This window comes from Otolemur garnettii, unplaced genomic scaffold (genome assembly GCF_000181295.1).
Source record: "Otolemur garnettii isolate 467f Iridium unplaced genomic scaffold, OtoGar3 scaffold00023, whole genome shotgun sequence".
NCBI lineage: Eukaryota > Metazoa > Chordata > Mammalia > Primates > Galagidae > Otolemur > Otolemur garnettii.
Window position 1 is genome coordinate 8,203,995 of NW_003852418.1, and position 132,287 is coordinate 8,336,281.

The 132,287-nt window shown below is 50.9% G+C and overlaps 2 protein-coding genes across 3 annotated transcripts in view; one reads left to right on the forward strand and one right to left on the reverse strand.

The window, feature by feature from the left end:
* Positions 1 to 9,781, forward strand: part of CD40 (CD40 molecule) — an 11,475-nt gene extending 1,694 nt beyond the window's left edge. Inside the window, exons 2-9 of one of the 2 annotated variants that reach the window (XM_023512051.1) lie at positions 2,682 to 2,760; positions 3,092 to 3,217; positions 3,743 to 3,889; positions 4,217 to 4,310; positions 6,888 to 6,949; positions 8,779 to 8,868; positions 8,954 to 8,982; positions 9,489 to 9,781. In XM_023512051.1, the coding sequence (XP_023367819.1) occupies positions 2,682 to 2,760; positions 3,092 to 3,217; positions 3,743 to 3,889; positions 4,217 to 4,310; positions 6,888 to 6,949; positions 8,779 to 8,868; positions 8,954 to 8,982; positions 9,489 to 9,656 (795 nt within the window). In that variant the 3' untranslated portion in view covers positions 9,657 to 9,781. Of the gene's footprint in view, positions 1 to 2,681; positions 2,761 to 3,091; positions 3,218 to 3,742; positions 3,890 to 4,216; positions 4,311 to 6,887; positions 6,950 to 8,778; positions 8,873 to 8,953; positions 8,983 to 9,488 lie in introns of both variants that reach the window. The other variant, XM_023512052.1, reaches the window with a different exon arrangement.
* A 41,034-nt stretch (positions 9,782 to 50,815) lies between these two features.
* CDH22 (cadherin 22) lies at positions 50,816 to 121,412 on the reverse strand. Its single transcript, XM_003787669.2, has 11 exons — positions 120,769 to 121,412; positions 110,814 to 111,108; positions 97,745 to 97,864; positions 88,332 to 88,499; positions 84,600 to 84,793; positions 81,923 to 82,176; positions 72,881 to 73,017; positions 61,287 to 61,408; positions 61,052 to 61,169; positions 55,076 to 55,327; positions 50,816 to 52,156 (listed from the first exon to the last, which is right to left on the reverse strand). The coding sequence occupies exons 1-11, from the start codon at positions 121,021 to 121,023 to the stop codon at positions 51,570 to 51,572; spliced, it is 2,502 nt and encodes an 833-aa protein (XP_003787717.1). The 5' UTR covers positions 121,024 to 121,412; the 3' UTR covers positions 50,816 to 51,569.
* Positions 121,413 to 132,287: the final 10,875 nt, after the last annotated feature.

Sequence of the window (132,287 nt, forward strand, 5' to 3'; positions counted from 1 at the left end):
TCTTTTTCTTTTTCTTTTTTTCTGTAGAGACAGAGTCTCATTTTATTGCCCTCGGTAGAGTGCCGTGGCATCACACAGCTCACAGCAACCTCCCAACTACTGGGTTTAGGCGATTCTCTTGTCTCGGCCTCCTGAATACCTGGGACTACAGGTGCCCACCACAACACCTGGCTCTTTTTCTGTTGCAGTTTGGCTGGGGCTGGGTTTGAACCCACCACCCTGGCTATATGGGGCCAGTGCCCTACCCACTGAGCCACAGGTGCTGCCCAAGACACATTTCTTTTTTTTTTTTTTTTTTTGAGACAGAGCCTCAAGCTGTCCCCCTGGGTAGAATGCCTTGGCATTACAGCTCACAGCAACCTCCAACTCCTGGGCTCAAGCGAGTCTCTTGCCTCCGCCTCCCAAGTAGCTGGGACCACAGGCGCCCGCCACAACGCCCGGCTATTTTTTGGTTGCAGCCATCATTGTTGTTTTGGCGGGTCCAGGCTGGGGATTCGAACCCGCCACCTTAGCTGTACGTGGCTGGCGCCTTAGCCGGTTGAGCTACAGGCACCGAGCCTCAAGACACATTTCTATAAGTGATTTTGTTCAGATTGAGTGAGAGCTATCAATTGGGTAGGATCCTGGACAGCCCACCAGTTAGCTAGGGTGCCCCAGGGTTCGGGTTAGGGTTCCAAACAGGTACACATGTATGATGATTAAGACTGCTATTTAAGGAGCACCTCCTCTGTTCCAGATCCTGTGCCAGGCCATACAAGTTCAGACAATTAAGATTGGATCTCATCCTAGAAAAAGTGCTACATACCTCATTGGTGAATATAGCTATGTTCACCTTTGAACTACTCCCCTTGAGAAGCTATGCACTCATACCAGCACCTAGTCCACCCTTCAAAGCACTTTTTTGCGAACTTAATCATCAAACCGAGTATGACCATAGCTCTGATGGCCAGTCCAGAAAAAGAGTTCCCAAATTACTATGAAGTAAGGCTGGGTGTGGTGTCTCACGCCTGTCATCCTAGCACTCTGGAAGGCCGAGGTGGGTGGGTTGCTTGAGCTCAGGAGTTCATGACACAGCCTGAGCAAGAGTGAGATCCTGTCTCTAAAAAAATAGCCAGACATTGTGGCAGGTGCCTGCAGTCCTTGCTACTTGGGAGGCTGAAGCAAGAGGATTGCTTGAGCCCAAGAGTTTGAGGCTGCTGTGAGCTGTGATGCCATGGCACTCTACCAAGGGATACAAAGTGAGACTCTTATCTCAAAACAAAACACAAGATTGCTCTGAAGGGTGGACTAGGTGCTGTTATTGCTGCATAGCTTCCTAAGGGGATAACTTCGAAGGTGGCCATGATGATGTTCAGCAATGAGGTCTGTAGCACTTTTCCTAGGATGAGTTCGAGAACTTAATAGTCCAGCCTCCTATACATATGTTTATATGTATTTATAATATTAACATATTATTTTTCATTTTCACAACCTAACCTCTATGACAGGCATTGGGGGACTTGCATTTTATTTATTTATTTATTTATGTGGACTTGCATTTTAGTTAAGAGAAGCACAATAATTAGTGCTGCAAAGTCAAGGCTGGAGCCTGAAGCTGTCTGACTTTCAAACCTATGTCCTTTTCCTGGGCTGTTCTCAAAGGATGATTGTAGGGAGCACATGGATAGAGAACTAAACACAGACTCACTTTACAGTTGTTGTAAAAATCCTTCCGATCTTCTTCAAGGAGGAAGTGTCTGGAGATAGAATATAGTTAAGCATATATACTCAAAAGCTTGCTAATCCTCCTTCTAAAACAAAAATCAAGAAGGGGCCTGGGGTGGAAGGCCTTCAGCAAGCAAAAGCAGCCTGCTGGGGCTTAATAACATTGCTTTGTTTGCTTTGGATTTGTTTTTAAGGTTACCTTTTATTTACGACACATTATTCTGGTTTTTCACTCGTGGCAATGAAATGAAGTTTACATTGAAAATCAATCCATTTAAATTAAGGTGTAGTAATTAATAGCATGAGTGGCACCCAGACGTAATAAAAATGGTATAGAGGAGACACAAGTTGCTGAAGAGAAGGACCTCAATTCTCATTCAGAATCTGTCACTGTGAGACCCTGGGTAAGAGACCCACCCTCTCTGGTGGTCAGTCTCATCATCTGTAACATGAAAGAGGTGGAGTTTATTCTTATAGCCTCACAATCCTAGCATTTTATGAGAGAGGGGCTGGATGTGCAGACGATGAGGCGTTGGAGACAGAAAATGTGATGAGGCTTGGCGAGGGGAAGGAAGAGAAGCAGAAGAATGGGAGGAAGAGGCCAAGCGCTAAATATAGCCCCAGCCAGGACTGGAACCAGCTGAGGCCTCAGGATGCCAGGGGAGACCTGTCCTGTTAGGTCTTTGGGAAGAGGAAAGAGGCATGAGTCAAGCCCAAAGGAAGATCTGTTCAGAGAATGTTGTGAGTTCTGGGGCCTTTGCTTAGTATAATACCCAGATGACTCCCTGGGCGTGTTCATAATCAGCTCAGTTGGCAGTTCAGTTAAAAACAAACACCAAGTCATAGGCAGGCTTCGTTTTCTGCTTTGGACTTTCACTTCAGTTGCAGCCTTTGTCCTTGCCGACTATCACTTTTCTGCCAAGGAGGCTACAGCAGAGATTTTGAGCTTCTTTCAAATTGCACAATTCTGTTTTTAGGTCCATCCAGAACCACCCACTGCATGCAGAGAAAATCAGTACCTAATAAACAGCCAGTGCTGTTCTTTGTGCCCGCCAGGTGAGATGCTGACCCTTTAACCCACAGTGGGACCCTTCTTCATTTGCTGGCAGAAGAAGACCCCATATTTTAACAGTATACTCAAGTCTGAAATGACCTATTTCTCATCTCTGCCTTGCTATCAAAATGTTCTGGACTCCCTCTCTCCCAGGAAAACCTCTGTCTACCCTATATTAGAGTTCCTATCTCTTCCAACTTCCCCACCAGACTATGAAGGGGCTGGGACTTTCATCTTTGAATCCCCCACTTGAAAGCCTGGCTTGATCAGTTTGTGATAAGTGTCTGATTCATTGAGTTGGTTAGAGATGTTTCATTTCCTGATGTTTTCCAGGAAAGAAACTGGTGGAGGACTGCACAGAGGTCACAGACACAAAATGCAGCAATTGCAGTAAAGGCGAATTTCTAGGCACCTGGAACAGAGAAACATACTGCTACCAGCACAAACACTGTGACCACAGTGCGTAAGCTGCTGGGAAAGGGACACTTGGGAGCCAGGCTAATAGTCCAACTGATATTTATTTATTTATTTATTTGGGACAGAGCCTCAAGCTGTCGCCCCGGGTAGAGGGCCGTGGCGTCACAGCTCACAGCAATCTCCAACTCCTGGGCTTAAGTGCTTCTCTTGCTTCAGCCTCCTAAGTAGCTGGGACTACAGGCACCTGCCACAACGCCCAGCTATTTTTTGGTTGTAGTTGTCATTGTTTGGTGGGCCTGGGCTGGATTCGAACCCGCCAGCTCTGGTGTATGTGGCTGGCACCTTAGCCACTTGAGCTACAGGTGTCAAGCCATTCCAGCTGATTTTATGTAGCCTGGGTCTGTCCTGATAGGTTGGAGCCTGGGTTGTGCTGGTCATTAGACACACTACAATGTGTGTCTCTGCTTGGAAGAGGGTCTAAGACCAAAAGAGCAGGCAGGGTGGGGATCAGGGCTCTCAGCATGGCCCAGCATGGTGCTCCCATCCTTCTGGCCTGTCTTTGCTCAGACCAAGGGCTCCGGGTCCTGGAAAACGGTGACTCAACAACAGACACTGTCTGCATCTGTGAAAAGGGCCGATACTGCACTGATGAGGCCTGCGAGAGCTGCAACCCGCACAGGCCATGTGATCCTGGCCTTGGGGTCAAGCAGATTGGTAAGTGACCCATCTGGGAGATGGGACAGACAAGCCTAGGGTCCAAAGAGAGGGGCTGGGCAGGGGGCACTTAGCCCCAGGGGCAGAGGAAGCAAGACTCCAGCCTACACCGGCATCCCCGCCAACTCTGATGGAGTGAGCAGGAGAATGAGACCTTTTTCACTCTGCCACCTGCCATGGGGATCTGCCTTTGTGGGGCATCAGGAGAATTCCTCTTGGGGGCTGCAGCCCTCTGAGAAAGAGTGCTCAAGAGAGGAGCTCTTCCCATCCTCCTTGTCCAGTGGCTCCCCCGGGATGGTTAACATCCCCTTCCCTACCTGCCCCCAGGTACAAACATTTCTGACACCATCTGCGAACCCTGCCCACTTGGCTTCTTCTCCAGTGTCTCATCTCCTTCTGAGAAGTGTCGCCGTTGGACGAGGTATAAGGACTCCTCCCTCGTGATTCCTCCCCCAACAGTGGCATGGACCAGCCTCCATTCTCTCCACTCCACAGAGCGGGGGGTTCTGTGCTCCCCTATGTCCCACACGCTCATACACTTCTGAATCATCTACAGAGTGGCCTCCCGGTCATCAGATGGGCATCTCTCCCTTAGTGGTCATAGGTACTGCTGAGATCTCCATCTTCATGAGGCTCTCCTGTCTTAGGGGTATCAGGACACCCCTATTTGGACACTCCTCCACTCCCCCTTCTGCTTCTCCTTGGTTTTCCTCCTCTTCTTCCTCCTTGCCTGTTTTTCTAGGACTTTCTTCAGGGCGCTCCTCTCAATGCTCTTGCCAGCCCTTCCTGTGCCGTCTGACCAAACCCATGACTTCCAAGCCCCTCTCAGACAGTTCCCAATCAGCATCTCCTGTCTAGATCTGTCTCCTGAGTCCCAGACTTATCCAACTGCTGAGCACACACCTCCACCCGGCGACTCACAGCCACCTCAAACACTGTGCATCCCAGGTGGGCTCACCCACCCACACTCCTCTCATGCTGTGTGAAAGCCACCTCTGTGGCTCTGGGCAGTCACCCCTGGGCCTCTCGCCCTCACTCCCCTCCAATCCAAACCAGTCCCCAGGTCCTGTCCATCTGGTCCTCTAAGTGTTTGGGGGTTTCTCTCCACACTGTTTCCCCTGCCCTCACTTTGGTTTGGGCCACGTCACTGAGGTCTGGGTGCTGCCTTCGCCTCCTTGCCATCCTCCCTGCCTCCAGCCTTCAGCTGGTTCTCCATCCTCTTGCCAAAGCGAGTGTTCTCCCTTCCCTTGTGGATTACAGCGCTCCCCTATTTGCAATGCTTCAGGGCTCTCTGTTGCCCTCAGAATGAAAATACCCAGACTCCTCAGCATGGCCTTCAACCTGCAGCTGCATTTTCTGATCCCTTCCCTGCATGGCACTGTGTCCTGTGACTGCAAGCCCCCAAACACACCGTTCACTCTCTTGCCCCAAACTCTTCTGCCTAGACTACCTTAAACTCATGCCCCATTAACTTTCTGCATTTAATTTTTAAAACTGGGCAACACATAGGACAGAAAGCACAAAAAGGCCCGCTGTGAGGGATCTCCCTTTCAGCCCTGCCCCTGAGCTCCCAGTTCACCCTGGAGGGAGCCACTACTACATGCAAGCCAGCAAACAAACAAAACCCACATGGCCACAAGCACACAGATTCTCCCTCCTTTTATTTGTTACACAAATACTAGCATGCCATACACATTTTGTTAATTGTCTGCCTTTCTCTGGTAGATTGCAAACTCCTTAAATGTAGAAACTTGGCTGTTTTTCCCTTTCAACCGATATATCCCCTATGCCTAAAACAGTGTCTAATGCATCACTTTTTTTTTTTTTTTTAAAAGAGACAGGCTCTCGCTCTGTCATCTAGGCTGGAATGTATCCTTGAACTCTTGGGCTCAAGCAATCCCCCCACCTCAGCCTCCCAAGTAGCTAGGACCATAGCCACATAGCATCACACTTGGCTAATTTAAAACAATTTTGTAGCGATGGAGTCTTGCTATGTTGCCCAGGCTAGTCTTGAACTCCTGGCTTCAAACTCCTAGGCAATATCCTTCTCTGCTCCTTCCTCCCCACTCCTCCTGGGGCCACCCTGGACCAGGTCTTCAGCATCTTGTGTCTAGCCTTCTGTTCTGCCTCCTTGCTGGCCACTCGCCTGTCATTTCTTCTCTGGACTCTGGCTGGCTGCATGAACTAACTGGTTAAGTCATCTGGTTGGTTGCTGATGAGATCTTCCACCTGAATCCAGTCACGACTTTCACGCCTGGTTATCAGCAATCTGGTTCTAAAGACTCAGTCTTCTGTAGTTCCCCAGCCCTATCCTCCTGTCCCCTGCCTGATGTCCCTCACATTGTGTTGTCCTGCTGCTTAGCTAGAATGCACTGTTGCTCCAAGTTTTCCATTCCTCAGGGCTCACTCCGATCTTAGTTCCACAGGGTAGTCTTTCTGGAAGGCCCTTAAATCAGAGGTTCTTAACCTGGGGCAGTTTTGCTCCCAGTGGAACATTTGGCGATGTCTGGATACATTTCAGTTGTTCCAGCTGGGGAGGGAATGCTACTGGGCGGAGGTCAGGAGAGATGCTGCTCAACCTCCTGCAAGGCACAGGAAAGCACCCCCCGACCCCCACCCCCCCACAGCAAAGAAGGATCCAGCCTAAATGTCTCTGGTGCCAAGGTTTTAGCAGCTGAACTCCACCTCATTGTGGAGACCCTGTCTCCTCTGAACAGTTGAATCACTGTTAGCCTGGATCTCAAAGCTTGGTGCTCATTAGAGACTCTCCTATTTATTAACAACTTCAAGATGTACAATAATCTTTTCTCTGTACTTATGAGTTCTTTAAGAACAGAGCCTGTGTCGTTTCTATAATAACCAGCATAGGACGTTGCACCTAATGCATGCCCAGTGACCCTGGACTTGTTGGTTGTTGACTGTTTCCCTTTAGGGTTGGAAATCTTATGGTCGGGGAACCTTAGTATCTCTTTCTCTCTGTTTGTATGTCTGTGTGTAGGTGTGAGATGGAAGGACAGATAGAGAGAGAAGCAGGAACGGACAAGACTGATGTTGTCTGTGGTGAGTCCTGGACCATGAGCCCTGGTAGCAGTCTAGGTAGGTGGGGACTGCAGGGGGAGACTGAGGCACGTAGAAACACTGGTGGAGAAAGGGAGAGGGGAGATGGAATGAGAGGGGAGGCAGTTTGAGGGTGTGGTATCCTAGCTCTGCCATTTATTTTGGGAGCCTGGGAAAGTCACTTTCCCTCTTCAATCCTCACTTTCTTCATCTGTAAAATGGGATAACAGCACCTTCCTTAGTAGGTTGGTGTAAGTGCCTGGTGTGGGCTCCTGCACTTTGGAAGCTTGCCATAAATGCTGTTCTGCCACCCTGCACCTCAGGTGCTACCATGGTTTGATATTGTCCCCTTTCAGCTTCAGCTGTGACTTTAGAATAAGAAGGTAGCCTACAGCACGGATCACAAACTCAGATAACTACAGAGGCTAGGCAGGCCATGCTAATGAGTGAAAAAGGTCAGGGGGGAGAGAAATACATTTTCTTTTTCTCTTTGCTTTTGCTTAAAATTTACTTTCCTGGCTCGCCGCCTGTAGCTCAGCAGCTAGGGCGCCAGCCACATACACCAGAGCTGGCGGGTTCAAATCAAGCTCAGGCCTGCCAAACAACAGTGACGACTCCAACTAAAAAATAGCCAGGCATTGTTGCAGATACCTGTAGTCGTAGCTACTTGGGAGGTTGAGGCAAGAGAATCTCTTAAGCCCAAGAGTTTGAGGTTGCTGTGAACTGTGATGCCATGGCACTCTACCAAGGGTGACATAATAAAACTCTCTGGAAAAAAAAAAGAAAAAAATTTACTTTCCTCTTGGCAGGGCTGGGATTGGAGTGAGGTGGGCTAGACATTTGCCCTCAGGCATATCTGTGGGAGTGCCATAAAAATGCAGTGCTCCAGAGAAATAACATTTTGATGTAAGAATAAAAAAAATCAAAATTAATGCAAAAAATCTGTGGCGGAAAAACTAGCAAAATTTAAAATAAAGAATAGGATTCTACCCTGCATTTGCACAACCCTGTCTCACTTGCCTCACTCTAATCCTGGCCCTGGTTCCAATAAAACTTTATTGTAAAAAGCAGGTAGCTGGCCCATATATGGGCTGTAGTTTGCTGACTTGGTGTCTTCTGGCTGATTTTTCAAAATATGGCATTAAAATGGCACTGATCTTGATTATGAAGTTTTTTGGTGTCCTCTTAGATTTTATCCTGAAGTAATTGGCTTCCTTGCCTCATTCTAGTTCCTGCTGGCCTTTTGGTCTTTTTTTTTTCATTTACTCATTTAGAATATGGACTCCAGTACAAGAAACTTTGCTTTCCCCTCTCCTCTTCTATAAAGAGTGTTGCTTCTAGAAAAGCAACAGTGCAGAGATGAGGCGGGGCAGTGGGCAGTGTGGGGTGCAGGGAGAGATGTCTCCTCCTCAGCACTAGCTGATGGTTACCGGCTGGGGAGGCTGCCCGCTGGGGCTCAGTCATCCCAATTTGTGAGAGAAACCAGATATCCAGATTTTGTTTTGCAGTTTTTGGCCAGGGCTAAGTTTGAACCCGCCACCTCTGGCATATGGGGCCAGCGGCCTACTCCTTTCAGCCACAGGCGCTGCCCAGATATCCAGATTTTTAGCATGGACTCTCTCAATTTTAAAACGTTGCAAATATTCCAAGACATTAAAAAAAATGCTGGTCACCCTAGAGACATCTGCCAGCTGCCTTTGCACAAGGGCCACCCTAATGTCAATGAGCTTATGCCTTGGATTTTAGAGTCTGGCAAGTCAGGGATGGCAGCTCTGGGGAGGTGAGGCACTGCGGGGGGAGATGAAGTGCGCTGAAGTCTTGATTTCCCCCAGATTCCCAGGGGCGGCCCAGAATCCACATGGTGGTCTTCATCACGATAGGGATCCTGTGTGCCATCATCTTCTTTGGGATTATCTACTTCAGTGAGTCCCCAGGTGGGAAGGTGCTGGGGAGGAGGGAACATCTGTTGGTCTGGTGTCCCCAACTCTCCATCCCTTTTTTCTCTAGGAAAGGTGGTCAAGAAGCCAAAGTATAAGGTAGGTCCCTCTGGGAACTGAGACTGAGGTTTGGCAAACTGGCTGTCTATGGGGCAGTTAAACAGATTCTGGGTCTGTCCATGTGGCCGCTGGCAGGAGAACTGGCTACTCTCACTCCCATGGCCCCATGTCTCCTTCCATCCACTCCCTCAGTGGCAAGCTTTGTCATCTCCCCACCGGGCTGCCGTGGCATCATTGGCAGTCTAACCCTGGCTGCTCTTCATACCTCCTGGCGCTGAGCACATGGGGAGCCATGTCTCTGGGTGCAGGGTCAGACCGGTGGTAGCGAGAGGAGCAGCTCCCAGAACCAACCGCTTCCCCTCTGGGAGCTCCTTGTTACCCTTGGTGTGGCCAGCAGGGGTCAGGAGGTACCTGAGGAATTGATGCTGACCCAGCGTGTGAGGAAGGGGAAAGGGGGTGGGTGGGTATCCGCTTTCCAGCTGGGGGCTCCTCAGAGGCGGGGCTGTCCTTGCTCTCTGGAATCACCTTGCACCTTGGCTCCCCAGGTTGCTCAGTCAGAGGATGAGAGAAAGGAACCTCAGGAATCAGTTTTTGTAGAAGATCCTCTTGGATTAGATCCTGCTGCTCCAGTACAAGAAACCATGCATGGGTGCCAGCCGGTCACCCAGGAGGATGGGAAAGAAAGCCGCATCTCAGTGCAGGAGAGACAGTGAGCTGCGAGTGTGCAGGAGCCTGGCGGCGTGGGCACCTGGCCAGAGAGCCTGGGACTGCTGTGGTGAGAGCCAGGGGCTAGCACTGACTGGACACAGGCCTCCTCTGCTTGCACCCCTGTGGCCAAGACAGGAACCCTGGCACTGGATACAGAAACACTTTACCTTGGAGAACCTCCTAGCCCTGGAGTCCAGCCAGTCTCCCAACTTGTTTTTAAAGATGGAGGGAAAACTTTGGTGGAGATGGTGGCAGGGGTGATACAGTAATAGCCGCCACACCCTCCAAGCCAGCAGATCAGTGTCCAGAGACATGGTGGCTTCCCTGTACCCAGGAAGACACACATGGATTGTCCTTTGCAGCGTTGTCTGTGATGGCGTATGACTGACTGGAAGCCGCTGAACTGTCTACTGCCAGGGGATTGGCTTAATCAAATTGTAATATATTTATAAACAACATCTCAAAAACACTGTGAACTGAAAAAAAAAAAAGCATGTTGCAGAATGTTGGGTATGGAACATTTTTGGTAAAGTGTATACTTTTGTGTATGATACGTTGTCTATGATATATATATAAATATAATATAATCTTATATGTAGGCAGAACAAGGGTTCTGGGGGGATACGAAGAAGCTCCACAACTTGAAGAGTGGTGACGTCTGGAGTGGAGAACAAGGGGTCTGGGAGAGGAGGACTGGTTAAAGGAGATTTGGGTTTCCTATAAAGCTTCATTTCTTTTCCCCAAAAGGAGAGTGATTTCACATAATGCTTATGTAATTAAAAAACCATCAAACATGTAAAAATAAAAACAAAGGTGGACCCGCCGGGTGACATGAGCTGTTCAACTTGCTGCCAGACTCACAGAATCAGGACACTTACTGAGGACAAATAAGAGTGTCCCCCAGGCTGATGCTCCTCCAGGGTGTTTTCCATGTGTGTTCACACTTGGCATTGAGTTTGTAAAGTGTTCTTCCTGTTTGATTCATATTCCCGAAAACAGCCTTCCAGGGAGCAGGCAGGGCCCTCATCCCTCCCTCTTTCACAGAAGTGGAAGCCAAGGCCCAGAGAGGTGAAGTGACCCTCCTGTGGTCACACAGCATTACCCAGTGGTGCCATGCTCAGAGCTCCTCACTCTAGGTCCTGAGCTTCTCCCAGATCTGCCTTCTCTCTGGAACCGACGTCTGTAACTCCTTCCCAGGGAGATCCTGGGTCTCCCACTGCCTTCTGACCTCGCCACTGCTTTGGGAGCTGCTGCTTCTCGGTCAGATGGTACCCCCTTCCCCCTAGCAGTATCTTAGGATAAAAATAAACCATCCTGTTCTCTTTTCCTGCTGTGCCAACTGAGGGGGAGCCTAGCCAGGAGGAGCAGCAGATGGAGTGGGAGCAGAGGGGAGGGGAGGGGAAGGGAAGGGGGTTGGAGGACACGAGGAGAGGGAAGAGCAATGCAAGGTGCCAGGCAACGCCCTGGCAGAGACTCGTGGTGAGATTTAACCCAGGGGTCTCAACCTCTCCCAGGCAGACGCTGCTTTGGATTCTCCCAACATGTCCTGCTGGCTGAAGGGTGGGGGTGGAGAGGGCTTGTCCCTGTGGAGGCTGTAGGTGCAGCTGGGAGCCAAAAGAGGGGCACCTGGCTTGGCAGACTTCCCAGAGGAGCTTCGAGGACCATTTGGATGCACCAGGTGGAGGCCTTTGGTTCAGAAAGCTGAACAGAGTGGTGGTGGGGGAAAGGCGAGCTTTGGGACTTAATTCTCAACCCCTACCTAGAGCCCAAATGCCAGGCTTGCTCATTTCTGTGTGGGGGTCTGCTGGAAAGAGACAAAAAAACCTAGGTCTGCCACCTATTATCTGCATGACCTTGGGGGGAGTCACTTTCACCTCTTTGCTTCTGTTTCCTTATCTGGCAAATGGTGACAATACCTACAGCAGATGCTATTGATACCTCCTGGTTCTCTCCTAGGCCAGAAGTTCTCAAACTTGAGTGGGTATCAGAACCACCTTGCAAGGCTTGTCAGAGGTTGCTAGGCCCCAGTTCCTGTGTTTCTGATTCAGTAGGTCTGGAATGGAGATCAAGAATTTGCATGTCTATGCAATTTATCAATGCAACAAAATTGCACTTGTACCCCACGAATATATACAAGCAAAAAATAAATGAGGGAAAAAGAATTTGCATTTCTTACAAGTTTCCCAGGTGTTGTGGCTGCTGGTCCAAGGATCACACTTTGAGAACGACTGCCCTTGGTGTTCCTATTTCTATTATATAAGCAGATGGTTTCCTATGGCAGGCACTTGGGATAGCTTGCTTTGGAGATTTTCCAGGTCTTGAAAACATGCTTGGTGAGACATAGGCCAGGGGAGCTGGGTCTGGGGGAGTTAGTGCCCCCAGAGTACTTTCAACTAACCAGAGTTGAAAGTGGGTAGATAAATAGCCCGGCTTCCTTGCCCGTGGGAAGGACAGATCCGAGGTGTGATCCACACTGTCTCCTAGGCTCCTGGCAGGATTGAGCCCCCATTGCCTCAGGTGGGCACTCTGGCTTGGCTTCTGTCCCTTTCCTGTCTCTCTTCCCACTTCCTCACTGCTGCTTCCTGGGTTCAACTCCCAAAGAAACTACCTGCATCAATTCCACACCTCATGGTCTGCATCTGCGAGAAATTCATCCTGAGAATCTAGCAGAGCCCATGCACAAAAATGTGCAATTTTGTATTTCTTAGAATCCCTGACAAAGGGAAGAGGTGGTTATTCTTGGCAGCTCTAGCTTGTTCTGGTCCGGATTGGAGCTCCACCAGGAGCTTTCTGCGTGGCCTCAGGAGAGTTCCTTTCTGGTTCTGAGCTTTTGTCCCCGGACGTCTGATGAACGGCTGGGTTCCTATGAGTGCAAAGGGTCCCTTCAGCGCTGAAAACAGTGAAGAGGAACAACTCTGCAGGGTGGAGGGTCCTCCCGGGCCTGGGGATGGAGCGGGGAGGTGTGAGGCCCGCAGCAACCAGAAGGTGGCGCCAAGGTAACGCCCGGAGACCCCGGAGCCGCTAGGTCTCTCGGAGAGAAGTTGGTTTTGCTGATCTCCGCCCCACACCGGTCCCGCACACTTTGAAGATGAAGCTTTTCCTCCCTTGACTGCTGAACCTGAGCCTCCTGCAGCCTCCACTCTGCAAATTCATCCATTCCCGAATTCTCATCCTCTCCATTAATTACTTCCTGCATTTAACAAACATCGACTGTTCCTGTCTTGGGCCTCATCCGAAGGCTTTGCACAGTGACGCTAAGAGCTCAGTTTGAGTGCTCGTCATGTGCTAGGCACAGTGCGAACTTTATACCGGTCGTCTTAGTCCACAAATTCCACATAAGGCGCCGTCTTTTATAATACCCATTTTACAGATGAAGCTTAGAAGTCAAATAACTTGCTACGGTCTCAAGAGTCAGAGCTGGTATTTGGACCTAAGTAGATTGATTCAAAAGCCTGTTATTTTTACCCATTCGATGAGTAGAAAAACAGGCACTGGAGAGCTGGGGGGTGTAAACTCATGCCTATAGGGAGAGGGAGGCCAGCCAGGGTCCACTCGGTGGCAGTCGCCATGGCAAAGTGGAGGCTCTGCCCATCTCTGGGGGGCTGTGACCCTCAGTACCTTCCAATGGCTTCCGGGCAGGAATGAGGATTGTATATTGGTGGGAATCTAGATTTTTATGTGAAATCTCTCAATGTTTAAATGTTATCAATTCCAGGAATTAAAAATAACTCAGAGAGAGCCCCAGAAAGCATGTCACTGAGGGTTGGGCTTAGAAGACGGAAAACCTCATCGTCCTTCCCTTTTGTTTCATACATGAGGAGACTGAGGCCCTGGTCCTAGGCCAGTTGTCTCCTAATAGGTGGCAGCCAGGAGGCTGGAGAGAGCCCCTGGGGGCTTAGGCTTTACCCCATGCAACCCAGGTGACCAGGGCCCAAGACACTGAAGCTCTAGGACTGAAGGACTTGCCTTGGGATGAGTAGAGTTGGGGGCAGCTCTTCTAATTCCATGACCATCCCTCACACCCTAGTCCTGGGGCCCCAGCTACAGGTATGGTCACCTCACCTGGTTAAGACTTTAGACCCTGAAGATGATTCCTTGGGCAGCAGAAGTTATTAAAGACTGCCCCGGAGGATTTCTTTCCCCTAGAGTGAGTCTGGCACAGAAAATGACAAAGCCACCTGCAGGGCTGGGGAGATGCAGGTTGTTTTGTTTTGAGGCAGAGTATCACTCCGTGGCCCTAGGCAGAGTGCCGTGGCATCATCATAGCTCACAGTAACCTCAACTCTTGGGCTCAAGAGACCTTCTTGCCTCAGCCTCCCAAGTATCTGGAACTAACTACAGATACGTGCCATCATGGCTGGTTAATCTATCTTTCCCTCCCTCCCTCCCTCCCTTACTTCCTCTTTCTCACTTTTTTTTTTTTTTTTTTGGTAGAGACAGGGTCTTGCTCTTGTTCAGGCTGATCTTGAACTACTGAGCTCAAGGATCATCTTGCCTCGACCTCCCAGAGTGCTAGGATTACAGTATGAGCTACTACCTGGCCAAGATGTAGTTTTAGAACAGAAAGAAAAAAAAAAAGACAATCCACCCTTGCTGTGGTCCTGGAGTCTGGGGCATGGGGAAAATTCTGGAGGGGGCTTCCCTGGGATGAGCAGTGCTATTAAGGCACTGTGAAGGCAAAGTCAGTGAGCATCCTTTGCCCAGACACAGGGGCCAGTGAGCAGGGGTGAGGGCGCTCCTCTATTCCCATGCTCCCTCCCTTCCCTGGGGCTCCCCACTTCCTGGCACATCCTGCTGGGCTTTGGTACCTAGCTAGTTCCCCGCCTCCTTCTCACTCCAGGGCACTCTTCTATCCTCTGCAGCATCTGCCTGCACCCTAGCCACCTCCTTTCCCATCTCCAGCTCCTTCCCAGTCTCCCCTGATTCTCTTTAGAACAAGTCTTATTGTTCTGCCAATTATAAAAGTCCTACTGGCTCATTTGCACCCCCATCCAAACAATAAACAGGAACAGGGAAATAAAACCACCTGTAAGGCTCCCACCCCCTACCAACCACAAGGTATGGGTCCTTCCCGATTTGCCTTCTGTGCCAAAGATATTTTTTAAACTTAGGTTCTTATTATCTGCACTGTTGTGCAAGCAGCCTTGTTTGCTTAGCAGTGCACACCAGACATCTCTCCATGCCAATAAATAGAGACGGACAACATGCTTTTTAATTGCTGCATGGAATTCCATGGCAGGGCTGGGCATAGTCCTCATGTGAGGACTCTCGTAGTGAGGGACTCTTAGGTAGCTTCTCTCTTTCCTTTGCCTTGTGAATCTCCCTCGGGTGCCTCCTCTGCTCTCCCCCTCTCCTCTCCTACCTCCCATTTTCCTTCCTCTCCTATCACCCTCCTGTCCTCCCCTGCCTCCATCCCCAGGATCCCCACCCTGGTGTCTCCTGTCTTCTCCCCTCCCTCTTCCCCTTCCGGCCCTCTCTGCCCCCTGCATTCCCTCCTTTCTCTGTGCCCCCCCGTGGAGGGTGGGGGTCGGTGTTTAACACTCGCTCATATCAGACATGTGCCGTCTCATTAGCGTGCCTGTCCCCCCAAGTGAGGCAGGCAGGAGACACAGTAGCAGTGAGAGGCCTAATTGAATGTAACTAATTATTCACTCCCTTAAATGGGCCTGGGAGGGACAGAATTACTCACTCTGAACTGGGGAGACAGGGAACTGGCCGGCTGGCAAACAAATCCTGGGGCCTGTGGAGAGGGCTCTCCTTGGAATACTAATGAGGGCTGGAGTGATGGGATAAAATCAGGGACAGAGACGCCTCTCCCTGCCCCCTTCTGCTCATCCGGGAAGTTGGGGGTCGAGAGGAGAAACAAATCCTTATGAGAATCTAATTGGAAGGCCCCAGGGAAGGGTTAAGGTGTGCTGGGATGGGGGATGAAAGCTGAGCCGGGGGCTTGAGGAAGGCAGGGGGCTAATGTTTAATATGGAGAGAAGCAGGAGGGCACAGTGGGCAGCTGAAGGAAACCCCAGGCCTCCCTGCCGCTGAGAGGACCCAGCTGGCTTCCAGGAGGAAGCCCCTCTACTCCCAAGCACTACTGAGTGCCAGGCCCCGTGCTAAAGCCCAGATGCCCAGAATCTTCACTCTAGCCTCAGTGGTTGGGCCACGCTGGTTATTCCTCAGACAGTGGAAGTGGCTCATTCATCTGAGGTCAGGCAGCACTAGTGGGCAGCGCTGGGGAGCGCAGTTCTGTCTAGCTACAAAGCTTGAGTTCCCAACCCCTAGAATTACCCAGGCCTCATCCCAGACCAAATAAATAACACTTCCGTGGGGGCAGGGTATGATGGGAGTAGTCTAGGCATCATTATTTTTTCTTTTTTTAGAGCTTCCCTGGTGATTCTGACATTCAAACAGGACAGAGAACCTGTGGTTTAGGCTTTATTTCCTTGTTTGAGTCTCTGTTCCTGCTTCTCATGGTGGCATCCATTCCTCTTCAGAGCCTGTCTGTCCCAAATGATCTCTAAGCCCTAACCTTACCCATGACGCTGGTTTCCTGACATCTGGGGGGACGATGGTGGGAGTAGGAGGGACTGTGAGGAATAGGATGGGGAGGGCCTGATGGCCAGGGAGGTGGGCTGGCAGTGGCCTGGCTGCGGCCCCAGGGGGCTTTGGGCTGCACCATTCTGAGCTGCTCCTGGGGGTCAGAAATGAGAGGTCAACACAGGGAAAGAGAGAAAGGGGTGAACAGGCTAGGGAGAGATGCAGAGTGTGGAGAGATTGTGTGTGTGTGTGCCGGGGAGTGGTAGGTATGAATGCGTATAGTGATCAGGATTCTAGATGCCCTTTTTTCACATCATCTTAACAGCAATCCTTTGACTGAGTATGGTTATCCTGGCAGCTGAGTAAGGTGTGGCTCAGAGAGGTTGAGTAAGTAGCTCAAGGCCACACAGCAGAGCTAGCATCCAATTTTTGGCTCTCCTCAATGCCAAATCCCATGCTTCTTTTCCCTACACTGCTTTGGTTCTGCTATTGCACTTGGCTTGTGATTGCTCTAGCAGGTGTTGGTGTGGGCGTGCTACTATTCTGTGTGTGTGTGCGTGCTTGCTACATGTGCGTGTCTGTGCGTGTGTGTGTGTGTTCTCCTGGAAGGAGCCAGCTGTTGGCAAGCCTTCCACTCCACCCAGCACACTGCCTCCTGCTGACCAGTGAGAGGAGGGAGGAGGGGAGCTCACCCTTGCTTCTTGTCCCTGATCCCTACCTAGCTCCTGTGCCACTCTGATGGTGACTGCCTCGCCTGTGGCTGGGGGCTGAGGAGGGGCAAGGCAAGGAGGGCTGTCATGCCAGCCAAGTGACAGATGACCTTGTTGTTACAAAGGTGGAGAGAGAACGAACTCTCTCTACTTCTAGGGCAGGGCAATTCCCCCTTTTCCAGGTTTTCAAGCTGCCCCCAAAGAGAGATGGATGGTCACCTGTCACACTCACCCTCTCAGTTCCCCCACGTCAAGTGCAGGGGACTTCGTGGGAGCTTCACAGAGGGGCGGCAAATTTATGAGCCCGAGACTGATTCCCCGATCACCTCGCTGGCACATCCATCTTTCCGGAGCCAGGGATGAAATGAAATTATTGTGAAATAAATCTGTACAGATGATCAAGGGACTGGCAGTGTGGGGGGCAGAAAGGAGTGTGAGCTGGAAGCCGGGGCTCAGGTGGGAGGGCCATTGCCACTCCCCTTGGCTGCGATCCAGAGAGGGGACTCTACTGACTTTCTCGGAGGTCTTTGGCGGGGTTTGAGGTGGCATTCTGTCTATGCCCCCCAATTCTCCTCAGAGCCCCCTGCCCAATAGGACTCTTATCTAAAACACTGTAGGCAGGATCCGCTGGCTTATGATGGGGGGTTGTGTCGCCTGTGCTTCTAGTTACGCAGGGTCAGAGAGTGAAGCAGGGTGGCTGGGCCTGCTAGGGGAGGGTGGAGGTATGGGCAGAGTCAGAGTCAAGACTGAGGGCCTAAGTGATACTTTCCACATTAAATCATCCACCTAGGAGGTCCTCCTGTTGTGCCAGGTGTTAACTCCTTAATTTCTGGGAATGAAAGGAGAGTCAGGAAAGGTATCAGTGTTGGGCCTACTCAGAGAACTTGGGGGCAACACCAATTTGCCGGTGGGTTTGGAAGTAGTTCAGTATTTTACCACCATTTATAGTGGGACTGCTCTAACTGAATGCCAGTCTTGAAGTAGGGCAAGGGTTGGGGCAGTTGGCCCTGAAAAAGCCCCAAAAGTACCTCTAGCAATGTCTGGGTCCCTTCTCCAAAGACCCTGCATGATAGCTGGGCCTTGGGCTGTGGAATCAGGAGATGGGCCCAGAGCTTAAGGGTCAAATCCAGAGTGCTGGAGCCATTCTGCCTTCCTTCCCACCTCAGCCAGCTCTCAGGGGACCCCCTCTACCCTGATCACTGAGCTGGAAGTGGATGCAGCCAGCCGGCTGGATGTAATCATTCGGCCTCCTGAGCAAGCCAGCCCTCGCCACAGGGAGATGACGGGGTCCCTTGAGTAGTCAAGGGTCTGATGGGACCACTGGCCCTCCCCAGCCCACCCTGGTCTTGTCCCAGGACCCCTCTCCCTCCTCTTCCCAGAAGGGTGCACAGTGGCTTTGGGGGATGGAGAGGGCTAGAGAGCCTGACCCCCCCCATACACACACATCCCTGTTGCAGGCTGGGAGGGGGTTGGGGTGTCTGAGTGCAGCCCCAGGCTCACATTAGTTGGGGAGGGGGTGGGGGCCAGACACAGATTGCTCTGGAAATGAGATTTGCCTTGTTATCTGTGCTTACTCAGGCCCAGGGCCTTGGGCATTAACCAGACCATCCCAGGAGTTAAGAAGGGGGGTGCTGGGAGGAGGGGCTGGGGAGCTGAAGCCCAGGCTGAGGGGGGTACTGCACCTGCTAGTGTGTGTGTGTCCCTGGGTGGTCTGGATTTGTAGGTTTTGTCTCCAAAAGTGTGCATGTGTTTTCCTGGGTAGCGTGGATGTCCTTTGAAAGCCTGTGTTAGTGCTTCACCTCCTGCTCATGGTGTTGACGTTTCTCTTGAGTGTGTAGCTGGAATTCATATGAACGTGTCTATTTCTTGACTGATCCGTGTGTGTGTGTGTGCGCGCGCGCGCGTGTGCGAGCACCCACACAGCCCTGACGGTTTTGTTTGCACATGCCCCATTCACGCCCAGCCGCCACTGAAGGCTGCAGGCCCAGAAGCTGCCTGCCGGACAGAGCCCGGTGGGCAAGGTGGCAGACTGGTCTGCACCCAGGGGCGGTGGGAGGTCCTGTTCCAGAGGCGCTGGCCTGGTGGGAAACAAAGGGGCAATCAGTTGAGAGGCCACTAGAGCACCGCTGATTGAGGAAGAGGAATTAGCAAGGCACCTCAGGGGCACTGCAGGGCACAGTGGGGCCCTGGCGCCCTGATTAGGAGGGGAGCAGGTGCAGGGGGGCTTTCCTGAGCTGCAGGAGGGCAGGCGGCCCAGAGTTGGAGGGGAAAGAGGGGGATGCCCAAGGATGGGACAGGCACAAATGGAGCAGGGCCTGAGGCTGAGGACACAGACCAATGGCTTGGAGGGAGAGGAACAATGGCTTGGAGGGAGGGGTCTTGGGGAAGAAGGTGGCAGTGTGCAGAGCAGATATTATCATCACTCTAAAGGGGATCCACTGTCACCCATCATCCATTCCCACTTACCCAGAGCTGCCTGTTGGCCTGCCAGAGGGCTAAGTACTGCTCCATAGTCCCAACTACACGTATGTAGGTGAGTTCTAGCATCAGCCAGGCTCACACAGGAGGAAGTGGATCCCCCGAGAGGTAAGGTCATTTGATCAAGGTCACGCAGCTATGCATTTGATTCTGCTTGGCCTCAGAGTCCTCATTTTAACCCCTGTGCCACATTGCCACTCCCCAGGCCCCTGCTGCCCTGCCTGTGGCGGCGGGGGGGGGGGGGGGTTACAGGAAGGCAGATTGGGGTACAGAGAAAGAGGAATTTACAAACCCACCTGACCAACAAAGCAGACTGACCTGGAAGGTGGTGAAATGCCCGTCACTGGAGGTTATGCAAGGAATGGTTCATTGACAAAGAGGTTCCTTGCTGGATAGGAGGTTGGATTCCATTCTCTCCATCACCATAATATGGACTGGGGTCAGAGCCCCTGGGTTCAAATCTCAGTTCTAATGTTTACTCACTGCGTGACCTTCGGCAACTCGCTCTTTGACCTTTGGCTTCCTCTCTGCACTGCAGTTTTCTCATCTGTAAAATGGAAGGGGGCTGAGGATTGAATGGGTAATACACGTAATGTACGAAGAACAGTGCCTGGCACACAGCAAGCATGCTGTAAGTTCTAGCATGGTAGGTGAGCTGGGGCAGAATGGGAACGGATGGGGGTGTGGAGGGTTAGTGCTGGGGGAGGAGGTGGGACTTGGGATGAGCAGAAAGCAAGGGGCAAAGTAGGGGTTTGGCTCTGAGGTTTGAGGAGTGAGTGGGGGGTTAGGTGACATCCTGAAGATATTCAGGCCCAGCCTCCTCTGTGTCAGCCCAGATCTCAACATCTCTCACCAAGGCCAGTGCTCCAGCCTCCACCCTGGTTTTCCTGCCCAGTCTCTCTTTTTCCAGTCCATTTGCTGTCCCTTTTAATTTGACCATGTCACTCCCCTCCTCTGCAGCCTTTGATGGCTCCCCTTGGCCTGTGGAAAGGGTTTTCAAAGTGCACTGGGAGAATCCCCTAGAGGTTGGGGTGGCAACATGATCTGGGCCCCCAGGGGATGTTGTGGTTTTCTTTTGATGTCAAAGGAGACACTGGTTTGTCTTTCACACCTCTTGCCAAAAGGTGGTCAGTCAGACTCAAAGCAATCAGCAAACAACCATATCTAGTTAGAACACGATAATACTGATTTGTTTTAAAATTCAATTTCTCCAACCATTTCTTCTTCTCAAAACACTTTCTCCTCTGGGCTCCTCAATGCCACATTTACTTGTTTGCCATCCTGCTTCACTGGCTGCTCCCCCAAGACACCTATTTCGCTTTCTCCTTAGCAGTTGGTCCTCTCAACACAAGGGCACTGTCAGGTTCTGCTTCAAGCCCCTTCTTGTCAGGGACTCTATCTAGTTATGGCCTTAAACACCGCCAGTGATTCCCAAATGCTTCTCTCCAGACTCAGATAAATTTCCAGCTGCCTTCTTGACATTTCTATTTGGACAGCCAACAGGTACCTCTAGCCTACAAGTCCTAAATGGAGCTTTGTACTGCTCCCCACCTCTGCCTCTCCTCCAGCCTGTTTTGGTAGATAGTCAAATGTCTAGGAATTACCCTTGGTTCCTGTCCCTTGCCTTTTTCATGCAGTCCATCAGCCACACCTGTCAACTTGACCTTCAAGACGTACTCTGAAATGGCCTCTTCCCTTCATGTCTTCATGCCCTGGTCCAAGCGGGCATCATCCCTCACCTGCAGGCTGCAGCAGCCTCTCTGCTGGTCTTGCTGCTTCCACCTTGCGCCCCGGCAATCCGCACACAGCAGCCAGAGGGGCTTTTAAAAGCATTAATCAGATTACATCACTCCGCTGCTTAAAACTCTCCAAGCACATTCCCTGTACTTACAACAAATCCAAGACCTTTGCTCTGGTTTATGAGGCCTAGAGCGGCTGGGATCTTTTTCTGCCTGTTTCTCCTGTCCCACTCCGGATGACTCTCTCCCCGGTCCATGCTGCTTCTGTCACATTTCCTCCCTTTTTGCCCTTGAACATACTGAGCTCAGTGCCACCTTATTCCCTCTGCCCAGAATTTCTCCCCATGATCTTTGCACACTCAGCACCTTCTCTTCCTTTAGCTGTCTGCTTGAGGGTCACTTCTTGGAGAGTCCTTCCCCGACTATCTAACAATAAAGTCCCCGCCAGCCACTACCGCACCTGTCCCTCCTTGTTCTTTGCAGAACATGACATTTTTATTTGTTTTCTTTCTTTGGTTTTTGCTTTCCTCCATGCAATTATAAGCCCTATGAGAGCGGGAATGTTATCTCTCTCGTTCCTTGCTGCATTTTCAGTGCCCAGAATGGTGCCTGGGTCACAGAAGATGATTACTAAGTATTTGTTGATTAAATGAATGAATTGCATTTAGTTTTACAATTACCTTTGCGGTATGACAGGTGTCGCTTTTTTTTTTTTTTCCAGCTTAGATAATCATAGAGAGTTTCCTTTTAAAAGTAAAGCAGAAAAGATCTGATAATAGCTCTGTATCCAGAATACATAGGGAACGCTTACATCACAATGATAAAAAGACAAATACAATTAAAAAACAGGTGAATGATCTGAATAGACATTTATCCAAAGGAGACATACAGATTACCAATAAGCACAAGAAAGGATGCTCGACGTCATTAGTCATTAGGGAAATGCAAATCAAAAACCCCGGAGATACCACTGTAGATGACAATTTTGCTCTGCTAGAATGGCTGAAATAACAAGCATCGCCATCAATGTGGAGACATTGGCATGGTCATACGTTGCTGGTGGAATTGTAAAATGGTGCAGCCACTTTGGAAATAGTTCAGCAATTCTTCAAAACATTAAATATGGGGTTATCATATGATCCAGCAATTCTCCTCCTGGGTATAAACCCAAGAGAAGTGGAAACATATGTTCATACAAAAACACGCACGTGCATGAAAATCGACGGCAGCATTATTTAAAATAGTCAAAAATAGAACTAACTCAAATGTCTATCAACGGCAGACTGGCTGAACAGACGGGTATGTGGCCATGGAATATTGCTTGGCAAGAAACAGGAATGAAGTGCTGACACAGGCTGCAATGGGGACGGATCTTGAGAATGGCACTAATTGAGAAGCCAGTCCCAACAGGTCACGTTGTGTGTGATCCCATTTATAGGAAATGTCCAGAATGGGCACATCCATGGAAATAAAATTAAAAAAAAAAAGGTCAGTGGTTTCCAGGCGCTGAGGGGAGGGGAGAATGAGAAGCGATGAGTCATGGGTACAGGATTTCATTTTGGGGTGATGAAAAATATGCTGATACTATATCATGGTGATGGTTGTGCAACTCTTGGAGATACTGACAACGATTGGATTGTGCATTTTCAAAGGGTGACTATTACGCTATGTGAATTATATCTCAATAAAGCTGTTATAAAAAATAAAGTGAAATAATGATAATTTAAAGAAAAAGGCCAACAGCAGTACAGGGACACATGGATCTCTGGTAAAGTCGCGGAAGAGGAATGTGAATGTTTGAAGTTGGCTTATAGGCTTATAAAGATAAATTCTAGACATCCTGGTTTAGCATTCAAGGCCTATGCTTAACTCAGCTTTGTGCCCTGCTCTTCTGAGGGCGGCCACCCTGGTCGGCTCTTTATTTCTGAAACACTTAGGGAGCTTTCAAGATGCTTTGTCTTTGCAAATCTTGGCCCCGCCTGGGTTGCGTTTTCTATGTCACTACACTTGGTTTAATTCAACCTAGTCAATACAGTTGAGCTTGCTAGGGGAGAGGGCATGTGCCAGGCACTGTGCTTGGTGTTAGTGAGAGAGTACAGAGACGCAAGGCAGATGTGATCGGGGCCCCTTGGCCACCTCCCAGACACCATGGGGGAGACAGATGAGGACAATGGCCCACCCAAGGCAGGAAAGGAGTCCTGGGTTGAGGGATGGTACCGCAGTAGCAGAACCCAACCCAGCCTGAGGGACCAGGGAAGTCTTCCCCATAAAGCTGTTGGAGCTGAGGACTTAGCCAAAGACTAAGGGAGGCGCGTTGCAGACAGAAGGGGCAGTCTGGGTGAAGGCCTCAAGACAGAGCACGGCAGGTTGGGGCAACCATCAGAACGTGGGCGCGGCCTTAACACAGCCTAGAAAGTGGGGAGTGGTAAGAACCAATTCTATAAAGTTGGAGCCTCCCAACCAGGGCCTTTGCGGGCCATGCCAAGTAATACGGATGTTTGAGGACCTCAGTTAGATTCCAACATTATGGCTATTTTTTTCTTCATCTCACTGATCATCCCTGCTGTTAGACATCCATCTGTTTATTGTCTCTCCCCCTACCAGAGAGGACAAGGACTTTGTGCTGTTTACTGTTGTGTCCCCAATAGCCAGAAAAGTGCCCAACTCATGTAGACACTCAATAAATGCTTAACTGAATGCATGGCTTTACCTACCTGTCTCCTCTGCTTAACTGACTTATTTAAAGTCAGGGAGCTGTTGGATTCATCATTGTGTCCCCTGGGCCCAGCACAGAGCTTGGCATACACATGCTGCTTAATAAATATTTAAAAAAGGAAAGAATGAATAAATGTCTTCCCCAATGTGTTCTGAATTCCTGAAAGGCAGGGATGCTGACCCAATTTATGTCCCAGGTGCCCAACACATTGCCTGGCAGAAAGCAGACACTCAATAAATGTTTGTTGAACTAAACAAGAGTCTCCTCTTGGCAGGCCTAGTAGTAGGAGCTAAAACAAGCACATTCCAGCTCCATGCTGCTGGTTCTTGGGCAGACAGGGAGAGACGTCTAGTTGGCAAAGGGCCTTTGGACCCTGGAGTCACAGACTATGTGGACATGATCAGTCTGGATGTGTGGGGCAGCCAGGGAAACCAGGAGCACCGAGGCGGGCTTCCCCCCGGGTCAGGGACCCTGCCTCTGTGTATCAGCCCACTAGCCCCGCCCTTCTCTGGCAACTGGCAGGTAACTCCACCAATGAGGTGTGGGTGCAGCTGGGGTGGCGTGGGATGGGACAGATGGTGGGAGACAAGGAAACCCCCATGTTCTCCTCCATCTGTTACATTTAATTGACTTCCCGCAGAAAGAAAAAAAAATAAACCAGTTGCAAGGATGAAATTGCTAATTAAAAGGCCCTCTGATTAGATAGACAAATATTTACCAATTATGCCTGACCCTGTCTATCCCTCTCATGTCTGCAAACTCTCCCATCGGCACCATGGCCACAGCATACCCAGCTGGTGGCTCTTTCACCAATCGCTCTCCTGGGGCTTATACTGCCTGCGGGTGAAACAGGATAGGAGAGAGGCAAATACTGGCAAACAGTCGTTCAACAAACACTCATGACACCAACTGTGTGTTCAGGTGCAGTGCGGGGCCCCAGGAAGCCAAAACAGAATTTCTATGGATAGTTTTTCAGGTTGTACGCTGCACCTCCAGTTGAGTGGGGGCTCCACTTGTCAACGTGGGACCCCTAAACCAGAAAAGGAAAATTTTTTTTTCTTTTGCACAATGGAAAATTTTTCTTTTTTTCTTTTGCACCATTAGCTTACCAAGCTGAATCCCGAGGACTGTGCCTGCCTAGAGGGGGTGCCATTTTCTAATTCACAGAGAATGGACAGCTCTACAGATATGAATATAGTTCAGTTCCTGATCTTTAAGGGCTCTGGAGATAATGGGGGAGAAAAACATGACCGTGATGAGTGCACATTCATTTAACAAACATTTGCTGTTTGTTGGCAACTGATGTTTGCCAAGCACTGTGTTAGGGGTTGGGGGAGAGAGAGATGAGTGATACACATTTCCAGTCCTTCCAATCTACTTGGAAGACATGGATATAAACACCTGGGACTGCCCTTCCTTTTTTCCCCCTTCCCTTCCTTCATTCTATTAATCTTTAGGAATACCTGGGAGGTAAGAATAATAGCTCTGGACTCAACTACTGGCTCTACCACCTGTCTGGGTGACCTTGGACAAGTGACTTCACCTCTCTGTGCCTCAGGTTTCCTCTCTATAAATGGAAGATAATAGTGGTAAGTGGTTATTAGAATTCTAATAGTGGTTATTAGAATGATTAAATGAGGTAATACATACAACTCATGCTTGACACATAGCAAGTGCTCACAAGGTTAGCTATTGTATGTGTACAAGTGTGTGTTTTAAGTATATCTGGTGTGCCAGATCCTGTGACTTGGGGACACAGAGATGTACCCGTGTAGCTTCTCCTGCCTGCAGAACCCACCCTGTGGAACATCCAGAGAAATCCATCAACAGACACACAGACTCACCCATGCTCAAGCTGTGTTAAAAGAAAGTTGTGGCAACAGCAGAGTGTTCTACGATGAATGAGTCTTAGCTTAGAAGTCAGAAGATTTGGGGAAATGGAATGATTGCCTGGTAAGGTAGGGAGCTCCACATCATTGGAGACAGGCAAGCTCAAGTCTGAGTCTGCCATGGAGAAGATCTTGGCTGTGGAAGAAAGGCTGGCCACTTCCATTAGGCAGACCCTGCTTTCTGCATTTTGCCATGCTGGGACAGTGAGGTTAGATTCCCAGGACCTCAGAGTCCTGGGGTCTGTTCTTGGAGCCAAGAGTCATCCAGGCTTACTACTCTGCATGTCCATTTCCCAGGGCAAGGCACTGAAGGGCAGGACTACAGACAGAAGCAGGAAGGAGGCAACCTGCGGCTCCTTGTACAGGCCCAGGTTAGGGTAGAAGACAGCTGGAATTGCTCATCTCTGAGGGGTGACTTGAGAGCCCTGTCTGTCTGCCGTGTACCCACTGTCCATTTACCCTCTCCCTGAGCCTCAGTTTCCCTACCTGTAAGATGGGAAGAGAAAGAACCAGACAGTATTGGGGTCCAGCCCTTGTTTCCTTTCTCCCATTCCCAAATGACAGACTACTTGCATTGCGTGCTCACTACATGCCAAGCCCTAGGCTAAGCCTGCTGCACGTGGCATCTCATTTAAGTCTCCCAAGAACCCAAGAAGCAGGCACCTTTACTGTCATGCCCACTTTACAGATTAGGAAATGGAGGCCTTCGAGAAGTAAAGTCAACTGTCAAGTTCACCTAGCATGGAATGATAGAGCCAGCTGCCAAATCCAGGCCTGGCTGACATTGAAACCTGGGATGCCAGGAACTCTGCCCTGCTGCTGGCCAGTCCTGCCAGGCTCTCTGGGACAGCCCTCTCTCTGTGCTACATCCCCAGGGAATATTCTGCCACTCCCTGTTCCTTTCCTGGGCCCATACCATGAAAGCCCCATGCGGAGCCTTCTACTCTAGAGGGATATATATTATCTAAATTTGATAAGACAACTTAATTTCACTCCGTGTCTGTTACTGGCGATAAAACCAGGAGACTTTTATGACCCAGCGTCCTCGGCAAGATTGTCAGGAACTTATTATACAAGGTCTAACTGGATTTCTCTCTGCAGATGGCTGGGAGCCATGGGCTGGAACGTAATTCGGCAACACATTTGGGGAAATAAATGCAAAATGCTTGTTCCAGAGACTTAGATAAGGCAGCAGGCCTCCAAGCTCCCCAAGAATCGGATCTGCCTTTCCCTGTCCCTGAAGGGCGATTTGGGGAGGATTTGTCCTGTTGGGAGAGGAGGGGATGGTGGGCTCTATCCTCCCATCCCTTGATCCTTCTCACCCCAGGGAAGGAATGTGGAGGTGCCTGAGACTTGGGGTTCAGCAACAGCAATTCCTGGAATATTAGCAATTCAGGGTAATTCAGGTGGGAGTGAGGGAGGGGACAGAATGTGGGTAAGGAGTGGGACTAAGGATGTGAGGCTTATATGGATTGAAAGAGAGGTGGGGCTCGGCTCCTGTGGCTCAAGCGGAGGCACCAGCCACATACACCTGAGCTGGCAGGTTCAGTTCCAGCCCGGGCCCGCCAAACAACAACGAGGGCTGCAACCAAAAAATAGCCAGGTGTTGTGGCAGACGCCTGTAGTCCCAGCTACTTGGGAGGCAGAGGTAGGAGATCGCTTGAGCACAGGAGTTGGAGGTTGCTGTGAGCTGTGATGCCATGGCACTCTACCCAGGGCAAGAGCTTGAGGCGCTGTCTCAAAAAAAAAGAAAGAAAGAAAGAAAGAGAGGTGAAAGGTGAATCAAAGGAGGGGGAACTGGATGGGTCTTCACTTCTGCCCTGGATTTTCTTGCTCTTCACTGTGCTGAGATGCATGGGCCCTCCCCAGACATGTTTCCAGGGCCGGTGTCGGTCCTGTAGACAGGCCCACAAATGGACCTCATCCCTTGGATGTGGGGTTCACATTCAGATTCAACCCTCGTACTTGGGCTGAAAGATACCCCAAGATTTTGAGGTTCATTGTCAGTGTACCCCCAATTCAGAGCTCACCTCAAATTCTGGTATCTCCCAGGCTTGGGCTCACAGATGGACTTGGGGGTTCATCTCAGTTTTGACACCATCAAATGCAGATCTAGCGAATCTCAAAGTTGGAGCTTCACAACCAGAATCAACCCCACGTTCAGAATTCACTCTCTAGTTATAGGTATCCCCCAGACCTGTGCTTACACATAGGATCTGGTGCAACTGCAGATTCAGACATTTTCTCAAGCTAGACTCTAATACCCAGCTCGGAAACCGCTAGCCTTGGACCTGAGGTTGCCCCCGGATTCCAGCATCCGCCTAAGCAAGCCTACACTGAGCCTTGAGGGTCTGGCTCTTCCAGGCCTAGGCTCCTGCCAGGTGCAGGGAAGCTGCATCATTGCCATTGACCTGGCAAGTTTGAGATCTGCCCTGGCCCTCACCCACTTGTCCTGTGAATTTAAGCTCTTTTTCCACTGGGCCAGGGAGGCAGCCAAGACACTTTCATCTGTCACCTGGCTCCCTGATGTCTATTTATCTCCCCTACAGTAGACCTGGTACCCCATTAAGGCAAGTTTATTTCACCTTTTCAGCCCTCTTTCCCTCTTCTTCCATGCAAATCCTCATCCCAGTTGGGTCCAGTTTTTGGAGGGAAGCCGGTAACATATACTGAGCATCTTCTGCATGTCAGGACCAGGGCCAGGGCAGATCTCAAACTTGCTGTGGTATCATTCAACCCTCACCACCACCTTTCAGACTACATTTTTATTATGCTCATTTCACAGATGAGGAAACAAAGGTAGAGAGAGGTTAAGTCACTTGTCCAAAGGTGCACAGCCCAGAAGGTTAGGAGCCTGGTCTCTGCCAGGATCCTACCCCAGGCCTTGGGAATTCCCTCATGATTGGAGGCTTAGGAGGGCTGTTGCCTATGTGGAAGGCTGGGTATTGTTGTGGAATCTAAGTTTGCATTGTTTTTAGACTGGTGAAATGAATTATTTGAAGTAGACAGGAGGATGGAGGTGGGGTCATGAGAGTGGAGGACATGGGCTGCCAAGGCTAGTCATTTGGATGGGGGAGCTGGTCTTTGCTAGGAGACAGTTATCACTGGGCTCAGTCCCAGCCTGGGGGGGAGCCTAAGGGCAAACCAAGACTCAGCTCTTGTGGTGTCAGAAATCACTGTCACCCTGGAGAAGCCAGGAGAGGGACCTATTCCAGGAAGTCTGTGGGGCCTCTTGGTGGTCCTGCAGGAGGCAGCAGGCAGACTGGAGCCTGCCTGTCTCCCTATCCTTGTCCTTGCATGTCCCTGAAGAGGGTTGCAGGGGACCAGGAGGTGGAAGCTGAGATCTGGACTTTAGGGCTGCAGTGGGGAGCACATGAGTGTGGGAACCATTTCCCGGCTGTGTGACCTCAGACAAATTATATGATCTCTCTGAGCCTCAGATACAATGATGCTGACCTGTGGTGTTGTGAGGAAGATGCATAGTAATTGTTGACCCAGGAAATGGTGCTTTATATAATATTATGGGGGGGGGTTACCGTGCTTGCACCCTAAAAGGCAGGCCCTGAAAATGCCTCCCATGGGGGTTAAAGCCCCCAAATCCCCTGGCTGAGAGTGATTTGATTTGATTTTTTTAAAAGAGAAACAAATAATATAATCCTCAAATGATTTCCCCTTTTGGCTCTAAAACAAAAATCTAATATCTTCATTTCCATCCCCCTTTTAAGCTAATTTGTGGAAAATTAAAACGGAGAACTCACTGAGGCTGGCGTTTTAATTGGATCTTGCCCGCCATCCTCTCTAGGATTCCCTGATTAGCTTCCTCCATTAAATCCTTCCTGCACCGTTTAGCCTGGTTCCCGCCTTAGGTAGGGCTTGCGACCGGGATGGCCGCCCAAGGGCCCAGGGGACTTTCCACCAAGGAAACGGAGCTTCAGCCTGGCCCCCCATCTCCTCCCCGAGGCTTTAGGGTCAAAGGAGCCCAGGCTGGAATTTCTGATCTGTGCAAGGGCTCTTGCTGGTTGCGCCTGTTCCCTCATCCGGAAACAGGTCGCCTCTGACTTTACCTGGCACATCAAGGCGTCAGCACCTAAGTCTTTCCTTCCTCACCCCGCCTCCAACACCTGGGGGGGGGGATCCCACAGGAGGGGGTAGCCTAGGGAAGAAGGGCCATCTCAGAGGGCTATTAGGTCCCAAGGGCGGAGCTTTCTCCTGCGTCCATCAGTCATCCAGTGCCTGGCTAAAAAGCCAGTTAGTGGCTTTTTTCACTTTCAAGGATTTGGGTGTTTCTTGAGCGCTTACTTCCTGCCAGACTTGCTTCTGCAGAGTCTTACTTTGTAACAGCTCAGGCAAGAAGAGACTATTAGCTTTGCACCGTTCAGGCTCAGTGAGGGTAAGTAACTTGTCCAAAGCCACACAGCTCAGTGAGGGTAAGTAACTTGTCCAAAGCCACACAGCTCGTTTTATGGGCAAGAGGCAGGATTTGAATTCAGGTCTTCTGGCCCTGGAAACCCCCACAACCGAACCTTGGTTTCCTGATTTGGGATTAAAATGTGTTCGCCCTGGACTCCCTCAGACCCTACCTAACCCCCGGCCTCCTACCCACTGCAGCTAGTCTCGGTGGAGGGGGCGACGGGACTGAATGGAGGAGAGGGGGCTGTGGCACCCCCACCTCCCCACTCCATATACCTGAGGCCCAGCCGGGAGGCGGAATCCCGCCTCCGGCCTGCGGGGGGCCGCAATCAGCGCTAATCAGCCTCGGCTAATTATCCAGCCCGTAGGGAGGTGAGCGCGGCGGCGCCGGGAGGGGGCAGCGGAGGAGGCGGACCCAGGTTTCAGCCCAGCTCGCGCAGTGGGACGCTGGCGCGGCGCTCTTGCATTGGGGCCTCGGTTTCCCTGGCTACACGTAGGGGTGGGAGAAGGCAGGAGGGCTCTAGCTGAAAGGAGTGGGAAAGAGCCTCGCCGCCTACCCCCAAGGAAGGTAGGGTGGCTGCACGGTTTCTGCCTGGGAGGTAAGCTCTGCCTGGCTGCCTGATTTGCAACCTGGCTGTTAGGTAACTAATTTAATTGGTCACCTCTCGCTTTTCTCATCCATTAAAGGGATTGAGGTTAAAGTACTGACATCCGCTTAAAATGGTTGTTACGACGATTCAATAAGGTACGTGGAACAGTTCCTGGCATATAGTAAGTGCCCAATAAATGACAGCTTATGGTTAGGGAGCATTTTGCTTATATATCTTGGTTAATTCTCAGAAGAACTTGGTGAAGGAGGCGTTATGACAGATGGGGAAACTGAGGCTCAGAGAGGTGAAAGCCCTTGCTTTGTGGCACTAGCATTCATTCATCCCTTGATTTAGTCTGAGCATTTACTAAGCACTTATGTACTTCAAGCCTATTGCTGAAACAGACGGAAATAGTTTCCCCTTCTTGGGACTTGGGTTCCAGCAGTTTGGCTCCCCAGGGAGGGACACTTCACCACCCCCTTGTAGTAACTGAAGGGGATGTTAAGGGGGGCCCAGCTAATGGAAATCCTTGGGGTTCGGTGCCTAATGATCCCCCATCCCATAAACATCTCATGTAAATTTCTTTCATAATTACACTGAAAGCTATCAAACTATCTAATTTAATTTCTCTGCGAAAATAAATAGCTAAAGTGGCCCTAGGTACCAGCATAAATACTTCAGGCAGAACGGTCGGAGATTGCTGGCTGCCGTAGGCCTGACTGGCTACAGTACCCACTTAATAAGTACATATTTATTGGGCCTGTGTCCCCCCTCAGAAGCGTCAGAATTCTGCTGACTCAGCCAGAAGGAGCAGAAAGCAATTGGGGCCATGGTGGTGATGTGGGGAGGAGAGGAGGGAGCACAGAGAAATATGCTGGGTAATTAATTATCCGTCTTTGTACATCCATAACTTTTTATTAAACAAATATGCAAATGCTGCCTAACCGGTTGCCTTTGCTTGGGTCTGCCCCCAAGATGACTGTTAATCTGCGGCTGGGCCCGCGGGGAGGAGATCTGTCTATAAAGTGGGCCAAGGCTGGATCGGCCTCTCCTCTCTCACTTGCTATGGCTCCCCTGGTCCACTGGGTCCAGCATCATTACTCCAAATTGCTTACCCAAGGCCAGTGGATTGTTCCTTCTTAATTTCACTCCTCAGCATTCCCATCTCTCTTCCTGGCTGCTAAGGTGTCAGGCATCATCCTTTTGTTCTGGCTTCTGCCTACTTCTCCATCTTCATTTCCTATCCCTCTCTCTCTTGGCTGCTATGCCTCGGCTGTACTAGCCTCCACCCAAGCTTCTGTACCTCAGGACATTTGCACCAGCTGTTTCTCTGTCTGGAATGCTGTGTTCTCATGGTCAACTCTTTCTTTTCATTCAAGTTTAAGGTCAATGTTGCCTTCCCCAACCACCCAGGTGAAAGTGCCTCTTTTGCTTTTATGCTACCTTGCTTTACCATTTTTTATAGTACCTATTACTCTGATAATTTTTTTTATTTATTAGTTTTTCAAGTTTATTTTTCTCTCCTACTAGAACATAGCTTCCAAGAGAGAACAGCCTTATGTTATTTACTGCCATAGCTCCAGTGACTAACACTCCAGTGTACCAACAGTACACGTAGTTGGTCCCTGCTAAATATACATTACCTGAATGAATGACTAAAGAAGAGAAGAGCTTCCTCACTCCTATTTCTGTCACCCTGTCACCCTCTTCTATTCACACCATTCAGGGTAGTCTTCTCAAAAGACTATCTGTGACTGTCCATAGCCCAAATCCAGGGCCAGGCACAGTGGCTCACACTTGTAATCCCAGCACTTTAGGAGACCTAGGCAGGAGGATTGGTTAAGGCCAGGAGTTTGAGGCTGCAGTGTGCTATGATCATACTACTGCACTCTATTCTGGGTGACACGGTGGACCCTAGCTCTTAAAAAAACCAACAACCTACAAATCCTATTGTGGACAACCTTCCATGACTCCCTAGTTCTTTGGAATAATATCTAAGTTCCCTTCCTTGCCCCTTTATGGCCTCTGTTCACCTCTCCTGCTCCTTCTCTATCCAACCCAGCTCCCTTCAACCCACATGCACATTGGTCTTCATGCAATGTACAGTCTTCTGCACGAGCCTTGCACAAATTGCTCCAGTTACCACATTCTCTTCCATCCCCTTCTTGCTGGCCAATTCCAGCTTGTCTTTTGTATCTAAGTCTGGCATCACCTCCTCCAGGAGGGCTTCCTACCTAATCTGCTTTGCCTTCCTCTTCATAGCACTTTCTTTTTTTTGAGCCAGAGTCTCACTATGTTGCCCTTAGTAGAGTGCTGTGGCGTCACAGCTCACAGGAACCTCAAACTCTTGAACTTAAGCAGTTCTCTTGCCTCAGCCTCCCAAATGGCTAGGACTACAGGCACCCACCATAATGCCTGGCTATTTTTTGGTTGCAGTTGTCATTGTTGTTCAGCAGGTCCAGGCTTGAACCTTGAACCCACCACCCTTGGTGTATGTAGCCGGAGCCCTTACTCACTGAGCTATGTGCGCTGAGCCTGTATAGCACTGTCTGGCTCACTTGCCCTCTTTCTTTTCTCTTTCCCTTCTAGATGGAGAACTTTAGGAGGCCAGGGATGTATCCAGTTTCTCATCATTTAGGCAACAGTCATCCCAACAACCATGGGATATGAACTATTAATAGATTCTGCATTAAGAACATGGATCCCGGAGGCAGCTTGCCTGGATTCACATGCCAGCTCCACCATTTACTGTCTTAGTAGATAACCCTCTAAGAAGGCCCCCAGTGGGATTTTAGCATCTGGTATTCATGCCTTTGCCCCTCCCCCCCACACCTTTGCTTTGAGGCAGACCTAGTGACCCGCTTCTAATAAATATAATACAGCAAAAGTAATGGGACACCATTTGTGAGATTAGGTGATAAAAAGACTGTGGCTTCCACCTTGGGCACCCTCTCTTGCTCACCGTTTATGAGAGAAGCCAATGCCATGTTGTAAGCTGCCCCAGGGAGAGGCCCACCTGGCAAGGAATTTCTCTCCCCAGCATTCCCATCTCTTTTCCTGCCTGCAGCCAACAGGCACTCAGCTAATTCACACCTGGATTTCTGATCTCCAGAAACTGTGAGATAAGAAATGTTTATTGTCTTATGTTGCTTATTATTAGCTTTGGGCTAATTTATCATATGGTAAATAACTAAAACTGAGTGATTATGGGCAAGTTGATTGACCTTTCGGTACATCAGTTTCCATATCTATGAAAAGGGTTTAACAGCCTGTTTTGGTGTAATCCCAGCATGCTGAGAGGCTGAGGCAGGTGGATTGCCTGAGCTCATGGGTTGGAGACCATCGTGAGCCAGAGTGAGACCCCATCTCTAAAAATATCTGGGCATTGTGGTCGGTGTCTATAGTCCCAGCTACTTGGGAGGCTGAGGCAAGAGAATCACTTGAGCTCAAGAGTCTACTGAGGGCAACAAAGTGAGACTCTGTTTCAAAAAAAAATGAAAGAAAGAAATGGAGTTAACAGTGGTCCCTATCTAGTGGGGTTGTTGTGAGGGTTAAATAAGTTAGTACAGGTAAAGCACTCAGAACACTGCCTGGTATACAGTAAGTGCTCTGTAAGTGCAGCTATTATTCCCAGAACCTCAGAGGTACTTAATAAGTGTTGAACAGCTTGCAGCCCTAATTGTATCATAACAACAAAAGGATTATAAACAAGTTGCTTAGTGACTGAGGTTCAATGTTTTCATCTACAAAATAATGACTAATAAATACACCTACTTCAAAAAAAAGTGTTGAACAGAAGTAAACATGGTAAGAATAATAGTTGAATTTATTACTCTCTTGGCATGAAGTTCCGACTTCTGGAGATGGCATTCAAGGCCCTTTGTGATCCCCTGACCTCAACCTCATGGCTGTGGTGCTGGACAACATGTTCTGCCCACCACATCCCATTTCATCCTTTTTGTGGAGCTGTGATACCACATTCCTGTGAAGTAGGGACTGTTTTACAAATGCAGAGACCTGGGATCAGAGAGGTTAAGTCATTTGCCCAAGGTCACACAGAAAGAAGAAGGTTAAACCAAGATTTGAATCCAGGAACATCTGTTTTCTGGTTCAGCTTATCTGCATGTCCTCAGTGCCTCCCATGGGCTTGGCATAAAGTAGGAAGTGTGTACATGGCTACTGAATGACTGGCTGCCTGGATGAATATTACAACCCCCCCCTCCACACACCCCCCCCGCATTTGTCAGGTGAAAAAGCAACAACAAAGCTCACCCTGCCAAGAGACTTTGGAGAGCAAGGCTCAACCCAGAGGACTGACCTGCCAATGGGGGCCTGGGCATTTGCTCAGTGACCCTGCTCAGTGGCCTGCTTTAACGGAGGAGGAGGAGGAAGAGGCAGCGGAGCCGGCAGGGAGAGCTGCCCATTAGCCCTAATTAGCAGCCCGTCTGGAAAAGAGCTTGGGCAGAAATTAAGATGCTGTCAGTGGGTCCCAGCTGGGTCGTAGCAGAGTGGCAGCTGCAACATTTCCAGAGCTTGAGCTTGAAACATCCAGCTGGGAAGGGCTCTCTGCCTACTTCCACCTGGACCCAGCAGCCCCTGGGAGGCAGTCAGACCCTCTCTCAGCCAGGGAGAGTGATCACCAAGACCCCCTCAGGCACACAGAGCACTCAGAAAGCCCCACACCTTGGTTATCTCCATGGGTCCTCCCACAGTCCTGAAAGATGGCACATTCTTTTTTGCAGCAGAAGAAACAGAGGCCTTGAGAGTTTTAATGGTGTGCTCAAGACCCGTAATTATGAATTGGTAGAGTTGGGGGGCTCCTTGAGCCAGGACATTGAGCCCAAAGTTGGGGGGTGGGAAGGGGAAGCCCAGGAAGATCCTGACTAGGTCTTGGGGTAAAGTCAGCAGGAGGATAGGGGACAGTGCCTGGGCATCAAGTCTCCATCATTGGCTCTATCCCTCCTCCCCAGGCAGGGCAGAGGCTCCAGTGCCACCTTCTAGGGGCAGGAGACCAGCCATGCAGTAGAGGTAGGCTGGGGGGAGGGGGAAGAGGGACAGAAGAGCAGGGAAACCAAATGTCAGGAAGGACCCAGCCTGCCTCTGAAGGCTTCACTTCCCCTCTTAAAGTGCTAAGAATAAACAGGGATTTAAAATCAAACTAAAAATAAAAAAATCACAAAACCCTAAAGCTGCCTTCCAAGAAATCGATGGCAGTGATTTGTGTGGCAGATGCGCTGCAGGGAAGCCCTGGGGGACAGCAAGCAGAGCCGAGTGGTAGGGAAGGCACCGGACGGGGAAGGCCGAGGACCAGGGGGGCCTGCCTTGGGCTGTCCTTATTGTTATTTGTAATAATAACAGGTAAGGTGTTGGGGAGTTACTATGTACCATATACTTGCTGAGTGCTTTGTAGAGATTAACTCTTTAATCCTTGCAATTAACCTCGTAGGGGTGGGTCTATATCAGACCTTGTTTTATGGTTGAAGAAATAGAGCCAGGAGGTGAAAAGGTTTGAGCAGGTGAAGTAGTGACATTTCAAATCCAAATCTGTCAACTTCTGGAAGCTTCTATGCATCTCGGCCACACCAGACTGAAATAGGGGGATGCTGCCAGCTCTGAAGGAGTCCATGATTTTCACCTCAAAGAATGACTTAGGTATTTTCCTATGGATAGGTTTTGAGAGGATACAGAAAGGGCAGGGATAGTGTCACCTGGGACAGGTGAAGGGAAGCAGGGAAGAATCACTTCCTGAAGGGGGCCTGGGTCCTCTTAAGAGATCAGCGCCTGACCCATCACACACCTGGAGCCAGTGGGTCCTCTTTCATCCTCCTAGACCTTGACCAGAGGTTGGCAAAGTACCACCTATGGGCTGGCCTTCACCTATTTTGTGAATAAAGTTTTATTGGAATACAGTCACTTGTTTGCCTATTGTCTGGGGCAGTTTTCTCACTACAGTGACAAAGACAAGGAGTTACCAAATAAAGTATGGCTCTCAAAGGCAAAAATGCCAAAAGTTTGCTCACCCCTATCCTAGACAATATGATCACTTCCTTTAGATCTCAGAATTCTAGGATACCAGAGCTGAAAGCATTCCTATGGAATATATTGTCCAGCTGAGACACAGAGAGGGGAAGGGACTTGCCCAAGGACATAAAGCAAATAGTGAAAGAATCTGGAAAAGAATCTTAGGCTTCTGCTCTAGGAAACGCTGACAGTTTGCATGCCACAATGCTTGTGGCTTCCAAATGTGTGGTTTGGATGCCCCCTGTGATCCCTATGTTGGATTCAGCGACATTGAGCTATTACCTGCTGAGAAAGGTGGCTCCTCTTCACTCTTCTTTCCATCTTCTGACTATGTCAGAGAGAAAGGTGGATTTGGCATTTAAGCATCTCTATCGCTTCCTTAATACTCCGTAGACTTACTGTGTAATAAGGAGCGTACAGGACTCCAGCTGAAGCCTTCAGCAGGCAGTGTTATCAGGTCAGGCATCAGCACCGCTGTTTAGTAAGCTTATTTTTAGACTCTCACTGTCCTGTGTTACTGTTTTTCCCCTTAATGTACTGATGTGAGTTTTGCTTTCAAAATAAAATTAAGTATAAAAAGGGAGTCGTTGGCGGAAGAAAAACATTAAGTCAATAATAGTCCGGGAGATACTTGGATAGGGCAGAAATCATAAATACTGTGTTTGAATGGCTGAGATAGGGAAAACATGGGTCGATTCCATAATATTTCCAGAGCTGAAGTTCCAAGGTTCTGTGATTTAAGAGGAAAACGTGACTCAAAGTCGGGGTAGGGCTGCTATCATTGTGGTGCAGACTGGTCACTGCACAAGGCCATCAAGCCCTTGCCTGGATGACAAGTGACTTCAAATTCGTGCAAAGATGTTCTATGGGCCAGCAGGCTTCCCAGCCAGGTCCCTTCATCTCTGCTTTCTGACTTGAGGTACAAGTCTCATGAGGGTGGGTTCATTTTGGAGGCAGCCAGGTGGTTAGCAGAGGTCAGAGACTAGAGGCTGCTGAGATGGGGGGTTGCTCCCTGTTGCCATCTGGTCACCCCTGCCTGCAGTGATGCTATCACCATCCAAGCTGCTATGTGGCAATGCTGACCTTGGTGACCTGGACTGATCTGGGTTCAGAGGCTGTGCAGTGCCATACATAGGAACCAGGTCCTGGGGGCAGATCAACCTGGGTTCAAGGGCTGACTCTGCTTCATCCTCGTGGTAACTTTAGGAGACTTCCCCCACCTCTCTGAGCCTCAGTTTCCATAAGTGTGAAATGGGACCTCATAGAGGCCAAACTTGACTCCTAGGTTTGCTCTGAAGGTGTGGTGTAGGGGGGGTGAGTGACACAGAGTGGATGATGAATAAATGGCAGGTAGGCTGAGGTTTCCCCAGCCTGAGCGGGACCCTCTGGGGGAGCACTGGGTGGTCAGCTCTCCTAGAGGTCATGGCCAGGTCCGCATAAAACTAGTGACTGCAGAGGGGCTGGGCTGACTCTCACAGCTGCTGCCAGGCTGAATTAATGGCAAAGGGCTCCCCAGCCGCCAGGGAGCTACTGATGTTTTTATGGGCAGATCAGAGGTAATAAGCTTTCCCCCCAGAACCTTGGAACATTCTAGAAAATTGCACCTGGGTTGGAGGGTGGTGGGGGGAGAGTGGGGCAAGGAATCTAGAGGCCTTCCCTGCCTCTGCCCACCCCATTCCCACCCCTATCCCCCTGGCAAAGGAGAGAAACAGCTGAAACCACCAAGCCCACGTGGGGACCTCCCAGAAGGGGTGGGGCGGAGGCAGAGGCTGAGGCCTGTGTGCCTCTTCTCTCGCGAGATCACTTTGTGCTGTGCTCTGTGGTTTCAGAGGCTGATTCCCTGATATTACAGATGGGCAGTAACTGTGCTCAAAGTCTTCCTTTCTTCCTTCCATGTATGCACCCTAGATTGTGTGAGCACCCACCTCCCCACCCCCAACAGGTATTTATAGAGCCCTCCCCTTGGCCACGCACCATGTAAGGCCCTGAGGGCAGGGTCGTGGACAGGATAGAGAAGAGCTGACTATTCATCCCAAGAACATTCACCCAATCATTCATCTACTCAGCAGATGTTACATGCTGGCCCCCATGGCTAGTGGAGTGACAGTGATGATCAGAATGGCACAATCCCTATGCCTGGGGGCACCAGCGAGGATGCAGCTGCAGGTTTGGGGGATGGGCCCTGATGGGTACCCCTGAGAAGACAGTTGATCTTAAGTGCACGGGTGTGAACACTGGTGGTACCTTCTCTAAGTCATTATTGGTGACTTCCATCAGCGATGGTGTCTGCAGAGTATTGGTGCTAAGGATTGATGTGCCTTCCCAAGACATTAATAATGGACACTGAGGGTGCTGCTATGACATCAAAGGTGGGTGCTGTTGGTATGCCCGAAGCCACGATGCTGGGCTCCAACACTGCTCGGATGACATCAGTATAGGTACTGGGGGTAGGGACCTTACTGTGTTTCTGCTAGAGATCTCAGCTCACCCTCCTCTTTTGGCCTCCCTTCTCCCGCTCAATTTGAGTTCCTGCAGGCAGATGGACATCGGGCTGACTCTGTGGCTGGAATGTAAAGTAATGGTGGCCATCCACGGCCACATCCTGCTGGCAGGGCTGGCTCCCCACTGGATGCCACTTGATTTCCTCGCCTGGGACTCTCTCTGCGGCTAGCAGGTCATTTTCCACAAAACTCTCTCTCTTTTGTAATTACTTATGGAGAGAAGAGGAGAGAGAGTGTGAGAAAGAGAGAGAATTGATTGCCATCTTGAGAAGCTCAGGAATCATTTAGAGTAGATTAACCTAACTTTCTTTTGCCTTTTGGGATGTTGGACTCCGAGTTATTTAAGGAGATTAATCAGCTTGTAAGAGATTGAGACAGTCTTCCTACCTCTTCTATCTCTTTTCGGACTAGCTGGGCCCTTGTCGTTTTCATGCTGCCTTCCAAATGCGTTTTCCTTGCTCCCTACCACCCTGCCTACATGTCCACCATTACCGCCCAGACCGTTTGGTTTGGCAGGGTTCTCTGCAGGCTCCTCTTTTGAGGAATGGCAGGCACACCTCTGGCTGCCACTAGTTTACCTGGATAGCCTTGTTTCCTGGGTCCTGGGCTGGGCACAACCTCAGACAGGCAAGCCTCCACCGTGTAGGCTCTGGGTTCCTGCAGCTGTCACCTAGGAAGGAACCAGCCATTCCAGTCACTAAGAGGCAGTGGTTTTCTGTGAGGCTTGCACAGCGATTCTGCAAAAACCCCTCTATCCATCCACTCTTCTGGGTTTCCAGGTGCAGCTCAGCCCCTCCTCTTCCCTTCCAGGAAGCTGTCCCAGACTGTGCCATCATTCTGGGAACACTGGTTCTACTTAATGAGGTGGAGAGGAGGGGAGGTAGGGGGGAGGGAGAAGGGGGAGAGAAGGGGAGAAGGGAAGAGGCAGTGGGAGGTCCTGGGAAGATTCAGTGCTGCCTTACTCGGCAACGACACATCATATGCAGTGGAAAAGACAGAGTTGGGTTGAATCTCAGTTCCAGTCCCTCCTGGCTGTGTGATCTTGGGCGCCTCACTTCACCTCTCTGAGCTTCAGGTCCTTCAACATTTGAGTGTGATGAAAATGTTTCCTATCCCACATTACCAATGCCAAATGAGGTCATGTACACAACATGCTTAAAACAAGACCTGACACTTTGGCTCAGTGCCTGAAGCACAGTGGTTACAAGTTGGGCATATGCACCAAGGGTGGCAGGTTTGAACCCGGCCCGGGCCAGCCAAACAACAATAACAGCTGCAACCAAAAAATCACTGGGCGTTGTGGTGGGTGCCTCTAGTCCCAGCTACTTGGGTGGCAGAGGCAAGAGAATCGCTTGAGCCCAAGAGTTTGAGGTTGCTGTGAGCTGTGATGCCACGGCACTCTACCAATGGTGATATAGTGAGACCCTGTCTCAAAAAAAAAAGACCTGGCACTTAGTGGGTGCTCTTCTGATAGCAGGTAGCTGTCTCGGGACTTCCAACAGGCCCTCTGTGAAGGCTTGCTGTACGGTATGGAGCTTCATCTTGCCTTGGGGACCTCCACTTCGTCTCCCCATCATCCTGTCCCGGGGGAGATATAGAAGAGGCAGCCACTGTGCCAAGGCCGTCTGGCAGGTAGGCTGGGAGTCTCAGCTCTGGGGGGCTGGGAACATTGCAGACTCCCTCTGTCCCCTCTCTGCCACTTCTCTCGTCTTCCAGGAAAAAAGTTTGAAGTCAAATGGGTCCCGAGGTGGAGTATTTTCCAAATGTCAGTGCAATCTGTGGTACATTACAGCTAAATGTGATCATCCCAGTGCTGGGTTCTGAATGTCAGTGCACCGGCCGTGATGGAGTGACAAACAGCAGGTTGACAGGTGGGCCCGCTGCCCCCCTTCTCCTGGAAAATCAGCCTGGAGAACTGGGCCATTTTTGACTTTAGCAGGCAGGGACCAAGGGGCTCTGCGGGGGCTCACAGTGGAGATCGCGGGTCCTGTGCGTTTGGTGTGTGTGCATGCATGTGTACACATGTGCCCGTGTCACTGTGCCTACACACCTCCTCCTCCTCTTTGCTGTGTGTCTGTGTGTAGCACGCTCAAACACCTCGAGAGTGTGTTCCCTGAGCACAGCTTGAGACCTGTGTGTGGCTGTTGTCCACATGTCCTCCATCTCAGGGTGCCATCACATATCTGAGAGTTTGCACACACGAGTAGAACCCCTGGGATGGTGCACACGTTTGCACTAACCGACGGTGAGACTTTGTGCATCTACAGAGATATAGACACCACCTATCTGGTGGAGCCTTTTATATCTGTTGGGTACACTAATCTTCCTGCGCCCATATTTGTAGTTGTGTGCATGCACAATTGGGTCTGGTGCTGTGACTAGTATTTGATTGTGTGGGCAGGCACAAGACATCGGTGTGTACATGTGCGTGTATTTGTTCGTGAGTGTCTAGGTTTGGAAATTCCCTCTTGATTACAAAAGTGGAAGGGGAACGCAGAGCAGGGAGGGTGTCTTGATGGTTGCCAGCTCTGTGGGCAACCTGCTCTGATGGGCTTGTGATTGGCTGGGTGGGATGGAGATTAAATTGCCTCCAATTACTGGAGAATGAATGGTGGGTTGTGAGGCCAGAGGGATGGTGTGTGAATGCCAGGACCTGCCAACCACAACAGGATTAAAAAGCCCTGTGTTTGGAAAAGGCCCCATGTGTCTGCGTGCGTGCAGGGGTGCGCGTGAATGCCTATGACCGCCTGCTTTGTGCCTTTGTGTGTAGTTATATTTGTCTGGGAGAGTGCACACGAGCCATGTCTGTATTGTGTGTGACTGTGTGTTCGTCTGTGTAGCAGTCGTCGTTCCCATGGGGGTGTGCTGGCCTGCATCTGGCGCTGGGAGATGTGTGTGAGTTGTGGTCTGTGTCTGTGTGTATCTCCGTGTCTGTGAGCACGTGTGTATATGTCTATGATTCTGCACGTGTCTTTGGGTGTGAGGGTCCTGCATGATGTCAGAGTGTGTGTGTCCTTGTGTGGGACTTCACCTCTTGGGTGGGCCTTTGGGTTTCTCTGAGTAATCTGTGTGTATGAGAGAGAAAGAGAGAGAGAGTGTGTGTGTATGGTTAAATGGGGGAGTCTGAGTGAGTCAGTGGCTATGAGGGAAGAGGAACAGGGAGAATTATTCCCATCCCCACCCCATCCCAGCTGGGGATTAGCGTCCAGTCCCATCCCGAGACCGCCTCCCTCTGACTGCACGTGAGTACAAGCCTCTACTGCAGGACAGGAGGACTCACACGGCCCCAGAAAGGGAGCCTGGGAAGAGGTCTGTGGGGAGAGCTGGTGCTGAGCCCGGGACAGGGATGCCGGGTTGAGCTTTGTCCTCCTGAAATTCATATGTCAAAGTCCTAAACCGTCATTCTTCAGAACGTGACCTTATTTGGTGAAAAGGCTGCTGCAGTTGCTCTTAGTTAAGATGAGGTCATACTGGATCAGGTGGCCACTAATACAGTGTGACGTGTGTCCTTATACAAAGGGGACATTTGGACATAGGCACAGACACGTGTCTAGGGAAGAAGATGGCCTTCTCTAATCCAGGGACAGAAGCCTGGAACAGATTCCCCTTCACAACCTCAGGAAGCACTTTGTTATAGCAGCCCTGGCAAACCAACTGGGGGGCTGCGAAGTGCTAAGAGCGCTTCCCCCAGCTCCTGCCTGCTCCCCAAAGACTCATTTCATAGGTGCGCCACTGTCATTAGCAGCCACCTCCTCTTTGCTGCTTGAGGTCTCAGTTTAGAAGCCTCCTCTGGGAGACCTGCCTGATAACCCCATCCCTGTCTCTCTTCCATCTCCTCTCCTGTCCCCACATCTCACTTTCCTCCAAACTCTCCTGGCAAGGCTGGGCTTTAATTACTGCTTCAAACGTCAGCCCGCCTTCTCCCCATGTCCCCCTCTCCCTGCATATCTCTGTGTCCTGCATATAGCAGATGCTCACTAAGGGTCCCAGCAAGGGATTCTGGTCTTCCAGCCTTTTTTCTGGGCTTGGGATGGGAAAAAAAGACTTGTTTCAGCCCTCCTTTACACTACACCAAGAACCCCTATCCATGCCCTAAGAGCTGCCATTTATTTGGTGCTCTAAACAAACCCAAGGAGTAGCTGCTAATTTTAGCCCCATTTTTCAAAGGAGAAATTGAACCACAGAGAGGAAAAATAAATAGTTTAAGATCATCTCTTGAAATTTTTTTGTTTTTTTTGAGACAGAGTCTCATTACGTCGCCCTCTGTAGAGTGCTGTAGCATCATAGCTCACAGCAATCTCTAACTCTTGGACTTAGGCTTTTCTCTTGCCTCAGCCTCCCCAGTAGCTGGGACTACAGGCACCTGCCACAATGCCCGGCTATTTGTTTTGTTGCAGTTGTCATTGTCATTGTTGGTTAGCTGGCCTGGGCCGGGCTTGAACCTGCCAGCCTCGGTGCATGTGGCTGGTGCCGTAACTACTGTGCTACCGGCTCTGAGCCATATCTTGAAATTCTTGAATGTCAGGGCAGGAAGGAACTTTGGGGTCATTCAGGTTACACCTCTCAACTGCCCCAGTTGGAGAGGTAATTGGGGAAACTGAGGCCTAAGTGACTCCTCTCCCTTGATCTGACCCTGGGGCTCCTTGGAGTTCATCCTTGACCTAAATTGATCCTGTCATTTTATGTGTTCTCACTGGGCCTCCCTTGCGCTTACAAATGTAGTTGTCCTGTAGACATGGGTGACCAGTAAATATCTTTTTAATCCCCTGAGTCGCCCCTCCCTCCTGAGCTCCAGCCCTGAATTTTCACATCTTGTGCACATGGCCCCTCAAACTCAACATGTCTAAAATAAAACTGACCTTGCTAGACCCCAGATCTGAAGCTTCTTCTGGGTTCCCTGCCTCATTACCAGTTTTGTTGCCCTTGTCACTCAAGCCCAAAGCCTTTGACCTCTTCCACACACCATCCTCACATCCAGTCAATTGCCAACTCCTCCCAGGCCTTCCTTCTACATATTTCTCAAATCCACTGTTGCTGACCCAGTTTAAGCCTCAATGTCTCTCTCTGAGATTCCTGCATCAGCCTTTCATATCAGCTAGAATTAGGTTTGACTGTTTGAGACAGAAGGGCCAAAGTAACAGTGACTACAGCAAGTTGGAAGTGTATTTGTCTCTCACATAAACCAAGTCTGGAGATGGGAAGTTCCCGAGATAGTAGCTCCATGAGGTTGAAGGGAATCTGTCAGATCATCCATAGGGTATGACATTTGTCCTCATGGTCCAAGGTAGCTGCTTGAGCTCCAGCCATCTTAGCTGTGTTCCACAAGCAGATAGGAGAAACGAGCAGAAAAAAGAAGCAAAAGACACAGGTAAGCAGTCTTTTAAGGAGGTGTCCCAGGGGCTGCCACATGACAATTCTGTTTAGATCGAATTAGCTGGGACTCAGATCATGAAATACACAGCTGTGTCAGAGGCTGGGAAATGTGGTCCTTGTCATAGAAGACCACGTGCCCAGCTGAAAGTTGGAAGTTCTCCTATTAAGGAAGAAAGTGAGACTGTGACCTCCTCTCTTTCCCCACTGGGTTCCCTCTTTTCTTTTACTTTGTAATCTACTCTGACTCTGGATATAGTCACCAGGGGTAATCTTTTTAAAATGCAAATCCACACATAAGGTAGCCAGATTTAGCAAGTAAAAATACAGGATTCCAAGTTAAATGTGAATTTCAGGTAAACAATGTATTAAGTGTTTTAGCATAAATATGTCCTTGTGTAAGTATTTGACATAAATATGTTCTAATATTTAGAATACTAATGCGACAAAAATTATTTGTTATTTACCTGAAATTCACATTTAACAGGGTGCTGTGTATTTTATCTGTAAATATACAGATACATGGCCAGGCGCCGTGGCTCATGCCTATAATCCTAGCACTCAGGGAGGCCCAGGCAGGTGGATTGCCTCAGCTCAGGAGTTCGAGATCAGCCTGAGCAAGAGCGAGACCCTGTCTCTAAAAATAGCTGGGCATCGTGGCCGGCACCAGTAGACCTAGCTACTTGGGAGGCTGAGGATCGCTTGAGCCCAGGAGACTGAGATTGCTGTGAGCTATGATGCCACGGTACTCTACTAAGGGCAACAAAGTGAGACTCTGTCTCAACCCCCCCCCAAAAAAAGGGGGCGGCGCCTGTGGCTCAAAGGAGTAGGGCACTGGCCCCATATACCAGAGGTGGCAGGTTCAAATCCAGCCCCAGCCAGCCAAACAAACAAACAAACAAAATAAACCCAGATACATACACCTTTCAGGAATAAACCCACACTCTTTGGAAGGGTTTCCTGGGCCCTTTACAATCTGCCCTCCTACTGACCTGGCCATGCCCTTGTTGCCTGAGCAAGCTTTGTACTACTCCCTCTGTTTTCGACCCTCCAAACCTTTATTTTAGCTCTTTCCTTGGTTCCTTGGGATGGACTGCCCTTCTCCAGCTGAGAAGCCCCAAGCATCTGGAGGGACCATGGCATCTGTAACTCTATATTTGGGGAACAATTATTTCATGAATGAAAAATGACAAATCCAAGACCACATAGCAAACAAGGAGCCCACCTGGGCTTCACGACTCTCTCTACAATGCTCTCTGCACCCAGCCCGGCTCATGTATGCCTGGCACTGGGACATCGATCTCCTGGGCCTTCATTCTGCACAGCTCATGTCTAAGCCTGGTGTCCCCAGCACACAGTGGGTTAAGCCAGCCTTGGAGCTGGGAGCGGGAGCCCAATGGAGTCCTTTCTCACAATAAAGCTAATGAATCCCTCCTTGCCGTTTTCTCTTGAACAATAACATTTAATCATCATTTGCACAGCAGATGAGAAGTTTGCGGCAGATGCAATTTTGCGTGAGTGGCGATTTCTGCGTGCGGGCACCATTCCTGCTGTCCCCAGCACACCTGACAATCTGGGACTAGGGCAGGCTGTGCTCCAGAGGGGGTGTGTGTGCATCCACGTGCCAGGGATCTGAGTCCACACACGTGGGAACTTGGCTTTGGAGGCTTGTGTCTATGTGCATGCTTGCCTGTGGAGTTAGGCACAGGTGGCACGGCTGTGGTACATCTGTCCGAAGGTGCATGTGGACAAAGGTGGCTAGGTGCCTGAGGACACAGGGTCTGGAAGTGAAGGTACATGCATGTAGCTAGGCAGATGCACGGGAGTATATACCATCGCACGTGTGCGTGCTCAGTGTGGATTTGTACAAACACATCCATGGGCCTCATGCACTGGAATTCAGAGTTTGTAAGGAGCTGTTACACTCACTTTCCTGTGCATGTACAATAAGAAGGGAGGCGTGGAGCTATGTGCGCAAGTACATCCGAGGGTATACCCAAACAGGTTCTGTGGACTTGCATGGGAGTTTCTGGGGACACATATGCTCGTGAGTGTGGATGAGTGCATGGCCCGAAGGGGAAAACAGGTTTTCCCATTGAAGAGTGCCAGTGGGCACGTATGCTGAGTACACACATGAGTGTGCATGTGAGCGGCTGCCTCTTGTACGTGCATAGTGTACTAGCACGTGCCCACATGGGTAGAGCTGCAGGGCTACATTCTGTGTGCATGGCTGGGAACATGCATGTGTCTGCACTGTGCACAGATGGGGCATATGTGTGCGTACAGCGCGAGTGTGCCTCATGCTCGTGCCCCACGGGCGCGCACTGAAGCATGAGCTCTCTTGTCTCAGAGTGAGGGCTGACAGGGCTACCTTTTCCAAAGGCTCAGTGATCGATGACAGAGCTGGCCTGAGAACACTTGCTGGCAGGAGGCAAGTGGAGCTGCTGATTCGTGACCCAGAGGTGGGCCGCCATGACGGCTGGCTGATGGGTGCTGGCGTTAGCTGCCCCCTATGACAGTAGCTGGCTCTCTGAGCTGCCTGGATCAGGAGGTGGGAGGCTGGTTCTTGACCCATGGGGCTCAGTGATGTCTTCCCACCTTCCTGGTGTGTGTCCACAGTCACATGTGAATGTATGTACATTGGTACACATCAGAGACACAGACCCAGGCTTGACCCCACCTCCACCTTGCTCCCCAGCTCTGCCATCCATCTGGAGTGTCTCCCCATTCACTAACCTGCTTCTCTCTCCTCCCCATATGCCAGGAAACCACTGAGAATTAGAGACAGCTAGGTCCTGTGCAGAGCCCTGGTGGGTAGGTGTAAGATGGCCCCTGGCCCTTACAGGCAAGGCCCCCTTCACCTGTGAGCTCTGGTTCCTCATCCCATAATCCTAAAACAGGGCCAATGAAAGGGGAAGTACCTGCTTAAAATTAAACAAGGCAAGTTATGTCAAGCGCTAAGCACAGCAAACAGAGTCCCTTCTCTGTGAGTTTTACCTATACTAGTGTGAATTATCACAGTGCTTAGAACAGTGCCTGGCATGCAGTTAAGTGCCACGTAAGTGCTGGTCTTGTCATTATTACCACGATTGTCATTCTCATTGACATCCCTGCTGCTGAAACTCTTGGCCAATGATGCATTAATTCTTGCTCAAGACCCTGAATTCTCTTTTATCCATAACAATGACGATGATGGTGATGATGACAATAGAAAGGCATTTTTTTTTCTCTTCCTTTTCCTAGATGCCGTGTAAGGAGAGCAGACAGTAGATGGAAGGCTCTTCAGTCTCTGGACTTCATCCAGTTGAGTTTACCCATTCGGAGCCTGGAGCTGGGGTGGCCATATTCTCTGCCTAACACAGGGAGAAAATTGGGAACTCTTGGGGAACCTGGTGGGAATCAAAGACAAGGATGGCCAAAAGTTGCACACCCCATCTGACCCTTGTCTATGACTCCAAAGCAGCAGAAATCTCATGAGATGCTAGGCATGGAGGGACATCTTGTGCCACCTAGTAAAGGGACTGGACTCATGGGATTTCACTCCAGAACTGGCAGAAGTCATGGGGAGGGGCCTGGGGACTTCCACAGGCTGTGGAATGCAGTGGTGAGGAGAGGAATGAGCTCTCCTAGAGCACATAGTGACTTTTGGATACACCCAGGACATGTGTTCAGGGCTTACTGTGTGCTGGGCACTGTGTGTGCTGCTGATGGGGTGATAGGGTATGTTCTGGGGGCCAGAGTACTCAGATTTAAATGTGGGTATCTCTACTTATTAGTTGTTTGGACAAGTTACTTAACTTCTTTGTGCCTCAGTTTTCTGACCTATAAAATGGGCGCCACCTCATTGGGTTAATGAGTTAACTCACGTGAAGTGTTTAAGAGACATGGGAGGTGTTTTTTAAGTGTCAACTGCTGTTACTGCCTTTCTCCTCACTGCGATCCTATGGAGTAGGTGTTCTGAGCGTGCACATTTGTGGATAGGAAAACAGAAGCACAGAGAGGGTAAATAACTCGTCCAAAGTCACACAGTGGTAAACAGTAGAGCCGAAGGCCCAGATGGTGAATCTGGATGAATGTTATTTCCAGCAAGATCTGTGATTCTGGGCTTGGCGCCTATAGCTCAACCGGCTAAGGCGCCAGCCACGTACACCTAAGGTGGCGGGTTCGAGTCCCCAGCCCGGACCCGCCAAACAACAATGACGGCTGCAACCAAAAAATAGCTGGGCGTTGTGGCGGGCACCTGTGGTCCCAGCTACTTGGGAGGCGGAGGCAGGAGACTCGCTTGAGCCCAGGAGATGGAGGTTGCTGTGAGCTGTAATGCCACGGCACTCTGCCCAGGGGGACAGCTTGAGGCTCTGTCTCAAAAAAAAAAAAAAAAAAAAAAAAAAGATCTGTGATTCTGTGTGAACCTGTAACTACATGTCCATTTACCCCTCTAGACACGTAACCTGATTGTAATCTCCTTGGCAGGGTCAGAATTTGTCAAGGCAACCAGTCTATGTAGAAGGAACAGACTTGGATTCAGAGGACGTGTGCTATCCTGGCTCTGTCCTATATCAGCTGGGAGACCTTGAACCAGTCACTTCATTTCTCCGGTTTTCAGTTTTTCCCCCTCTACAATGGAGGTGGCCATAAGCAACCTCAGAATTGTTGGCATTGGGTATGTGAGAGGGGTCTACACATGGGTAAGAGAGGCGATCTCATGTTTCTTCAGAGGTACCCAGGTTATCAACCCTATTTGTAGCATAAGCCACAGGAGCCATGGGTTAAGGGTCTTATGTGGAGTGAACTGAGGTTCCCAAGTAACCCCCTATGTGGGGCTACCACACTAATTCTATATCCCTGCCATTAGCCACCCTCAGGGGCTTTAGAAAACATGTTCAAGTTGAGCAAATCAACAAATTCCCAAGCCAGGCATTCCAGTTCTTTTTACAACTGCCTCCAACCAGCCTTCCTGGCCTCATTATTTCTCTACCCTATGATCCAGCCCTGGTATCACACAGCCTTCCTGAAGCTGCTACTTGTCTCTTGCCTCTCCCCTCTGCCCCCAGCCTTTGCATTCCCAGCTCTGCTTGGAATGTTCTTGCTTGGCCACCTCACATCTCATACTCTTTAAGACCCAGTCGAAGTCTCTTCCTCTGGGAAGGAAGAGGAAGAAATTATTAAACTCCAGGAATTATTCAAGCTTTCTTCAGTGTTCCTAGGACCCTCTTCTGTTAATTCTGCTATGACTCTTACTGAATGCATTATTATTGGCTGTTTCTGTTCCTTGACCTTCCTCTTTCCCCCTAGTTAGGTTCTGAGCTACTGGAAGGCAGGGTCTACTCATTATCTGTGTAACCTCGAGCAGGTTACTACTCTCTGATCCTCAGTTTCCTCACTTGTGAAATGGGGCTAAACAGTAGATGAAACTTAGATGAAATAATGCAGGTAAGGCCTTTGGGACATACTGGCCATCTCTGGATCCATCACAGTGGACCAGACACTTGGACTTGGCAAGTGAGGAGGGAATGAAGGAGAGCTCCCTGTGAGAATAGAAAAATAAAGCGAATGAGCATTTATTGGGCACCTTTTGTGTGTCAGGAAGGCACTGAGATCAAAGTTAACATTCATTATCTCCTTTAAGCCTTTTAATAGCCCTTTAAGGGAAGACTATTATCACCCCCATTTTACAGATAAGAAAACTGAGGCTTCAGCAGCTGAGGGCCTTGATGAAGGATGCCTAGCTAGTAGGAGCTGGAATGAATCATTTGGGGGTAGGAGTTGAGACTGGAGGACAAATAACCTCTGTCTTATAATCACATGGTTTCAGAGCTGGAAACTCTTAGAGATGACTTAATTCAGAGGGTCCTTAATTTGGGATTCATGGATGGGGAGACTGTGGGTTCTCAGACAAGACAGATAAGGCCCCCACTATGTCTAGTGGCCTTCCATGTCTCCTCAACTCTTGTCCACCGCCCAAGTCCTGGAGCCACCCAGCTTGTCCCCTCTTAGCACTACTGTTATTCTGGTATGGCCTGAGACTCTGGGGCTACACAGCCTCTGAAAGCATCCCTAATTGCTATGCCCACTCAGGGAAGGGTCAGGGGCTGACTACTTCCTCCTCCTTTGGAGATGTTGGGAGAAGGGGGAGGACAGTGAGGGCAAGGACTAGAACTCAGACCCAAGAAGTAGACATACAGGGCTTCTAAGAACAATAAAGATAAGAATAGTAACAATGTAAACATTTATTGAACACCTACTATGTGCCAGGCACTGTCCTAACCACTTGACACCTATGAACCCTTTTGATCCTCACAACTCTTTGAGGTAGGTTCTGCTATTAATGTCATTTGACAGATGAGGAAACTGAGGCCCAGAATAGTGAGGTGACTTGCCCAAAGCCAGGCAGGCGGTCTGTGCCCAAGACTCCACTATTCACTGGCTAGGTATCCTCAAACAGGTCACAGCCACTTTGCAGAAGGACTTTCCCCATCTGTTCTGTGAAGGACCCCACCGCATGGTTTCTATGACGACTAGGATGGTCTCTGCACAGTGTCCCAGCACATAGTAGGCACTTAATAAATGAACATCCCTTCCTTCCACTTAACTCTTGATGAGGCGAAGGCTGGAACAGGGGCATCTCATCAGCATCTTCCCCCCAGCCCAGGTTGAGTAACCGGCTCTTCCGACGCAGCCACGCCAACCCCCCTCCCCCATTTCCCCTTCCGACCGCAGAGCCACGCAGTGCCGGGTCTCGCCTCAGTTTTAATGACGTTGGTGCTAATTCTGCTCCTCTGGGCCCGAAAGCTGCTCCCTCAGAGGAGGAGGGGTCGAAGAGTCCGCCCCTAACAAGACCCCCTCCCTTCCGCCGTCAGGGGAGGGTGGTAGGGCTGGGGAACAGGGCGAGCAAGTGGGGAAAATTCCTTGTCCTCGGGCCCAGTCGGGTCCTGGGTGGGCAAGCCCCTGATGGCAGGTGTGGGGCTAGGAGGCCTGGGCCTCGTCGTCCCCTCGGTGGCCGGCGTAGAGCGCGGCCAGAGGCCGGAAGCGCGGGCCCCAGCTGCTGAGATAGGCGAAGTCCTGCTCGGAGCCCGACGAGCCGCTGTGCAGAGAGCTGAGCGAGGCGGCCGGCGAGTCCGCGCCTTCGAAGGCATAGGTCTGGAAGGCGTCGTAGGGCGGCACCGACAGGTCCCCGTCCGCCAGCGCCACCTTGCGGCTGATGAAGTCCCTGAAAACCGAGAAGTCCGGCTCCGGGCTCGGCGGCCCCTGCGGGAGCGAGTGGCGCTCCGAGGGCAGGTGAGGTTGCGGGGGGCTGCCCGCGCCCCCGCCCGCGCCCGCTCCGTCGCCGCTCCCGCCGCCCTCGCCGCCCCCGCCGCCTCCCCTGTCTCCTCCCTTGAGCTCGCCGAAGTCGTACAGGCTCCGAAGCGCCGACATGTCGTAGGCTTCAGTGTCCTGCTCGCCGCCACCCTCGTCGTTGTATTTGACGACGTTGTCCCTCATATCCTCGTCCTCGTCCGAGCTCAGGTGGCTCTTGTGGTGGCGTCTGAGGGTGAGGATCAGCAGGACCAGCACTGCGCGGGAGACAGAGGGGGCGACTGCAGGTTGAACTTCGCCCAGGGAATGCCGGTACCCTCCCATCCCCGCCTGCCCGCCCGCCAGCCAGTCCTAGCGGAGCAGGCCCAGCTTTAACGTCCGTTCAGATTTCCTAGAGTTCTGTTCAAAAACGCCTTTCGCACAGTCAGAACTGAGCGGTCTGGAGGGTAGTGAGCCACTCATCTTGGGAGGTGTGCAAATCGAGGCTAGATCACCCCTGGGGGTGGAGGTGGTGAAGAGCGGTGTTAAGGGTTTTCATGGGTATCAAGGGCTGGATCAGACATGTGAGGTCAACATTTTCAACTCTATGAAAGACACACTCCCTGGGAACTCTACGTGCTAGGGTGTGAAGGGGGCAGCTGAGACACTGATGAAACTGGCAGAGTGAAAGATGTCCTTGACACTGACCTCTCTTTCACCCTGGTCTTCCTCTGTCCACCCCACAGGTCCTGAGCTTCCTCCTAGTCCTTCGGTTCTCAGGTCAAGACCTGCAAGATTCCTTCCCCAAGAGTTCCAGGCCAGGTTCATTGCCTTCGCCTTTAAGATCTCCTAGAAGGGGGCTCCTCCCTCTATCACACTGGTTCTCAAAGTGTGGTCCCTGGGCCAGCAGCAGCAGCCTCCCCGGGAACTTGTTAGAAATGCAAACCCTGGGGTCTTGTCGCAGATTCACTGGGTGGTGCCCAGCGGTCTGTGTTTTAACAAGGCCTCCCAGGTGATGGAGAGTCTGCTCAAAGCTGACAGCCGTATCTGTTATCACAGACAAGACCTTGCTGTGTTGTCACATCTGTCTCTCCCACCCCAAATACACACCTTAAACGACCCTTGAGGACCTGGGACTGGGGCTGAGTTTCCCTAGGTTGGTGCCTGGCATGGAATCAGCACTTGAAACACACTAGTTGAATAAATGAATGAATGAATGAAGAATTGGATGGACACCTGGGTGAGTGAAAGGATGAATGAATGGTCCCTACGGGGCTTTCTTTGCTTGACCCCCAGGAATCTACATTCTCTTCCTCCTCCTCACTGATCACTCATCCTCCACTTTGAGGCAGGCTTCTCCTCACCTCTCTGGCTTCTTAGTTTAGGTGTCCCAGGACTCACAGATGTCCCAGGACTCAGCCCTTGACCTTATCCCTGGTTTTGAAGCTCTCTTTCAGTTTCTTGGCCTTACATTCTATTTAAAGACTGATAAACTGAGAACTCCATATCTCGGCCTCCAGCCTGGACCTCTCCCCTGAAATCTAGATTATACATCCAGTTTCCTATTCAATTTGTCCTCTTGGTTGACCAAGAGAATCTCAAACTTAACACGTCCAAAGCTGAAGTAAGAATCTTCCCTCCTACCCCACCCTTGGTCTCCTCCATCTCAGTGATGGCAACCCCAACTTTTCAGTTTTCTCAGGGCTCTAAAAGTCACTTGTTCTCTGATGAATCGCAGTGCTTAGAACCTTCCAGCACATAAGAGGGTCTCACTGGATATATAAGTGAAGGATGACGGTTGGGAGGACAGATGGAAGGATAGATAGACATGGGTCGAATACACTGCCGGGCACTGGACTCTTCTTGCTGCTCCAAACGGCTCCAGGCCAGTGCCCAGAGCCACTGCTAAGCCGTGGGGCAGAGTACTAGCTCACCACTTCACAAGGTGGCTGGCTTATAAAGGGAAGGGTGTGAGGGCTGGGGACAGGTTTGGAGGGAGAGCATGAGGGAAGGAAGGTGTCAGGAGAGAAGTGGGAAAGATAGATGGATGGTTTTTGGAGCTAAGGCCAGGAGCTGTGGAAGGGGATGCCCGTGGGAGCAGATGGTGGGGATTGCGGGTGGCGGGCGACAGATGTGCCAGGCCTGATCAGCGATTCCGCCCGTCACCTTTAGAGCACTGATGTGCACTTTCTTCGTTTGTGGGCAATTAGGCAGAAATTTGTTTGCACTGCCTCAGAAAATGAAACCGCTGTAAAGTGCACCCTCTGGAAAAAGGGCTTCTGAGCCACAGGCTAGGCAGAGAGAGAAGGGGGGTCTGGGCCTCCCAGCTAGGAGGAGCCTGCCCAGGGCCTCTGCAGGGTCCTGAGAAGGACAGGTGGGCAACATCCACACCGTGGTAGGCAGGAAGGGGCAGGGAGAGTTGACACCTCCCAGGGAATGGAGCAGAGCTGGTGTCTGCAATCTGGACCTCCTTGGAGTTCTCTTAGCTCTGGCGGCACTGTGGAGCTCAGTAGCAGAACTGAGGCATCAGTGCTTTGCATGGCTGCAGCTCTAATAGTGTCATTTGGCCACTTGAATCCATTTAGTTCCTAAAACTTGACCTCTTCACTGGGGACACTGGGGTTCAGATGGCTGCTAGTAGGACAAATAACCAGTGTAGATTGCTCCCCCCGCCAAGTCCTAAGACTTTGCCCTTGGTGTCCTAAGCTTTTCCCCTAGTTAGAGTCATAGCAAATGTTTAGTTAGAGGAGCTAGAAGACCAGTCATGTGCCCTGACATCAGCCAATTAACCATACCGAGCCTCAGTTTCCCCAGCTGACAAATGGGATGATATACCTGGCCATGTGGTTGTGAGGTTCACAAGAGCCTTTTTAACTAAAAAGTCTTACACGGAGAATAAGAAAGGTCAATAGAGATTAGAGAATTTTTAAAAATTCGCTTGGTTTCTAAGCATTAGGGAGAGCTGTGGGCTGTGTTGAGGGTGGGCCAGCATAAGCCCAGTCCACCTGCAGTGGGTCATGGGGCTGCTCTGAGCTGAGAAGACATCTCACAGGAGCTATGGGTTAGAGCCTGGAGATCATCCAGACTGTCTGTCTTTGTATGGAGAGGGAAATCAGGGCTAGCTGGTAGGGAAGGAAACCCAGGGCCCCAGGCTGGGAGCCAATCAGGCAGGGGTGGGTGGTTCCCAGTGGACTCACCGACCAGGATGAGGATGCAGACCAAGAGGGCGATGAGGGCACCAGGGCTGAGGGAGGTGGCCATGACAAAGGCTGTGGTGTTGCACGACTGGATGGTGCCGGAGCTGTCGCAGCCACAGATGCGGATGGTGAGCGTGCCCGTGCTGCTCAGTGTGGGCGGCCCACTGTCCACCACCAGGATGGGCAGGAAGAAAACGTCCTGTTCCTGCCGGTTGAAGCCCACATGCTGTGTGTGCACTGCAGCCGTGTTGTCTGCTCCGGAAGAAGGGGCAGCATGTGACTTGGGGCCCAAGGTCAGCACCCGTCCCAGGCACCTCCTGAGATCTGCCTGCTTATGCCCCAAACTGCCACCTCCCAGCTGGCTCATCTCCCATAAGTCTGCTAGCAGCTGTCCCCAAATTCTGCCCTTAGCTGCCCGAGATCCTGTCCCTAGCCATATAGCTCACAATTGTGTCCTCAGCTGTCCCAAGATCTGTTTTCAGCTATTGTAAGATTTTGTCCTCAGCTGTGCCAAGGTCCTGTCCCCAGCTATTCCAAGATTCTGTCCCTAGCTAGGCCAGGGCCCTGTCCTGCTTTTGCCCTACATTTTAATCCTGCTGTCCAATATATTCTGACCCTGGGAGTCCTGTGGTCCTTGGGTTGCAGTTTGCTGGGTCCTGACAAGTCCTGGGTCATAAGATAGGACTGGACATCTGCCTTGGCTGAGGGATCTTTCTGTCCATCAAACCCCAAAGCCATTCAAGAGTCCTGGAGCCATTTCAGGAGTCTGTGGTAAGAGGCTGAGTCAAGAGGGTTGGGGACATGGCCTCGGGGGCCTGATGCAGAGGCCTGGGAGCCTCAGGGCTCCCACCCACATCTTTCCTTTTCACTCAGGCAGCCAGAGAGGACAGTGAACACGAATGAGAAAACTGGAAAAGCCAGACAGGACGCAGGGCAATGGTGGCTGGCCTTGGAGCACAGACTTAGGTGATAGGGGGCATCTACTTCTTCCACCCTTCTGACTTCCTCCTCATCTGCCCCATATGAGTCAGGCCACCCCAAGCACCCATCACCTTGATGGCTCCTCTCAGTTCTCTATAGCATGTTGGTAGAAATTGCTCAAAGCCCTGCTGGCTGCTCCTTCCTCCCTTGCCAGCCAGCTCTGAAAAAGATGGCCCCAACTTCCTGCTGGGGCCTTTAGTCCTCTCCCTGACCTCGCTGTCTTCAGGCTGGTCTCTCTGATCTGAGCCTTCAGTGGCCTGTGTCCCTTCCCCAGCTCTGTGGCCCCCGTTAACCCAGCCCCTTCCCTGGCAGCCTCCAATTTAGTGCCTCAGATCTGGCCTTTGTCGTCATGATCATAATGCAGGAAAAAGAGCCCTTGAAAGAGCTGGCTTGTGACCTTGGGGACATCTAGGAAGTAGGGCCACATGAAACACAATTGGTCGGGAGTGGAAGATTGCCCACGAGGGGATGGGCGCACGAGGCTTCATTGTATTATCCTATCTACTTTTATACACATTCAAAAATTACCATTAAAATGTTGAAACATAGTGCTGAGTCTAAAAATAATGCTTGGGAAACCCATTGAGCTTCTTTGGACTTCAGTTTCCTCAACTGAGAAAAAGAGTATTACATAGGTATGAGAATTAAATGGTGTAATTCATGCATAACCCTTTGGGATAGTGTGCAACACATAGAAATCCTCAGTAAATGCTAGTTAGTATTTTTTTTCGAACTCTGCCCACATTTTCCCTCTCCTGCACCAGCTACCGGCTTCCTGTCGAGGTTGCCCTGCCTTTGCTCATAAAGTTCCCGCTATCTGGAACACCTTCTTCACCTTCTTGCCTGGGCAAATTCCTCATCCGTCATGCTCCAGCTAAATGTCACCTCCTTTCTGTGGCCTCCTTTCTCTGCTTCTCTGGGAAGGAAGGATTTATGGCTCCCCCCCCCCCCCGCTCTGATGATGCAGGTGCCAGGCACAGTTCTGTTACAGCACTTGTCACGTTGTGTTAAGTTAGTGTGTGCCTGTCTCCACGCTATACAGCCAGCCGGGGCCTGGCACTGAGCCAGTCTTGAAGAACGACGCTCAAATGAACCACAACTTTTGGACTGAGGGTCCTGGGTCCGCTCCTCAAACTCTGGCTTGAATTCTAGCCCTTCTGCCCAAGGGTGGGTCAACTCCAGGTGTGAAAACATCTGCTTTCCAGCGGGGGAGGAAGACGGCTCAGGGCAAGGTGGGAAAGAGAGGGGATGGTGTGTGCAGGAGCTGGTTGCTTTCTATGCATTAAGGACTTTGCAGCCACTTTAAATACGTAGTAATGTGTAATCCTCATAACCACCGAGAGTTTTAGCATCATCCCCATTTTATATATGTGGGAACTGCAGCTCAGAGAGAAGTGACTTGTCTAATTTGTCCAGTGAAATCAACCGATCTATCCATCCCCCAAATCTTTACTAACGGGGGGGGGGGAAGATAAAGAGCTAAACCAACAAGAGTTCTGGATCAGAGCTCAGACGCTAGCATGGGAGACAAAGGCTAAACAAATAAACCCACAAGGTACTCTATGCTTAGAAACCACTGGGAAGGAAAAGCAGAGGAAGAGCTCACAACAGAGGCCTGACCCTCAGGAAGTGATAATATAACTGAGCCCTGAACAATGGGTTCCGGGAGAGGAGAGGCCTTGAGGTCAGAAGAAGCATTGGTACATGTAAGGAATAGAAAGCAGTCCTCTATGGCTGGAGGGATGAGGGTGATAGCTGGAGGGTGGACAGGGAGCTTAGAGGCTCCTCGTGGAAAGCCTTGGAGACCATGGTAAGGAATTTGGATAATTTTCTTAAAAGCAGTTCATTCAACAGCAAATGTGAGTTGAGGAACTCGTGTACATCAGGGCAACCGTAGCTCCTGGGGATAAAGCTGCGAACAAGGCAGACACAGTTCCTGTCCTTGCTGAGCCTACATTGTGGTTAGGGGAATTTATAAGCTAAAATACAAGAGTGGATGGGGAAGAACATATAGGAAGCTGTTGCGTGATTTGGGTGTGAGATAACGGTAGTGGTGGAGGCACAGAGGAGTAGACAGATTTGAGGCATGGGTGGCTAGTTCTGGCTCAGCCTCAAATTGCCAAGTGAGAACAGAGATGTTTGTCTCTCAGGGTTGCTGTCTCTGCCCATGGAACCATATGTTCCGAGAGTGCTGGTCCCTGCCACTCCTCCACCCCACGAAAGGGAATCCCCCAGCATCATTGCTGAACCCATCAAGCTGCCCTCCTGGGAAGCAGCTGGCTTCATCTGGGGGAGCTTCTGGCCACCCCACCCCCCATCCCCACCCTTCTAGGTGGACCTGTGCCCAGCACTGTATCCATCCATCTGGCCTGACATACATCAGTGTCAATCCCTGGCTGCAAAAGCAATATTTATAAATCACGTTTCCAAACTGGCTACACATTTGTACAAAGAAACAGATGGGTTGGGGTAGCCGTTTGTCACCTAGGATATTTATACAGTGAGGAGGAGGGGGCTTGGCACGTTGTGGATGGGGGCTGAGGAGGGCTTTTGCAGCTGCTCTGACCTCAGCACGCTGCTGCCCCCTGTCCTCAGAGCTTATAGCAGGGGCCACCGGGTGGGAACTCTGGCTGGGCCCAGCCCAATAAAAGGCTAGGGCAGATCCGCAGGCTTCTGGGCTTGGGAAAACTTGTGAATTTGGTGAGGTCCAGCCAAGGCTATCTGTGGTTCCTGTGGCCAGCTCACAATACCACTGGAATAATAAATATGGACCATTGTATTGTTTGTTAAAATATTGAAGTGCTTCCAAAGAGCTGTGACTCTTAATCCCCCAGGGTCCCTGATGCCTCAGCCTTTCCCCCAGGCATCCTCCCAACTTTGACACAATTAAGGCAGTAAGGGGTTAATGCCTGGCACTCAGAGCTCTGGAGTCCTGCTCTAGCTTATGGCCATCCTTTCTGATTGGCCAACTGAGCGGCACTGGCTGTGAAATATTTTTGTGGGTCTGGCTTCAGAGGTCACTGAACCTCCCCCATTGGAGTGTGTGTGTAAAGTCTTGGGGTGATCCCGGACCTATTTCAGGGCCAGAAGTAACCAGCATGATCTGGTCCCCCATGCCTCTTTGACTACATCTCCTCCTAGTCCTGTCTCTTACTTGCTCCACCCATGTAGGTCTCCTGTTCCCTACATCTCACCTCAGGGCCTTTGCACTTACACTTCCCACCTGGATGCTTCTTTGTTCAGCTATCTATGTGGCTTATTCCTTCATTTCCTTTAAATGCTTTCTCACTATGGATTCCCTCAGACAACCCCGTTTCAAATATCTTCTCCTTGCACCAGACTGTTTATTGCAGCTCAATTTACAATTGCCAAAATGTGGAGACAGCCTAAATTTTAGGCCCACCCACCCAGGAATGGACTAACAAGCTGTGGTATAGGTATACCATGGAACACTATTCAGCCATTAAAAAAGGTGGAGACTTCACGTCTTTTGTATTAACCTGGATGGGGGTGGAACACATTCTTCTTAGTAAAGCATCACAAGAATGGAGAAGCAAGAATCCAATGTACTCAATTCTAATATGAAGGTAATAGATGATCTAATACAAGGGGAGTGGGTAGGGGAATGAGGGATGGGGAGAAGGGAGGAGGGAGGGGATGGGGGTTACGGTGGATGGCACACCCCTTGGAGGCAGGACACAATTACAAGAGGGACTTTACCTAACAACTGCAATTAGTGTAACCTAATTCTTTGTATCCTCAATGAATCCCAAATGATAAAAAAAAAAATAAAATAAAATCTTCTCCTCTTACCCTGCCTTATTTTCATCATTTCATTTAACACATTTTACCAAATGTGCACATATCTGTTACATGCCAGGCACTGTTCTAGGCACCCAGAGTTGAACAAAGTCAAGTCCAGATTCTCATGCTGATGGCATTATTCCCACGCCCCAGCCACTTATCATTCCTAACACACTTTTGATTTGTTTAATTTCTGTCTTCCTTCACTAGAGTATAAAATCCACAAGGTGGGGGTGGTTGCCTTGCTTGCTGCCGCATTTCCTGGGCCCTGAGCCGAGCCAGGCACCTAGGCATTGTGTCTCCATAAATGCTCAATAATGTGCTCAACAGGTAATTGCTGAATGTATGAAGTGACATGTACTGGGTACAACAACGTTAACTTGGTAGCTCTCCTCTCACTGAGACCACCTGGCCACCTGGGGTGAGGCCATAGGAACCCCATTATACAGATGATAAAATTGAGGCTTAAAGAGGAGCAGACACTTGCCAGGGTTGCACAGAGAGCCATCATCTGAGCTTGGGTTCCTCATTGCCAGTCTGGACTGTCCCCTCCTGTCAGTCATTCCTTAAAGGTTCAAACTTCAACTTCATGGGGAACTTGTGGGGGTGGAGTGGGGAAGTCTCACAATAGACTCACTCAGGCTGGGCAGGGTGGTTTGCTTTCCAGGTGGGGAGCTAAGGCAGGGGGCATGCTGGATCTGAGACAGGTGTGGGTTTGATCCTGGCCCCACCACTGACATCTTTATATGATCTTGGGCAGGTCCCTTAGCCTTTTAGAGTCTCAAGTTCATCACCAGCAAAAGGGGAAGAGGAGTCTGAAACCCACCTCCCAGGGTGTTGCGAGGATACAAAGGAAGTGCAAGTGGAATGAAGGGCTGAGCAGTGTGTGCACTGGGCTCGCTTCCACCTTTGCTAACAGTAGGGGCTCTTTCCACCCTGGTCTCTGGTCCAGCCATACCCCATCCATTCCCTTTCTGCATCTTTCCATCTGCAATTTCCTGACCTTTGCCCCCTCTACTCCATCAGGCCCCACCTGCTTGTTCTTCATGGTTTGGCCGACGGCTGGGTGACAGCTCCAGCTTGGCCTAGACTTCTTGTGTGATCTTAGATCCATCCCTCCATCTATGCTCAGGGGAGAGGGCAGGGAGATGAGGCCCCTCACTCCATGCATCTTAGGGTTTGGCGGCTCACCTTGGATGTCAAGCAGAGAGAAGTGAGGGTTGCTGGGAGCTTCAGGTACCAGGCGGAAGTAGAAGCGATGCCCACCCTGGGGCTCATCCCGGTCCACCACGCTGATGGTCTGGATGAGCTGAAGGGTTGGGGGGGGGGCAAGGAGCTGGTGATGAGGCTGAAGCAACTCTAAGCCTGGGTAGGGGGGCCCAGGCCTATCCTGGCAGCACCCCAGTCTCCAGCCCCTCAGTGGTACCTGGCCTGGCTTGGCGTCCTCACACACAACTGCCTCGTAGGGTGTGGCCAGTTCTGGGGGATTGTCATTCACGTCCAGGATTCGGATCCTGAGGGATGCCCGGGATAGCTGGGCATGATTGTCTGTAACAAGAGCACAGGAGTAGGGGGAGAGGCATCACCTGTGAGATCTAGACACCTCCATCTGTTACCAGGACAAGGTTAGGCAGTGGGGTCACACTAAGATTTGTTGGGGGACCCAGCTGGCATGAGGACTAGGACTGGGGACATCTGGGCATATGTGGATAATCATCACTATCACCATCGCCACCATCGTTACTATCACCATCATCACCACGATCATTAGGGCTGGCACCACTGGCCTCATTACCACAACCCTCCACCTTCATTGAGGGTACCACCCTACTACCATCCCCAATGTCAGCCCCACCACCAGACTAGTACAAGCCCACCATTTGTGTCATGACCAGCACGCCATCACCATCACTATAATCCTTACCATTACCATGAAGCCATAACCACTACCATGGGCATGTTTATCATTGTCTCATATTACCAACATCACTACCTCACCATCACCATCCTCACACTCTGTTACCATCACCATGGCTATCACCATCACCACCATTATGCTATCAGCATCAGAATTAGTACCAACACCACCACCATAATCCACTAGTACTACCCTCTCCATCTCCACATCACAAATACTGAGACCATCACTATCCCCACCCTTACCACCACCATCAGCCCTACCACCATCACTGATGTCACCACCACCACCATCACCAATACCATCACATCTCCACCATAACAGTCACCACCACTACCATCCCCAGTCCCACGATTACTACCATAACCCCCTCCCCATAATCACCAATACAACCATCGCATCCCTGCTCCCCAGCAAGACTATCATCACTGTTGCCATCCCCACACTCTCACGGGAGAGTTCAGAGATTGCACCTAGAGCACCCATCTCCATTATTCCAGGTATCCTTGCAGAAATCCTATGGTTTGGTAGAATTCATATCCCTTTAGTGGAAAGGAGAAACTGAAATTGGTCAGCTGGCAACTGAACTCCAAAACTTCTGCTCTCTCAAGACCTGATTCTGAAAGACCAGGCAAGTCCAAGGAGGTGACTCTGACAGCAATGTCCAGCAAAACCATGATGCCCCTGTCCCTCCAACTAGGATGTCTTTGAGGTCAAGGTCCCTGTCTTATTTATCTCTGGGTCCCCAGCACTGTGGATATAGTACAGAGCAGGTTCTAATATGTCTGTGGAACAAATGAATGTTGCAAATGAAGCCCAAATGGATCATCGGCAGGCTTAAATTCCAGGTGTGGCAGTGTCCTTGAGCTAGTGCTTGATCTTGGCTAAGACCTTGACCTCTCTGAAATCAGTTTCCACACTCAGAAAATGAGCAGAGCACAGTGATTTAAGAGTAAGAACTCTGGAGATGAGTAGTTCTGATCCTAAATCTGGCACTTTATATCTATGTAATCTAAGCCATGGCCCTTGACTTCTCTGTGCCTCAGTTTTCTCACCTGCAAAATTGGTCTAATAGTAGTAGGTCAGTCAAGAGATGGATTGAATTAATACCTATTAAGTACTTAAAATTGTGATTACAATGCGCAGTAAGTGCTATATAAGTTTTTGTAAATAAACGTAGATCCTTGAAGTGTCCTTTCAGCAATGACATGAAGTAACTTTTTTTTTTTTGAGACAGAGTCTCATTCTGTCACCTTGGGTGGAGTGCAGTGGCTTCATCATAGCTCAATGCAGCCTCCAACTCCTGGGCTGAAGTGATCCTCCTGCTTCAGCCTCCCAAGTAGCTGGGACTACACTACAGGGGCCTGCCACAATGTCTAGCTAATTTTCTCTATGTTTTGTAGAGATGGGGTCTTGCTCTTACATAGGCTGGTCTCAAACTCCTGAACTCAAGTGATCCTCCTGCTTTGGCCTCCCAGAGTGCCGTGATTACAGGTGTGAGCCACTGCACCTGGCCTTAGATGACTTTATAGGATGTGGAACAGCTCACCCCAGGCAGTCCTCTGTGAGCAGCACCCTGAATGCTCTCCTCTTTTAGCCTCACCCCTGTGTGGACCTCTGGGTGCTCTTCGGTACCCCATCTTCAGCTATCTCAGCCACATGTTCATTATTGACAGGGTCCACTTGCCAGTGACCTCAGGAACATCCTCATGGGAAAGGAAACTACACCCCACTTCCAAGCAGTGACTTGGATGAACAAAGCCCTCAGGCTGGGCTGGCAGGGAGTCATTTTGGGGGCAGCCTGGGAACTTCCAGGCAGCTAGGCACCCCATGAGTTTGGGGGAGAGTGAGACTGAACTCAGGGCCTGCTGGATGCCGACTATGGCTGCTTGTGTGCTGATAAAGAGAGACATGGAGATAGGAAGACAGGTGACAGGAGATAGGAAGACCCACCTCCTAGGAGGGCCGGGAATGGAGGGCAGCACATCCTTAATTAACTCAGACCCTACCCCTCTCTGGAGTTCCCCTTAGCCGGGGGCACATTATCTTCTCAGCTCACCCAGATCTGCTGCTATAGCGATTAGAGGGGGCTTTTCTGGGGGTGAGAGATGGGAGTCGTGACTGGGGATGCCGGGTGAGCAGTTATTTTTATGAGTGCGTTGCCAGAGAACTTCAACAGACAGATGGTGGGTGCGTTCGGGCGGGGGTGAGGGCGAGGCCCACAGTCAGGAACGGGTGCCTGTCTCCCAGCGGAGGCAGAGGGAAGTTGGGTGGGGGGCAGGGCCTGTAGGCCCTTGCTGGCACCATCTCCTGCCGTGGAGGGTGGTGAGTGCAGGGGCTGGATGGAGAGAGGATCCGAGAGGCCATGTAGGAGGGAGACCTCTGAGCAGACTGGACAGCTGAGTGGGCAGTCACCCTCCAGGAGTGCTGGTCGCACTGCTGATGAGACACCCCCATTATTGCTCCTTTGCTTTAGGTTATGCTGGGCCTCTCCTACCTCCTCTTTTAAAATATCACGGGTCAGCTACTGGGAAAGCTCTGACCCTTTTGGCCTGAATGAGGGTCTCAGATTTTAAGAGGTGGGGCAGCTGAGTGAGCACTGAGGAGGTGTGACTCTAAGTGGCCACAGGTTTCTAGCGCTTATCCTAGGAACCCCTGAATTTGAGGATGGCCTATAATCCCAGAGCTTATGGGCTAGCCCCAGGTCAGCATCCAGTATTCAGCACCATTGGCATTGGCACTGGGGTAGTGATTCTCACCCTGGCTCAAAACACACTAGTGCTCAAGTCTTGATCACAGCTTTTTTTTTTTTTTTTTCAACAGCCTCTTAGGGAGGGACTCTGGGACTCTAACTTGTAGCGAGGTTTGCAAACCACTTCTCTACAGTGGGAGAGTCCAACCTGATGTCTTGCCTCTGGTCAACTTCCTCCAAACCCCTCATGATCACAGGTAGCATCATTTATAATAATGGGTCATCATCATATTTTTGCCACCTTAAATATTTCCATTAGTTGATTAATCTTGACCTCTGTGCAGGACTTTTCAATTCATAACATCCTCTCTTATCTATGACCTCATTTAATTCTCAAAACGACCAGTGAAGGAGATATTCTTAGACCCATCTTGTAGGTGAGGAAACTGAGACCCGGAGAAGAGCAGGACTTTCTCCAAAGCCACAGTAAGTCAGTGGCAGAGCTAGGCTTGGTCCTTAGACTCCTGACTCTATTTGGTCCAGACACAATGCCAGTGGGCACCCCTATTGCCTGGGTATTTACCCATCCACTGACAGCTACTGTCTGGATGCAGGCCCAAGCTACCCTCACCCAATGGCCAGAGGCAGGTGCCCCTGCAGGGGCTGGGTCCCCTATGGCCCTCCCCTCTCGCATCTCAGTTCAGCTGACTGACATGCAAATTAGTTTAATTATTTCTTCTTCTAAAATAAATTATATTTTGCAGTAGCTGCAATATGTTGTGTCAGGCAAAATTACATTCAATATTTTTAAACTAATTGATGCAGCCTTGAGGAAGGCTGATTGACAGCCCGGAGCTGAGCAGGCCTGTGGCCTTAACCGATTCCTAAATTAAAATTAAACGTGCTTTGGCCCAGTGCTTCCTCCGTGAGCTGGCTCACCATTAATCCGAGGAGGTGGCAGGTGAAGCCCTGGGGGTTCGAGGAGCTGAGGAGGCTAGGCAGCTCAGTGGGTACCTCTGGAAGCCACCAAACTCGAAGCAGGAGAACTGTTGGGCAGTGTGGCAGGTCTCTTCCCTGCGCTGGGCCTCTGAGTTTCTTACGAGATTGGACTGGGTGATTTGGAATGGAGACTTGTGGATTTTGCTGACAGTTATGGATTGAGTACCTCCTTTGTACCAAGGACATAGCAGTGAACAAGACCAATGTGGTTTCTCAGTCTAGTGGCCGAGACAGACATTTCTCCAGACTGATAAAAGCTGAGAGAAAACAGTTTGGGAGCTACGTGAGCCTGGAGCAGGATGCCCTGCCTGGTGGGGTGCAGGGATGCTTTCCCTGGAGTAAGGGACATTTCTGCTGAGACATGACTAGGAAGTGATCAGGTGAAGGAGATGGGGAGGGGAAGACAGTCTCATGGAGTGAGATCAGCATGTGCAAAGTCCCTGGGGCAGCTGTAAGTAATGAGACTCTAAATCTCTTCCAAGGAGGATCCCTGTTTTTAGCAGAGTTACTCGACTCGCATCTGTACCAAATCAAGCAGGTGGAGGTAGGGCTAGGGGCCAGTAGGAATGGTAGAGGCAATGGGGCCTGGCCTGGTGACCCTGTTAGGGTACTCCTAGGAATGTGCTCCTTCCCAGAAGGCAGGCAATGAACACATACCAAGCACTTGCCATGGACCAAGGGCTGTCCCATTTCATTCTGTCACCCCCTCTGGGAGGTAGGGACTAGTACTGCTGCTATTTTATGGATAAGGGAATAGCTCAGAGAGGTGAAGCAACTTGCCTAAGGTATCACAGGGAACAATGGATGGATCTGGGACTCGAACCTGGGTCTGGTTCCAAAGGGGATGTTTTTAACCACCAGATGGTACTCCCTTTTTCAATTTCTTTTGCTGTCAGAATCCTACTTGTCTTTATGGCCCCAGATAAATGTCCCTGCCTCCTCCAGGAAGCTTTTCCTGCCTGGTCTGAGACCTGGGCAATCAGAGGATGAGCCCAAATCCTCCGTGCCCATGAGGCCCCATGTGATGGGCCTGCATTATGCCTTGCCCCTCCCTGCCCCCTTTTACTCTTCTCTGGGTTTGCTCCTTCAGGTCCTTGCCCAGAAGGCTGCTTCTCAGATAGCCCTCCCCTAACAACCTGATTTAAATTTGCCCTTTGCCAGCCCATCAGACACCACTTCCTTGCCCTATTTCTCTTCACAGCATTTAATCTAACATCCTCATGTTTTCACTTAATGTGCTCATCCTGTCTCCTCCCCTAGAATGAAAGCAGAATTTTTGTCTATTTTATTTGCTGCTATATCCCTAGCACCTATGTGCACAGCACATAGCAGGTGCATAATAAAGATCTGTGGAATGAATGGATCTTACTGTCTGTGGCATCCCTGACTGTGCCCCTCCATCTAAGAGGTGTGCTGGAGAGGTGAGATTGAGACCTTCTTGAGTGAACTGATCCCGTGGAGGCTACATCCCCTCCAGGACCTGTCCATCCAAGAAGCAGTCTAGTGCTGCAACCCTTCTTCTGCTCCCTTTCTGGACTAACTTTTCTTTTCTTTTTTTAAGAGATGGTGTCTTGCTCTGTCTCCCAGGCTAGAGTGTAGTGGTGTGATCATAGCTCACTGCAGCCTCAAACTCCTGGGCTCGAGTGATCCTCCTGCCTCAGCCTCCTGAGTAGCTGAGACTACACTATCACAACTGGCTAATTTTTTATCATTTTAGAGATGGGGGTCTTGCTATGGACTAAGGTTTTTCTCATCAGTAAAACAAATGGAGTTGGATTCTGTGGTTCTCCTTGGCTGTCATGGAGAAAGACAGAAGCCCAGAGAGAAAGAGAGAAGTGAGGTGTCGAGAGTGGGAGGTGGGTGGGAGGGAGAGAACCTCCTCTGCTGGCTTGCAATGAGGGGGAGGGAGCAGAGCTTGGACCCTCTTCTCCACTGTCCCCCCCAGACCCTTCCTCCCCCCCAAGAGAATTAAATTGCATCCAAACACCAGGCTCTGATTAGAGCTGGCCAGCTGGGCAGGAAGATTTATCATCCCAATTACAAGCCCGCCAAGACCAGCAGGCAGGACAGCAAGGAGGAGTGCTGGGTGAGCAGGTGGGGGTGCTTCAGGGGAGGGGGTGTCCGCGCAGCCAGGCGTGGACTCCTTCACTTCCTGCCCTTGTCCTCACGTCCCTCCAGTGGGAGCAGGAGCCCCAGAGCCCTTTTCTGTCTCTCTCAGGGTCTTTGATTACACTTGGCTTCCACATGCTTTGACCTTGTTGGGGGGGGAAGTTTATTACTCCAAGGGGTAGGGAAGGGCTTCTGGGTGAAGGAGGGGACCCGAAATCCTAATATCCTAGCAATTCAAGGAGCAGAGTAGAGATGGGAGAGCATTTCCTTCCCTGGGGGCTGACCTGGTTCCTAATGTTCTGGGCAATCCTACTGCGACTTTGTGGATATCAAGAAATCTTTGTTTCTGTCGGCATCTGTGAGGTACTTAACGGGACTAGTAAGCATCTCAGGACCCAGTCTGAGAGGAATCCGGGCCTGATTTACATACCTCTGGTGATGGGGAGTTCACTGCCTCTTGAAGCACCCCATTCCATGCAGAGCTGTGATATGCCTCTTTCCCAGACATTCAGCAACCTCAGAGCACCCTCCCACCTGTCCTGGCTCAGCCCTGGCTCCCCAGCTCATGGCTGAGCCTGAATTTTCCTGACAGCCTTTCCCATCTGTTCTCCTCTCTTGAGGTTCGCTCCCTCCAACCTCCCTTCCCCTGGAACCTGAGAGAACATTGGAAACCAAACATTTGATTATGCTACTCTTCTGCTCAAAGACCCATGTGGCTCCCTGTCACCTCCAGGCCATGTCTGGCTCTCACAGGACATCCAAGGCTCTTTCTGCACAGCCTGAGGGAAGTACTTCCCCCTCGCCTCACCTGCTCTGCCCATCCCCCAGCCCCAGTCTCTGACCACATCCAGCTGCTCTGTCCTCTGAATGGGCAGTGGGCTACCAGCCTCCAGGACTCTGCCTACAAGCGGCTTTTTGCAGGGAGACCCCAAATCTCCCTTTTGCTTAGAAAGGCTTCCTTGGCCTTTGAGACCTAACCCAGATGTCTCCTCCTCTGGGAAAGGTATTCTGCCCCTCACTGTGAGGGCAAGTCACACCCTGCTCCTCAAGAACCCTACCACCCCCTTACTTCCACTCTGTATTGTCACTGGCTATTGACATGTCTCTCCCCTGCCCATTTGTGACCCCCAGGTCAGTGGCCAGGCCTTGTTTATCAACAGATCCCAGTGCCCAGCCCAGTCTGGAGTGGGTGACAAGAAGCCTCAGAAAAACACTGGAGCGCTCCTGCTCAAAGCCTATTCCCCATGCCTACTTCTTCCCCTGGTAGAAAGTCAAATGGGGACACTTGGGCAAGCAGTTCCCTTCCTTGGCCTCAGTCTTCCCAGCTATAAAATGAGGGGGGGAGGGCTACAGTTCCTCATCTCTGACATTCCTTTCCCTCTCAGAGTCTACCTCTCGCTATCAACATCACCTCCAGTGTGCCGGGCACCATGCTAGGCTCACGGGATGCGTGTTATTTCTAATGCCCAGGGGATCTGTGTTTTACGGAAAGCAGTCAGCACAATGGCTAGCATATGGTGAGCTTTACATAAACCGTGGTTAATCGTTATTATCCTTACACCATCTGATAGAGTAGTATGATGGTCACCATTTTACAGATGAGAAAACCAAGGTAACAAGAGGGGGAGTGACCCATGCAAGCCCCCATAGCTGGGGAGACGCAACCAGAAGCTGTTCTCTGTTGTGTATCCCTGCCTTCAAGCCCATTTATCTGTCCATTTGGTAAACATCTGCCATGTGTCCCCTGTGTGCCTGGCCTGTGTGAATGTCGCACTCACGGAAGGTAGAGTTTCCTGGGGAAGAGGAATATTCACTGAATACGCACGCAGATGCACGCATAAATCATAACGTGTGCTCCCTGGTATGAAGGGAAATGCGGGGTGCTGTGAGACGTGACTTGGCCTGGGGTGACCCAGATGGGGAAGCTGCTAGTGAATCTGATTAACCCTTTGTTGTCCTGGACAGCTAGATATTACCCTTCCAGATCAGCTTAGGGATTGAGAATCCTGGAGGGGGTGGCTGGCTGGAGCCCCTTGGCATCCGCCCACCCCAGCACTGGCTTTCCAAGTCCCCCCCAATCCTGTCTCTTTGAAGACTGTCCCTTTACAACTGCCCTTTCCACCGAAGTATTCAGACACAAATTGTATTTTAAATTCAATATCGGTCATTAATATTTCATGATTACAAAACGTTAAAGATAATGTCAGTGGAAGGAGCGTCTGCATGGGCAGAATGGATGACTCAGAAGTTCGGGGAGAGGGGAGATGGCATACTAAGTGGCTCGGGAGTCTTTGAGGTAATCCAGTATGACAGGCAGCGGCTCCTGGCTGAGTGCAACATTCTCCGAGGCGCTCACAGAGCTGCGCCACTGTGTATAAATATTTCTCCTCTGATTCTTGTCACCTCATGTTTGTTACGCTGGGGAGCAGGGGGTCCGCCGTGATCCCCTAAACAGCCCCTCTGTTTCTGAGGAAGCCAGATGTACACTTCATCGAGAGGGCACAGTGCCAGGTGGGCTGACCTTGGCATTGCACGTGGGGCTTGGGCTGACTCCTGGGAGGCCTGGGGCCAAGCCTGGTCCTGCATGGACTTGCTCTTTGATCTTGGGGCCATCCCTGTTCCTCCATTAGCCTCTGTTTTCTCATCTGTAAAATGGGGGATAGTAATTTTGCCCTCATGTCATGGAGACAGTGAGGAGGTGGAGTGGGTGGGTTATTTGTGACTCTTGATTTTGTGCCAACAACAAGGAACCATAGGGAATGAGGAGGGCTGGGCTCCGCAGTCAGACAGACTAGGGTTGGGAATTTGGACAAATGACTGCACCTTCCTGAATTTCAGCTTCTTCATCCACACGGGGAAGGTAACAGTAGAACTGACACCACTTAGGGGTGAATGTTCCATGAGCTCATCACTGTAAAAGGGGTGGTGCAGAGCCAAGATCAATGGATACCATCAACTGAGCACTTACTAAGCACCACCCACTAGGCTAAGTTCTCCCTGTGAGTTACCCTGTTTAATCCATCCTCCCACCAGTGATGTGCAGTGGACCATTCCTTTTCCCATTGATTACTATCCTGGGTGAAGAGTGAGTAGGGATTGGGGATTCAGCTCAGAGATGGGGTCTCGAGCCTGGTGGCCAATCTGCTCCTTTCAGAGATTCATCTTCTTCTCCATGTCCTTTGGGGTTGTGGGTGGGATTGGAGTAGAGTTCAGATGGCAGAGTGTCAGGAAAAGCAAGGCCACACAGCAATGCCATGGACCAAGTAGATCTGGCACAAATCCCAGCTCTGCCCCTGCACGTCCTTGGGCAAATGTCCTAACTCTCTGAGCCTCCATTTTTCTATCAGTAAAATGGGTACTGATCATGTTATTGGTCGTGATTCAATAAAGTATGTTCCAGAAAGCATCTAGCCCAGAATACGTATAAAATGTTTATGGAGAAGTGCCTGCCCCGTCATTCTTTCTTCTGTGAAATGGCAGCATTACAGATTTTGTCTGCTATTCTAGCTGTTTTCTGAAAGAGACCACTGGATACAAGCACAATGCTTGACGAGAGAGGAGACTTGCTGGGGGTGGAAGTCAGGTAGGGTGACAGACTGGGGGTGGGGAGGGGATGTATTTGTGGGCAGGGAGAGGTGGCATCTCTGCCCAGCAGCCAGGCCAGTCCTCTCTGACTTCATCTGCAGCCAGGAGCCTCAGTTGCTATCTAGGGAGTGGGTTTGAGGAGGCAGGAGGGGGAACCCTCCCCCCCAGTCCAGCCACCTCTTCCTTTCCAGCCACCTTTGTTATCTCCCTTTCATGCGGTAGAGGAGTGGATTCAAAGGCTGGGGAACAGCAGGCACTGAGGTTTGAGCCAGCTTTGTATTTTCTTTTAAACTGTAGTTGAAAGAGAGGAAGAGAACTTCAGCCTAGGGACTTCCTCAGCCCAGAATGGGCCGGTGGGGCCTGGGAAGTGGGGGCAGCCAGCAGGGGGAGGAGGAGGGGGGATTGGCAGGAGGAGCCTGGGGCCAAAGTGGGCAGAGTCAGGTTTAAATGTTGCCTGTCTGCCCTGCAGCTTGGAGACTCAACAGTCTTTCTGCTGTCATGATCGCTTACTAGCGGCTCTGTTGACTCCTGAGACCTTGAGAGCTGACAGGTGGGGGAGCTGGAAGAGTGGCAGTGGTGTGGGCAGTGTTGCTCTTGGGCATGGAGGAGGATGGAGGGCACCCCGCCTCTCCCTTCTCCTGGTGCTCTATGAGTCCTGGAGTTCTCATCTACTCACCTCCACCCCAGCTGCACCAAACTGCCTGTGACATACACACACTCATGTATTCTTCCAGAAACTCAGGCCAAGTTCTTTGGAGTTGTCTTTGACCCCTCTCCGTCTTTCATCAGCATGACAGTCCATCAGCAGCTGACTACTGACTACTGACTCTGTCCTCAGCCTGAATCCCAAAGCCCACCACTCCTCACCTCCTATGTTGCTACTGCCCTGGGCTAGGCCACTGTCCTCTCCCCCTAGCACTATTGCATTTAGCTTCTAACTAAGCCCTGCTTCCTCTGCCCCTAGTCCACTCTCAGTGCAGTAGCCAGAGGCACGCTGTCAGGCTCAAACCCCTTCTCTACTCAAATTCCTCCAGGGACTCCAGTTTCATTTGGAGTCAAGTTCAAAGACCCTATGATGGCTGACCACTCTGCCTGTCACCAGCCACACTGACTACCATGCTCACAGACTACCGCCTCAGGGCCTTTGCACTGGCTGCTCCCTCTGCCTGGAATGCTCTTCCCCTAGATGTCAGTGTGACTCTCTCACTTTATTGAGGTCTTTGTTGAAATGTCTTCTTCCCAGAGCAGCCATCCCCAAAGAGATACAGGGTCCTCCTCCCTCCCAATCCCCTTTCCCAGCTTACTCGTCTGGCTGTTTCTTTTTTAGCTCTTATCATCACCTGACATATCATGTCCACCCTTTCTCTCTGCTGATACTCTAGTCTCCTCTGAGGACAGGACCTTTTCTCTTGTTCCAAGCTATAGCCTCAGCCCCTAGAACAGGGCTTGGCATATAATAGGTGCTGAATAAATGACGAACGAAGTCAGCCTCCCTGAAGACCAGCCCTAACCCCTTGACTTGGGACCCCTCCGGCTGTTCCAGCCCATCAGCTTCTGCCCCCAGCTTCTGCCTTGTGGGATCTTCCTCCAGTTTCTTACTCGTTGCCCCGCCCCCAACCTTTGGTACTTCCCCCATGGACTTTGACTGACAGGGCGGCTTTTGCTCACCCTCCCCCCATTTCCTCAGGAGGGAGAGGTTGGGGGGCGCCCAGCTCACCTGCCTCCATGGCCAGCACTGTGATATTGTGCCAGCCGGCTGTCTCACGGTCCAGCCCCTTGCCGGTCACGATGGCGCCTGTATCAGCATCGATATCGAAGATCTGTTCCAAATCTGATTCGCGGTCAATGGCGTACCTGAACGGGGACAGGGCAGGGCTGATTGAAGGTGCTCGTGCCAGATGAAGCCAGTGCCCGTGTTTCCCCACCCTAATCCAGGAGAGGGACTCTGCATGGGACACACATGGGCGAAGAGACCCTTTCCCACTGAGAGGTGGGAAGCGAAGTTTGCATCTCGGGGGCACGGGTGCCTGCTGTGTGACCACGGGCGACGCTCAACCTCTCTGAGCCTCCATTTCCTCAATTGCGCTGCCGTATTAGCTCCAGCTAATATTTGGCTCCCCGTGATGGTTGTGAGGGCTGGAAGAAGGCGAAGTGTCTGGCATACAGTACAACTGATGTAGATTCTTATTTTTCCATAAGAGGTGACACTAGATTTGAACTTGAGAAGGGGACCGGGATGGTATTCTGGGCAGGGGGAACAGAAAGTGCAAATGCATGTGGCTGAGAATTGTCCAGGGCAAGGCAAACGGTGTACAATGGCTGGACCCGGCCATGGGAGAGTTAGGTCAGAGCTCGAGCGCACATAATTCAGGAGGGGGATCGGTTGTGAGGAGCCAATGGGGGATCCTTAGCAGGACAGAGGGGGTCAGTTGTGGCGTTAGGAGTCTTCTCCGGAGGTCATGGCATGGAGGTTGCAGGCCAGGGACACCGCTGAGCGAGTGCCCTGGGAGGGGGGGCCCCCAGGGGCAGGGCCGTGGGCTCCTCCCCGCCTGCGCAGCATGACAGAGCTAATCTGCAGCTTTTCAGTTGCTGCGTGAAAAAGCCCTTTGTTCCGCCTTCTTCCCAGGCCTTTGTGTGGCGGCTCCAGGCCTTAAAGGCCCGTGTCCAACACATGTCTCGGGCGGCCCAGGGAGGCCCCGTCAGCGCGGGCTGCCGCTTCCAGGCGCTGATAACACGGGTGGGGACGTGCTGAGGCTGCGCTGCCAGCGGACAAAGGCCTCGATTGCCAAGCAAGGGCTCATTGTGTAGCGAGGACAAAGCAGCTTGCTAGAGAGGGGCTCAGCGTGAGCCACCGAGCCCCTCCTATAGGCAGGAGGAAAGAGGCCTTTTGCCCATCTCCCAGAGTAGTAAACTGAGGCCCAGAGAGGCGAGGATACCAGAAACATTGCCTGTTGAAAGCCAAAGCCTCACTGAGATACCCTTCAGGGGGGCCTTGGCTGCATGGCCAAACCTCTGGGGGCCTCAGCTTTCCCAACTATGAAGTGGGGATAATGACACCAGTAGGACTGCAAGTCTGAGAGCAGTCAGAGCTGGCTTTGACTCCTCTGCCACTTTATACCTGTGTGAGCTTGGACAAATCTCTCCACCTCTTGGCTCATCTGGACTGATTCATACCTCACACTGTGGTGGGGGTTAGGGAGGAGCAGGCAGCCCTTACTCTTTTCATATTTATTTTTGTGGAGGTGAAGGCACATGTCAAACTGTAAAGCACTGTGCATGTGGGTGTAAAGGGCATTAAGCCAGTCTCCTGAGTCCCCAGTGGGCTGCTCTGTCCTGTCCCTGGGCTGCTAATATTCTTCTTGCCCCTGACCAGCTTGGGTCCCACTGACCTGGGTGAAAGTGTATGGGGAGGTTCAGACTCAAGATGATAATCTCTCCCCCTAGCATGTACTTAATAGTTTGTAAATTGCTTCTCCCACCCAGCTATCACTCCATTCATTCCTTTACGCCCTATATCAGTGATTTTCAACTGGTGTGCCGTGACAGGTTCTTAGCTGTGCCCTGGAATTTTTTAAAGATTATTAATTTTTTTCAAAGGAAGTTCAAAACACAGTAAGCATATTATGTTTTTTACCCTTTTTTTTTTTTGATCAACATAACTTAAGTGTGCTGCAGAAGTTTATCGGTTCAAGTGTGCCATGAGATAAAAAAAGGTTTAAAACACTCCCCTACACACTAACTTAGAGCCTTCTCTGAGCTGTCTATGTTAGGCCCTGGGGATAATGCGGCAAGTGGTATAGACGAGGGCCCTGCCAGGCATCCTGTGAGGCTGATGTCATCCCCCTATTTTGCAGATGAAGACACTGAGGCTCAGAGAGGAAACTGCCAAGCTTAGGGCTGCCAAGTGTGGTTGTGTGGGCTGTGTGATGCTCAGAGGTACCAAGCTGAAGAGCGGAAGCTGGGGTAAATTACCCCCGCCCCATGGTCTGCTTGGCAAACCATGTGTTCTAGCCCACATGTATCTTCTCAGAGGGGGCCTTTATCTTATTTACACAAAAGTGCTTTATGGGCTAGCAATGATCTTGCCCGAGGTTCTACAACAACTCTGTCACAATCGGAAATTGCACCCAGATTTGGGATTCTGTACCCTGACTTCTTTCTAGATTGTTGAACCATCCAAAGCCTCAATGCATGAAGCCTCAGGTCCCCTTTGCCCCCAGCCTGGCCCTGTCAGATGTTTGGGTTCAAAGGAGATAAAAAAGACTCTGAGTGTCAGCTCGGCTGGAAGGAAACTGAGAGGCCTCCTCTCATTCTACAGGTGGGAGGACAGAGTCCAGGAGAGGACCATAGAAGTGACACAGCCCGGGCTCCTGAGACTCCGCAGGGTGGGCACAGGCCAGGCCTTGTGGGAGGAGCCAACTGCCTTTCCATTGCTTCCTCCCCCCCGCCCCCCTCCTAGGCTGAGATCTCTCTCTTTCCTTCCTTTACCTCCCTTTCCCTGCTTTTCCCTTTTGTTCCCTTCTAGAGGAGAAAGGAGGGGCCAGAATCTAAGTGGAGGCAGCTGTTCCCAAGGCCATGGGGCGGGGACAGCAGGGGACCCACCATTAACCAGCTAAAGACTTGGGCTTTGGGTCAATGCAGCAGGCTGAACCCAGGTGTTTTTGTTCCAGCTCAAGGAGCTAGAGACTGGTGGTGGTGGGGGGGTGCAGTGTGTAGCCAGGACTGTGGCCTGGCAAACGTTGGGGGATGGTGGTGCGGAAGCTGTGCATCTCACGTGTAGGTGCATGTATGAGTTGTGTGTCTGGTATATGTCGAGGGTGGAAAGTGCCTATTTGTGATATGAATACGTGAGTGGTTTGTTGGAGACAGTGTACTGCAGTTGAAGAGCAAAAGCTCAAGAGACAGCTGCTCAGCCCTGGGTCTGGATCCAGGTCTGCACTGCCCCCAGGCATCACTTCCATCTTTGAGCCTTCATTTTCAGCAAAATAGAGATGATGATCCCACCTTATACACTGTTGGGAGGATGAAATGCATGTAAGGTGTTTAGCTGCGTTCCAGGAAAATTACTCCATGAATGGGAACTATTGTTATTCTAATTATTATTCAGAAATGTCTGGCAGGGAGGACCCAGGGGGCCCCTCCAACCTATTGTGTGGCTTTTGTGCCTGGGCGCAGAGGCACCCTGTATGGGCATCACAGCATTGCCAGTAGTCTGAGAAAGACAGGAGACAACTGTGTATCCAGAAGGTTCTGCTTATATTTTGTAGTTCTACTTCCTCAGTTAGCCAGGGCCTGAGGCAGCAAGAGGACCCAGAGCACGGGAGGACAGGGGCAGAATAAGAGCGTGCGTGGGGAGTGAAAGACAGATATGGCGGTAAGGTGTGCAGATGCCCATCCGCCTAGGTTTGAAACTTCGCTGTGTGAGCTCAGGCAAGTGACCTAATCTCTCTGTTCTTCAGTTGCCTCTTCTTAAAAACGGAGATTGTAAAATCTACTTCATAGGCTGGTTGTGAGGTATGGTCAAGTGACTACCAAGAAAACACTTATAACGGAACATGCCTGGGCCAATCAATGGCCCATCTGTCTGTAAGGCTGTCCAGTCCAGCGCTGGGCCTCTCCAGCACTGCCTGTAGGATGTAGTCCCACTTCTCCACCTGCCCTGTAATGTACAATTATTTGTTGAGCAAGACTTTGTGTAAGGGCTTTCCCTGCATGAGCTCCTCAAATCCTCCCAGGTTGTATCATCACTCCCATTTTCCAGATGAGGAAACTGAGGCTCAGAGAAGCCAGGTAGCTTGCCCTGGGTCGCAAAGGGCTGGTTAGTGGCAGAGCTAAGTTCCCATCCCATGTCTGTCCAGGGTCCCAGGTCTAAGATCACCTTCCTAAGGAGCCAACCAGGTAGAGACAGCTGCTGGCATTCCCAGGCTCTAGGAACAGCACAAAACACTGCTGTTGTCAAGGTTAGGGTGGAGAAAATGGGGTAAGAGCTGTTTCTTGGCGGGGTGCACATGTGGTTTTTCTCTACACCAATATGTGCATTTATAACACACACAGCTGTAATGAACAGGAAAGGCTGTGGGCTCGGGCACGTCCAGGCTTTCTGGAGTTCCTGTGTGTGGGCTCGTGAACACGCACATGCAGCAGGGTGACGACCCAAGCCACTTCCCCCCACAAGGGATTTCTCCCTGATCACTCTGTCCTATCTATGACTCTTTCCTTAACCCTCTTAAGGCCCAGCTCAAAAGCTGCTCTCAATTTTCAAAAATTGTGTGCAGTTAGTAGTGGTTGCAGAATGAACAGGTGTACAGACTACCCAAAAAATGGTAATGACCATGTCCTGAAGGCATGCTATGTGCCAAGCACTTGCCCCTCCTTCCAACCCTGGAAGCATCAAGTATAGAACTTGGTATATCGCGGGCATTTAATACCGATAAACGGGGCAAGTACTATCCTGATGCCCATTTTTGAGATGGGGAAACCAAGGCTCAGAAAGGGGTACAGTAACTTGCTCAAAATTCCACAACTGAGGTGGGATTGGAACTTGAGTCTTCTCTCATTCCAGAACCCAAAACATGTCCTGTGGCACTCTGCTGCGGGTGCTAGAGGATATGAAGGGTTCACTTTCTCTGGTCCAGAGCGGATGTTCCTGTTTTTGATGCTCACAGGAGACTCATGATAGGGCTCAGGCTGGTGGGAACCTGGCTGGGCTGATCAATGGCCCATCTGTCTGCCAGGCTAGTCTAGAGCTGGGCCCTTCCGGGAACTGCCTGTAGGATGAAGTCCCACTTCTTCACCTGACATTCAAGGTCTTTACAAGTGCCCTTGTGTCCCTGTCTCCCTCCATCCTCACATGAGTTCATTTAGCTGATCACACTGCCCTGAACTTCACCTCCTGGCTCCATGATTCTGTCCCTACCACCTGCTCTTCATCATCACTCCAACCTGGCACAAGTTTCCCCCTTCTGGGCCTCTTGCTCTTCATCCTCTGGTGGCGCCACTTGGGGTACACCCGTGCTCACTCGCCTGCCTTGTGCACAGGGCACCTGCCCCTCCTTGGAGGTCCTCAATCCCTGCCTCAGCCCCAGCCCACAGAGATCTGGCCACCCAAGGCCCACGCATCTGACTCATCCCTGTGGCCCGTGCATGCACAGGGCATGGCATGGCACAGGCTTGGGGACTGTACTAACCACAAAGAGAGTAAGAGGGGTGACATGGCAGGAGGCTGGATGAGGAAGCAGTCAGTCATGGGCCAAATCCCAGTCCTTCCCCTTTTGAGCTGGGTGGCCTTGGGCAAGTCACTTTCCCTTGCTGGCCCTCAGTTTCTTCATCTGTAATGAGTGTAATGCCTCCTGGGAGGTAAATTTCACATTATGAGGCACCTTCTACCATCCCCTGAACAGAGCTCAGAAAAATTTCTCTGTCCCTGCCTGCGTTTCTTTATTTCCCAGGTCCCTACTATGCCATGCCCACTGTGCTAGGCAAAGTCTCCCAGGGTACCACTTCATTTCTTCATTTCCAGGGACACAGTAAGCTTGTTCCTGCCCCAGGACTGTCACACTTGCTTTCCCCTCTATCTGGAATGCTGTTCTCCATAGCTTTGCAAGGATGGCTCTCTGTCAAATCCCTGACCACTCAATTCAAAGTGGAGGCTAGGAGTTTGAGACCAGCCTGAACAGCAACACACGAATACCCTATCTTAAAAAAAAAAAAAAAAGGTTCTTTGTGGCTCCAGTCCCTCCTTATTCTCTTAAGACCTCTGCTTATTTTCCTCATTGTTCTAAATAGCAGTTACCCCTATCAGCCACTTGTTGACCTGTAACAACAGTTAGCTATTGGCTGACTCTCTCCCCGGGAGAAGGCAAACTCCCCCTGGGCAGAGATCTTGTCTTATCACCTGTTTCTCTCCAGCTTGGAACAGTACCCATGAAATGCAGGGCTGATGCCTGAGTCAATGACCTTAGAACCCCGGGAGCTGCCAGGACAGAACCTTTGGACCAAGTTGGGACTCTCCTCTGTTCCCCACAGCCCTGCCCTGGGCTCCCATTTCCATATTTGCATCCTACAGACCGGGAGCCCCACCCCAGCCTCTCCTTGGCTGAGTCATCTTGTGTCCCCAGGCCTGGCTCAGGGCCTGGCACAGAGGAGGAGTTGGGTAAACGTTTGTGATGTTAAATTGGACCTGTCTCAAGCTCCTGACTGCTTCCACATCTGAGGAGCCCCAGGGAAGGGGCGGCAGAGAGAGATGAAAGGAGGTGAGAAGCCGGCTTCAAAGTTGCCCCTTTCAGTGTAGATAAAAGCAGGAGGGAAGGGCAGCCAAAGGAGGGAGGAAGGAACAGACTGAGGGGGTGTGGAGAGTGGTGTTGGAGAGGAGGGCAGTGGCAGACAGGGGCACTGACCCGGGGCCCAGGAACTGGGCTCCCACTCCTAGTCTCTAGCTCCGTAGGAGAGAACCTGCAGAGGCCTCTGCCCTTCTCTGGGCCCAGCTTCCAAACAAACAGGGGTGACAGGGCCCTTCCTGGAGAGGTCTTAGGCCAGGCCAAAAGCCAAGGCGGGGTGTGTGTCTAAGACTATGAGGACAGCCCGGTGGAAGGGAGGAGCCTGAGGGGAAGGGAGGTGCCACACAGTTGAGGATGGCTTTGGCAGTAAAAGTGGGAAGCAGTGCAGATGCTCTGGGCTTCTGGGCAGTTCACGCTCCTTAGCCTGCCTGGGAGGGCCCAACAGACTTCATTCTGTGCCTCGTCTTTCCCAGCTCACCAGAGCTAGCACAGTCTGCTCTTCTCTGGCCCACCTACCACCACTCTGCCTCCATACATCTATACAAGCTGTTCCTTCCCCTGGATACTCTTGCCCTCACACTCACACCTGACTAGATCCAGATACTGTAGGGCTGGCCCTGTGGACACGCGGGTGAACAAGTAGATGTAAATCCCTGCACTCATGGATTTAAATGGGAGAGACAAAGTGACCAGCAAAAGAGGGCATATGTCAGATGGTGCTGAAGGCTAATGAGGAAACAGCAAATGAGGGAAAGGCACTGGGGGTTGGGGTGAGGTTGAAAATTTACAGAGAGCACCCAGAGAAGGCCTCACTGAGCAGGTGACTTTTGAGCACAGACTTGGAGGAAGGGAGAGGGCAAACTATGGGAGATGCTAGGGTGAGAACATTCTAGGCTGAGGGATCAGCTGTGGCACAGGCCCTGAGGTGGAGGTGAGCTTGCTGTGTTTGCAAGGCCATGAGGAGGCCAGCATGGCTGATCCAGAGTGGACTGGGGAAAGGAGAGGAGAGGGGAGGTGAGGTCAGAGAAGTTGCCAGGAGGCCAGAGCATGGAGGGTCATGGGTCATTGTCAGGGCTCGGTCTTTTATTCTGAGCCTACCACGTGCCCTTGGAAAGCTTTGAGCAGAGCAGGGCCAGACTCTTGGCTTATGTCTAAGCAAGATGAGGCTGGCTCCTGCATTGATTCTAGAGAAGGAGATGTGAGGGCAGAATTAGGGAGATCAGGGAAAAGGTAAATGCAATAATCCAGGCAAGAGGAGCTGGCAGCCTGGACCAGGGTGGTAGCAATGGAGATAGTGGGAAGTGGTCAGGTTCTCCATTTATTTTTTACAGAAAGATGATAGATTTGTTGATGGATTGGGGGGAGGTGTGAGAGAAAGAGAGGAGTTGAGGATGTACCCCCAAATTTCTTTTTGTCTTAGAGACAGGGTCTTTTTCTGTCACTCAAACTGGAGTGCAGTGGCATAATCATAGCTCACTGCAACTTCCAACTCCCAAGTGATCCTCTCAAGTGATCCTCTTGCCTTTGGTTTAGCCTTCTGAGTAGCTGGGACTACAGGCACCGGCCACTATACTCAGCTAAAAAAAAAAAAAAAATCTTAGTAGAGATGGAGGTCTCACTATGTTGCCTAAACTGGTCTCCACCTTCTGGCCTCAAATGATGCTCCTGCCTCAGCCTCCCAAAGTGCTGAGATTATAAGTAAGAGCTGTCACAGCTTTCTCCAATATATATACATATTTTTGAGATGGGTCATCATAGCTCATTACAATCCCAAACTCCTGGACTCAAGCAATCCTCCTGGTTCAGCCTCCTGAGTAGCTGGGACAATAGATAGGTACAGACCACCACATCCAGCTCTTTGGGAAAAATAGGGTCTCATTGTTGCTCAGGCTGGACTTGAACTCCTGAGCCTCAGCCTCCCAGAGTGCTGGGATTACAGGCATGAGCTACTGTCCTGGGCCTGTTTCCAACATGTTTGACCTGAATAACTACAAGGATGGAGTTGTCATTTTGGAGATGGGGATGGCTCCGGAGAAACTGAGGTTTTATTATTATTTTTTCTTTTGGTGGAAGGATCAAGAGCTGGGTTCTGAACACAAGTTTGAAACCTCTAGTGCAGATCTAGGGGGAGATGACAAGAAGGAAGGTGGGTGTAGGGAAAAGAGCCGGGGATTCTTGGAGACAGGGCTGGCTGACAGCACCAGGAGTCACTGTGGCTGGAGCAGGGAGTCACCTGGCTCTCCCTCCTTGTCCTGACTCCCTTGTCTCTCTGTGTGACTGTCTGCACATCTGCTTCCTCAGCTTCTGGCCCCCTGCCTATTCCTCTCCGCCTCTGGGTACCTCTCACCTCTCTCCCCTGCCCCCACGCAGTCTCCCTCTCCCTCCCTCCCAACCTCAGCCCTCCTCCCCTCTGCCCGCAGTCTGTCCGCAGGGCGACGGCGGGATAGCAGGCAGCAGGCGTCGGCCCCGGGCGGGGGTCTCACCGGACGGGCCGGTTGGCGGCGTCGGGGTCCCGCGCCGTCACCACGCCGACCAGGGAGCCCACCTGCGCGTCCTCCTGCACCTCCAGGAGGCCGGAAGGCGGCCGGAACTCAGGGGGCTCGTCCACGTCGGTCACGGCCACGCGCACGATAGCCTGGTCGCGGAACGTGCCCAGGTCGGCGAAGCGGGGGTCCACGAACTTGTTGAGGGCTTCCAACACCACGGTGTGCACAGGCTGGGACTCGAAGTCCAGGCGCTGCAGAGGGAGCAGGGGCCTGGTTAGAGGGCTGGGGTCTGGTGGTCACTGACATTCTCACGGGGCGAGGGGACGAAGAGGGGGCGGGGCAGTTGACTCAGCAGGGGCTTCGAGGATCCTTGGGCTGCAGCACCTCACTGGCTGTCACAGACCCAAACCAACGCTGTGGGTTACAGGCGTAGAAACTGAGGATCCTAAGGGATGGGCATAGCCACTCTAGGCTCAGGGGGCTGAACTCCCAAACTTCCTGCCTCCCAGCACAGCATGTTGGGATTATTTCACTAGTTTATTTCACAAACATATAGAAAGTGCTTTAAATATATTAACTCGATTGTTCAACAACCCTAAGAAGCTTGCATTATTACTATCTCATTTTATACATAAGAAAATTGAAGTCCAGGAAGGCTCAGTCACTTGCCCAAGGTGCTCAGTAAGTGAGTCACCAGCAGAGCCAGGATGTGTGGTGCATAGGAGCTGGCAGTTAATGTGAGTTGAGCCTGGTAAGCTAGGCTATTTTAGAGCTTTCCCTGGAGATCCCACTAAATTCATTCTGAGCCTGTGCTTCTCACTGGGGCATGCCAATGGGTGACCCTCTGATGAATGAGCTGCATGGCTGCATGTGGGCTCTGGCCCTGGACTTCGAAAGACAATGCCTTATAGCGATGATGGATCTTGCAAGGACCTCAGTTGCATGGTGGGGGAGTGATCTGATTGGCAAGGATGACCTTCTTAGAGACCCACAGGCAGGGGCTTGCCCTATTGTCCAGGGTCTCTTCATTCCTCTCAGAACTCTGCCCCCACCTTCCTCAGCAGCAAAACTGGCCTCTTCCTTCCTCCATCCTGTTGCCTGGGAAATCAGGATGCAAGGAGGCAGGCAGTGGCCTGGCTTGGGAGTGAGCGATGGACTCTGGAGCCAGGTCATCAATCAGGCGGGGGCTCTGCTCCCTGAGCCATCGCTGACTCTGCAGAGACACCTCAGGCGCCACTGCTGGGGCAGGCAGGAGGGAGCCTGGGAGCAGTGGACAGGGTAGCCCCAGAGATGAAAGCAAATACTGTGTTGGGGTCCCAAGGCAGGTCTGGGGCCTGATTCTCATGCTCTGGGGTGCTGGGCCTCTCTGGGCCTTCAGTCCAGCATCTGTGAAATGGGCTTACCTAATGGTAGGAACAAATGGAGATCAAAAGATTGAAAACCAGTTTCAGAATTTTGATCTCTATCAAGATGGCTTCAAAGGATGGATTCTGGAGCCTGGTCCTGCATCCCTACTGGGCTAAATTAGATGCATGACCTTGGGAAAGTTAATGAACTTCTCAGGACTTCAGTTTCTCATCTATAAAATGGACAATGATGATACTTCAGAGGACAGAGGAAGAGACTGAATGAGTTAATAATGGAAAGCGGTGGAAGGGCACCTGGCACGTGGTAAGCACTTTATTACAAGTATTAGCTCTTATTATCCTTTGGGAGGTAGCTGAAGGAACTGGAAGATTTCTCCATCCTCCAACCCTCAATGTCAGGTAAAGAGCAGGTCATTATGTGCTTGCTGAGTGAATGAAGGGCTGTTGGGGGCAGACTTTTCTGTGGGTGCTAGAAAGCAGAGCTTAGGCTGATAGGAGCAGATTTAAGGAGACAGATGCTGGTTGAGAGATAGGAAGAAGAGCTGGACAATGGCATGGACTGAGCATCCCATCCCTTGAGGTATATAAAGGCCTAGGACCACAAGGCCAGTGCAGGGGATTTAGAACTCCCATGGAGAGTAGGGTTGGAATGCAGAATCTTAACAGTCTTTACGGCCCTGAGTTGCCAAGCCTATGACCATGTCCTGGAAGATGGATTTTTGCTTCTTTATTTGACCTCTGTCCCCTTCCCCTAGGGACCACGGAGTTTATAGTGTTAGCTCCTGGCCAGCCAGTGGGTGAGGAAGGCTGTTAGACTCTGGAAGGAAAGAGCTCTGGGGTCACCAGACCTGGACTCCAATCCCTACCCTGTGCCTTACAGGTGTGATCGTGGGCAAGCCCTTTACCTCTTCGAACCTCTATTTTCTCTCCTGTAAAAAAAGGGAATAATGACCTCAACTTCAGAGGGAAATATGAGGATAAAGGAAACAGTGAGTGTGAAGGGCCTGGCAAGGACTTGAAGAAGCACATTCGAGTGTTTAAGAGGATGGATTCAAATCTGGAATAAATCCTGGCTCTGACAAATAGCTGTGCAACCTTGGACAAGTCACTTAACCTCTCTGTGCCTGGTTTTCTCATTCCCAAAATGGGAATGATACCATTAGTGTTGTTTTTCCAGGTTGGTTCTGGGTCTTAGAGAGACCTAATCCTAGAGTGGCATGACAGGTGGAGATCTGACTGTTCAGAGGCCTCCCTGGTCCCCCCAACCCCAGGGTCTGCCTCCCCCCTCCCTCCTGAGGCAGCTGCACCTTCTGCACTACAATGATGGCCTCCTGAGTGTCGCTGTCTGTGGTGACCTTGAACACATCACCACCACTGCCGCTTTCCTCCTTAAGGTGGTAAGACATGTCGGTGTTCTCTCCCACATCCGAGTCCTCGGCCTTCACTCGTCCCACAGCTGTGCCGATCGGGGCTGACTCCTGGATGCTGAACTGGTACATCTCTGTGGGGGACACAGCCATGAGCAGGGGTGGAGGCAGCTCCTACCCCACCTCTGCCAGCCCTGGGAGAAAGGAGAAGGAGACCCAGATGAGCCTCTAGGGAGGGCAGTGTCTTCAAGGGGCTCCCAGCTTGGCATGTCCTTTGCAGAAGTTTGAGCGCCAAAGGGGACAATTCTAACGCTGACCCTTGGGTTTATTCACTGATTGATGTTGGAAAATGTTTGCAGTTCTTTGGGCCTCAGTTTCACCAATGGTGCAGTGAGGGGGACAGAGGAGCACAGTGATAAAGGCTAAGACTCTGGAGTCAATTCTGGCTATGTAAATCTAAGCCTCAGTTTCTTCACATGCAGAATGGAACTAGTAATGGTACCTTCCTAACAGCAGTGCTGTTCTGACAGTTGACTCAAATGATCAGCACCTTGCACGTGGTAGCTACTCAATAAATGGAACAAATTGTGTGAAGATGGCGGGGCATCGTACTGCTTTTGCTGTTGATGTTAATGACCTCTATTCCTTCATTTCAGTATGTATATGGAGCACTTGTGATGTCCAGGATGTCATGTAATTCTAGGCACGGGGCTTACAGCAACACATAATGTGCACATAAATCCTGGCCCTCCTGGTGCTTTCCTCTTCGTGGAAAGAGAAAGATGCTGAACAGTCACATCAATAAAACACACAGTGTGTCCAATGGTGAAAGGAACTTAGGAGAGAAATAAAGCAGGGAATGAGGGCGTCATGCGGTTTTAAATAGGCTGATCGAGAAAGGCCTCTTGAGAAGATGACATTTTTGCAAAAGTCTCAGGGAGGGAAGAGAGCCAGCCAAGCAGATATTTGGGAAAGAGCATTCTAGACAGAGGGGACAACAGGTGCAAAGGCCCTGAGGTGGGTGGGAGGCCTGGCATGGTTGGAGAATGGCAAGATGGCCATTGTGGCTGGAGGGGAGAGCAGAGGGGAAACCAGAAGGAATGAGGTCAGACAGGACACAAACAGCACCCTGCTTTCCAACTAGAGCCGAAGTCCAGGTGAGGGTGACTTGCTAAATGGTGGGCCAGGTCAGGAGAAGCAGGGGCTATGGGATGTGTCCCTTGGGGCCCCCACAAGACTGGGTAATCCTTGTGTGGAGCAGCTGCTTCTGATTCATTCTTAAACAGCAGCCGGGGGGGCATTTTTAAAAAGACAGCCAAACTTGCCACTCCCCTGCTTTAATTTCTTCCATAGCTCCCCACTGGCCTTGGGATGGAGCCCAGCAAGCCTCTTGGCCTGCCCTCCAGAGCACTTGCTGCCTGGTCCTTGCCGACTTCCCCAGGCACATTTTCTACTCCCCATCCCAGCTCCAGCTCCAGCTCCAGTGTGGCTGAAGTTCTTATGATCCTGTAACTCTGACTTGCTCTCTCTCCCCTCCGGGCATTCTCTCTCTCTGCCTTTGCCTCCCTGACTCCTTCCCTTCCATCTAGTCTCACCAAATGTTACTTCCCCTAGGGAACCTCCCCAGACCTCCAGGCTCTGCCCCTGTGCTCCCATGACCCCCACGCTTACCCCATTGTGGGATTACTGCATTTTACTCTGATTTTCTGTTTATCCTCTCTCTTGGGCATGAGCTCCTGGAAGACAGAGACCTCATCTCTTATTCATCAGGGATTCCTAGTGCCTGGCAGAATGCCAGGCTGTCTTGTAAATGAAATGTGTGAGGGATTAGAGAGTGTATGAATGAACAACAGCATGAGTTACTAGGAGACAATCAGCAGATGAACACAAATCAAAGAGTCTGACAATACCAAGTGTCGGTGAGGACATGGTACAAGGGCCACATGCATTTCCTCGCAGGGGAGAGTGGTTTGGCTTGACTTAGCCAAGCTGAAGATGATTGCATCCCGTGGCCCAGCAATTTTCCTTCTCTGTATCTGCAGCAGAGAATGAGCACAAATGGACGCTCAGAGACCTGTGGCTAAGGTTCAAAACAGTATCCTTCCCAATAGCCCCAAACCGGAAACAACTCAAATGTCCATCAACAGCCGAACAGATGAATTATGGAATACTACGCAGCAATGAAAATGAATAAATTATGGCTACAAGTAACAGCATGATTTCCTAAACATAATTTGGAGAGATGAAAAGCAAGACAAAACCCAATTTATATCATGCGATCCTATTATGTAAAGGTCATACATGGGTGAAATAGACTATCATGATTGGTGATGCCTACACAGGTGAATAGATGTCACAGAAAAGTGGGGAAATGATGATCACAAAAGCAGGCGGCAGTTCATTCTGGAGAAAGGGGCAGGGGAGATGTTATGATCAGGAAAGGACACATTGGCCTTCTGTGTCCTGGGGGTCACAAGAGTTTTCGCTTGGTAATTTTTTGAACTGGACATTTATATTTCATGCCCTTCTGTTTATGTGCTGTACCTCATAAAAAAGAAATGTGAAAGAAAGGAAGAGAGAAGGAAGGCAGGAGGGAGAGCCAGCCTTCCTGGGGCCCTGGCCTCCTCTCTGCTCTGGCCCACGCTCCCCAGCTCAGGGATAGCGCAGAGCCAGGCACACAGGGCAGAAGACTGCGCAGCCCCACACCTCTGCAGGGGGGCTCCCAGGCATCTCCTTCAGTGGAGGTGCCAGCCCGAGAGATTGGGCAGCGGGTTGGCTTCTGTGCCCAGCTCCCTGGCGACGCAAAGCTGGCTTGGCCCACCCCGCTCTGTGTCTGGGCTGAGGCGCTGGGCCGAGATGATGCTGTGCTCTCAGCTAACGGATTGGATTCCCTTATCTCAAGGGGGTCAGTCCCCTGTGGCGGGGCCTAATGTGAGAGCAGCAGACCTCAAGTAATGACTCGCCCGATAGGAATCAGCCCAGCTCCCTGCAGCATTTAGTCTCTGCCAGCTTCCGTGGCTTTTCTGTCTCAGATCTTGGCCTAAGCCTGGGATAGAGGGGCTGGCTGGGCTGATAGGGAGGTGGGGGACTGGGCCAGAGAATTCCTCCTGACCCTTGTTGTACCAGGAGAGACAGAGGGTGGAAAGACCTCCTATTTCAGAAGCACAGACTCCTGTCGGCCAGGCTCAGAGGGAAATAACTGTTGCTCAGGTTTTCCATGCACGACCAGGGGCATCCCTCTGTCTGGGGTGCTAGCTGTCTCTGCCTACATCCCCGTGCGCCCCTCCCCAGGACCTTCCCTTTGCCAGCTTGGGTCAGCAGCATGTGGCTGTTGAGTAAGCTGTGGGCAAGGACCAGTGAGGGTTGAGGTAGATGGACGGAAGGGTGGACAGGTGGGGCTCCCTCCCTGCAGGAAGCAAGAGAAGGTCTCGGAAGGCAACAGGATCCCTTAGATTCGTGGAAAATCAGAAATTGTTGGAGGCTTCCTATGTAGGAGGCATTTTTGGAGGGAGGCTGGAGGCTAGTGGGTGACTTGGTGGACTGACAGACAGGTGGGGGTCCCTCTTATGATGGGAAGTCTAAAAGGAAGATGGGGTCAGTGGCTGGCTTGGATGGGCCAACAGACAGAGAGACACACACAGATGAACCTTCCTTTGGGAAGGCCTCACTCACTCTGCGGGAATCGGGGTGGGTTGTCGTTGACATCAGTGACCACGATGGTGACGGTAGTGGATCCTGAGAGGCCACCCAGCTGACCTGCCATGTCTGTAGCCTGGATCACCACCTCATAGCGCTCCTGGCTCTCACGGTCAAGGTCAGGCACAGCCGTCCGGATCACACCTGTGGTTGAGTGAGGGTGAGGACACCCACACCAGCTGCCTGCTGATGTGGAGACCCCTGCCCAGGCTGAGGTACTACTCAGACTTGGTGAGCTCTGGGTTCATTCAAGTTGAGGAGAGGAGGCGATGCAGAAAACACATTCACACACTCACAGAGAAACACAGGCTCATATAGGCACACGCACACACTTACACAGACATACACACAGGCTCACCTTGATACACTCGCACCCTCACACAGAAACACAGACTCACACCCACATTCACACACCCACACAAATACACTCACACACCTGCTCATACTGATACACTTGACAACTCACATTCTCACACACACATTCACAAACATCCTGACACGTTCCCAAATACACACACTCACATACACTCCCTATCCACACACACACGCTCTCACACATCCTCATCCACACACAACTGTCACACACACACATACTCTCAAACATACATCCACACTCACACAAGTACACACAAACATACTACTGGTGTAGTATGCTTTTGTAGTAAGCATAACCCACAGGTGTTATGCTTTTGTGCTGTGTCTGTGTGTGTGTTTGAAAGTGTATGTACATGTGAGTGTGTATAAGAACCTGCAGCCTCGGGGTCACATGTAATCTTCTGGGTCCTTAAGTGGGGCCTGCAAATTTTTTTTTTGCAATTTTTGGCCGGGGCTGGGTTTGAACCCTCCACCTCCGGCCTATGGGGCTGGCGCCCTACTCCTTTGAGCCATAGGGCTGCCTGGGCCTGTAAATTTTATAGAACAAATCCTTCTAGTACAGGGATTTGTCATGTGAGGTTTGAGTTGCTTGAGGGGCCGCCACAGGGGATCTGGAGGGCCCCGTGTGGCCTTGAGGCCGCAGGTTCCCTACCCCTTACATGCTCATACATACTCACATACATACACTTTCAAACACACGCTCTCGCTCACACAGGCACAGCCCCCAAGCAACAGAATGGACTATTTACTTTGTTAAAACAAAAGTCTACAGCAGACTAGAACCTGCCACTGTGTGACCCCCAAGCCCCGCCTCTGGATAACCAGTCCCACATTTGGGGCCTCAGTTTCCCCACCTGATATTGTACACATGAGCCAGACCTGTGCCTGATTCATCTCTGTGAGTGACATTCACCCGGAGCCAGGCACGGAGCACCAGGTGGTGGGTGCTGAGCAATGGACTGGATTCACGTCCACACTCCAGCACACAGATATGGCATCATGCTCACCTGTGCACACACTTACGGACATGTACTCTGCACACTCATAGCTGCTTTCCCACGTTATTATCCACACCTCTCCTACAACTAAACTATCCCCCCGCCCTGGGGGCCTCATCCTTGTCCCTCCTGATCCTGAGCCCTCTGTCCAGGCACCAGCTAATCACTGAACAGACAATCCGTGGAGCTGTTGATGGAAGCAGGGCAGGGGGAGGAGCAGAGAGGGTGACTGCAAGATGAATTCTGCTAAGGGAAGGCTGGGTTCTTGTCTCCCAGCCAGAGAAGAGACTAGGTCTGGGAGGGGGAGTTGATGAGGCATTCAGAGCCTCTGCCGCCACCCACTCCAACCTGCCGAGCACCAGGTGGTGACAGGTGGTGCCCAGGCCTGGTGTGCCAGGTGGAATCATGCACCAGCAGCCCCGTGATGCACCCCATAAAACCCAAGCTCCAAAACCTGATGTCCCCACACAGTCCCCAGACTCCAGTAAAGGCAATGGAATGGGAGGAGAGGCTGTGGTGTGGGTATGTGTGTGAGTGTGTATTTCTGTGTAAGGCTGGAGTAGCCAGAGGTGGGGCACCTAGGGGGTTGATCTGCTTTTGTGGGATCACATGGAGATATGGAATGGGTATTCTGTCTAATTGGGGGTCAGACAGAACCTCTATCAGTGGCCTTTGTGACTCCTCAATAAGGCCCCTGACTCCTTCTCTGCCACAGCTGGTCTTCCCAGGAAAACAGGGGAGTCTTGGGAGCAGATTGCCTTGGGACAAATCCCAAATCTGACAGTTTTTTTAGCTATGTGATTTTTGAACAAATCCCTTCACCTCTCCAAACCTCAGTTTCCCTGTCTGTAAAGTGGGGACAACTATTATACCTACCTAAAGAACAGAATTTCTCAAACTTAGCATGTTGACATTTTGGGCAGGATTAGACTTTGTAGTGTGTGTGTGAGTGTGTGGGGGTGTGTGTGTGTGCTTGTGCACGCATGTCCTATATATTGTAAGATATTTAGTAGCATCCTTGGCCTTGACCCACTAGCTGCCAATTGCAGCAACATTCACTCCCCACCACCACCAGTTTCAAAAGTGTCTCCAACCATTGTTAATTCGACTTTGGGACAAAGTCGGTTGAGAAGAACTGAAAACAACTAGTGCAGGATTTTATCTCATGAGAATTACGTGTAATAATTTTGTGTAATAACATTTATGAGTGTTGACCTTGTGAGTTGCCTGTTAATCCTCTCAGCATCCATGAGGAAGGTGCTGAGATGATTCCCATCTTATAGACGAAGAGACAGAGTTATAGGAAGGTTAAGCACCTTGCTCAAGGTTACACGTGTAGAAAGTCATAGTCAGGATTCATAGAGACACTCTGGCACCCAAGTCCATGTTCTGAACTGCTCTGCTAGACTGTAAGGACACAGTATCCCTCCCCAGGCCACCACATCTCTCTTGCTCCAGCCACTCCCAGGGCCAAAGGAGTGGTCCTGCTTACCCTACAGAAGATCCCCCTTATTCTTCTCAGTCCTAACCAGGCAAGCCATGTTTTCAATGATGTGGCAAGCCCCTTGGCCTGTTCCCTAGGTTCTCCCAGAAACACCACGGCTGTGACAGGGGGCAGGGGCATCCTCTGGGTTTCAGCTAGTTGGTTGGCTGAGTCTTTGCAACCCCCAATGGTGGGGGTTGTGCTGGAAGGTGGGGTCTGTCTGTCCTCTACCCCAGGGGGTTGGAAGGAAAAAAGGAGGAGAGAAAGGAGAGGAAGAGAGGAGGCAGCAGAGAGGAAAGGGGAGAGGGAGAAGGAAAGAAGTCCTGGGGAAAGAGGCAGACAGAGCCAGAGAGGAAGAGAAGAAAGGGAGGTAGAGGAGGAAGGGGGAGGGAGATGGGAAGGCAGGGAGACCTCTAGGATGAAAAGGGAGTAGGCAAGGGGGGGAGGTAAGGCCAGAGAAAAAGGCAGCAAGAGACTGACGGAGACATAAGAGAGAGAGAGAAATAAAGAGAAGGGGGCAAAAAAGGAGTGAAGAAAAGGGGGTAAAGACCAGCAGAGAGAGCACGAACAGAAACCCAGACAACAGAGAGGGAAACCAGAGGGGTGAAGAGAGATGTGAGGAGAGGAGACAGCAGACAGACTGACCACCGCGGTAGAGGCCACCAGGCCAAGAAGCTCATGGTCCTGGGAGCTCAGACAGGTTAGAGAGCTGACCGTGGCTGAGCCCGTCCTGTGCTTGTCACTGTCCATCCAGGATCCCACTGAAGGTAGAGGTTGTGTGGTAGGATTTGAGGCCGCTGTGCATGTATGGGCTTGGACACCAAAGGCTATGGGTCCCAGCTTTGAGTGGGGCTGGGAGCAGGGGTCTGGCTCTGCCTCTGTGGGTGAGGATAGAGGCTCACCCTTCCTGTTGTCCCTGTTCCTTTCAAAGTGCAGAGAAACTGGGGACACTAAACTCATCTCACTTAGAAACTGGACATGAAACCTTATAGAATGTGTGATTCAAGGGCCATCTCTGGGTGTTTATGAGGTGGGGACTTAGAGGCCATGGTGCCCCTGGACCTTGTTCCCAGGGTCACAGGCTGTGATAGGTTGCTATGGTGGTAGCATGTAATGAACCACACCTTCTGGTATCCACACTCTGGGGTTGTCCCTCCCATACCAACTCTGGCCTTGGCCATGTGATTTGCTTTGGCCAATGGGACATCAGCAAGTGTGATAAAAGCAGAGGTTTGATAAGCCCTTGCATGTACAGGCCTGTCCTCTTGAAGCCTGAGACCACCGTGCTGGGAAGAAGCCAGGGATGAAAGGCCACTCAGAAGCCCAGTCATGTCGGCTGTCCTCACTGAGTCAGCTCCTGGCAACCTGACACCTGTCGCTTGCCACATGAGTGACCCCCACAAAAGAACTGTCCAGCCATCCCCCAGAAGTGTGACAATAAATCGTTGTTGTTGTAAGCCATTAAGTTTGGGGGCAGTTTGTTCCATAGCCACAGATAACTGAGAGAGAAATCTGGTTGGCTGGGCCCACCCTCACGGCTGTGATTAAAGGAGGAGCAGCTGGCCTCCTCCTTTAATGGTCTGAGATGGGCTGGCAATTGGCCCTGGCTGTGGCTGGGGCAGGTTGCCTCTCTCACCTTCACTAGACTGGCTTCCTTACGTGGTAATCTCAGGACTCTGTTCCAGGAGAGCAAACATGAAATCTGAAAGATCCCTTAAAGCCTAATTTGTTAATTTGTGTAATGTCACTTCTGCCACATTCTATTGGCCAAAGCAAGTCACAGCCCCACCCAGATGCAAGGGGTGCAGAGATTCTACCTTTCAGTGGCGACAGTGGCAAAGTCATATTACTAAGAGCGGAGCACAGGGTTGGCATATTTTCCTGGCTACTATATTCCACTCCCTCCTAGGACTCTCCCTCCTAGTACTGGGAGAAGCACCAAGGAGGCTGTTGATCTCCCTGGAGGAGAGGGTATAGGGTAAAAACCCAAGTCAGCCCTTAAAATTGCTCTTGAAACCTGACTCTGCAAGTTCATCCATTCACTTGTTTGTTCCCTGGACTCTTACCAAGGGCCTACTGTGTGCCAGGGAGCTACAGCACCAGACAGAAGGCAGAGTGGGAAGGGAGAGACTCTGGAGTCCGATGGAATGGGCTCCAGTCTCCTTGCCACCATGTACATCCACGTGACCACGGGCAAGGTCTTGGGTCTCTCTGAGCTTCTGTCTCCTGTGCTGTAAAGTGGAGACACCTGCCCAGTAGGGCTATTGAGAGGATTAAATGAGACCAAGTTTCCAGCGTCAGGCCTCTCTTCAGAGATGCCTCATTGATCCTGTTCTTTGAGTCCTGGGTTGGGTACCCCATAAATAAGTTCCACAGGGGCAGGAATCCATGCTGGTTCTGTTCATCATGGTATCTGTAGTGCGTGGCACACAGTGGGTGCTCAGATAGCATTTTGGCCGACTGATTTCCCCCCATCCCGCCACCCCTCTGTCTGCCTGGGTGTCACTGTCTCTTTGTTTTGAGGCTTCTATGTTAGAACCAAAGCTCCACAAGGGCAGAAGGCAGGTGTACTTCACTATTCTGACCTCAGGATCTGGCACTTGAAGGTCCTCAACAAATACAAGTTTCATTCCCTCCTGGTAAAATGGACGTCCCTGGCACAGTTGAGGATTTTTAGCAGAGATGTGGAAGTCTCAGAGACTCTTTCCGTTCCCGTGGGGGTGGTGGTGGGCGGGGGCTGGTAATTATAACCTGGCCTCAGCTCCTGCAGCCTTGTCGTCACCCATCGTCCCTGGCTCCAGCTGTTGTCCTCGCCACCCCCGCCTGTCCCCTCCAAAGGCGGCAGAAGGGGCCCTGGAGCCCGTGTGACGCCTCATTAGCCCGCAAATGCCATCCTTGTCGCCCCTGCGGGGGGCTTGCTGGCAGGCCTGGCCTTTAAAACACACAAGTTAATTCCTCCTCGGCACTGGGGCCCGGCGCGGCCCCGCCTCCTCGCGTCCCTCACACCTTCCTCTCAGGCCCGTTCCGGCTCTGCTCCCTGCTATCTGCACAGCGAGAACAGACTGTACCTCGCAGCGGCTGCTAAATATAGACCCGCATCAGCGGAGTATTCCTGGCTGGGGAAATAGAGCTGGGGCCGGGAATGGCACCAGGGCGGCTCTTGCCGTGGGGCTGTGGGCAAGGGGAGGGAAAAGCCGGTTCTTCCGGGGAAATGTGAAAAAGGACGCTTTCAGATTGAGAAGCTGAGGGACCCCCGAACAAGGACCCCATTCGAACCCCTTCACCTGCCCCGCATCTGCTGCTCACTCTCTGGCTTCCTGGGAACCGTTCCTGCTCCCCCAGGCGCTGTGGCCTCCCACTTGTCACCTTCCTCCCCACCTTCTGCACTGGGAGATGCTCTTTCTTAGGCTTTGGCTGCCCTCCTCGCTCTGGTGGGGTCTGATCCTCCATCTGCCCACTCTGGCCACCCCCATGACTCTGTCCTGGCCCTTCCCTTATCTCTACTTCTTCTTCCACCCACCCAAAGGCTTATCAACCCTAAGGTCTGTGCCCCTCCTCAGGCTAAATAATGAAGGCTTCCTCAGCACCAGCATTAGCCCTGGTACCAGGTGTTGGGCTGAGCACTTCACCTGCGCCCTGCCCCCTCCGCGCCCTGCCCCCTCGGCCTGCAGTGCTGTTCCCCAGAAACCCACCTGAGTCATACCCTTGCTTCACTCTGTCTCTGCCCCAAGGTTACCTCCCCAGAAAGGCTTGTCCCAATTTCTTAATCTATCTCCCTACTGTGCTTTAGGTTTCTTTCTCACACTCATCACTACTTGACTCTGTTAAATGTTTATCGCCTCATTTTGTGCATTCTCTACCTCCGTAAGTGCTCCATGAAGCCAGAGCCTTAGATACGCTCCATCCCCAGTGCCTAGAATAGAGCCTGACACACAGTAGGGACTCAATAAGTAGGTATTAAATGAATGAACTCTCCCACTGAATCCTCACAACAATTATATGGGGTATTGTCATCCCCACGGGCAACTCAACGTTCATGCCCATATTTCAGGTGTCCTGCTAGAAGGTCCAGATGTTTCTTTCCCCCTCCTCTCTCATCTTAACCCAATATAGTTAAAGCAGAATTATTGAGCTGTGCACTGCATCCCAGGGCACATTGGCTAATTCTTCTACTCCTGGGTGGTTTTCTTAATTTAGATTCCTCCTGTTTCTGTTGGTGATGCCCCTGTCTAGATGAATTAACCCAACTGGGTTGAGAGAAACTCCCAATTCCTTCCTCAACCTAGTCTTGTAGATTCATCTAGGCCCCCAAGGTTTGCCCTCTGAGGGTCTCACTGCCACCCCTGCCACTCTCCTTGTCTCTCCTTAGCAACTCAACTAACCCTCACTACCTTCATCCCCGTTGGTCGCCAAACTCAACAGGCATGTGAAGGAATCTGAGCAGGTGTCAGGGAAGGGTGCAGGATTTTGGTTCTTGTCTTTCAGGGCTCTATGCTGGGTACCCCAGGCTCCAGGGCCTTCCTGCCCCTGAGCCGAGCTCTACAGCAGCAGCTGAAAGGATCTCATTAGAATGAAAACCTGCGCTTATCACTTCCTTGCTTAGAAGTCATTGATGAAGCCTCAATGTTGGTAGGGAGGAGAGGAAACAGGTAATCTCCCAGTTGGCTTACAGAGTGTCACCTGCTACATTTTGGCATTATCTATCAAGATTCCAAATGCACATGCCCTTTGACCCAGACTTTGCACTTCCCGAAAATTATCCTGCAGATATACTCACACAAGCCCAGGATGATGTATGTATGAGGTTATTCACTGTAGCATTGTTCGCTGTAGCAAAAAGATTGGAAACAGTGTATGTGTCCATCAGTAGGGGACTGGCCAGATAAATTTCAGTGTATCCATAACACCCATTAAGTAAAAGAATGAGGAAGCTCTTTATGTACTGATATGGAATAATCTGCAAGATATATTGTCAAGCGAAAAAAGCAAGCCGTATGTATAGCACGAATCACCGTTTACATTTACAGCCACCATTCGTGTAAAAAAATAAAACAAATACACCTTATTTTCTTGTACATCTATAGAAAGATACACAAGCAAATTATATTGGTTGCCTTGGGACACACTTGATGGCTGGGGGACTGGGTGGGGTGAAGAATTGGTACTAAATGCCTATTCAGACTTCTGAATTTTAAACCTTGAAATGTGTATCTATTAAAAAAAAGCGACAATATTTTCAAAAGTGAATGAGTGTAAGATCTCATAGAATAGTTACACCAAGTGGCTACCTTTGGGTATGCAATAACCGTGGACAGGGAGTACGAATTACTTTTTTCTTTTCTTTCTAACATTTTTTCAATGTTTGAATGTTTTCTAAAATGCATTACTTTTAGAGAGAGAAAAATAATGAAGATACTATGTGTAAGAGAATACGATTATAACTGTGCTCACAGGATGAAATTCCCTTCCCCCCTAAATGAAAGGAAAATGCACACAAAATAATTCCAAAACTATAATCCATCAACTGTCCCCCCACCCTTACTTAGCCTGGCTGACCCCAACAGTCAAACCCTGGCCCCTCCAGCCTTTACATGTCACCTTTCAACGTGCTGGTCTTACAATTCCTCTCTTCCCCCCAGCTTTTGCCTGAGCCGTGCCCTCTGCCTGGAATGCCCTCCTCTGAAATCTCAATCTGGCCAACAGCTTCTTACCCTTTGGAGATTGCTGCTGCTGCTTCCAAAAAACCTTGAGTCTTAATTGCTCCCGCATATGCTGTGGGCCCCCGAGGGCATTTGATAAACGTTCTGTGGTGTCTGATATCCCATCTTTCACCTTTATCCCTGTCCTGCCCCTCCTACCCGAGGAGCAGTGAGAGTGCCTGCCCCCACAACTAGCATCAGCAGCCACCCCCAGCTGGGTGACCTCTGCTGAGTCACTTGACCTGTCTGGGCCTCAGTCTCCTCATTCTGTCCTCCTGGCCCTCCTCCGCCAAGGAACCTCGGAGATAGTCAAGTTCTAACCTCACAGTGAGTGAAGTGGGGGACCATGGGAGGAGGTGCTGCTGTTTGGTGGTGTTGCGGGAAGCAGACAGATGTAATGACTGCTCTGGGAACAGGGTTCTCAAAATTGCCAAAACGGAGCTCTTCACCAGCCAGTGCCCTTCCCGCAGCCTACACTTGTGACCCTGGAAGGGCTGTGGACAAGTTTGCTGCAATTTAGCTCCAAGGACAAGTGGAGCCTTTGAGGTCTTTTAAGGACACCCACGGGCACAGCCTCTTGCCTTTTTGTTTCTCTGACAGTTTTGCAGGATGCCCTCCCAACCCCATTTATTTTCTGTCCCTTTCCTCTTCCTGCCTGGATAACCCTAACCCTCCCGTAGCGCCCTGGAGGTGATTTCCGCTGTGGCTGAGGCCCCACCCCACCCAGTCTCCGCCCCCGCCATGTGGCTCCACCCCTTCCCCGGCCCCGCCCGGTCTCTGCCCTCCACCCTGTGGCTCCACACCCCCTCCCCCTCCCCCGGCCTAGCCTCTCACCAGTCTTGGGGTCCACGGTGAAGTGGTGCTCGCCATCCAGCAAGCTGTATACTAGCCGAGCGCTGCTGCCGTAAGTGGGGTCATCTGCATCCGAGGCCATCACCTGCATCACCGATGTGCCTGGGCCCGGGGGACCAAGCGAGACATGTGTCATCTGGGGCTGCTGTTTCCTTGCCTCTCCCCACCCCAGGGAAGCTGGGAGAGGACTCCCTGGAGACACACAGTCCCCATCCTCGCTCTGAGTCCCAACCTTATTCTTAACCTGGGGCCTTCCTACTGGCTCAAGCACGACTGTGAAGTCAGACCTGGCCCAGTATAGGTGGTTCACAGCTATTGGGCTCTGGCAAGGAAACACAGCCTCTCTAAATCTCAGTTTCCTTTTTAGAAAAATGCGGATAATCCTATTCCTTGGTTCACCAGGTTGAGGAAATGAATTCTAAACTCCAAGCACAGAGCAGGTGGTAGCAACAATGGATACTACCAGTTAAGGTCACGGCAGTCTGAGCTAGAGCCAGGGCTGCAAACCAGGACCTGACCCCCAACCCAGGACCTTTCTAACCACTCCAGCCCCTCCTGAATCTTCAAGAGACTTCTGCCTCCTTCCTTCCACCAGGCTCTTGGTCATAGGGGACAGCCCATAGGGACAACCACATTCACTGGGGCTCGCCGGCCAGTGTCACTTGGCCCCTGGGCAGAGAATGGCAGCACCCAGCTTTCCCTTTGGAAAGTAGTTGGCTGTGGGCCCAGGTGCCCTCCTCACCCCTCCCCCTTGGTGTCCAGGCAGTCCACCCCCAGGCACGCACACACTTCTCCACATGCTGTGCACGTAGGCTGCTGGGGAGAGTATAAATTGGATAAAAGTCCATCAAAGAGCGGCAATTAAGTTATTGATTTTTGACGCTGCCTCATTAAACTGGGAGCTTCTTTCGGCCTGTCCCAGAGATGGCTCTAATTTGACATCATGTTCAATTTGACGAAAGCAGGCTTGGGACGTGAGGCTGGACCAGGTGGGGGTGGATGTAAGGGTAAGGAAGGGTCAGATGAGGGACCCAGTAAAGCCATCTGGTTTACCCAAACCTTTTCAGAAAGAAGGGAATGAGGTAGAAGAGCCAAAGGAGTCGTGGGGACTCAGGATATGACTCAAAGAGGAAGAGGCTGAGATCTCACTTCAGGGAGATGCCCTCAGCTGGGTGCCCTGCTGGTGGGGTAGGGTGGGGCCCTCCTGGGGCTGTGGTGAGCTCTCTGGGCTAGCAGGGTGGTTTGCGGGGAGGCGAGGCCAGTTCACTGCCTGGCTAATGAGTAAGACTGTGGAAGTGCTACTGCAGCAATTCTGCTAAGCCCGGCCTGCCGCCTGCCTCTCCCACCTCCAGCCTGGGGCCCTCGATCATTCCAGACAGACACATGTATTTATTTTTCACTCTTTTGCATTTCTCATTTCCCTCTCCAGTTACCCTTCCCAGCCTCCTAAACTGGCCCTGCAATGCGCTTCTCTCTTTGGCCACACCAGTTTCATGTTACCCACATCAGAGCTGCCTGGGAAGCTGTCCCCTCCCTAAAGATGGGGTCTTCTATTCAGGGACAAGATCACAGCCCCAGGTGCCTCCTGAGTATACAGAAAGAAGGGAAAGGAATGAACTTCCAGCGAGCACTCACTATACTCTCGGCTTCATCTGACTTAAACCCGTCATCTCTAATCCTCACAGCATCTACGAGACTCAGAATGGGCCCCTCTAATATTACAAGAGAGGAAAAAGGCTAGATGGGAGAAAAGATTAGATTGAGGGCACAGAGTGAGGAAGTGGTAGGGGGATTTGGACCGAGGACTCTGTGCAGACAAAGCCCTTCTGGGAACCAATGTCAGCGCTAGCACAGTGACTTTGGGGTGAGTGGCTTGGTATATTGAGTCACAATTAGTGATGGTGCTGCCACTCAGTAGAAGTTTGACCTTTGACATGTCACAAATCCCTTTGTGCCTCAATTATCTCATTTGTGAAACGAGGCTGATGGTATTACAAATCTCCTGAGATCATTTTTTGAATCCCAATAGATTTCCATGTTCAGCACCGAGGACAGCGCCTGGTCCATGCCAAGAACCCAGTGGTTATTGTTATCTTGGGAGGCATGGCATGCCAGTCTACAATGGTACAATTATGCCTCCTCCTCTCAAAGGTATTGAAAAGGTATTGAAATGGAAGAAGATACACAAAGCATCAGGCAAGTGGCGAGTGCAATAAATAGTGGCTGTTGTAACTATTATGTGAGAGGGTCTCCCTGTGACTCTCCCCCGCTCCCTCCACTCCCTAAGTGAGGCACAATGCTGGGCTGAGTGACTCCCCAGAGACACGGCTGAGAGTTCTCTCTCTCTCCCTGGCCGCATCCCAGGAAGTCCCGAGGGGATGATGGAATCATTTCCCCAATCCAGGATTCTTTATTGCAGCCATTACAGTTAATGCCGACACGTGGGGATGGTGAAGGGTCAGTGATTCACCACTGTTCCCCAGGCCCCACGGGAATAGCTTCTTCAGGCCACACACCCTCACTCACCTTCTTCACAAGTCAGCAGCTCCCCAGAATTGGCAGACAAAAGGGAGCCAGGCTTGTGACTGCTGTGGACCCCCTCGGGGTCATCTCCCATACGTTCAGCAATTTACATTTTACAATGCTCTGTCATGCACGTTCTTTCCTTCAGACCTCACAGCAGCTGGGTGATATAGATGTGGTGGTGTGCTGCCAAGTATTTAACCATCAGCTCCCAGGGGGTGGGGGGGGTGGGGAGGAATGCCCTACTTTATGGTGTTTGCTGATTTCCATGGTGTAAATTCTCCAATCATGGCCCAATTTCAAGTTTTCCACATGATATCAACCAGCCCACAAAACCCTTGAAAACCAGTATGTGTCTCTCAAGAGCTGGTATAAGCCGACTCCAGCACATCCCCATGTTATTCCCTCTTTATCAGCTGAGGGGACTGTTATGTGCAGTGGGGTGTGCAAATGTGAATAATAATGAATTCCATTGTTAATTATATAACCTTATTCAATAGCATCTTCCTCTAATGATAGATTCCATTTACTGATTAACTACTTTGTGGCAGATACTATGATATAAGCCCTGCATGTATATTATCTCAGGAAACTTACAAAGTAAAGCCTTGAGATGGGCTATATTAAGACTTCCACCTTACACAGGAGGAAACTGAGGTTGAGTGAGGTTAAGTATTGAACCTCAATTTCCTCATTTGTGAAACAGGGTTAACAGTACTACCACACTCTCAGATTCTTATGAGAACTTGAATAGATTTCCGTGTTCAGCACTGAGGACAGTGCCTAGCCAATGTCCTCTGGCGAGGAAGTAGGATTCAAACCTGGGTGGGTCTGATGTCAAAACCCACATGTATCCTGCCTTAAAGGTAAGAGGAGAGGTCAACTGGAGTAGAACAGAGAGGTGAGTGGGAGGGAAGACTCAGAGACAAAAAGAAAAAGAGAAGAGGAGAGGTAGGGCAAGGAACTGAGTTCAGATTGTCCTCCCCTAACTTCTGGAAGTAGGACGGGGGCTGGCTGGGATGAGTGGTTGGTTCACTGTCCATTAGATTGCTGATCAGCCCTTCTGTTCCAAGCTGGAATAGGAAGCATTGCCCAACTGATTTTTGAGCAACCAGGATCTCAAGGCCCAAGGATCTGTGTGGGATACGGAAAGGCTGGTCCTTGGAGAGCACAGAAACCAGTGGTTCTCAACTTGGCTGCACAATAGAATCTCTTGAGAGCTTTAAAATGAAACCAATGCTGAGGCCCATCCCTGGCCAATTAAATAGGGCTCCTGGGGGTGCAGCCCAGGCAAAGGTAGTTTTACAAGCTCTTGAGTGATTCGAAAGTGCCTCCTGGTTTAAGAACAGATGCCCTAGACCCAGCCCCCCGAGTGGAACTGAGGAGGAAATTGAGTCACAGAGGGGCTCAGTGACTTTCCCAAGGCCACATCATTAGTAAGTAGTAGGGAAAGAGTCCAACCCAGGTCTGTCTAGCCAGTGTGCTCCCCTCCCTCCTTGACTGACTGAGCCCATCCTGAGACTGTGACACCAGGAAGCAGCCAGAATGACACATGTCACCAAAGCATTAGAGCGCCTCCCACTGAAGTCAGTATGAGAAGCTGGACACTCCTGAGAGGGAATGCCCCTCACATCTCTGTGGAGGCTTTGGTGGGCTTTTGCATCACAGGGTCCTGGGTTCAAATCCCATGACTTCCTTGCTCTGTGCCTTAGTCAGATCTTTCCTGAATTTGGCCTGTTTCCTCACTTGTAATATTACAGGGCCCCACTCTGAGTCTCTGAGATGTTGTGAGGATTAGAGAGATGACGGGTTTAAGCAGCTGGTGAAGTTGGGTGTGTAGTGGGTGCTCAGCCAGAGTTCATTCCTTTCCCTTCTCTCTGTGTGGCCAGGAGGCATCTGGGCTGTGCCCTTGGCCCTGACTAGGACATCCCTGGGCTCTAGCATCGGGAGGTAGGGGGCCTACCTACTCCTCATTTCTGACTTATTTGGGTGGCTCTGAGATGGTTTGTCAAGGAGCCATCCTTGGAACCTGTGTCCTGACACCCAGGCCAGAATTCCTCCCTTTCTCATCCCTTAACCCTTGCTATCTGCAAGATGAAATTGAGGCTGCAGACTGTGGCTCTGGAGCCCCCAGGAAGAGCCCTGGCTGGCTGTCTTGGGATGGTCCTGCAGGGAGGGGAGTTCTGGGGTTGCAGACATACGTTTTTTTTCCCCAGCCCTTAGCTTTGTGTGGCTGTGGAAAAACTACTTGATCTGATCAGGCCTCAGTTCCCCTTCTGTAAAATGGAGATAACACTTCATCACTTCTGCCTCCCTGGGTATGGGAGACCCCTCAATGAGAGAAAGAAAGGAAGCACTTTGGAAAAAAATAGAGTGCTCAATTGAGGTGGCCAAATGTCATTATTATGAAGATGTTTGTAATTATTATCATCTTGCCTCTTCCATACCTCCCTTTGCCACCCTGCTGGGCCTGGGGAAACCCTAGGCTCATATTTAGCTTCTCAAACATTTATAAAAAACGAGTCCCACCCCCTGCTGCTGCCAGCACTGCGCGGAATGCTTTCTATTAAAAATTAAAAACCACTTGTCGAGTCCCTGGGAAAGCTCAGATTACACAGGAAACAAGCCCCTTCTCAAACTCCCTCCTCCCAGCTCCATCACTTACAATGCCGGCAGGGCCGGGTGGCCTTCACCCTGCTTCCAGCTGCCTGGCCAGGTCAGCCGAATGCAGATGAATGATACACAGGAGAAGCAGGCAGGGGCCACACAGGAGGAGCGGGTCCAGGGACAAGTGACAGAGAAGGCAGTGTGGAGAGAAGGGGCAAGGAAGTGGGTCAGAGACGGAGAATTCAGGGTCAGGGGGACAGAGATACAGAAGGATGGACTGTGGGACAGAGATACTTTGACAGAAAGACGTGGAAATACAGAGGTTATGTAGGAAACCGAGAAGATGAAGCAGAGACAGTGACTCATATAAAGTTGGGGGCAGGAGGAGGGAGAGGAGGGACAAGGAGCAGAAAGGCGAGGTTTGGCCCGATGAGGTGAGGGACCCCTGATGTCACAAACACCCTTTTCCAAGGTCTCCGGGGAAAGGAGACCTCCTTTCCCGACCTCCTCCCTGTATTCTTTCTTTCCTCATGGATCCTGGCCATGGACTTGCACATCCAGGCAGTCCCCAGTGTGTGTGTGTGCACGTCTAATACGTCCCCTTGAGTAAGACTCTCCTAACCACCTCAAATTGAGACCCACAAGCTCTTCTGTCCTCTCCACATTTACACATGGCCCTCTGTTATGTAGTCTAGTGACTTGTTTTGTTTGGGACAGTGACATTTTCAGTATCAGCAATAGCATCCTTCGGCCAGTGGCAGAAAGTACCTATCATTTGCTCATGATCCAGTTCTATCCATTCCGACATCACCAGAGCACCTACTATGTGCTACACCCTTGGAGGGCAGGATGGTAGCTCTATCACCTTGGCACCGCAGTCTCCTGTGGGCACAGGGCTTAGCATAGAAGGAGTGCTTGTGTTTGTTGGATGATTCGTTGGCGGAAAAGAAGGGACAGGGATATACACCTCCCTGTCGATCACCAGGGCCATGGGGCCATCGCTTTTGCACCTCTCTGCTGCCTTCCCCCAGCCTCCAGAAACCACCTGTCCCGTTCCCCCAACCGGGGGGTGAGCGCCAGTGCCGTTGCTAGGCAAGGAGATATTGCACATATAGATCTTCCTGGACTTTAATTAAAAACATCTTTAGAAGTCGTCTCTGCAGAGGCCGGCGATTGATTCTTGGCTTGGGCCTGAGGGCTGCTGAGCCACACTCTCTGGCTGCAGACGGGACAGTCAGAGGCTCCCAGCCTGATGCTGCCCTCCCCAAACGAGACCCTTGGGGACCACACCGCCTCCTGCCTTCCTCCTGTCCTCTTTGCCCCTCACACCCCCAGCACTGGATTTAGGAATCAGACACTGTGCTCTCCCCGCCCCCCAACTTTATTTTCCTTCCCCTCTTGAGCCTCAATTTCCTTGGTTATAAAATGGGGGTGTTGACACTTAACCCGAGAGAGTCCCTGCGAGGATGAAATGAGATTAGGGATATGAAAATGATGAAGGTTCTGTACAAGGAATGACTGTTTCCCCAAAGAAAGCCGCGGATGCTGAGACAAGTAACTTGGGTTTTGGTTCCACGTTCTGGGGCTAGTTCTTGCTCTGGCTCTTCCTGTGGCATCTCAGACAAATCACTTTATCTCTCTTTGCATTTATTTCTGCCTCGGTAAAACGAGGACACTAATACCTGCCCTGCTTATTCCCCAGGATTGTAAGAATAAAGGGAAATAGCTCTGTGAAAGCAGTGTTGGCTGATAGCTATTATTTAGTGAATGTCCCAAGAAGTGCAGGCTGTACTACCAAACAGTCTCTTCCCATCTATTAGAGATGCTGCTCACAGACTCACAGAGGGATTGGAAGACACAGAAAAGAAGTGGCAGCAGGGCCTTGCATATTCCCACAGTCTACTGAACCCCGATCCCATGGTCCAGCAGTGTCAATTCTAAGGCATATACCCCACCACATTCTCCCTTTTTTGCTTATGGCAGACACCACTAATCCATGGTGGCATTTTTTTGGCTGAGCCCGAACACAGCCTTATAGCCACTACCAAACGATTAGAATGCGCCCAGAGATTCAAGTGATCTGCTACCACTCTGAGGTCCGGGGTGGTGTCTCATCTCCCTCCATACCTAGCAAAGTGCTATGTACCAAACAGGCACCAATACGTGCCTTATCGAATTAAAAGCAACTACTTATTTCTCTATCCTCCGTGGGGCTATAGAGAAAGTAGGTGCTAATAAATGTTTGCCAAGCTGGGTGACTCATTTTTGAAGCCCTACAGAGCCAAGTATATTGGAGGCCTTGGCTATAATGGGTGCAAATAAACATTTGTGGCTTTAATTCAATTACTTATCTTTATATCCCCTGCAGTGCCCAGGATAAAGGAGTGGTTAATAAATATATGTTGTACTAAATTTCTCGTTTCTGTATCTTCAAGAGTGCCACGAGTAGTGTCTTATACAGAGCTGGCATGTTGGACTGGGTATGGGGAGACCTGTGAAGCCCTCTTCCTGTCCACTGGTCAGAGGGTAACATGCTAGGGAAGGGGGTTAGCTCCCCTGCATCGAAAGATTATGTAGTTCAACTCTCCTGTATCAAAACTCACTCTCTTGTTGATTTCATCTGGCCTCACGCTGTAAATTCCCTCTCTCTGCTGATGACGTTCAAAGTTGTCTCTCTAGCTCCATCCCTCCCTGGCATCCAGACTCATAGACCTGACTGTCCTTTTGACATCTCCACTTGGGTTTTCAGTAGAGGTATTGATCTAAGCATGCTCAAAGATGAATTATTAGTTTATTCTGCAAACCCACTCTTCCTGGACCAGTCTCCATCTTGGCCACAGCAGCTCCATCCATCCAGCTGCTCAGGCCCCAAACTTCAGCATCATTGTTATCGCCTCTGTCTCTCGCTCCCACATCCAATCCCTCCCAGACCTGTTGGCTTCACATTCACTGCATACCTGTAATCCCATCTCTACTCACCGCTGGCAATGGCAATGGCAATGGCCCAGACCACTGTCTCTACCTGCCTGCACTATTGCAGTCACCTCCTCACTGATCTCCCTACTATCAACCTTGCCCTTATAGTCTATTTTCAATATGGCAGCCAACAAGACATTCTTTTAAAATATAAGTTGGCTCCTGTCACTCCTCTGTTCCCCATCCCACTCAGAGCACAACAGGAAAACCTTTCAATGGCTACCCAAACCTCTGTGATCCAGCTTTTGGCACATAAAGGTACCTGGACACTCTCCCCCTCACTCACTCCTCTTTAGCTACACTGACTTTCCTGCTATTCCTTAAATATAACAGACACACTATGCCTCGGGTCCTTTGCACTTGGTCTTCCCTCTGCCCGAACATTCTTCCTCTAGCTTAGGAGTTCTCCAAGTCTGGTCCCCAAACTGGCAGCATCAGCAACACCTGAGAATTGGTTAAAGATGCAAACATTAGCTGGGTAGTGGCTCATGACTGTAATCCTAGCCCTCTGGGAAGCCCAAGTGGGTGGACTGCCTGAGCCCACAGGTTTGAGGCCAGCCTGAGCAAGAGCAAGACTTTGTATCTCCAATAGCTGGGCATTGTGGCAGGCGCCTATAGTCCCAACTACTCAGGAGGCTGAGGCAAGAGAATCGCTTGAGCCCAAGAGTTTGAGGTTGCTGTGAGCTATGATGCCATGGTGCTCTACTGAAGATGATAAAGTGAGACTCTGTCTCAAAAAAAAAAAAAAAAAAAAAAAAGCGAACATTTCTAACAGCCCAGAAACTCTTGGCAGGTCGGGGAGGCAATTTCTGTTTTAACAAGCACTTCAGGTAATTCAGATGCACAAGAAAGTTGGAAAACCATTGTTTCACATAGCTCGGGAGGTTCCCTTCCTTCAGGTCTTTGTTCAAATGTCCTCTTATAGAAAGAGAGGGCTCCCTTGACCCCTCTATCTGAATAGTATTCTGCGTAGCTCACACACCACTGGGCATATTATACATTTGCTTCTTGGTTCCTTCCTATTTCTCTCCTTGCTATAGTATGTAGGCCTCCTAAGAATCTCCAATGCCTGGAACAGTTCCTGGCACATAGTAGGCACTCAATAAATGTCCCTTGTTTGAATGAAACCCCCTCAGTGCTCAGCAGGTAACTTGGAGTCCAGAGGGGGCAGGGACTTGCCCAAGGTCACTGGAGGAGCTGGGCCTCCTGACTGGCAGCTTGGACCTGCTTCGCTACACTGGGCTCAGTGTGGCAGGCGTGCCCCTTGTCAGAAGCGTGGCTCATCGGTGGCCCCCGGCACACTTCCCTTCCCTTTTAAGCTATGAGTGGTTTAATTTGCAAGCTCTGCTGCCTTTCATGTCCCAAGCTGCGTCCCTGCTCCCTCTGATCTCCAAAGCTGCTGGGACCCTGGTGCTGCTTGTCCGCCCCGCCCTCCGCAGCCCAGATCAGGAGGCTCGGTAATTGTGACTGATTTTCAAAGCCGCCTGGAAATCTCTGCAAGCACCCTGGTGTCAGATTTGCTTCCCTTTCAAAAAGTTGCTGAAATGAAATAAACTAATTTAATTTCCGCTTCCCCCTCCCTCTCCTTGGGTTTCCCAGCTTGTCCAAACTGAGTCACCCTGCCTCCCCACTCTTTCCTAAGTAGAAGGTGAGGTGAGAGTCAGTGGGCTGCGAGAGGGAGATGGGGTGGGGCTGGGTCTCTTAGGCCAGTGCTCACAGACCCAGGGCTGGCTTTGCTTCTTACTCTCTGTGTGATCTTTGATGAGTCCCTGCCCTTTTCTTGGTCTCAGTTTCCCCACCTGTGAAATAAGGACCCTTTTTACTCTAACATCCTGGGAGCCAAGCCCAGCAACTTGCTCCCTTACTGACTTGCTACATGACTGTGGCTACATCTTCTCTCCTCTCTGAGTCTCCGTCCCATCTGTTCAATGGAATTCTAACATCAGCCCTGCCACCTCTCAAAGAGTCGCAGTGAGAGTGCGGTGGTGATGGACAAGCCACCCTGGTGGACATGGGACTGCTCGTCCCCCAGCACCCCATCCTCCACCATCCTCCCCCGTGCAGCAGAGGGAGCTTTCTAAATTATAAGCCTTCCCATGTCACCCCCTTGCCATTCCCAGCCTACTGCTTCCTTCAAGTCCTCCAGCTGTGGCTCCTGCTTCCTTCTCCAGCATCAGCTCTCACCACCTTTCTGGTCTTTTCCATGCAGAAATGTGAGGTCACTTTTGGGTGGAGGGAGATGGGGGACATATCTTCTGAGGTCGGAGTTCAAGTCAAGGAGTGGGAGCTTCTGGGCCTGGGAAGTCAGGGACTTGTGCTACCTTTGGCTTGCCACATAACCTTGGACTCACTGTCTCTCTGAGCCCCAGTTTCCCCATTTGCAAAATTAATTTCTTAATTAAGCTCTTGTGGGGTCCTGAAATTCCATGGGTCTCTGCCACTGACGACTTGCAAAGTTCCCTTTCTAGCCCAGACCTCTCCACTGAACTCGTATATTCAACTGCTTTGTTCATGACCTCCACTTGGCTGCCTGGTAAGAACTTCAACTCAGCATGTCTAAAACCAAAGTCCTGATTTCCCTTCATCCCCCAAACCTGCTCCTCTTGTCTTAGCAAATGGAAATGCCATCTATTTAATTGCTCAGGTTAAAATCCCAACAGTCATTCTCGAGTTTTCTTTCCCTCACACCCCACATCGGATCCATTAGCAAATGCTTTCAGCTCTACTTTCACAATATATCCCAAGTTTGACCTCTTTTAACACCCCCACCTGGACCACCTTGTTCCAAGCCACCATCATTTCCTGTCCGGCTAATTGCATATCTTCCTCCTGGGGTACCCTGCTTCTGCCCTGGCCCTTTCCCTGTCCAACTATTCTTCATGAAACAGTTATGATCAAACTCAGTTAGATCATGTCATTCCTCTGAACAAGACCCTCCACTGACTTAGCTTGCTCAGCATAACAGGGGAAACCCTGAGTATGGTCTACATAGCTACATGGTCTGGTGCTTCTTCTCCTGGGGGAATTTAGCCCCAGGGCCTTTGCATGTGCTGTTCCCTCTGCACAGGACTCATGCTCCCATTTCCTTCAGGTCTTTACTTCAATGTCACCTCCTCAGAGAGGACTTACTGGGCCAACAATCTATTTGTTTACTTGCTTATTGCCTGTCTTCGGTAGCCAGAATGTACCTCCATGAGAGCAGGGAGTCTTGTTCACCTGTTCACTATTGTGTCCCCAGCACTTCTCACGTCATAGGTAGTCAAAAAATATTTGTTTGGCAAATGAATAAGTATACTCATATACACTATACACACATGGCATGTCACATGCACGCATAGACCTGACAGTACCCCTCAGCTAGCCATGTGTGTACACATCTGCATACATGTGGTGTGCACGTGTATATGTAGGTTGTGTACACCAACCTGCACCCATATTCACCCCTACTGCTGTTCCCCATTCTCCCATCATCCCTTTGTCCCTACTTTTTCCCTGATCTACTTCCCCTGCTGGTTGCCTGTTTATTATCTGCCAATCACCATATATGGCCCACCCTGGGGAGGCCAGAGGTGACTATACCCTCCACCAAGAGCCAAAGTAAGTACCCCTGCCTTGGACATGGAGTCATAGAGCTGTGAGGTCCAGAGAGAGGCAGTGCTGAGCCCTTGGCCACAGCGTCAGCGATGGAGCATTGCCTAGGAGCTAGTGTGGCTCTTCTGCCTCTCGCCTGGCTTGCAAATGACCTCAGGGAACACAGTGGGAAGGAGGTGGCAGCTTTCCCTTGTGCTTCTCACCCCATGACTCCAGTTTCTACCAGAGGAGCTCCAGGCTAAGTGGGGCTTTGACAGTCAGGCAGAGCCCTCCAACCTTTAGCCTCAGTGTCCTGTTGCTGTGTGAATGGGTTTCTGAGTATGGTGGTGTCTGATGTCTTCCTGCAAATGTGTGTTTCGTTTGTGTGTGCTTCCTTTCCACATGTGTGTTCAGTCCCCTGGGTGTGTGTAGCCATACTTGGGTAAGTGCAACTGAATCTGTGTTGGGGGCCCAGCCATCACGAGTCCGTATTCCTAGGTGACTGGGTCTTGGTGAGTCATGGCTTCCTTGTAGGCAGTGAATGAAGCTGCCTGGATGTCATTCATCTGGCTGTGACCATGGCTGTCTGGGCTGTGCTGTAGTGGAGCTGGGCCCTGGGACAGTAATGCCTGCTCATGGCATTTGCCTGTGTCTACACGTATGGCCAAATCTGTGCAGAACCTCTATCTGTGTGAGGGGTAGCAAATGCTTTCAGTTCTACTTTTCACAACATATCCAAAAGTTGACCTCTTTTAATACAGTGTGGCTGTGTCGGAGTGTGAGGTTGTGTCTGGGTGTGTGGTTGGACCTTTGCTAAGCTGTGTCCCAATGTTTATCCCTGGTTGTGGGTGTGCCTGAAGCTGGGACTCTGTGTGGAGTTGTTCCCAAGGGGTGTGCTGGGTCTGCATGTGGCTGAACTTTTATGAAGGGCTACGCCAAGGTATCCAGCTATGTCTGTGTGACTGGGTCCAGATGTTGCTTGAGTGGGGGGTTGTGTATACAAGGGGGGGTGTGTGTGCAGGTACAGAAGGGAGGTTGGGTGAGTGGTGTGTCTAGATCTGCAGCTGTGTTAGATTTGTGACTGTGTGTGACCATGTATGACCATGCCCCACTATATGTGTCCGTGTGCAGGTCCATGTCCACGTGAGGGCTGTGTCCATGAATGTGGCTGAGGTCCAATGCATGGCTTTGTCCAGGATCATGGCTGACCCCAGAGGGCACCTTGGTCTCATGTCTGTACCCTGTGCCCTATCTCCCCTGCCCCTCCCCTGAGGATCAGCCACTCTTCCTCCCCACAGGCTCCACTTGGGACCTGGCAGCCCCCTGCCCCTCATGAGCACATCACCCTGCCCTGCCCCTACAGCCCGCGGCCCACCTGTGGGTGAGAGCTCAGCCACGCTGCCGATGTAGGGGCCGTGCAGGAAACGAGGCTCGCTGTCATTGATGTCCTGCACCTTGATAATGAATTCCGACTCGGGTTCTAGCAGGCGGTTGGTGGCGCGATCCCGAGCCTGGGCCCGCAGTGTGTAGAAGGTTTTCTGCTCTCGGTCCAGGCGTTCCATGGCATGGATGTCACCGGTCAGCTCGTCGATCAAGAAGATGGTCCCAGCACCCTCGCCTGAGATGGTGTACTTGATGGCCCCGTCACCCTCGTCTGAGTCCGAGTGGATCTGGGGAGGCAGGAAGGAGGTAGGGGAGGCTGGGGTGGCAGCTCCTCCTGGCCTCCCCTCCAGTCCCACTGGGGGCCTATCACATGCTCTTCTCTTTTCCAGCACACCGAGGCCAGGGCAGCCTTGCTCACTGCAGTCTGGGGCTCTCCCTTCCCCTCTGCACCCAGAGCTACCAGCCTCAAAGGCAGATTTGAATATGACCTCTCCTGCTTGCAATCCTTTCATGGCTCCCCACTGGCTTCTTTACAATGAAGTCCAGAGCCATCTCCACACCTCTCTGACCTTCAGCGCACAGAGCCATGGTGCTCCCCGTGTGAGCCACTGGCTTTATTTCTCGGCCTGCTGAAAGTCTACTCATCCTGCAAGGCTCAGCTTAACTGCTACCCTGTCACAGAAGCTTTTCTGGGCTCTGCACCTGTGGCTCAGCAGCTAGGGTGCCAGCCATATACACTGGCGGTGGCAGGTTTGAACCTGACCTGGGCCTGCCAAACAATGACAACTACAACAACAAAATAGCTGGGCATTGTGGTGGGTGCCTGTAGTCTCAGCTACTTGGAGGCTGAGGCAAGAGAATCGCTTAAGCCCAAGAGATTGTGAGCTGTGACGCTACAGCGCTCTACTGAGGGTGACACAGTGAACTTCATCTCAAAAAAAAAGAAAGAACGAACGAAAGAAAGAAAGCTTTTCTGGATTCCCGGGTTAGCACCTTCTAACTCCCCTCCAGGGTCTCTCAGTATGTCAAGCCGGATGGCTGCAGCCAGCATAGCTCAAAACTTCACACACGTCAAATCACCTGGGAAGTAGGTAAAACACAGATTCTGAGTCCTGGGATGGGGCCTCAGCGTTTGCATTTCTAACAAACTTCCAGGCTGCTGGTCCATGGCCTTGCTGTGAATTATAGGCCCCTCTCTCCTTAGACTCTGGGGCCCATGAAGTCAGAGTGGCATCTTACACCTTGAGGCGTATGGAGAGCCAGGCTCAAGACTTGGCATGTGGGGAGGACAGGGAGTGCAGGGAGGGAGGAGAAAAGGGGTCGAAGATCAAAGGAGCATCAACTATGCGCCAGGCACTGTGCTAAGCAACTTCTAGACTTATCTGGTTCAGAGTCTTTAACAAAAGAGAAACCTACAAGAGCAGATTTTGCTCTCTTCTTTTAAAGGATTGTTCTTTTCATTTTCCTACTGAGGATCTGAGAAGTGGGATGATTTCCTCAAGGCCAGACCACTGGAGGAGCTGCCCTGGCCATAGCCTGGGCTTCCTCACCTCATCCTAAAGCAGCTGGAAAGGAGCTCACGGGAAGGGACAGGAAGTGCCGGCTGGCATAGGGCTCTGGCACTACCTCCCTCTGCCCCTCCCCCAAGTCAGTGCACCCCTCTGGGCCTCAGTTGCTTCGATTGTAACATGGGAATCCTAATAGCATCTCTCTCCTAGAGCTGTTGAGGGTTCGTTGAACTGAGAATCTACAGAAGACCCTTAGCAGCCACTGGGCACCATGTGACACGTATAGTATTTCACAACCGGAGTGGCAGGGGACTGCCCACAGAATGGTGCTGCAGCTGGGCGCGGTGGCTCACGCCTGTAATCCTAGCACTCTGGGAGGCCGAGGTGGGTGGATTGCTTGAGCTCACGCATTTGAGATCAGCCTGAGCAAAAGCAAGACCCCATCTCTACTAAAAATAGAAAAACTGAGGCAAGAGGATCACTTGAGCTATGATGCCAGGGCACTCTATCCAGGGTGACAGCTTGAGACTGTGTCTCAAAAAAAAAAAAAAAATGGTGTGGGAGTAGAGCCCACTTGAGCCAGGTGGGAATCCTGTGGTTGCTGGATCCTAAGAGAGGTCTGAGGAGCTGAGCACTAGGGCCAGGGGAAGGAGGGGGACTCTTTCCCACAGGTCCTGTATATGGAGCTTTGCTACTATTTTAACAACCTGCACAACTACACCCGTTTGTACTAGCTGAAAATCAGCTCTGCTGGAGACATAATAACTGTCCAATACATGGTAGCTATCGTTATTATTATATTATTACTAAATGTTACCTATATATAACTGGAATTTAATTCAGACACCATTAGACTTCAGATTCCAGGCTGTTTTTACTGCCCTGAGATGTCTTGGGTAAGGAATGAGCAAGAAGTCTGTTTTCTTGTAAACAGAAACACCTAAGTCCTTATCCTTCAATGCCCAAATCTCCCAGGCAGCCCTGAGCAGAGGAAAATCCATCCCAATGAGGCAGGTGACTTTGAGTGAGTCCCTGCACCTCTCTAAGCTTCCGGGGAGATGGGGGCATGAACGAAAAATCCCTCAAGTTTCTTTTGGGGCAGAGTGCTGTGGGCCCAGCCCACTCAGCAGGAGAACAGGTGCCAATGAAGTTGTCATGAAGGGGGACGAAAGTCCATCCCCTGCCACGCAGGAGGAGCTAGGGTATAAATTCTGCTGGTGGGACTTTGTGTCTGAAAGGTGGATTATAGAAGTGCCATTTGGAAGATTGAATGGCCCATAAACATTTTCATATTTCATTAGCCGATTAATGGGCATCTCTCTCTTTTTGGCGAGTCTGCTGATTCTCAGCAGAAATTGCGGGGAGTAAATGGAGGCGTCTGGTGGAACCTTTCCGGGTCCCCGTCCTGTTATAGATTGCCCCAATTAATGCCCGTCCTGGGCTCCACTGAGAAGCCTTCTTCCTGTCCAGTTACTGTTAATAGATTTCTCATAAGTGGCTGGATTGTAAAAACCTCATAACTCAGTTTAATGCCCCCAATAAAATTATCTCAGGACGTCAGCCCTGAATCATTGGCAGTGCTGGGGATGAGAAGACCTGTCTCTCTTGTTTGCTGTTTATGCTTTGCTTCTACCTTTGCCCAAGGGAGATAGGATGGGAGAGGGTGGATTTCTTCGCTCTGGGGTGTTTCTACCCATTTCCCAGTCAGAGCTGTTCCCTGCTTATGTAATGAGCAAACATTTCTGAGCAGCGTGGTAGAATAGTTACCATTTTTGGGGGGGGTGGAATGCTTCACAGTTATAATCTTATTAGTTGTCTTATGCCCTATGAATAATTATTCCCATTTCTCAGATGAGAAAACTGAGGCACAGAGAGGAGAAGTCTTTTGCATGTCACTCAGCTAAGTGTGAGAAGCCAGGCTCCTGACTTGACCACTCACTAATGTTGGGACCATGGGCTTGTTAATCTTACCTCTCTGAGCCTCTGTTTTCCCACCTGAGAAATCAAATCCAGCCTTACCTGGCACAGGTGTAGTGACAGCCTGTTTTAATGACCTAGGTACTCTCGCTCTGTAAATGGTTGTTTCCTTCCCTACGTCCTGGGTTTCCATCATGTCCCTGCAATCCTTGACATTTTAACTCAGACCCCAGACAGAGATCACTGATGAGTGGGGAGTGGAGAGGAGGGTGTGGGACCCAGAGGTGATGTCATCGATGTTCTTCTGTGAAGTATGACATACTGCTCATGCTGGGGCCTAGTGGCTGATCTCCAGGGACTGCAGAGTCAGACAAGGCCAATCAGCCTGTGTGGGAGCTGGAAGATACAGATTTAGGCTGTGCTGGGGCTGCTTGCCCTGCCTGCCTGCCTGCCTGCTTGCCTGGGTCTCAGCTCCAGAGTGGAGAGGAAGCAGCTCTGGCTCTGCCCTGGGAAGACATTTCTCAAGGCTCTCAGCTGAGCTTGGAGGCTGGAGGCTGGTGCTCTCACTTACTGAGCTCCTACCCTGTGTCAGACTCGTGTTGTAAGTCGTCTGCTGAAATCTAACTTGGCTTTGTGGAGTGTGTAAATATCTCCCCATTTTCTAGATGAAGAGACTGAGATGGGACCAGGTCTGTTTGACTCCAAAGCGCACGCTGGTCCTCCTGCAGCTTCTGGTAATCTGGTTAGTGTGCTTACAATGCCTCTGGCAGAGAATGAGGGTGCAGGGCAGTGACTGGGTTGCACTTCTGGGGGAGAGGCCTTGATACCAGTTTTTGTCCAGCACCCAGCAGTCCTTTTCTCTCTGAGCCTTTGTTTTGTCACTTGGAAAAAACCCTCAAATAGCAAAGCAGGAAAGATGATGGGTTTGGAGTCAGGAGCAGCTGGTTGCCAGCTTCAACTTTGCTACTGACCTGGTACATGGGCCTAGGAAAGTGGGGCTGCCCTTCTCTGAGCCTCAGTTTTCTCATCTGCAAATGGGACTGTTCACCCATAGATTCTGAAGAGTCATAAGATAATATATGGAAGCTCCTAGCACATAGGAGGTGTTCAGTGTAGACCCCTCCCTTTTCCTACGTGGTCTCAGGAGGGGTTGAGGGGTCACCTAGTTCATCACCCTGTGTCCTGACACAAGAACCACAGATTCAGATCCTGACCCACTGGAGACCCGAGGACCATCATCAACACCTTGTTCTTTTAGATTCAGCTTGTTTCCTCCTACAGGCAGCCCTCTCAGATGCCCTCCCATGTGGCTGAAGAGCCCTCCCCATGCTTTGTCCCTGCCCCATGCACACACCCCTGTACTATCTAGTCTGTCCATTTGTGTGTTCCCAGCTATCTTAAACCTCAGGGCATGTACTAAAAAGTTGATTTGTCTCTGTTTGACCTCTGCACCTGGCACACACTAGGTACCTTGACGATGCCTGCAAAGAAATTACAGGGTGTGGGAGAGTTGAGCACGAGTAGCTGAGTGCGTGCACAGGAGCGTGTGAGACTGCAGGCTCCCTGAGGGTGGAGCATATGGCTATTTGTTTCCATATCCCCAGCACCCACCCAGCACAGGGCACAGCACCAAACATACTGAATGAATGAATAATGAAATAGACAGCTGACATTACCCTCCTCCACTGACTTCTGGGATTCTGGAGGATCCAGGCACTCTGCTAAATCCCACATACACACGAGCTCCACCAGAGATGGTCATCACTAAGATCCTAGAACACACCAGGCACAGTTCTAGACTCCTTACTGCTATCCCATTGATGCCTTGCAATGACCTTGTGCATCAGAGATTATTCTCTCTCTGTTGTACAGATTGGCCAACTGAGGGTGGAGAAGGCCCAAATCCTGCCTAAAGTCACCAGCTGACAAGAGGCAGCCCCGAGGCCTGTCTGACCCAACATCCAGGGTTCTTTCTACTACATCAAGTGTGGCCAGCCCTGGAGGCAAAATCTCCCTCAAGCCCCATCCCTTGATCATAAACAACACGAAAAACACAAGAGTGATGGATTCTCATCCCAGGGGGCTGAAAAATGGGATTTACGAGGCCATTAATTACTTCCTCCTAATTAAATCAAAATTAAATTCGAGCAGAGTTACGTTTCCCTTATTAAAGACAATTAAACGGACAGTGCCGCTACGCAAATAAAATGAGTCCAGGATTTAAACGGAAAGCAAATCAAATAAAAAGCCTCCCCCGGAATGAGGGGTCTGTTCACGCCTGTGCTACTCGTAAACCAGGAGTTCATCAATTTTCTTTAAATATTAGCAACTTAATTAAATGTGCTCTCCTCCCCACTTTAATCCTGCCGTATATCTAAAATAGATCTCACCGCCCACAGGAGTTGGTCATAAGTGCTGACCCCATAATTCTATCTTTTTTAAAAGAAAAAAAATTAAAAATCCTACAAAATCCACATCCAGCTGACAGAGGCCTCGGGGGAAATTATAGTTCGGAAAAGGGATTAGTCAAAGTACCCAGATTTTATGGAAATACAGGGAGGTTGCTCTGAGGGTGGGGGTTGCGAGAAGGTGCAGGGGAGAGGTGGGCTAGGGCTGCCCATGGGGGCGGGACGGAGGCGGGAGCTGTTTGTGGGGGGCCTTGGTGACAATCTCGGGGCCCCGTAGCTCCTGTGGGTGCTGACAGGAGCCTGGTGGTGAGCGATGGAGGCGGCTGTGAAATAGGTTACCGTTGGGCGCCTGGGGTTCGCTCCATGGATGGTGCTGTTGCTAAGCTACCTTTGGAATTCGACAAGGACGGATGCTTTGAGCGGCTCCCTGGGGTGGGGGGACCGGGAAGCAGTGAATTAACCGAAACTGTGGCGAAGTCCTTTCTCCCTGAAGAGCCAGAGAGCATGACGTGAGTGTGTGTGTACGCATGTACGTGTGTGGGCCACAAGTGCTCCTGGATAGGCGGGACTTATCTGGAAAGGGGACAGGTGGTTTTCAAAAGCCTCAAGCTCGTTTTCCTGGGGTAGGGGGTGGGTTAATAACAGCTCCCACCCTCTGACTAAGGGGTGAGAAACTAGGATGTCAGGTTGCCAAGAAGGCTTTGGGATTTGGGGCGGGGGCTTGCAGGATCTGTGTGAAGATATACCCAAGGTGGTGGAAACATCGGGTGAGACTCTAATAACAAAAGCGAATGCTTTCCAAGCACGTGCCAGGAGTAGAGTGCTAGTCTAGGCCCTTGACACATGCTAACTCATTGAATCCTTGCCCCAACCCAAGAGTCAGGTTCTGGTAATAACCTCACTCAACAGATAGGGAAACTGAGGCACAGAGAAGGTGGATACAGTCAGCCTTCTGCATCCATGGGTTCCGTATCCATGGAGTCAACCAACCCAAGATTAAAAATATTTGAAGAAAAAATTGTGTCTGTACTAAACACATACAGAGTTTTTCTTGTCACTATTCCCTAAACAATATAGTATAACAATTATTTACATAGCATTTACACTGTATTAGGTATGATAAGTAATCTGGAGATGATTTAAAGTATTCAGGGAGATGTGAGTAGGTTATATGCAGATACTCTGCCATTTTAGATCGGGGACTTGAACGTCCTTGGATTCTGATATCTTTGGGAGGTCCTGCAACCAACCCCCACAGAGGGGTACCAAGGGGTGACTGCCAAGGTTAGAGAGCTCATAACAGCAGTGCTGGCGCTGGGGCCCAGGCAGTCGGGCTCAGTTGCCTCCTTAACCACACATGCCACCACCTCTCAAAGGGAAGTGCGCCTTGGGCAAACATTTGCAAAGAGGTGGAAACTTCTTCCTGCTCAGAGTACTTTTCTGGAGGTGGTCTTGAGAGTGAGAGATGCTCTGGGTGCAGGTGACAGAGGAGGAACACAAGAGGTCATGACAGCAGTGGCAGTGATGAGAGAGGTTGTTCTGGGGAAGAGGAAGACTCCCAGGCCCGGCACAGTGCCTGGATCTGCTTTATGTGGGAGTCTTAAAGTGAGCACAGAGCTGGTATCAGGAAACTGGTTTCCTGGGTTGGTTCTTTCACTGTGTTGCTATGTGGGTCTTCATGGTCTTCTCTGCTCTTGGGCCTCAGTTGCCCCTTCGTATAATAAAAGGACTTACTCGGGTCATCCCCTCCCTGACAGACCAGTTCAAGGAGATGGGGGTGGAGTTCCGCTTCTGCTGTCAAGATGATAAAGGCCGGGTGGATGCAGATGGGAGTGGTGAATCAGAAGCTGGTTTTGCTCTTCTTTTCAGGATGTGGGTGGTGGGGAGGCCTTTGCAGAGTGCCTACTGCTGGGTAGATGGCAGAGCTGAGGTGCCTGAGACAACCACCTCATCTGATGTCTAGGTAGATGTGCGACAGTTCTTCCCTGTCTCTTGGGTCTTCCCCTGGACCAAAGGCCTTTCCCAGGCCTGGAGGTCTCAGAGAGGCCTGGAGAACGAGTCTGGGATTGGTCTCTCCTTTTTCTTTTCTGGAGGCTTAAAAACCTCCAAATGGGTACAAATCCCAGCTAAGGGGCTTGCCCACTCTATAAATTTGACCTGAGTTTTCTCACCTCCAAAAGGGAACGATTTCTACCTTGCTGGTTAAAGGTTGAATACCTTTTATGGGAATAATAAAACAAATAAACCACAGGTCAAACATTGTAGACACTCAGTTTCTTCTTTAATCTTTAACAGCCTTACGAAGTGGGCTCTTTGAGCCCCATTTTTACAGATGAAGAGACTGAGTCACAGGGAGGTGAAGTGACTTGTTCAAGGTCACATGAGGAATAAGTTGATAGACTTTGGTGTATCCTTCTCCAAAGCCTCAGCTCCAGCCAGCACATAACTGGCATAGGTACCTTCTTCCCCACCCCTCACCCTACCCTCCTAGTCTGGCCATCTCACAGCCAGCAGTCCTAGACTCTGCCACTGGGAGAACTTGAACAAGGCTCCAAACCTATTTGAGCTCTATCCTGTCAAATCTCTGCTTTGCTCAGTTGTGGGGTCAACTTCAGCCACAGGTATGGAGGGAAAAGTAGCTAAGGACCTAGCCTTACTCTGTCTAGACCAGAGAAAATGTGGTTTCCTACAAGGCAAATCCCCAGGTTTACATTTAGACTTTCCTGCTTTCCTGTTGAGGATCCTGATCCTCACAACTGCTCAGCCTCCTAATTCTCAGATTCATTTAAACACATAGGAAGCTCTGAAGTTGTTCTCTCCCTGCCCTCTGCTGCCAATCAAAATTTCCTGGAAAGCTGATTGGTGCTAGCAAAAGCAGAGGACTGTGCCTGAGCACCATCCCACTTTTATGCCCTATAATCATCCTCCACTTCAACACTTCAACTATTGACAAGGCCCCGAATAAACCAGGCAACTTCATGTCTCCAAGTCTTTGCATAGGCTCTGCTGTCTTCCCCATCAGCCTGATGAACTCCTACCTATACGTCAAAACACAGTTCAGATGTTTTCTCTTCTATTGAAGCCAGCCAACAGATATCATTTAATCAGTGCCAGGTGCTGACTTTTGAAAGCTTTTGGTGAGCCCCCAACAACAAAGGCTGGATCTTACTCATCTTGGCCTCCTTAACATCACACCTGGGCCCCAAGGGGCTCACAGACTAAATGGATAAATAAAAATCCTTTTCAGCTCCTTATACTCCTAGGGCACAGATCTTCAGCCAGATTTATTAGCATCTTTTCAGAGAGTTTGAGAAAGTAGCTTTCATTCATTCATTCATCTAATGAACAGTTTGTGAGCAATGTGCTAGGTACTGGGGATTTCATGGTGAGTAAAACAAACACAGTCTAATAGGAAAGATGCACATTAATTGCATAATCAAACAAACACATGCATAATTAAAGCGTTATGAAGGAGAGATGCTGGGCCTCAGAGGGCATGTAACAGGGGATCTGGCCTGGCCTGGTCTGGTGGTGAAAGGCTTCTCTGAGGAAGTGGCATCTGGGCTGAGACCTGCTCTGTGGAGGAGCAGGAAAGAGCAGTCCAGGGAGAGGAAACGGCCTAGGGAAAGGGACAGTGGCAAGAGAGTGCAGGGGGCAGTGGAGGCACTTCAGGAGGATTTTCAGAAGTGGTTGGAACGCAGAGAGTGGCAGGAGATGGGGTTGGAGGATGAGCCAGATCTTCCTAGTCAGTGGGGTGGAATTTGGGCTTGAACCCCAAGTGCAGGGGAAGCTATTGACGCATTTTAAGCAGAGTACGTGGGTGAGATGATCACATTTGCAGACTTGTTTCTAAATTCCATAGGCATATAGCTACAAGATGGACTGGCTTTACCTACTAGCCTCTCCTAGGTGGCAAAAGGGAGGGGGATGAGAGAAGGATGTGGAGAGGAGGAGGGGGCTGGGGTTATAAACCAGTTGTCTGCCCCCAGCCAGGGAGCAGCTGGACGGAGATCCGGGATGGGATTTTAGGGGGCTGGGGAACTGAGTCTCTTGCATCTACCAGTGCGCATCTCCGGGATCCTGAGGGCTTAAGCAGGCATGGGGCCCCACTTACCTTGCCCACGTACAGGGGCTCGGTGCCTGTGTACTCCTCCACCACGAAGAACTGGTTCCACACCCAGCCGCGCTTCACGCGGCCCGCGCCCAGTGCGCCGTCCTGCCGAGCCCCGGACGCCGATGGCGCGGGCGTGCCGGCTGCCCACAGGTGCCCCAGCAGCGACGGCGGAGGCGGCAGAAGTAGCAGCAGCAGCAGCGCCGGCGACAGCGCGGCTCCCGCCCGGAGCCCCCTACCGTCGGGCCGCGGCCTCATGCTTGGCCTGCGCGGGGCCACGGCTCAGGAGCATGGACGGAAGGCACCAGCGCGCCGCCGCTCGGTCGCACAACGAAGCGGCGCCGTGTCACATGGCGGCCTCAGAGCGGGCTCCGGGACGCTGCCCCCGACAGGGCACCCGGACAGGCCTATGGTCCTGGAGGCCGCCCGGCCAGGGCGCCCGGCTGGAGGGGGAGGGGGCGCGGCCGCACCCGGGGCATGGACAGCTCCCGGGGTCCCCGCCCGCGCCCCCCTCGCCGCCTCCTGTGCGGATCACCAGGCAGCGTCTGGGCAGCTCCGGAGTGGGGTGTATGCCATGGTCCCCGCTCAGGGAGGGTGCGGGTTGGGGCGGGCGGATACTTCGAGGACTAGGGGCCTTCCTTATCCATTGAGAGTCTGCAAGAGAAACAAGAAAACTTCAGAGGGTCCTCTATGTGGGAGGAGGCAAGGTGAGTCCTGTAGGTACTAATTAAACACCTACTGTGTGCCCAGCCCTGCAGCGCCCCACAGTGATCCTTGTCTTCCTGGAGCCCATAGTCTAGTAGGCCCCTTTCCCTCACACCCCGGAGGGGAATCCTTACTTTCTGCTCCCACCCTCTGCTTGCCCTTCCTGCCATCTGCACCTCACCCGGCTCCTGCCTGGTGGTCTTTCACCAGCCTCCAGGCCCACAGAGCAAGCATCTTAAGAGCTGGTACCCTGTCCCTGGCTGACAATCCCTCCAGCCCAATTCCCAGAAATCCCCCACTCCAAGTGCTTTTAGATGGGGTCTTCAAGAGCTGAAGAGATGTAGGCCTTCTGGTGCACAGACTCCAGCACCCAGTGTGCCACCCAGAGCTCCTGGCCTCTCATAGCAGCACAGGAGTCCAGGGAAGACCCTCTGATGAGCTATGACCCTCGTACGCCCTTTCAAGGATGGAGCATCTGGGTCCCAGAGGGCCTTGCTTGAAGGGGGCCTGTGTGATTTTGGGCAGGGTCACAGTGTCTCCACATCCCCCAGAAAACCTCTCCTTTGCAGAGACAAGTCTCCTCCCCCATCCTGGCCCAGCACTTTGGTCCCCAGATCAATCCATCTCTTCTCCCCTCCCTCCATCAGATCCTGCTCTCAGCAAGAAAGGATCCGAGGGACTAACGCCTACTCAAGCCATAATGATGAATAATGGCTTAATGTGGGTGTTTACAGGGGACAGCAACCGCTGCTTTAATGGAGGAATTTTAGGCACAGAGAAGAGTGAGTGGAGGTGAGAGGCTCAATCCCCACTCTTCCTTCTCCCCAGGACGAACTCCACTTAATTCAACAACTCAATTCCACCAAGTTTCAACTCTGTGCCAGGTTTGGCCTGGGTGCGGGGAACAAAGATAAATATGCTTACAGTTTTGGTGGGTGGGTGATGAGACCCTTCCCCATAATGACCTAAATACCTGTTGCCTATGATCAGGGTATGAAAGGATGTGTGTGCGTGTGTGTGTGCGCATGTGCATGCGTGCGCATGTGCAGCCTGGGCCATGTGGAGCTCAGGAGCGAGAGTAGACACAGGTGTTTCAAAGGGCAAGATAAGTGGGAGACAATTGGGGCTGCTTCTTGGAGGAGGGAGCATTTGAATAAGCAAGAAGGAGAGGGTGGACCTTCCGGGCGGAGGAGCGTGCACGTGGCATGGAGTGGACTGGCTAACTTAGCCAGTTAGTTTGGGAAATGAGGTGTGAGGCTGGGTAGAGGGTGTACAGGGGACCGACCTGGTCCTCGCTGGATCTTCCTGAGGACAAAGGAAGTGGCCTGAATCTCTAGGGAGGAAGAAATGCAGACCAGCTCCTCTGACTCAGCAGCAAAGCGGGCAATTCCCACACCTTTAGCTCACGTGAGTCACAATTCTGAAAGTCGGTGTTTTACGCCCATTTTACAGATGCCTGCCTCTCCAGTGCTGTTCCCCGGAATTAGCTCCAGAAACTCTTGATGGAAGGGGTTTCAGGGTGAGAAGTCACCTGTTAGAAGGTGAGGCTGATGGTGAGGGGTTTACACTGCACTTCTGGGTCATGAAAATGGGGGAACGTCAAGAGTCCACAAGGAGGAATGGAGGGGAGGGGTCCTGCATGTCCCCTAGGCCCTGCCTGAATTAATGGGGCCATGAGGAAGCATCTTCAGCACCCCATTTGCTCACCACTCCAGCTTCATTCTGTAGGCTTGGGCATGATGCTCCCAAACCCTGGTGTCCCTAATCCACAATCCCTGATCAGTGCTGCCACCTCTGGGAATCGGGCTTTGATTCCCCACATTATGACCTGGGTTGGTCATAATGAGGCTGGAGTTATGGGTGAGGAGGTGGCGCCGCTCCGAAGCCTTCATTTCCTGGAGCTTATGACTTGCCTGCGTGCACAGCAGACTGTTCCCCTGACTCCACCAGGCAGCTCCAGGGCCCATCACAGCCCTGCAGGGATGCAGAGGGGAGGGGGCAGGGAGGGACGATGTGGAGGGAGGCTGGGGACACCTCTGGAGAGGAGTGTGTGGGCAAGGGAGGGAAGGCCCAGGGGGAGATCCCTAATGTTTGCAGGCACCCTCCTCTCTCCTTGTTCTCTCTCCTCCTTTTCTCTCTTCCTGTCCTTTATTTCTTTGTCTATAACAACTTTTATGGGGGGGGAGGCACACTGAGATTCAATCATTCACTTGTTCCTTCATTCATTCATCAAACATTAGTATCTATTACAAGGAGGGGGGAGCTAGAAATGCATTTCATCTATTCATTCATTTGTTCATTCATCCAACATTCTTTACAAATCATTTCTCTGTCTAAAGCAGCACAGTGCAATCAGTTATTCAGCTGTATATCAGGGGAGAGATGCATTTCTTTGGGGTATTCATTCATTGTTCATTCCACAATCATTTACCAGCACCTCCCTGACACCAGTCCCTGTGCTAGGCACTGGGGACACAGCAATAAACAACATAAAGTCCTGGTCTTCATGGAACTGACCTTCTGGTGGGGGAGACAGATAATAAAGGAAAGAACATACACTAATTTCAGGGAGTGGTAAGCATTAAGAAGAACAATAAAGGAGGAAGGATGGCGGGCGAGAAGGATAGAGGGATGGGGGGTGTGTGTTATTACATATAAGGTATCGGGGGGGGGGCTTCTCAGAGGAGGTGACATTGGCTCAGACTCTTCCAGATAAGAAGGAGCTGGACACAAAGTAGTTCCATACTGAGAGAACAGCATGTGCAAAGGTCTGGAGGCCGGAGTAAGCTAAGGCGGAGCTTGAAGTTAAAGCACAGGAGGCTTTGGACATGTGCAAGTGGAGATGTTGGGTAGAGAAGATGCTCTTGGTGGAAGGCAAAGGCCTGGAATGAAATTTCCACTTTAGAGAGGGGGAAAGTAGATTCCAAGGGGAGTCTATCCAGTGTACCTGGTGACAGCCATGCCTTGAGCCTGAGACCTGGATTCCCTTAGCATAGGGCACCTTTGGGGAATGGGACAAGATACCCCTTTGGATGGGTGCAGCCAGTCCTGGGGCACAGCTGGCAGGATAAAGCTGCTCCCCTTGTGGAGGGCGCATCCTGCACTATTGTTTGAGGAGCCCTCATGTCCTCCCCTCTCCTTCCCACACCTGGACCTCCATACCTCAGCCTCCGGGTCCCCCCGCCAGCATGTTGGCCGGGTTCCCTGGCTGCCTGCCAGCTCCTCGCGGCTCTGCACACCCTGCCAGCCTGCTGCAGACACTTGGGCCTCCCCTCTCTCCCTTCCTCCCTGTCCTGCTCCAGCTGCTTTTCCTGAGTGGGTATCAACTACAGGACCCTGTCCTGACATTTCAGTCTGTCTGGGGAGGCAGCCGTGGAGTCCTGGGGCTGCATTTAGCTTTCCTGGAACTCTCTGTGAGACCTTGGTCATGTTGGGAGCCTTCCCTGGGCTGCAGGTCTCAACCCACTGCACAGAGCACTTTAATCCAAAATGGAATTAAGAACCAAGCTCTGGGCTCGGCGCCTGTAGCTCAGCGGCTAGGGCATTAGCCACATACACCAGAACTGGGGGGTTCAAACCCAGCCTGGGCCTGCCAAACAACAATGACAACTAGAACCAAAAAAATAGCCGGGTGTTGTGGTGGGTGCCTGTAGTCCCAGCTATCTGGGAGGCTGAGGCAAGAGAATCACTTAAGCCCAATAGTTTGAGGTTGCTGTGCTCTACTGAGGGTGACATAGTGAGACTCTCTCAAAAAAGAAAAAGAAAAAAAAACAAACACCAAGCTCTGGCTTGGTTCAATGGCTGCTGGCCTTGCTCTGTCCAATCTTCAATCTCACCTCCTCTAATTCTCCGTCTGCCCATGGTCTGTGTAGGTGCATGAATGTGGTTTCCGTGTGTGTGTGCACGTGTCTGCTGTCACATATATCATTGAGTGTGCATGAGTACCTGTGTTGTTCTAGGCATGTAAAGAAAAGAAGAAGAAAAACAAAAGAAGAAAAAACCAAGCAGAGTCCTTGCCCTTACAAGGTGGGGGACACAGATCATGGCACAAGGTGTCAGATGATGGGAAATGCTATGGAGAGGAACAAAAGCTGGGGGAGGGGAGGGGCAGGATTCGCTGTTTATTTATCATCATCATCACCATCATTACCATTAGAAATGATCATTTATACAGGGTGGTCAGGGAAGGCCTTGTCATCAAGATGACATTGAAACAGAGATCTGAAGTGAGGGAGGGAGGGGGCTGTGTGCAAGGCTGGGAGAAGAATGTTCCAGGCTAAGGCAACAGCAAGTGCAAAGACCCTGAGGTCAGTGCATGTTGAGCAGGAAGGGGAACATCCAGGAGCCCAGAGAGGCTGAGTGAGTGCAGGGGGCAGCAGGAGATGAGGTCGGGGAGGCTGGCAGGGGAAACGGTCAGAGCCTGCGGAGTCTCTCCTGGGTTTTTACTGTGGGATGGGACCTCTTGCAGGGTTTCAGCAGAGGAGTCACATGATCTCTTTTATGTTTGAAAAGTTCACTTTGGCTACTGTGTTAAAATACTGTGGGGCTGAGAGGGACGACAGAGGATATTTTGACAGTGCAGGGGAAGGCACAGTGATGGTGGCTTGGACCAAGTGGGGGAAGTGAAGGTGCTGGGAGGTGAGGCTGAGCCACAGGGTGTGTTGAGGGGTCAGAAATGAAAAGAAAGAGAGGGAGAGGGGAGCTGAGTGTGGCCATACCACTAGCCCAAACCATGATGGCACTTCCTTTCACTGAGCTAACGATGACTGTGGGAAGAGCAGATGTAGGGAGAACATTGGGGACTCACTGTGACATGTTATAATCCAAATGCCTGTCAGACGTCGAGCAGAGATGCCGAGTGGGCAGCTGTGGTCTGGAGCTTGGGGTGAGGGCCTGGCTGCTGGTATTATTCAGGAATTTGGGTGGTATTTAAAGTTGAACCTGGTTGGGCGGCACCTGTGGCTCAGTGGGTAGAGCGCCTGCCCCATATACCAAGGGTAGCAGGTTCAAGCCTAGCCCTAGCCAAACTGCAACAAAAAAAGTAGCTGGGCATTGTGGTGGGTGCCTATAGTCCTAGCTACTTGGGAGGCTGAGGCAACAGAATCACCTAAGCCCAAGAGCTGGAGGTTGCTGTGAGCTGTGACGCCATGGCACTCTACGGAGGGCGATAAAATGAGACTCTGTCGCTAAAAAAAGAAACAATTAAAAAAAAAAGTTGAGACTGGTTGAGGTCAGATGTAGAAGAGGTCCAGGGACTAAACTCTGGGGACAGCCACAGTGGGACCGGGAAGGGAAGAGAAGGGCACATCCTGGAAGGCACCATGGAAAGTGCAGTGTGGAGGCTGTGGCATGCTGCTACTGGGGAGGCTGTCTGTCTAGCATGTCCCGGGACAGCTCTGTGACATAACTATTAATAGTGTCTCCCTCCCCTTTTGATGTGGTTATCCTACTGAGAGGTTGGATCACATGTGGACTTTGACCTGACCACTGGGGTTAGTCACTAGTGACCTTGAATAGAGCTATTTGGTGGGGTGGTGGGTGCACATGCTTGACCAGAGTGGATTCTGGAGACCCTGGGAGGAGGGAGGGTGGGCATATGGATGGGTGGGGGACAGCCCCTCTCGGAATATGTGAAGGTTCATTTGCCCTTCCTTCATCCCCACACCTCTTCTGCCCTGGGGCCCAGCCAGACTCATTCACTTTTGCCTAGACCAGTGGTTCTCAACCTGTGGGTTGTGATCTACAGGAACTGTCCTGAGTCTCCAGGCAGGACTAGTGAGGATCTGCCCCCACCCAGGCTCCAATGGCTGTGAGTTTCCACGGTGGCCATGGGAAGAGCAGCCCCCAGCCCTGGGGCATGGCCACCTGCCTCCCAGCTCCCACACAGCCTCAGGGAGTGGAGCCCCACTGCTCCAGTCTTCTGATAGTCATCTAGTTCCCACTGTGCTCTGGGTCCCATGGAGGCTCTGTTATTCTGTTGGGTACACAGAGCAGGCAGGGGTGAAATGGGAAATATTTAACAACTTGCAATTTGATACAGCATAGACACCAAGCACAGCGACTGCAGAAGCAGGGTTCCAGAGGCCCCCTCTAGGGCAGAGCTTACCCCTTTGAATGCTGGAACATAGGGAGGGATCCCTGGGGCAGGGACTAGGGTGACCAGGGTTGAGTGGTCTTCAGGGAGTTGGGAACAGCAGTTGTTCACCAGTAGAGATGAAACATTCTCTTATACTTTCCAGCCATACCATGTATCAGGACTGACTATAGCCCTGGAAGGAGGCCAGATGTGATCTCTGCTCTCAAGGTACTCACAGCCCAGGGTGGAGACATTCATTCATTCATTTCACAAACTCTTACACAACATTCCCTAATGAGCTAGACAGGGTGTTAGGTACTCTCGGGATGACAGACATAAAGATGTAATCCTTCCCTCAAGGGGCTTGCTGTCTATAGAGTGGGCACATTCATTTAGCATTTACAGAGTACCTCATGTGTACCATTTACTTGTTTATTCAATTAACACTTATTGAACTCCTACTGCATGCCAAGCCCTGGGCTAGGTCCTTGGCAAAATTTGATAAATGAGACTTAACGGGCTTGTGGCCAAGTTACCAGATCCAAATGAGAGAAAGCTCTGGCAGTTGCTCATTTATCAGTGAGTCAATATCTTGTGAAGACCTACTGTGTGGCAGATCTGGTGAGTTAAATGAATTTACCCACAGACTAGTAGAAGCCAATATTAAATAAAACAAATGAAAGCCCAACAATGTAAACATAACGTGGAGAAGGAAAGCATAGGAAACTCATGCTTGGCTCAGAGGAGGAAGTCACATCTACCTGGGTAACCATGGAGGGCTGCCTGGAGAAGGGGGCATTGGAGCTGAACCTCATAAAAAGAGGAGGATTTGGACACAGGGAGTTGAAGTTGGAAGTGACAAGAAGAAATACCACGAGCAGAGGAAACCCCAGGGCATGAACGGGAAATAGTGAATGGTATATTTTGGGTTGTATGGCGTGTCAAAACAGTGATGGGAAATGCAAAAGAAGGCGGGCTGCAAGCAGCCAATTCATCCCCCATCCTTCTTTCTCATGTCAATTTCATTTTAATATTCACCCTCAGCATGGCTACCTGCTTAGCTCCTCCACTGTGAACAGTGATTAGTTTAATAAGAACCAGCCCCCTCTCCCTACCAGTACTTGGTTTAAAAACAATCATGTGACACCATTCTGGTCAATAAAATACAAAGGCAGATCTTCTAGGAAACTTTGAGGAAATTTTTTTTACTCTTAAAAAAGAGATGTGTGAAGGAGAAACCTTTTAATTTTCTACATGTGTGAGTAGGTGATGGCTGGAGCAACAGCAGCCATTTTGGGATGATGAAGGGAACCAATCCAAGAGACCAAATGGGCCTACTAAGAAAAGATGGAACAATTTAGGTTTTTGAAGATTTTGTTGAACCATTGAATTAATCCACTCTGGGTTTTGAATCCAGTTCCAGCCCCTACTTCTTCCAGAATTTCATTTTCTCTTCTCTGAACTCCCTCAGACCTGCCTCGATGGGGCTACCGCTACCACGAGGGTTTGCTGTCAGCTGTGATGGCAAGCTTCTGAAGACAAACACCATGTCTGTTCCTTCTTTTATCCCTTCCCCCAGTCTCACCCCCACACCTGGCAGAACCAAGCACAGAACCGGCACCAGAAAGGGACTCAGGAGAGGCTTGCTCCAGACAGAAGTCAGAGGCTGCTGGGGTAACATGACTTTCCTCTCACTGAGGATCTGCCAGCTCTGCTGATAAGCTGCGGCTCTATCTGTGCTCTGGGAATCACAGTGGCTGCCCACATTGTATCCTTCCAGAGTCCGGGCTGGGTGGCCATCATGTCCTTTCTTAATTTCTCAATGCCTTGGCACCATCACTGCCAAGGCTGTATGACTGCCAGCTCTGTGGCTCCAGGCTCTCCTTTGTCATCTGGCTGTCTCCCTGGGGACAGACGAAGGGTTTCTTATCCTGGCCATCCTTTCCTGGCCTCTCACTCTGCAACACCAAAAAGAGAGGCTAGACACAGTGACCCCCAGACAGGACAAAGCAGAAGAGGCTTCCTGGTACAGTCTGGGGCTGCTCACCCTGACTGCTCTTCACAGATCCTGACAGTTCTCCTAGACTCTGTCTATGGAACAGAATTTAACATTCAGGGGACCTAACCCCATGAGGTCCAGCATCAGACCAGGGTTTGAGTGCTAGTTTCATTATTTTTACAGTATGTGTTACCTTGGTAATTTGCTCCATTTCTCTAAGCCTCAGTTTTCTTATCTGAGAAATGGGGATAATGGCTTACCTCCTAGGGCCTATGTAAGGAATAAATGAGACGATGTATGTGACACGATCCAGTGTTTGGCAATAAATGTTAGCTAATGTGATGCTAATGACTAGTTTTGTATTATTATTTCTGATTTGGTCACTTGACAAATACAATTGGACCTCTATTATGTGCAGCGTATCCTGGCCAGGTAAGGGGAGCTTAGAGACAATTCATCCATTCAGTCATTTATTTATTCACTCATGCATTTATTTAACAACTGCTAATCAGGCCCATACATACACCTGATTCCAAGAGTGAAGACTTGTGTGGGGTGAGGGCAGTTGCCTCCTGCTCCTGTGCTAGGTTGATGCCTCAGGGAAGGGGTGATGCGGGAAGAGACAGCTCATTCACCCGTTTGTTCACTCACTCCACTGGGCACACCTGGCTTGTCCAAGTCCTCTCTCCATGCCTGCCTGGCTCCCAGGCCTGCCAGCAGGAGCTGCGCCTGGCAGTCTGGCTCCTGTCTGCCCTCTCCGAGTCCCAAGGGCACTGTGCCCGCTGGATCCCTCGCCCAGAGCTCTCTGTGCTTGGCTGCTGCCTTCTCCTGGGGGAAAATTACTTCTTGCAGAATGGCCCCTGGCGTAATGCAGGAGCTGTTGGGGTTGTGCAGGGGGAATGCTGGGCAGAGCCACCTTGTGTCTACCCATCTTTCATTGCCCCTTGCCCCTAGGAAGAAGGCATGGTGAGCCACAGACGAAGGAGGCAGCCAGTTACTGCCTCTGTGTGCCTGCAACACGCATGGAAGTGTGTGTGGCTGGGCTGAGTACACACGTGCAGCACGTGTGGGCACTGCATCCCAGAACCTGAACCAACTCCCAGCACATAGTAGGTGCTTAGTAAGTGCAGAGCCAGTGAGCGGATGGGGGTCTGCTGTGCATGGCTGAGCCCAAGAGCTATTACTGCGGTCTGGGAGTGCACATGCATTGTTTTGGGAGCAAAGGTGTTTATATCTCTGTGTTTGGTGGGGGGAAGACATGCCACAGCTTCTGGGCTTGGTGGCTGGACATTACCCAGGAAGGCAAGGGGGGAGGTCAGGGGGGACAGGGTGCTCAAAGCCGGGGTCTTACATACTCCATGTGCACACAGTCACCTCATCTGCAAGGAACTCCAGCCTTCCCCCTCACCCTGCTCCCGCCATCATCTTAGTCTGTGTGATTCTCAAGTTCAAAACCTGCCCACTGTCTTTCACTTTCAAGAACAAAGGCCTGGCATTTGTTAGTTACCCTTTAGAGCAGTGGTTCTCAACCTTCCTAATGCCGTGACCCTTTAATACAGTTCCTCATGTTGTGGTGACCCTCAACCATAAATTAGACCATAAATTATTTTCGTTGCTACTTCATAACTGTAATTTTTGCTACTGTTATGAATTGTAATGTAAATATCTGATATTAGGTGATCCCTGTGAAAGGGTCATTCAACCCCCTTTGGGTCATGTCCCACAGGTTGAGAACCACTGCTTTAGAGTAACAAGATTATTCATGCTCCACACATGACCTTTTGAGGTAGGTGCTGTTTTTTGCTTTCATTTTTAAAATGAGGAAACTGAGGCAGAAAGTTATGTGACTTGCCAAAGGCCACACAAGTGGCATATTGTGGAGTCTGGATCTGAACCCTGATTGGTCATCTCTGAAGCCTGTGCCTTCAGACACTACATGTGTGGCCACTCAAGGCCCTGCATGGCCTGGACTAGCCTTCTCTGCATTACTGTCACCACCCTTTCTTCATGTGCCCATTTCTCTGGACAAAGGGAGCTACCACTGCTTACTTCTCTCATGCCTCTGGGGCTGTGCTCCTGCTGTTCCCTCTGCCAGGAGCTCCTGTGGTCCCATGTCCAACCCTGATCCACGTTTCAGGGCCCAGCCGCACTGCCCTTTCCTCTTTGTGGGCTCTCTGCCTCCGCCCCCAAACCCAGTGAGCTCACACTCATGGGCTCAGAACCAGGTTCTCCTTTGTCTCGGCTTCAGCACTCTGCCCACTGGCTGTGCCTCCACTATTGTTCACGGCCTTTCAGCTCACTGGGCACTATGGAATGTGTGAAGGAATGGATGGAGGCATGCATGGAGGGATGGATGGCTCATGGATGGATGGATGCATGGGGGGATGGACAGCGCATGGATGGATGGATGCATGGGGGGATGGATGGCACATGGATGGATGGATGGCGCATGGATGGATGCATGGATGCATGGAGGGATGGATGGCGCATGGATGGATGGATGCATGGAGGGATGGATGGCTCATGGATGGATGGATGCATGGAGGGATGGACGGCGCATGGATGGATGGATGCATGGGGGGATGGATGGCACATGGATGGATGGATGGCTCATGGATGGATGGATGGTGCATGGAGGGATGGGTGGTGCATGGAGGGATGGATGGTGCATGGAGGGATGGGTGGTGCATGGAGCAATGCATGGAGGGATGGATGGTGCATGGAGGGATGGGTGGTGCATGG

What these genes read in the sequence shown, in the direction of transcription:
- CDH22 (XM_003787669.2), bottom strand. Translation starts at nt 121,023, where the DNA reads ATGAGGCCGCGGCCCGACGGTAGGGGGCTCCGGGCGGGAGCCGCGCTG. An exon ending in CACCGTGGACCCCAAGACTG is followed by an intron (nt 88,500 to 97,744) that starts GTGAGAGGCTAG and finishes ACTCAACCACAG; the next exon opens with GTGTGATCCGGACGGCTGTG. An exon ending in CCATCATTGTAGTGCAGAAG is followed by an intron (nt 82,177 to 84,599) that starts GTGCAGCTGCCT and finishes CTCCCTCTGCAG; the next exon opens with CGCCTGGACTTCGAGTCCCA.